General features: G+C 42.6%; 2 protein-coding genes across 2 annotated transcripts; one reads left to right on the top strand and one right to left on the bottom strand.

Annotated features, from left to right (window-relative positions):
* The first annotated feature begins 9,507 nt into the window (after positions 1 to 9,507).
* Positions 9,508 to 35,662, top strand: NOL7 (nucleolar protein 7). Its single transcript, XM_075828419.1, has 8 exons — positions 9,508 to 9,684; positions 14,326 to 14,386; positions 14,919 to 14,977; positions 15,492 to 15,532; positions 15,957 to 16,011; positions 20,416 to 20,537; positions 33,519 to 33,596; positions 35,169 to 35,662. The coding sequence occupies exons 1-8, from the start codon at positions 9,566 to 9,568 to the stop codon at positions 35,231 to 35,233; spliced, it is 600 nt and encodes a 199-aa protein (XP_075684534.1). The 5' UTR covers positions 9,508 to 9,565; the 3' UTR covers positions 35,234 to 35,662.
* Positions 35,663 to 55,502: 19,840 nt separating this feature from the next.
* On the bottom strand, positions 55,503 to 129,698 carry RANBP9 (RAN binding protein 9). The gene is made up of 14 exons (XM_075826617.1): positions 129,418 to 129,698; positions 85,682 to 85,793; positions 76,425 to 76,477; positions 73,282 to 73,449; positions 72,845 to 72,867; positions 71,006 to 71,181; positions 67,972 to 68,084; positions 67,427 to 67,535; positions 66,723 to 66,814; positions 62,875 to 63,022; positions 60,983 to 61,104; positions 59,469 to 59,620; positions 58,938 to 59,049; positions 55,503 to 56,735 (listed from the first exon to the last, which is right to left on the bottom strand). Exons 1-14 carry the CDS (start codon positions 129,563 to 129,565, stop codon positions 56,605 to 56,607), a joined length of 1,659 nt encoding a protein of 552 aa, XP_075682732.1. The 5' UTR covers positions 129,566 to 129,698; the 3' UTR covers positions 55,503 to 56,604.
* Between the last annotated feature and the right edge of the window lie 14,481 nt (positions 129,699 to 144,179).

Genomic DNA, 144,179 nt, shown 5'->3' with positions numbered 1-144,179 from the left:
CAAAACACCTGTGGGGTTAACATGCTCACTACACCCCTAGGTGAATACCTTGAGGGTGTTGTTTCCAAAATGGGGTCACTTCTGGGGGGGATCCACTGTTTTGGTTCCACAGGGACTTTGCAAATGCAACATAGCGATCAGAAACCAAATGCAGCAAAATCTGTACACCAAAAGCAAATGGCGCTCCTTCCCTTCTGAGCCCTGCCGTGTGTCTAAACAGCAGTTTATGACCACGTGTGGGGTATTGCCGTACTCCAGAGAAGTTGCTTTACAAATGTTGGGGTTCTTTTTTTCCTTTATTTGTTGAGAAAATTAAAAATTTTGAGCTAAAGCTACGTCTTATTGAAGAAAAAGGATTTTTTTTATTTTCACTGCCCAATTCTAATAAAATCTATGAAACACCTGTGGGGTCAAAATGCTCACTACACGGGGGCGTGGCTTGGACATGGCGCTGACCAGACAAGCTGCTTGAGAGCTCCGTTCCTGCACTTCCATAACCCGCTCATAAGCATACTAAAAAGACACACTTGAACCTACCTAATGGTCAGGAAATCTAAGGCAACCACGGGGACTCCATACTGTACGAGGCAGATGTCTTCAGCCGGCTACATTCAAAGATTCCTCACCGACGCTGCTGCCGGGCCATCTCCCAAGATGGCGCCGCTGGAGGGGAGACGAACTGGAACAGGATTCCCGCTTGCAGAGGAGTCTTCTGCGGGGGTTGCCGCTGCAGCATCAGGTACCGACAGTACCCCCTCTTCGGTCTCTGGCTCCCTGGGTCCGTTTCCTTCCCTGCTGGCGGGGGTGGAGATGGGTCCTTCTGGAACTGTCATGGCGCTTACCGCTCCGTCCTGCTCGCCACGTGGTATTAGTCATGGCGCCCGGGTCTCTCCTTCCTCATCCTCTGGCATGCTGGGGTCTGCATCGATGCCTGCTTCTCCTCGGGATATGGATCTACATTCCTCTCCCCACATTGTTGGCTCTGCTAGCATGGGAGATGATTTACAGGGCCTGAGGCAACAGCTCGCCACATTGCCCACTAAACAGGACATGGAGCGTTAGGTGAATCGTCTTGAGATGACCTATAAATCTGAGATACAGGCTCTTACGACTAATGTCTCTCAATTGTCCGATCAAGTTCAGCGCATAGAAGGCGACGTTTCCACTGTTACACAGCAGCAAGTCTCTCATGCAGAACGGCTGGATCATCACTCCCAGCAGATTCATGCACTATTTAACCTGGCTGACGATCATGAGAATCGGAATCGCCGTAACAATATTCGGCTCCGGGGTATTCCTGAGGATATATCTTCGGGGCAACTCATGCCTGTCTTGCAGTCCTTGTTTAACTCCCTGCTGGAGCGTCCTGCTGATGATCCATTGGAGCTGGATAGGGCTCACAGGACTCTTGGGCCCTCGTAACCCGGATCCTGATAGGCCTAGAGATGTGCTATGCCGTGTCCATTTTTTCTCTCTAAAGGAGCAGATCATGAGGAAGGCCCGAGATAAAGGAGAAGTCTTATTACAAGGGGTCAAGATCCAGTTGTTATCCGATTTGTCCAAGATGACCCTGGACAAACGCTGAGTGCTTCGCCCTTTACTGGATGTGCTGAGAGAGCATGAGATTTCCTATTCCTGGGGTCACCCCTTCCAGCTGCAGGTTCGCAGGGACGGGACATTGCTGAGTGTTCGAGACCCAGGAGATGTCCCGGACTTCTGTGCTGCCCTCCAGGTGGCAAGAGTTTCCCTGCCTGATTGGCCGTATGTCCCTCTACCACCACAGCGTCCAAGGCCACGCCGGCGTGGTCGTTCTGCCGCTTCTCCTATGGGTCGTCCTGGTGGGCGACGCGCTGATCCGCTGTGATTTCGTCTGGATGTTTCTTTATCGGCCAGCAGTCGGCTTAGGCCTATTAAGTTCAATTGTTACTGCTTATATCTTGGGAGGCGAAGGTCTGATGTGTTTCATGTAATACTCCGTTATACCGGTTCTTTCGCTCTAGGTAGTGGCTGCAGGTGATCAGATAGGCCATTTTCCCGTGATTAATTAATGTTCCTCAGCTGCCAGTACTACTGCACTATGTATGTTATGTGATTATCTACGTTTTTACTAATTACATGCCTGTACACTCATGCGGTAACTGTGTAAATTTCCGGGAATGTATTGTTATGCTGGCATCTCTATTCGATCCTGACCAAATGTCGGCCATTACTTAATTTTCTCGTGATATTGAGCTAATTGCCTTGATTTTCTTTCCATTCATGTTTTGGTTCTAAGATGTGTGATATTTGCACTGGGTTGGGGGGTGCGGGGCGCTGGCTAGACCTTGTCCTGACACTTCTCCTCTTAGGGACTCACTGGTTATATCCGGTGTATATTGGATTGTTTCTCCTTGAGTAACTCAAGGAGTGGGTGATTATTTCACCTGTCTGTTTGTCTTTGTTGTCGTGTCTCCCTTCCTTGTTTGTCCTGTTGTTGTTGTTCGTCTCGCCTCTGCTTAGTGCATTGCTCTACGAGTTCCTTCAGTGAGAGGGGGTGATGGCACAATTGAAGGCTTGTACCTTTAATGCTAGGGGGCTTAATGTCCCAGAAAAACGCTCACAAATTTTATATAACATGCATAAAGAGAGGGTACATACTCACTTTCAGACGGGCCATACGCCACAGTTCACGAATCGATATTTTTCGGCCTGGTTCCACAGTACCAACCCGGAATCCAAGTCCAAGGGTGCCAGTATATGTATTCATAAGTCACTCTCTCATAAAATTCTTGATGTTCTGGTTGACCCGGATGGTCGATATGTTTTTCTCAAACTATCCATACGTAATAAGATCTTTACTCTGGCTAATTTGTACCTCCCCAATAAGGACCAGGCACGAGTGGGCCGATTGTATTTAAGGAAATTGGAGGAGTTCACTGAGGGCGTTTTAATTGTTGGTGGTGATTTTAATTTGCCTTTCGATTCCAGACTTGACACCTCCTCGGGCAGGTCTGCTGTCCCTAAGTCGCATTTGGGGGCACTGAAAACTGTGATGCATTCCATGCAGTTGATTGACGTGTGGAGGATTCTACACCCTCAGGTAAGAGAATACACTTATTTCTCCCCACTGCATAATATGTATAGTAGGATAGACGCTTTTTTGGTTAGCCACCACTTGCTTACCTGGCATCCTACCTCTGACGTGGGCCCTATGGTTTGGTCGGATCATGCCCCTGTGTTTCTGACCCTTACATTTCCTAACTCGTTGCCTAATTTCCAATCCTGGAAACTTAATGACAATTTGTTGCGGGATGCAGTATGCGTGGCGGCCATTAAAGATTCACTTACCGGTTTCTTTGAGGTTCATGAACATGAAGCTACTCCCTTGCCACTCCAGTGGGAGGCACTGAAGTGTGTCATTCGAGGGGTACTGATACAAAATGGGGCACGATTGAAGCGTGAAAAGGGGTTTGCTATTGCACGTCTCTTGATTCAGATACGGGATCTGGAATCCTGTCAATAACAGGTTCCATCCTCACAGATTTTTGCGGAGCTCACTACAGCGAGAGAATCCTTGCGTTCTTTGATAGACCAGTCACACGCTCGGTTCAGGGATCGGATGCGCAAGCACTCCTACGAACATGCGGATAAATGCGGTAGGTCTCTGGCACGGATGCTGCATCCCCGTACACAAGCGCCATATATCCCTAAAGTTTCATCTCCCTCGGGCGGTGAGGTTCATGACCCGGTTGGTATTACTGACTGCTTTAAACACTATTACTCGGCGCTATACAATATTAAAGGCCAATTTCATGATATGCAGGCAAAGGCGTTACGGGATAAAATCGACCGTTATGTTCATGATACTGCGTTGCCGACCTTGGAGGAGGGGGTGGCTTTGGAGCTTGAGGAGGATTTTTTGGAAGCCGAAGTGGATCGTGCTATTGGAGAGTCACCCTTGGGCAAGAGCCCGGGGCCCGATGGGTTTAATAACAAATTTTACAAGGCATTTAATGATCAATTGGCTCCTTTTCTGACGAAAGTTTTTAATTCGGTGTCCTCCTCGTGTCCCTTTGCGCCTCAATCCCTCGAGGCTCATATAACTCTCCTACCAAAACCAGGCAAGGATCCAACGGTGTGCGCAAACTTCAGGCCCATATCAATGTAGATGTGAAGCTTTTCGCGAAGTTGCTTGCCTCTCGTTTATCGCCATTACTGCCTGGCTTGATCGTGGATGATCAGGTGGGGTTTGTATGTGGTCGGGAAGCGCGGGATAACACTAATAAAACCCTCCTTTTGACGTCATACTGCCAAACCCGTAAGATACCGATGTGCTTACTCTCGATAGATGCCGAAAAGGCTTTTGATAGAGTGCACTGGGTGTTCCTCCGCAGTGTCCTGACGCAGGTTGGCCTTGGCACCACCACAGTGGATAGGATAATGGCCTTGTACCAAAGGCCTACTGCTCGAGTTCGTGTCAACGGACTATTATCTGATCCTCTGTCTATTGCTAATGGCACGAGACAGGGGTGCCCACTTTCGCCTCTTTTGTATGTTCTGGTCATGGAACACCTGGCCGTGGCACTGCGGAACAACCCTAATATTAATGGTATACGCGTTGGCTCACAGCATCATAAATTGGCGTTATACGCAGATGACCTCCTGGTATACATCACAACTCCCATGATTTCTTTGCCATCTTTGACGGAGGAGTTTGAGTGCTTTGGTCATTTAAGTAACTTTAAAGTCAATTACTCTAAATCGGAGGCCTTGAATATCTCTTTGGATCACCCTCTAGCTGCCCATCTCGCTCAGGTTTTTCCGTTCAGGTGGCAACCTACATCTTTAAAATACCTAGGGGTACATGTCCCCACGCAACAGTCGGATTTGTATGCTCTGAATTATACGCCCATTCTACAGCGTACCATGAAGGACTTGGCGGAATACGGCGGGAACCGCATGTCGTGGTTTGGGCGTATCAATGTGGTTAAAATGGATATCTTGCCCAAATTTCTATATATCTTCCAGACCGTCCCTATTGCCGTACCATCCAGTTTTTTCCAGGTTTTACATAGGGCCATAAACAAGTTTGTGTGGGGCTCCTCTAAGCCTCGTATCCGGTTTGCTGTCCTTAGCCGGCCAAAAGTAGACGGGGGCGCGGGTCTCCCAGACTTTAAACGATACCATCAAGCAGCGATAATTATGAGAGTAGTGGATTGGTTCCGTTCGGAAACAGGTAAGCAATGGGTGCGCATTGAAAAGGCTATGTCTCCTCTTGCATTATCTTCTCTGCCGTGGCTGTCAGTCCTTCAGAGACAAACTTTCTCTCTACCTTTCCTCACACGTCAGTTTCTCATGGTATGGGAACGGATCCTGGGTACTACGGGCCTTGTTCATCGCCCGGGTCCCTTGACTCCTCTATTTGATAATCCTTCTTTCCCTCCGGCGGAGGGTGTTGATACATTCCTCTGTTGGGAGAGAGGAAATGGTGGATGTTTGTCTGAGACCCTTACTCCAGACGGTGCCATGTTGCCAATGACTGATGTATCTGCTGCCTGCCCGGGGAGGCGGTCAACTTGGTGGTCCTATTTGCTACGTCCCTTTTGGGGAAAGATTTTTGATCTAGGCAACAAGCTTTTCCATACTGAGGTTCCGACCTCGGCTTCCATAGGCTTGCTTTCTATGGTTCCTGGATCACTCCCACACCTCAAAAAGGGGATCTTTCGACATTTCTTGACCGCAGCGAGAACGGTGATACCTCGTCACTGGAAGTCGCACACTGTACCGTCCCTGGCGGAATGGGTAACGGAGGTGAACGGGATTATGAGGATGGAGGAGTTGCTGTCCGCTGATAGGGGCAAATCAGGGCTCTTCGTCCAAACTTGGATGGTGTGGTCTGGATTCCGGGATGGTGCTGATCTACCTCTCTGGCTGGATGGAATGTTCTGAACAAATCATATTACCTACCTGAGGCGCTTTGTCTGTATGTGTTTTCCCTTTGTTGTCTGGTGTTATGTGTTGTGTGTCCATATATTCAAAAGTGCTCTTATATGTGTCACTTCTCACTTTACTGGGGGGGCGGTCTCCCTGACTATTGCACTGATTTGATGCGAACATGGTACAGTTATTGCCGTTATATCTCTCTTATCACTCAATTCTGATAGGTGGGAGGCTACCTTCTACTGTTGTCCTTATACATGTATATATATGCATACTGTTGTTATACTATGATATTTCATTGAAATGTATTGCACTGCGTGCAAATTTCTATTTTTTTGCACAAACCGTGAAATGTTTATGTATTGTTATATTTTCAAAATAAAAATCCTTGATAAAGAAAAAAAAAAAAAATGCTCACTACACCCCTAGATGGATTCCTCAAGGGGTGTAGTTTTCTCAATGGAGTCACTTTTTTCTCCTTTAGTCCTTGTGGAAATTAGAAAAAATTAGCTAAACCTACATTTTCTTTGAAAGAATGTAGATTTTAATTTTCACGGCCTACTTCCAATAATTTCTGCAAAAAACCTGCGGGGTCAAAATGCTCACTACACCCCTAGATGGATTCCTCAAGGGGTGTCGTTTTCTCAATGGAGTCACTTTTTTGGCGTTTTCACTGTTTTGGTCCCTTAGGGGCTTTGCAAATGCGACATAGCCTCCGCAAACCATTCCTGCTAAATTTGAGCTCCAAAAGCCAAATGGCGCTCTTTCCCTTCTAAGCCCTGCCGTGGGTCCAAACAGCCATTTATTACCACATGTGGGGTATTGTTTTACTCGGGAGAAATTGCTTTACAAATGTTGCAGTGCTTTTTCTCCTTTAGTCCTTGTGAAAATTAGAAAAAATTAGCTAAACCTACATTTTCTTTGAAAGAATGTAGATTTTAATTTTCACGGCCTACTTCCAATAATTTCTGCAAAAAACCTGCGGGGTCAAAATGCTCACTATACCCCTAGATAATTTCCTCAAGGGGTGTAGTTTCCCAAATGGGGTCACTTTTGGTGGATTTCCACTGTTTTGGCACCGAAAGAGCCCTTCAAACCTGACATGGTGCCTAAAATATTTTCTAATAAAAAGGAGGCCCAAAATCCACTGGGTGCTCCTTTGCTTCTGAGGCCTGTGCTTCAGTCCATTACCACACTAGGGCCCACATGCGGGATATTTCTAAAAACTGCAGAATCTGGGCAATAGATATTGAGTTGCGTTTCTCTGGTAAAAACTTCTGTGTTACAGAAAAAATAGATTAAAAATTAATTTCTACAAAAAAAAAAATGAAATTTGAAAATGTCACCTCTACGTTGATTTAATTTCTGTGAAACATTTAAAGGGTTAAGAAACTTTCTAAATGCTGTTTTGAATACTTTGAGGGGTGAAGATTTTAAAATGGGGTGACTTTTTGGCGGTTTCTAATATATAAGGCCCTAAAAGCCGCTTCACAACTGAACTGGCCCCTGTAAAAATAGCCTTTTGAAATTTTCTTGAAAATGTGAGAAATTGCTGCTAAAGTTCTAAGCCTTGTGATGTCATAGAAAAATAAAAGGACGTTCAAAAAACGATGCCAATCTAAAGTAGACATATGGGGGATGTTAATTAGCAAAAATTTTGTGTATTATAACTGCCTGTCTTACAAGCAGATACATTTACATTTAGAAAAATGCTAATTTTTGCAATTTTTCACAAAATGTTGGTGTTTTTCACTGATAAATATTGAATTTATCGACCAAATTTTTCCACTATCATAAAGTCCAATGTCTCACGAGAAACCAATCTCAGAATCGCTTTGATAGGTAAAAGCATTCCGGAGTTATTACCACATAAAGTGAAATATGTCAGATTTGAAAAAATGGGTCTGGTCCTGAAGGCCAAAATGAGCTTGGTCCTGAAGGGGTTAAAGAAGTTGCCAGAACTAGTGAGTGAATTTGGGATCCAGCCAACACACTGTCTCCAATACATGCAAGTTAGATCCTTCTGTGCACAAATAGTAGGTAATTTGGAGAGAGAAATTGTAGAAAACAAATTCGATGAATTAGTAGGTGAAGAACCACATAGGAAGTCCCTATCAGATTTATATAGGTCAATGAAAGATATTTACGTACAAATAGAACCAAGAAATCAATTCCCTTATTGGAGACGCATTTTCAAAACAGCAGAGGTTAATGCGCAGATACTAGAGGGATGGAAAGTAGTGAGGAAGCATGTTATTAATGAAGTGTGGAGGGAGATGCAGTTTAAATTGATGCACACGGCCATTTACGCTTTTAACATTCCGCCTAGTGGTGGAGAACCAGACCGAATACATTCATGCCCGAAATGTGCCCAACCACATACTGATTTGTATCATGGCATTTGGTTATGCCCAGTTACACAAAGATATTGGACAGAGATACTAGCATATGTTGCGAAATTATGGGACAGATCCATGCCACTGACACCTACACTTCTTATATTTCAATCCACAGCGTCAATACATGCTGAGGAGGAAGGGAACTGTAAAAGAATGGAAAAAAAATTAACAAAACTCAATAAAAACTGTTTAAAAAAAAAAAAATAACCAGATGTTTGAAGGCATTTAGCTAGCGTTTTTCCATACGTATTTCGAGGTGTTTACGCCCTGAAATACGCCTGAAAACACTGCATTTAAACATACCCTAACAAATAAAAACGTTATAGACATTTGACGAACGCTTGCTAAGAATGGCTAAATGGTGCCTGGTCCTGAACCGGTTAAACTTTAGGCCTTATTCAGACAAACGTGTTAAACCTCCGTGTGACGGACGTTCAAACAATGGGCGTCAGGCTGGATTCACACGAGCGTGGCGTTTTTGCGCACGCAAAAACGTGGCTTTTTGCTTTGCAAAAGGTACTTAACAGCACCGTGTGGCCTCAGCATATGATGCGCGGCTGCGTGCTTTTCGCGCAGCCGGCATCATTATGACACTCCGTTTGGATGTTTGGAAACAGAAAAGCACGTGGTGCTTTTCTGTTTTCTTTCATCCTTTTGACAGCTGTTGCGCGAATCACGCTGTTCACACGGAAGTGCTTCCGTGCGGCATGCGTGGTTTTCACGCACCCATTGACTTCAATGGGTGCGTGATTCACGCAAAACGCCCAAAGAACGGACATGTCGTGACTTTTTTTCAGCGGACTCACGCTGAGTAAAAATCCTGCACATGTCCGCACGGCCCCATAGACTGATATAGGTCCGTGCAACGCGCGTGAAAATCACGCGCGTTGCACGGACGTAATTCCCGTTCGTCTGAATAAAGCCTTAGTTATATATAAAAAAAACATAACAAATTTTGGATGATGAACAAGATATATATGATTTTCTGAAAAATTGCAGCAGGGACAACAGAACCGTTCAGCTCCGTAAAATATGAGGAGCTGTCCCTAGAAATGGGGAGTACTGGTTTTAGAAGAACGGTGCTGCAGTAATATTTTCCTGAAAATAACCATTTTCTTAGTAGCTGAGACACTCCGGTGCAGCAGGGGGCGCGCTAGTGCTCAGTATCCGCGCAACTCACACGGGTCTAATGTTGTTGGTCTGTGGTCTTCCTCTTCCGCTGGTCAGCTGAGGCGCAGTAGAGAAGCATGACTCCTGAGAACGAACTCGAAAGTGAGGAAGATGAAGCACCCGAAGAGGTGACGTTCCAGAGCGCCAAGAGCAGTGCGGAGGAAAGTGCTCGGGCAAGACGGGAGGCGGCTAACAGGTGACACAACCGGGGCACTATCTGTCACGTGGCTCTCTACACGGAGTCACCGGGTGTATCTTGAAATATGGAGGAAAGCAGCAGAACGACGGCTGTATTAACGGGACACTTCTGTTCATTACTGTAGTGGTGTGTGTGGTGCCTCACCTCAGCGACACCCTCCTATATAAGAGAGGTTCTTCTGATAATGACCCATAGGGGGCAGCTGCTAGTATAAATACATTACATTGAATGACTCAGAGCATTCATCCCGAGGGTCTATTATTCAGCATTGCAGCCTCCTTTTATATGTAGAAAATAATAAACCAGTCCATCGCTGCTGCTCTACTTTTGGATAGATATTTGTTGACAGGCGACAACTGATGTAAACGCTGAGTGATGGGTGACGATTGTTTCATCTCTTGCTTTGGCTTTTCCATCTATTTTCCCTTTGACTTGTTTCCTAAAGCCTCTAGAGCCAGGTCTGCAGACACTGAAGCAGCAGGTGATACGTTTTCAGCTGTGAAGCCAGCACAATTGTGAATGCAGCTCTGGACCATAAGGGCAAGTTCACACGTTGCGTAAATACTGAGGATTTTTTGTAACGGATTTCGTAAAGTAGCAGCAAAGTGGATGAGATTTAAACAAATCTCATCCCCACGCTGCATAAATGAACGGGAAAAACGCTCAGAATTTGACCGGCGGTGCGTTTTTTTTCTAATCCTCAGCCTGTCAATTGTATTTTGTAATTACTGCTTTTGTGTTGTGGATTTTCCCCAATTGAATTCGATGGGGAGGTAAAACCCGTAACAAATATCAGATGTTGCATTTTTTCTAGAATCTGCGATTCTGCTGCAAAAACCGCAACTCAGAACAAAAAAACCTACCCAGAATTCTGTGCTTCTTTGTCTAGGCCGGCATGACGTCATGCAGACTAGCCTCCTGCGATGATGATTTATCTCATGTGACGTCATTCTAGGAGGCTAGTCTGCATGATGTCAGAGGGTAAGTATGTGTTTTTTGTTTTTTTAATTAATGTGCAGTTTTCCGCAGTGGACATTCACGCCGAAAAACTGCACTACAATTTGGTGCGGTTTTTCATCCGGAGTTCCCTGTGGTCGCCAGGGCGGATACGCTGTGTACATTTACGTTGTGTATCCACCCTGTGTAAATGTAGCCTAAGGCCCCATGCACACGAACGTGTTTTTGCGGCCGCAATTCCCCCGAAAATCCACAAGAGAATTGCGGCCCCATTCTTTTCTATGGGGCCATGCACACGACCGTAGTTTTTACGGTCCGTGCATGGCCCGGGAACCCGCACCGCAGAAAGAACGGGCATGTCCTATTACGGACATCTTCTGCGGTCCGGGCTCATTGAAAACAATGACGGCGGCCATGTGCATGTCGTACGATTTGCGGGCGGCCCGCGGCTGACAGTCCGCAGCCGCCCGACCCGAAAATCACGGCCGTGCACACGGCTACGGTCGTGTGCATGAGGCCTAAGGGTATATTCACACCCTGCAGATTTGTTGCAGAAGTTTCTGCGACTGCAAAACCGTTCCAATACATCTGAATGGGGTTGTTTCTGCAGCAGGTCCATGGATTTCTGAAAGCCCCATTTAGATGCACGGGACAGTCGCAGAAATTTCTGCGAAAAACCTACCACGTGTGAACGTAAGGCACCTTTCAGTGTTGTGGTCTTTGTTTATAGTAGAAACCAGGATACAAAACCCGATCTGTTCTATGAAACAGACGAGTGGCACTCGATGGTCCCCATTCACTTACAATGGAGTCCCTTGTTTTGACAGGAAAAATAGTGCTGCATGCAGTGCTATTTTTTTACTGTCAAATATGACAAAATGTGTGACGGAGTCTCCAACACAGATGAGAACAGAGCCTTAGGCGGGATTCACACGACCGGGTCGCGTCCGAGCCCGAGTGCCGGCCGGTAAAATCGGCCATTCTGCCCGGCCGGTTTGCATAAAGTTATGCATCCGTGCCGGGCCGGGCAGATCTGGACAGTGACATCAGCGGCAACTCCTGAAGGGGAATCCCCATGTGTTCGGGGATTCCGCTTCAGGAGTTTCCCCTGATGTCACTGCCCAGATATGGACAGAGACATCAAGCGCTCTGTCCAGGAGCGGAATCCCCGAACACACGGGGATTCCGCTCCTTCAAGGAGCTAAAGTGCGACTAGCACATAGCAGAGCGGGGAGATACCTCCCTCTCTGCTATAGTGGCGTCGCTACAGTAGTAGCAGCCGCAGCTGCTGCAGCTGCTAGCGGCGCCATCAAAGGTGTCGCCGGGCTAGGGCGCTTTTAAAACAAGCAGGAGAAGGGAGCCAGCGCAGCGCTCCCTTCCACCTGCTGTACACCCCGGCCCTGCCACACCGTGTACAGCGATGCCATTCGTCAGAATGGCATCAACTCCTCCTCCTCACATGCACTCTGCGCTGTGAGGAGGAGGAGATAGAGCGCAAGAGCCGGAAAACCCGGGTACCCGGGCGAAAATAGAGCATGTCCTATTTTTTGACGGGCGGTTTTCCCGGCCGTCAAAAAATCGGTCGTGTGAATAGCCCCATTAGGGGTCTATTATTACTAATGCAGCCGGGTGCCGGCCGATTTATGAACGGACGGCACCCGGCCGGGAAACCCTGCCGTGTGAATGAGGCCTTAGTAATGTATTTTCACAGTTTTTTTTGTTTTGTTTTAATATAAAATGGTGTTGCAAGTTGGACATTCTTTAATGATGTAAGTTTTTTCCCCTTAGGTTCTCCAGGTCCTAAATGTGGTGTTTTTTTTTCTGAAACCATCACAAAATAAAAAACAAACCAATATATCCTTTGTCTGTGATCAGCGCTCCCTGTTAGGCTGAAGGCGACTCAGATAGGATGTATATGATCCCGTCTTAGGGGTGAGTTGACACAGAGTTTTTTGTAGGAGGAAAATCCGCCTCAAATTAACGTTTGGAAGTTTGAGCCAGATTTTCCTCTGCCTGCATGCCGATTTTCGCAGCGTTTTTTTGCCCGCGGACATAAAGCGCTGTGAAATACTCTCTCTGCCTCCCATTGATGTCAGAGGCGTAAACGCCCGAAGATAGGGAATGTGCCTTCTTTCTCCCGCGAGCCGGTTTTCCCGCTCGCGGGAAAAACCACCTCTGCCTCCCATTGAAATCAATGGGAGGCATTTTTGCCCATTTTTTGGCACGTGTTGCGGCGCAGTTTCCGCGCCAAAGAACTCGGCAAACTCCATGTGAACTGGTCCTAAAGGGAGTCTGTCACCAGAATGTCCGTGTTACACTAGTAACAGGGTATTGTAGAGGAGACTAACCTGTTTCTAGTGTTTAGTTTACATTTCTGCTTACTGCCTTTTAAGTTTATGCTAATGAGCATTTAGGTACTCTTACGACGCTCCATAATTCAACCCCCATCCCTCCCTTCTTACATTGAGCCGTTCCTGCTCTTCACTCAGCGCATGCGCAGTACGATGTTTCGGCTCCTTCTATTCCGCACTACTGCGCGTGCGCCAATTACCTCAGACCACACCCGGAAGAGACGGATCGCTGAGCAGGAGAGTGAGTAGACACCATCGCTGAACCGCCTTCAACAGTGACGTAAGTATTCGCTCCAACCCCTATCCTGTACTGTTCTCGGTCCTGAACGAACACTGCCACCAATGATTTCCCCTGCTATTTGACCCCCCCCCCCCCCCCAAAAAAAACAGCCATAAACAAATATACATGTTCTGACTATTAGATTAGAAAGAAGAGCCGAAACATCGTACTGCGCATGCGCTGAGTAAAGGAAAGGGACGTGCGCGTTAGACCGTACGGGGCCATGCATCAACGTACCGCCAACAAAGCCTGGCCCCTGTCAATCAATGTAAGAAGGGAGGGGGGTTGAACTGGGGAGTGATGTAAGAGCAATTAGGTGCAATGGTCACGCCCCATTGCGCCTAAATGCTCATTAGCATAAACTTAATAAAAGTTATTTCTCTACAAAGGAGGCAGTAAGCAGACATTGAAACTAATTACTAGAAACAGGTTAGTCTCCTCTACAATACCCTGTTACTAGTTTAATACGGACATTCTGGTGACAGACTCCCTGTAAGCCTGACAAGTAGCGCTGATCACAGCAGAAGGTGCAGGGTGCTCAGATCGCTTCTGCGCCTTCGTTTCAGCGACGGTGGGGGTTTTAGCACCCAGACCCCCACCGATCCAAACTTTTGATATGTCTCTATGACCTATACTCATTAAAATAGGGGATTTTGGCTGTAAATGTGTGTTTTCTAACAAGCACAACCCTCTCTCTAAGGCCTGGGCTAAATAATATTGCACATGTCCACATTTAATTCAGTTATAACTGACATGCAACAAAATATCAATATGGCTATGTTTATACGGCATAGATTTGCCCCAAATATAAAATACCCCATTCACATGCATTGCCGCTGGAATGGTAGCGGATTCTGTGTCAGCATTTAGGCGTGCAACCTGTGAACTTGCCCATTGACTGCTATTGAAGCGCGATGTACACCATTTTACATTGTTTCACTGTCCGTTTTGGCTGGCAGTTGCTCCAATTGCGAAGCCTACAGCTGCCCCCCCCCCCCTAAAATTATCACTATAGGGTCATTGTAATTTTTGTTATTCCTTTGTGTACAGAGAAAAAGCTTTGCTGAAGGAGAAGAGGAAGCGCAAGGAGGAGCTATTTAAAGAACAAAAGGTACCGTGTTTTTTTTTTTTTTTTACGTTTTTTTTTTCTGTTTCATATAGTCTCAGACAGAAGCAAAATGATTCCGCTGATCTGAATATGATAGATCCATTTGTCGACATAGACATCATAAAGCTTATGCAAGAGCAAGCTCATCCTGCTATTCTGTCAGACTGACAGGATGTGGTCACATGTAAAAATCACCAGATTAAACTAGTGATCAGTGTCTCAAGTTTAAAGACTACTGCTAATCTGACAACACAGTACCTTTTTCTTATCTGGGTGCAGATACCTAGAATTGTTTCCTTCTTACATCACCCAATTAAGACACATTATTAACAATATGAGGGAGATAGGCTGGGTGCAAATGGCAGGCTGTGCCCATAGAAGCAATAGGGAATATTTGTGTCTGATCAGATGCAATTATGTTTTGAGACTAAAATATCAGTTAGCAGATCATTCTATGTTCTTGTCTTCTCAATAGTATTGTATTCTCAGCAGCCATTGCCGTTTGTTTACATGTAGATATGTTTTATTGTTTTAGAAAAGTAAATTACTCCCGGATGCCATCCTCCAAAGCATCAGCTCTCTTCCAGATAAACGGTAAAGGCATGGAAAATGGAAATGCAGGGGGAAATTGGGCTTAGTCTATGTACACCTTTAAAAACTTATGATCAGTAACGGGTGGATCTTGCGTGTCAGAGACATGCAGGACCTGCTGACACTAAACCCGTCAGTGCCACTGACTTGACAGATACAAGTTTCAGCCCTAAAAACAGCTGCTCTGTATACAGGATACAAAGCAGCTGTAAAAACAACTCAAAGTAAAAACAACTTTTAATAAAGTAATTCGAAAGCTGCACCAAACATTGATGCACGTTTTTATTTAAAAAAAACAACTTTCTCAAAGGTGTACATAGCCTTCAAAGTGAAGCTGCACCATTCCATTCAGTAGTGAATATCCAAATATATTGCTGAAAATATCTACGTAGTACTCAAGCAGCAGTTTCTAGAAGTTTTCTTAACCATGGGCAGTTTTATCAGCTGGGACAAATTAAACTTTAAAAATGTTTGACCATTATTATAGAAGCAATGATTCGGTTTATTCTTTTCCAAGGGAGGAATCAAGTGAACAACTTGAAGACCAGAATAAAACAGGTACCTTTTATTTAATACTTCTCTACTATTTATGTATTCATACAGGCCAGTAGTATGTCACAAAGCCTAAAAAACTGTCGTGAGAAAGGGTGGGCAGTGATGACTTCAGTGCCCTACAGCTATAGCTAATGGCTTCATAGCACTGATTGATAGGGGATGGGCTTTGGCAACCACTGATACTCCCTGAATCATGGAGCAGCAGTTGCCAAAAGGAGTTTGCAAGGGGAACAATTGTCCTAACATAAGTTAAAAATGAGCATGTTTGGGACAATGGCTAAAAAATAAATAAGCAATAAAGGGTATATTGACCGAAGTTGTGTCAATTTTATAAAATTGTATTTTCTGGCCAGAGTGAAGCCTTGAGCTTTATGTTAAAGAAAGTGTTGAGTACATAAACTAAATGTTAATATACTTAACTTGGCAGGAAATGGTGGACATGTCAAAAAGACATATGCAAAGAAGTTGCTTCCTCGAAAAAGGTACCGGTTTCATGGTTAACATACTAAGAGCAGAAATTGTGACGGTCAAAATATGCTCATAAAAGTAAAACTTCGCTCAGTGGAGTTCTGATTTTAGGCTACATATATATATGGTGGAGTTTGTATATGGCCAAACCTAGCGGAAAGGATTCCCTTTGTACAAGCCCATGATTGATGTATTTTTACGTTTTATTGCTCATGAGTTGATTACTGTCTAAATGCCTAAAGGGAATGTGTCGCTAGAAAAAAATATTTTTTTTTTTAGTTAAACAGTTAATGTATAGGTGATTAAACATTGTTCTAATTTTTTTAATTTTTTCATGAGTCAGGAAATATTATAAATTAGATTCTAATTTATAATATTTCCCAGCGCTGGTCACTAGATGGAGCAATTCCCAAAATTGCAGCATTGCATGTGGTAAAGCAACCACATAGCTTTATGCTGCAAAATTTGAGAAAACTCACTCGCTCTAGTGAGCTCACAGAATCCCCCCTCCTTTATCCTGGCTAGTGCCGGGAGAAACGAGGGGATTGAACGGTCAAACCTCCTACACTGTGTCGCCATTTTTTGATCTAACACACAGTGTAGTAGGTTAACATACAGTAGTAAACACACAGTAAAACACTTACATACACAGAAATAACTTACCTGCTCCAGTCGCCGCCGCTCCCTCCGGTCCGTCTGCTACCGCCGCTCCAAGTGCACAAGTCCGGAAGCCGCGACCGGAAGTAGTAATCTTACTGCCCGGCCGCGACTTCCGGTCCACAAGAAAAAGGCGCCGGACGTCGCACAGTTCTATTTGGACTGTGTGGGAGCGGCGCATGCGCCGTTCCCACACAGACGGCGTACAGCATAGTGGATGAACGGGCCCCGTTCGCATTCACTATGGGACTGTATGTGCCGTATTCCATGTCTGTATGTGTCGTTAATCGACACATACAGAGATGGGAAAAAAAATGGCAGCCCCCATGGACAAGAAAAAGTGAAAAAATAAAAAAAAGTAAAACACAAACACACAAATAAATAAAAAAAGTTTAATAAAACACTAAAAGCAAATTGGTCTAAAAAAATTGTTTCCCGTGACACTGGTCCTTTAAATGGACACTAACTTGTCACATGAATTATGCTAATCGAATAGTATACATGATATAGATCAACTTTGTAATTTACTTACTGTTAAAATGTAGTTGTTTGATCCATGCAATTTCTGTGTGTGGTTACTGCCACTAGGTGTCTCCCTTCCTGTAATTTGCTGTCTACCCCCTGTTGATCTGTCGTCCTTTACAGAGCAGAATTGACAGACCACAGAAAGTGGGAAGTGTCTTCACTGCCTGAATATAGAAGTCTATAAAGGTGACAGTAGCAGGAGGGAGTAAATAGAGAGACAGGCACAAACAAGCTGCCCATAGAAGCCTATGGAGAGGGGAGCAAAATGTGAGCCAGACAGCTTCTAGTAAGATTTCTCTAACTTCAGTGCTGGATTCTCAGCTACACTGCTCATTACTGCTGTATAATCTCCTCCATCCTGCTGCATCTTCTATATATACAGTACTGTGCAAATGTTTGAGGGAGTTGTGGAAAAATGCTGCAACGTAAGATTGCTTTCAAAAATAGAAGTGTTAATAGTATTTTTTTTATCAGCAAAATACAACGTGAATGAACAGAAGATGAATCCAAATCAAATCAATATTTGGTGTGACCACCCTTTGCCTTCAAAACAGCATCAATTCTTCTTGGTACACTTGCACAAAATCATGGGTTTTGTTGGATTATAGTCAGGTGTATGATTAACAATTTATACCAAACAGGTTATAATGATCATCATTTTCCTATGTAGCTTGAAAGTCATTAACTGTAACAGAAACAGCGGTCTAGGTGGCTTAAAACTGGGTGAGGAACAGCTAAACTCTGCTACAAAGCTGAGGTTTTGGAAGACCATTTCATGTCACAGATCCAACATGCAAAGACTGAGCACAGCAACAATACACAAGGTAGTAACACTTCATCAGAAAGGTCTCTCCCAGGCAAATATTTTAATGCAGACTTGGGTTAAAAGATGTGCTATTCAAGCTCTTTTGAACAAGCACAACGTTAAGCACGGTAGAAGCAGTGGTCTGACAAAGAAATTGAATGCAGCAGATCACTAAATTGGAAGATGTCCAGCAGTGCCATTGACTCAGAACTGGCAGAAACCAGCGGGACCCAGGTACACCCATCTGCTGTTCGGAGAAGTCTGGCCAGAACTGGGCTTCATGGAAGAATTGCGGCCAAAGCCATACCCAGGCTTAGACATGGAAACAAGGCCAAGCAACTCCACTATGCATGAAAACATAGGAACTGGGGTGCGTGAAAAATGACAGCAAGTACTCTGGACTGATGAGTCCAAATTTGAAATATTTGACTGTAACAGAAGGCAGTTTGTTCACCGACGGGCTGGAGAGCGGTACAATAATAAGTGTCTGCAGGCGACAGTGAAGCATGGTGGGGGTTACATGCAAGTTTGGGGGTGCATTTCAGCAAATGGAGTTGGGGATTTGGTCAGGATTAATGGTGTCCTCAATTCTGAGAAATACAGGCAGATACTTATCCATCATGCAATACCATCCGGGAGGCGTCTGATTGGCTCTAAATTTATTCTGCTGAAGGACAACGACCCCAAACATACAACCAATGTCATTTAAGAGAGATCTTCAGCGTAAAGAACAAGGAGTGCTGGAAGTTATGATATGGCCCCCACATATCCCTGATCTCAACATCATTGAGTCTGTCTGGGATTACATAGAGACAGAAGGATATGAGTAAGAATACATTCCCAGAAGATCTGTGGTTCGTTCACCAAGATGTTTGGAACGACCTCCCTGCCGAGTTCCTCCATTCTGTGTGCAAGTGTACCTAGAAGAATTGATATTTTGAAGGCAAAGGGTGGTCACACCAAATATTAATTTGATATACATTTCTCTTCTGTTAATTCAATTTGCATTTTGGTAATTGATAAAAAAAAACTATTTTTTTTTTTTTTTTTTTTTTTTTTTTTTAAAGCATTCTTTGCAGCATTTTTGCACTACTGCCTAAAACTTTTGCACAGTACTGTGTATGATCGAGATAGGAGAGCAGGATGTTCTCTTCTGTGTGCAGCGTATAGAAGACACAACAGCACTTAGGCGCCGCCCACTAGCTGAGAGAACTGAGAATTAGGCCTCATGCACACGAACGTTTTTTGTTTTTTTTTTCTCCCGTAAATACAGGTCGTTGGTCACACGTATTCGACCCGTATTTACGAACCCGTGCCCGTTAATACGGGTCCGGTGTCACCAGTATTCCACCCGTATTTACGGGCACATGTTCGCTGCAAAATTGCACTGCACTAATCGGCAGCCCCTTCTCGCTATCAGTGCAGGATAGAGAGAAGGGGCAGCCCTTTCCGCAGTAAAAGTAAAAGAAATTCATACTTACCCGGCCGTTGTCTTGGTGACGCGTCCCTCTTGCGACATCCAGCCCGACCTCCCTGGATTACGCGGTAGTCCATGTGACCGCTGCAGCCTGTGATTGGCTGCAGCGGTCACATGGGCTGAAACGTCATCCCAGGAGGCTGGACTGGAGGAAGAAGCAGGGAGTTCTGGGTAAGTATGAAGGTGTGTGTTTTTTTTTTTTTGTTTTTTTTTTACAGGTTGATCTATATTGGGATCGGTAGTCACTGTCCCTGGTGCTGAAAGAGTTACTGCCCATCATTTAACTCTGTCAGCACCCTGGACAGTGACTATCGCTTAGCAACGCTCCCGTAATTACGGCTGCACACACGTAGCCACCCGTAATTACGGGAGCCCCATAGACTTCTATGGGCCTGCCCGTGCCGTTATTACAGCCTGAAATAGGACACGTTCTATATTTTTCAACGGCACGGGCACCTTCCCGTAAGCTTACGGGTTAGGTACCCGTGGCCAATAGAAGTCTATGGGCCCGTAATTACGGGCGTTTTTACGTTCGTGTGCATGGGGCCTTACAGAGCATCTGCAGAGGGGAAAACTGATTAAAAATGTAAAATACATGTCATTTATTGTCCAGAAATAGTGTTGTTCCTAATGTACACACACGACCGCTTATTCTGAAAGTTAGGTATGCTTTAATAACTCTAAGCAGAACATGATGTAGGTTGTGTGACCTGCTATTTAATATGGCATCATGCACTGGAAATGTGTCTGTACTGAGCATAATAACCCAAACCTTGTCAGTGAGCTTCAAAACATCCTCATATTTCACAAGAAGCATGCTAGTTTTTCGTCTGAAAGCTATATAGATAATTCATCTGTTTGCTATGGTCTTAACCTATTTGTCTATAAACATTAAAGAAATTAATCGTTTGGTCCTCTCGTTTTACGTGTAATGTTCTGTTTCATTTGGCTTAGGTTGCAAAATAACTACAAGGTAACTACACTGGAAGAGTACAGTGCAAGAGATTTACTGCAGGAAAGAGCAAAATCTTTCATCAAGCGAAAGCTATATGGGAAAACCAAGAACAGGACAACTGGTAAATATTGTACAGAATGGTATAGCTTTCATCTACGTCTTTACATTCCTCAGCCTAATGTGTATAGAGGCTGCTTGACGCTTGCTTAACCCGTTAGTGACCGCCAAATATGCCTTTTCACGGCGGTCACTAACGGGCTTTATTTTGATGCATACACCTTTTAACGGCGCTGCATCAGAATAAATAAACAGAGCCGGGAGCAGTTAAATCTCCCTGATCGAACAGGCGAGATCGATACCCGTATCGATCTTGCACGTTTAACCCCTCAGATGCGCATCTGAGTGGTTTTGGAAGGAGGGATTAATGTATTATTGTGTTATTTATACCACACGGTAAATTTAGGACGCAAAAAAAGAGTAACGAAATTGCTGTTTTTTGTTTTTTTTTCTATTCCACCCTCCCAAAAAAAAAGCTAATGACAATTAATCAATACATTTATATGTAGCCCAAAACGGTGCTATCAAAAAATACAACTTGTCCCGCAAAAAACAAGACCACCTACAGCTATGTTGACGTAAAAATAGAAAAGTTAAAGCTCTTTGAATGAGACGAACAAAACTTAAAAAATAGCCTGGTCATTAACCCCTTCCCGCTCCTGGACGTACTATTAGGTCATGGCAGCTGTATCGTTCGCGCTCCATGACCTAATAGTACGTAACGGCCGTTTCGGCCGTCTTCGCGACACATGCAGGAGCTGTGACAGCTGCTGTCTCGTACAGCAGCTGCCGCAGCTCCTGCAGCGGGGACCGATCGCTGTGTCCCCGCTGATTAACCCCTTAAAAGCCGCGTTCACTAGTGATCGCGGCTGTTTAGGGGTTAAGCTACAATCACCGACCTGCTACACGATAGCGGCCAAGGATGGTGACTATGGCAACAGGACGCCTAACAATTGCGTCCGGCTATGCCATAGACGGAAGCCTAGTGGGTCCTGACAAAATGAGGAACCACTATGCTTGCTGTCAGTGAGTAGCTGACAGCTCCAATACACTGCACTACGCATGTAGTGCAGTGTATTAGAATTGCGATCAGGGCCTCCTGCCCTCGAGTCCCCAAGTGGGACAAAGTAATAAAGTAAAAAAAAAAAAGATGTGTAAAAATAAGAAAATCAAAGTTTTAAAAGTGATAAAAGTAAAAAATCCCCCTTTTTCCCTTATCAGTCCTTTATCATTAATAAAAATAGATAAATAACCAAATAAACTATACATAATTGGTATCGCCGTGTCCGTAACGGCCTGAACTACAAAATTATTTTGTTATTTATCCCGCGCGGTGAACGCCGTAAAAGAAAATAATAATAAACCGTACCACAATCACAATTGTTTGGTCACTTCACCTCCCAAAAAATGGAATAAAAAGAGATCAAAAAGTCCATGTACCGAAAAATGGTACTGATCGAAACTACAGTTCGTTACGCAAAAAATAAGTCCTCGCACGGCTCTTAGAATAAGGTAACACAAGAATTTTTATTGTGCAAATGCCATAAGACATAAAAAAAACTATAAACATCTGGTATCGCCGTAATCGTATCGCCGCGCAGAATAAAGTGAATGTGTCATTTATAGCGCACGGTGAACGCTGTAAAAATATAATTGAATAAAAAAACAATAGTAGAATTGCTGTTTTTTAGTCACCACGCCACTTAAAAACAGAATAAAAACTGATCAAAAAGCTGCATGCACCCCAAGAAAACTACAATGGATTCCTCAAGGGGTCTAGTTTCCAAATTGGTGTCACTTTTGGGGGGTTTCCACTGTTTTGGCACCACAAGACCTCTTCAAACCGGACATGGTGCCTAATAAAAAAGAGGCCTCATAATCCACTAGGTGCTCCTTTGCTTCGGAGGCCGGTGCTTCAGTCCATTACCGCACTAGGGCCACATGTGGGATATTTCTCAAAACTGCAGAATCTGGGCAATAAATATTGAGTTGCGTTTCTCTTATAAATCCTTTTGTGTTCTAAAAAAAAAAATGGTATAAAGAGGATTTTCTGACCAAAAATAAATAAATATGTAAATTTCACCTCTACTTTGCTCTAAATTCCTGTGAAACACCTAAAGGGTTCATAAACTTTCTAAATGCTGTTGTGAATAGTTTGAGGGGGTCTAGTTTCTAAAATGGGGTGTTTCATAGGGGTGTCTAATATATGGGCCCCTCAAAGCAACTTCAGAACTGAACTGGAACCTAAAAAAAAATAAAAATGAGGCAATACTTTGCTTCTCCTAATGAGCAGTGCCCACCCCGAGATGACCCCAGTTTTGACCGTTTTGTATAAATGGAGACCCCTATTAGATCGTTTCAGTGCCCGGTTTTCCCAAGCATACACCCCCGAGAAGTGTATTTCTATTGATGAGTCCTTGGTACACTTTAAAGGGAGGCTTCAATTCCGCCAGTACCTGCCGGGTAAGAGGGCAAGGTATGGCGTGAAGATGTATAAGCCGTGCGAGAGTTCATCAGGGTATACCTACAAATTTAGCATATATGAAGGGAAGGACACCAGTATTCAGCCCACAGAATGCCCCCCTTACTAGGAGTTAATGCAAAAATTGTGTGGGATTTGGTGCACCCACTGCTGGACCAGGGTCACCACCTCTACCTGGATAATTTTTATACCGGCGTCCCACTCTTCAACTGCCTCGCTTCCAGAAGTACTGCGGCATGTGGCACTGCTAGAAGAAATCTGAGAGGCCTCCCTAAGACTCTGCTTGGGCAAACACTCAGAAGGGGTGAGAGCAGGGCACATTCTAGCAGCAACATATTGTGTGTCAAGTACAAGGACAAGAGAGATGTCACACCAGTACCCATGTACCTGTACGAGGTACCAGTACAGAGACCCCCAAACCAGACTGCATCCTGGACTACAATAGGTACATGGGAGGGGTAGACTTGTCAGATCAAGTCCTGAAGCCCTACAGCGCCATGCGGTGTGGTATAAGAAGCTGGCCGTGCACATCATACAGATGGCTTTGTACAATGCGTACGTGCTACATCGATGTGCAGGCCAGAGGGGAACTTTCCTGGAATTTCTAGAGGTTCCCCAAACTGGCAAGAAGGGAAAAAGTCAAAAGAGGTGCAAAGTCTGCTATAAGAGGGCGATAAGGGAGGACACAATATATCAATGTGACACGTGTCCCGAAAAACTAAGGCTCCGTATGAAAGAGTGTTTTAAAATTTATCATACATCCCTTGGTTTATAATTTACCCCGGTTTTACTTACCCTGATGCACTCCGCACAGCTTATCCCCCCTCGTCTTTCCCCTCTGAGCCCTGCTGTGTGCCCAGGCAGCTGATAACAGCCACATGTAGGGTATTGCCATACCCGGGAGAACCCACATTACAGTTTATGGGGTGTAGGTCTCCGGTCAAAATTCTCACTACACCGCTAGATGAATGCCTTAAGGGTGTAGTTTTTAAAATGGGGTCACTTCTCGGGGGTTTCAACTGTACTGGTACCTCAGGTGCTTCTGCATACATGATTTCGCACCAGAAAATCCCCAGTAGGCCAAATGGTGCTCCTTTCCTTCTGAGCCCTCCCATGGCCCAAACATCAGTTTATCACCACAAATTGAGTATTGCTGCACTCAGGAGAAATTGGGCAACAAAATGGGGTATTTTGTTCCCTGTGAAAATAAGACATTTTGATAGAAAATGACATCTTATTGGAAAAAATTTCATTTTTTTTTTTTTTTTAATTTCAAAGCCCAATTCAAATACGTGCTGTGAATAAACTGTGCGGTCAAAATGGTAACCACACCCATAAATGAATTCCTTGAGGGGTGTAGTTTCCGAAATGGGGTCACTTTTGGGGGATTCCTACTGTTTTGGCACCTCAACACCTCTTCAAACCTGGCATGCTGCCTAAAATATATTCTAATAAAAAAGAGGACTCAAAATGCACTAGGTGCTTCTTTGCTTCTAGGGCTTGTGTTTTAGTCCACGAGCGCAGTAGGGCCACATGTGGAACATTTCTAAAAACTGCAGAATCTGGACAATACATATTTAGTAGTGTTTCTCTGGTAAAACCTGTGTTACAAAAAAAAAAATTGAACACAATTGAAATTCAGCAAGAAAAATAAAATTTGAAAATTTCACCTCTACTTTGCTTTAATTTCTGTGAACTACCTGAAGGGTTAAATAAACTTTCTAAATGCTGTTTTGAATACTATGAGGGGTCTAGTTTTCAAAATGGGGGGTTTCTAATACATAGGCCCCTCAAAACCACTTTGGAACCGAACAGGTTAACCTTAAACGCCTTTTTTTTATGTTCTAAGCCTTGTAACGTCCAAGAAAAATAAGTGTTCAAAAAATGATGCCAATCTAAAGTAGACATATGGGAAATGTGAACTAGTAACTATTTTGGGTAGTATAACTGTCTGTTTTACAAGCAGATGCATTTAAATTCTGAAAAACTATTTTTTATAAATTGTCTCAAAATTTTGAAATTTTTCACCAATAAACACTAAATATATCGTCCAAATTTCACTAACATAAAGCCAAATGTGTCACGAGAAAACATTCTCAGAATCGCTTGGATAGGTTTAAGCATTCCGAAGTTATTACCACATAAAGTGAAACATGTCAGATTTGAAAAATGGGCTCTGAGCCTTAAGGCCAAAACTAGGCTGCGTCCTTAAGGGGTTAAGGCCTAAAATAGGCTGGTCACTAAAGGGTTAAGCTTTGTCCATTTGCACATGTCTTGGCACTATTTGTCTCGGACATACAGGAGTCTAGCATGACAATCATATTTGGCTGAATTAAAGAATAGTTTAATTTATGTAAGTACAAAAAAAAATTACGCAAAGTTATTTTCCCCAAATACCCCTTGTACTCAACCACAAAGGGGAAAAAAACAAACACATTTTTGCTATTTAGTGGGTTGCCATTGGCCTGTGTTATTCTCTAAAATGAGAGAAAGCTTTGGACATCTCCAGTAGATGCGTAAGTTTAGCAGAGCCGTGAAGACACTTGGGGCACGTGTCTGACTGTCCTTCAAAGCCTAAATAAAAATGGTGAAGTGCAATACAACCTATGTACTGTGAACTAATGCATGCGTGCCTGCGTGTGCGTGCGGTCGGCATGATGTGATGCGGCTGGCGCTGCACTAATAAACGCCGGCACTGAAGACAGAGAACATGGCGGGCGCACTGCAAAGCACCCCCGTGTTCTGTCTTCAGTGCCAACGCCGGCGCTCATTAGTGCAGCGCTGACCACACCGGCACACTCATTGTCAGGAGCGGGGCAATGGCTGTATTACGCAGTCGCACACTTAACGGCGGAGATCAGAGAAACCTCTGATCGCCGCTGCTATTCCCTTGAATGCTGCGATCAAAGCGGAATCACTGTGACGCGATCGAGGGACATACTATGTATGGGCAGACAGCTCAGGGTCCATTGGAGGACCCCAGGGCTGTCTGACCATATTTCCTGTTGTTAGGGCATACTTGGGTATGTCCTAACAACTGCCCGTGTACTCTCAGTATGCAGGCCAATGTACTGGTATATAGATATATGCCAGTACATTAATGAGGCTCTGTCACCAGATTATAAGTGCCCTATCTCCTACATAATCTGATCGGTGCTGTAATGTAGATAACAGTGATTTTTATTTTGAAAAACAATAATTTTTGACCCAGTTATGAGCAATTTTAGATTTATGCGAATTAGTTTCTTAACCCCTTAAGGACGCAGCCTAGTTTTGGCCTTAAGGCTCAGAGCCCATTTTTCAAATCTGACATATTTCACTTTATGTGGTAATAACATCGGAATGCTTAAACCTACCCAAGCGATTCTGAGATTGTTTTCTCGTGACACATTGGGCTTCATGTTCGTGGTAAAATTTGGTCGATATATTCAGTGTTTATTGGTGAAAAATTGCAAAATTTTGAAAAAATTGAGTTTTTCAGAATTTAAATGCATTTGCTTGTAAAACAGACGGTTATACCACCCACAATAGTCACTAGTTCACATTTCCCATATGTCTACTTTAGATTGGCATCGTTTTTTGAACATTCTTTTATTTTTCTTGGACGTTACAAGGCTTAGAACATAAACAGCAATTTCTCATATTTTTAAGAAAATGTCAAATGCCTTTTATTTAAGGTACCTGTTCAGTTCTGAAGGGGCTTTGAGGGGCCTATGTATTAGAAACCTGATAAAACACCCCATTTTAAAAACGAGACCCCTCAAAGTATTCAAAACAGCATTTAGAAAGTTTTTTAACCCTTCAGGCATTTCACAGGAATTAAAGCAAAGTGGAGGTGAAATGTGCAAATTTCATTTTTCTTGCTGAATTTCAATTTTATTCATTTTTTTTCTGTAACACAGAAGGTTTTACCAGAGAAACACTACTAAATATGTATTGTCCAGATTCTGCAGTTTTTAGAAATGTCCCACATGTGGCCCTACTGCGCTCGTGGGCTAAAACACAAGCCCTAGAAGCAAAGAAGCACTTAGTGCACTTTGAGTCCTCTTTTTTATTAGAATATATTTTAGGCAGCATGCCAGGTTTGAAGAGGTGTTGAGGTGCCAAAACAGTAGGAATCCCCCAATAGTGACCCCATTTTGGAAACTACACCCCTCAAGGAATTAATTTATGGTTTTGTTACCATTTTGACCGCACAGTTTTTTCACAGCACTTATTTGAATTGGGATGTGAAATGAAAAAAATGTCATTTTTTCCAATAAAATGTCATTTGTGATCAAAATTTCTTATTTTCACAGGGAACAAAATACCCCATTTGGTTGCCCAATTTGTCCTTAGTGCAGCAATACCCCATTTGTGGTGATAAACTGCCGTTTGGGCCCATGGGAGGGCTCAGAAGGAAAGGAGCGCTGTGTGTTCTTTGGAGTCTAGATTTTGCTGGATTGGTTTTCGGGTGCCATGTCGCATTTGCAGAGCCCCAGAGCTATCAAAGCAATAGAAACCAATCACAAATGACCCCATTTTGGAAACTACACCCCTCAAGGAATTAATTTATGGGTAATGTGACCATTTAGACCCCATAGTTTCTTCACAGAACTTATTTGAATTGGGCTGGGAATTAAATAAATATATATTTTTTCCAATAATATGTAATTTTAGCTCAAAAATTCTTATTTTCACAAGAAACAAAATACCCCATTCTGTTGCGCAATTTGTTCTGAGGGCCGCAATACCCCATTTGTTGTGATAAGCTGCCGTTTGGGCCCATGGGAGGGCTCAGAAGGAAAGGACCACCATTTGGCCTACTGGGGATTTTCTAGTGCGAAGTCATGTATGCAGAAGCACCTGAGGTACGAGTACAGTTGAAACCCTCAAGAAGTGACCCCGTTTTAAAAACTACACCCTTAAGGCATTCATCTAGAGGTGTAGTGAGCATTTTGACCGGAGACCTACACCCCATAAACTGTAATGTGGGTTCTCCCGGGTATGGCAATACCCTACATGTGGCTGTTATCAGCTGCCTGGGCACACAGCAGGGCTCAGAAGGGAAAGACGAGGGGGGATAAGCTGTGCGGAGTGCATCAGGGTAAGTAAAATTGGGGTAAATTATAAACCAAGGGATGTATGATAAATTTTAAAACACTCTTTTTCATACAGAGCTCTGGTTATTCGGGACACGTGTCACAATGGTATATTGTGTCCTCCCTTATCCCCCTCTTATAGCAGACTTTGCACCTCTTTTGACCTTTTCCCTTCTTGCCAGTTTGGGGAACTTCCCCTGGAAAGTGTTGCCGCCCTGGTACGATGCGTGTGGCCCCGCTTCCAGAAGTACTGGCTGCCCCCCCTTCTTGGACCCTAAAGATTAGGTTCTTGATTATCACCTCTTGAAATTCCAGGAAAGTTCCCGTCTGGCCTGCACATCGACGTAGCACGTACGCATTGTACAAAGCCATCTGTATGATGTGCACGGCCAGCTTCTTATACCACACCGCATGGCGCTGTAGGGCTTCAGGACTTGATCTGACAAGTCCATCCCTCCCATGTATCTATTGTAATCCAGGATGCAGTCTGGTTTGGGGGTGGCCTTTCCTTCATATATCCTAAACCTGTAGGTATACCCTGATGCACTCTCGCAGCTTATACATCTTCACGCCATACCTTGCCCTCTTACCCGGCAGGTACTCGCGGAATTGAACCCTCCCTTTAAAATGTACCAGGGACTCATCAATAGAAATACACTTCTCGGGGTGTATGCTTGGGAAAACCGGGCACTGAAACGGTCTAATAGGGGTCTCCATTTATATAAACGGTCAAAACTGGGGTGGGCACGGCTCATTATCAGTATAATGGAAGAAATGAAGTATTGCCTCATTTATTTATTTTTTTAGGTTCCAGTTCAGTTCTGAAGTTGCTTTGAGGGGCCCATGTATTAGAAACCCCTATGAAATACCCCATTTTAGAAACTAGACCCCTCAAAGTATTCACAACAGCATTTAGAAAGTTTATGAACCCTTTAGGTGTTTCACAAAAATTTAGAGCAAAGTAGAGGTGAAATTTACATATTTTTTTTGTCAGAAAATCCTCTTTATACCATTTTTTTTATAACACAAAAGGATTTATCAGAGAAACGCAACTTAATACGTATTGCCCGGATTCTGCAGTTTAGAGAAATATCCCACATGTGGCCCTAGTGCGGTAATGGACTGAAGCACTGGCCTCCGACGCAAAGGAGCACCTAGTGGATTTTGAGGCCTCTTTTTTATTAGGCACCATGTCCGGTTTGAAGAGGTCTTGTGGTGCCAAAACATTGGGAACCCCCCAAAAGTGACCCCAATTTGGAAACTAAGATATACAAAAAAATGGGACATAGAATGTAATTAAAACCACAGAAAAGGCCATACTCACAGATTAGGTGGTGGGTAAAATACCCGTTCCAAACAGGACGCAACCAGGTCAGAGAATGCTGTTGATGGGAAGTGCCCAGGTGTGTTACTTACATTGTACATACTTTTTTTCAGGACGCGCCCGGGTCTTATGATGCTGGGATAGCCTGGTGTGCGGATGTTTGGCACTGCATGCAGGGCAGCCCGCTCTCTTACAGTATGGGCGTTATAAATAGGCTGCTATTCGGCGATATATGCTGTGCCTCACTATCCAAACACTATGCCTCCATGTTTTACACTCTCCACTCACTTTTTTTGTTTCACTCACAGCCCTGATTTCTACACACTACACTTAGTCATGTCCCCTATACCTCACATGTACACTATACACAGTACTTTATTATTTATTATTATTACACATTTACTTCCATGCCCAACACACCACTCCCCTCAAGGTTAGTGGGAGTGGCTATCATTATTTAAACACACCTGGGCACTTCCCATCAACAGCATTCTCTGACCTGGTTGCGTCCTGTTTGGAACGGGTATTTTACCCACCACCTAATCTGTGAGTATGGCCTTTTCTGTGGTTTCAATTTGGAAACTAGACCCCTTGAGGAATCCATTGTAGTTTTCTTGGGGTGCATGCAGCTTTTTGATCAGTTTTTATACTATTTTTAGGTGGCGTGGTGACTAAAAAACAGCAATTCTACTATTGTTTTTTTATTCTTTTTTTTTTTACAGCGTTCACCGTGCGCTATAAATGACATATTCACTTTATTCTGCGGGGCGATACGATTACGGCGATACTGGATGTTTATAGTTATTTTATGTCTTATGGCGTTTGCACAATAAAATACGTTTTGTAAACAATCATTCACTTTTTGTGTTACCTTATTCTAAGAGCCGGAACGTTTTTATTTTTCCATCAATAAAGCCGTGCGAGGACTTATTTTTTGCGTAACGAACTGTAGTTTCGATCAGTACCATTTTTCAGTACATGCGACTTTTTGATCTCTTTTTATTCCATTTTTTGGGAGGTGAAGTGACCAAACAATTGTGATTGTGGTACGGTTTATTATTATTTTATTTTACGACGTTCATCGTGCGGGATAAATAATGAAATAATTTTGTAGTTCAGGCCGTTACGGACGCGGCGATACCAATTATGTATAGTTTATTTGTTTGTTTATATATTTTTATTAATAATAAAGGACTGATCAGGGAAAAGGGGGGATTTTTACTTTTATTACTTTTAAAACTTTTATTTTCTTATTTTTACACATCTTTTTTTAACTTTTTTTTTACTTTATTACTTTGTCCCACTAGGGGACTTGAGGGCAGGAGGCCCTGATCGCAATTCTAATACACTGCACTACATGCGTAGTGCAGTGTATTAGAACTGTCAGCTACTCACTGACAGCAAGCATAGTGGGTCCTGACGTTGTCAGGACCCACTAGGCTTCCGTCTATGGCATAGCCGGACGCCATTGTTTGGTGTCCGGTTGCCATAGTCACCATCGCCGGCCGCTATCGCGTAGCAGGCCGGCGATGGCAGCTTAACCCCTAAAAAGCCGCGATCTCTATAGAACGCGGCTTTTAAGGGGTTAATCAGCGGGGACACAGCGATAGGTCCCCGCTGTAGGAGCTGTGACAGCTGCTGAACAAGACAGCAGCTGTCACAGCTCCTGTATGTGTCGGGAGGACGGCCGAAACGGCCGTTACTCCCGTGACGTACTATTACGGCATGGAGCGCGAACGATACAGCTGCCATGACGTAATAGTACGTCCAGGAGCGGGAAGGGGTTAAAAGACAACTGGGCGTGTTTTTACTTTTTACCAACTGGGCGTTGTAAAGAGAAGTGTATGAGGCCGACCAATCGGTGACCAATCAGTGTCCTGCACTTCTCATTGCTCCAGCCCAGCTTCTTTCACTGCACAATCACACTAACAATGGGCTGGAACAATGAGAAGTGCAGGACACTGATTGGTCAGCCTCATACACTCCTCTGTACAACACCCAGTTGGTAAAGAGTAAAAACACGCCCAGTTGTCCATTAAGAAAGTCATTAGCATAAATCTAAAATAGTTCATAACTTGCTCAAAAATGATCGTTTTTCAAAATAAAAAACACGAATCTACATTCCAGCGCCGATCACATTATGTAGGAGATAGAACACTTATAATCTGGTGACAGAGCCTCTTTAAAGTTTAAAAATAAAAGTTAAAATAAAGTAATGTTAAAAAAAAATATTTTTTTTGTTTTTCCAATTACACACTTTTTAAAAAACAAAAAACACTTAAAATAAGTGTCCATACATAAAATATACACTTCGTAACCGTAATAACAAATTTATAGCTTCATTTATGATGTGTACGCTGTAAAAAATAAAAACTGCTTTCTTTTGACTTATATGGTGGTATTAATTGACATGTGCCTCACAATAGTAATTAACCCCATCATGCACCTCAAACATTAACCCAATGTTGTCCATTATGACTGAGAAACATGATTGGGTTAATTACTATAAATGTGAGGCACATGGAGGTTCAAAAGTCATCACACCTCGTGCCTCCCATAAGAAAATAGAAGAATTTAAATTTTTATTGTTGGCAAGTAGTTTTGGTTTCGCAAATCGCAATATTAAACAAAGTATCGGTATCTAAGTCCAAATTTTGGTATCGTGACAACCCTAGCTAGCTTGTGAGATTTTGTCTGTCTGTGCCAGTTTTGCAACACGTAAAAACATGCCTATCACAGGCTTTGTCCATCAACTAGGAATAAAGTTTTGCTTTAATTTTTCTTTTTTACAAGTATAGCAGTGAAAGATTCCAAAATACTAAAATTCTCAAAGTAAATTAAAAAAAATAATAAACAAAAATGTCCTTGGGACTGATGGAAAGAGCTGAGTTCTGTTGCCGTCATTCCCATAGATGTTGAATAGATTAGTGAGGAGGAACAGGGGGTTTGGTACCCCCATTCTCACAATCGGTGGGGCCCCCACCCATCTGACAATTATCAACTTTAATGTGGATAGGTAATAATTGTCGATTCCGAGAATACCCCTTTAATTGTTAACATTGTTGGTTGAAAGATTTTTATTTTTTTTTTATTTTTTTTTGCGCTTTACGGTCAGCTGGGGGAAAAAAAATCCTGGCCAAGAAAGTCTGACTGCAAGTGTCAGGACCGCTAAGCAAGCAAACAGTCCTCTGTCTATTCACACGGATCTCCCATGTTACCATGCGTGTTTCTCTATGCTGGTTTAATAGAAAGGGGAGATAAAGGCAGACACATGACATTAGAAGGTTTCGCCAAGAGAAAGTTAACGTGTATGATCAGACATGACAATAGTCAGACAGTCCAGGTTATATATGGGGTTTTCAAGCCGTTATATTCCTGCAATTTAATACAAATACTACTTTTATTCAGAATTTAACAAAACTACTTGATGTATTTTGGGGCTCTTCTTTCTGACAGCTTAACTTGAGTAGCCAGAATCCTGTCTGATAGTTACAGTGTAAACTTTGAACAGGCCGGCACAAGATGTGCCAAGTTATTTTGGTGCATCTTGAATTACCTGTTAGACACTTTTCCTTATAGCACTTTTGATTTGGCTTATTTTATACCAGTTTTTTTGTGCATTCAAAGCCACACCCTTTTAGGCAAGTCACACCTCTTTCCAGCTAATCTACTCCCCCCCCCCCCCCCTTTTTTCCTCAAAAGTGCACCAATTTGTGCCAAAATTTGACACCGTTGCAAATCTGCCCCAATATTTGAAGGAGCAATCCACATAAACGTATCTTTTTACCTGCCATAGATCTGTTTTAGAATGTAACATATGTGTAGTCTATGGGCTCAGACCACCACTGATATCTGGATTGAAGGGACTATGGTGCGCCTTAGAGCCCTCCAATTTATTCAGCACCATTCATTGATTTCAGTTACTATAAATCTGACACATTTCAAGCAAAGCGACATGCAAATCAATCAGACAGTTTGCTTAGAATGTTAGGGTAGAGATTTTCATTAATTTGGTGCCAAGCGGGCGCTCGTCTAATACCTCCTGTATTTTTGGAAATCTGTAATTTCCACTACAAGAAGATAGAACAGATTTGCAGAAATCAGAATGTTTACTTGACAGAAATGTAAATGTAATGTGAATATTTCTTTACTCTACAGCCAATGACTTTCTCTCCATTTCACGGAAAAGGGGTTCGATTAAAAAGCCAGCAGCACAATTCACTGACAACAGCTGGGGTGTGTATTTATCAACAGTTTTTTCTTTTGCTTTATTTTCATTAATTTATAAAATACAGTTGGTGGCTTTTCTGAATATCAGGAGAACTCTTCTCTCTTTAAAATGTTTTTCTCGATAACATGTACAGAAGTGTTTTGTGAAGTATATTGTCTATAGCAATGTTTCTCACTATTGACGCCCCCACAGTCCTTGAAGCTTATTATGCCTCCCATGTGCCCCTGATTTTCAAGGACTGTCCCGCTGTTTCAGGACATGATGCTTCTGTACTGTCAAAGGCGATCTGTCGCAAATTGCTTCATCCAGAAGGACCTTCTTCTGTGCACATGAACAGCAAGTTACAAATGTGTGCAGGTGTGCACTGGTAACTGCCTCCATGTGGCCAAAGTGTGCAAAGTTAACGGGGGTTGTCCAGTCCACAAAAATGTATGGCCTATACTGGCTGCAGCCCTTCATTCCGGTCACTGCTCACACTGTTAATCGCCAATACAGCAGTAGCGGCGATTCACAGTATTACAACCTTCACCCATTGAAGTGAATGGGAGAAGGTTGTGATACAATCAACCGCTGCTACGAGTGTGTCTGCGATTCAGTGTGAGCAGTAAGAGAAATGAAGGGGAAGCAGCACTTGTACGAGCGCTGCAGCCCCTTCAAAATACCTGATCAGCAGGGGTCTCGGCAGTTGGACCCCGACCGATCAGATATTGATGACCTATCCTGTGGATAGTCCATAAATTTTTTTTTTAGGGGCTGGACAACCCCTCCAAGTCATTAGCCCAGCCATCACAACACTTAAAGGTGTTGTCCGTGCATTTCATATTGACCGCCTATCCTTAGGATAGGTGATCAATATCCGATCGGTGAAGGGTCCGACTCCAAGCACCCCCACTGATCAGCTTATTGATGGAGCCGCAGCATTCGTCGCCGTAGCCTTTTCCTAGTTCACAGGCACAGCGCCGTGCACTTCCGTAGCAGCTGTGCCTGGGATTGCAGTACCGGCCCCATTAAAGGAAAAGGAACTGAGCTCCAATCCCAAGCACAGCCGCTACGGAAGTGTATGGCGCTGTGCCTAGTAAACACTGAAGAAGCTGCGGTGAATAACACTGCGGCCCCTTCAGTCAGCGTGTGTGCGTGCGCGTTCCTCTATCCTCGGTCTTGTAACACTGTCTGCATCTGATTGGACAGTGTCACAGCCATAGTAACACGCCCCCTTGCCAGTACACGCCCCATTGACCGTTCAGGGGGTTATTTCGAATATAACGGCACAGATATCTAAATAACGGAGGCAGGTAGAAAAAATGTAAAGTGCCCCAGGGTTTGTGCAGCCCTCCCCATTACATGCTGCACTCAGCTGCATATGTATGGGGAGGTGAAAGGTTCTCTTTAAGCAGTTTTGTCTTTAAAATTCCTCTCTGAGAGATACGTGGCACACCACGGTTGTGACTGTTTCAATACCCTTTTCTGAGAATCCAGATTCTACAGCCTTCTGACGTGTCATTGGTGGGGTGATAAGATATGTCTGCTATAGATCAGTGTAGCCATCGATCTACAATGATGTTTCTTTATTCCTGCAGGTGAGGAAAATAAACAGAGAGCTGCAAAGTTCAATCTTATATGGGCGGACAGACAGAAACTTTGACCCTTCCAGAAACGAGAAATATTGTCTTTGAAGCTTGTCTATTATCTGTGACAGCGAAGTGTGATGTATAACTCCGGAGTATCTGCCTGTTTTCCAGATTTGTATTATACACACACCGCTATAGTGGGTGTTATTTATTAACCCAATTGATATTTTACTGCTCCGTGTGCTCCTCACATGTTGGAAAGATGTGCACTGTCTGTGGTACATGGATTGCCTATTTACATAACATATTTTGGAAACTGAACTGCCATTTCATTTGTGAGAATGGATACTCATTTATTTCATGACAACAGAACGATCCAGATGCTCATTTTTTGGGATATTGTAGTATAAAGCATTCAGTTGTCTATACTGTAAATCCGTTGTCTGTGTAATATGGTAGGCATATGTTTAATTTTTACTTATTAAAGATTTCTTTCTGTGTGAGCTCTGGTTTGTCATGAAAAGTGAATAACTGAATGGAGATGCTCTACAGCGGGGGTCTCAAACTCGGCCGGGTAAGTGGGCCGCATATAGAAAAAATGGGAAGTGGTCGGGCCGCATTACTTTCAAATTTGATACAAAACAAAATTATTGCTAATCAATTAGTTATTTGAACTACTATAAACACTACATTACTATAATAATACCGCTAGGTTTAAAATTTGAGATTTCTCCACGTTCTTATTTCAACAATCCAGTTTAAGTGTCACTAAATGCAGTCCGGCGGCTCAGTTGGCAGTATTTGGCAGACACACATGTCAAGATTGGGCAGCCCCTTTTAGATGCTGCCACACACTGCCCCCCGGTAGATGCTGACAACCCCCCCCCTTATAGATAGTACCCCCCTATAGGAGTGGAATCACAAGCTAGACATGCCTTGTGCACTGGCCTGGGATTCCTTTGCTGTAGAATGGGCCCAACATACCCCACCCTGATGACAGCGCCCTACACACCCCTCCATGTAGGTAGCTCCATTGAGACTCCCTCCTGGACCGGGGTGTGTAGCGCTGTCAAAAGTGGGGCGCTACAACAGGGGGTTTCCACTACATGGGACTGTCGGGCCACTGCTCACCAATGCGCTCGCAATGCGGGAGGACTGACGTCATGAAGGAGCGATCCTCCTTCCAAACGCTCTCTCCCCGTGGGTCGCGTGCTGCAGAGGACCGCCTCGGGCCACATGTGGCCCACGGGCCGAGTGCGTGTGACCCCTGCGCTACAGTAACCTGCGCAGTGTAGAAGTTCTAGTCCTGTCTGAGAATAGAATTTCTGCCTCCTGCTGACCTCTTGGAAGATGCTAGAGATAAGCAGTTAAGCATAGCAGATGGAGTGCTGAAGGCGGCTCACATACTTATATATTTTTTTTTTCTTGCTCAATCTACAGGCAAAGGATTTTGTTTGGGCTGTCAGCCAGATTTGCTGTAAGCAGCTTGAGTTGTGTCTAGCTGCATTAATAACTCAACGTTGCAGTGTTTTGTATACAAAACACAATTCTATGAAAATGTAACAACCACGTGTCAGAAAACAACATGGAGTGGGCTGTTTTGTACATGCATTTTCAAAGTTCTATAAAGGAAAAACCCCCAGAAAAAAAAAAATGTGGTGTTTCCAATTAGAGCACAACAGACCAAAAAGACATTACAAAACCACAAAAAACAAACGCTATGTTTATAGGCGCTCATATTTCCATATAGAATTTAATCTAACATCTGGCCATTGAAAACATATCAAAACGTTAAAAAATAATAATAATTCTCGTGCATGACTCTTCTGGAGAAAAGTGTTTAGAAACAAGTGTGATCAGTGGGGTTGACCACTGTCTGAGAATGACCCAAAAAACTTTCTGCAACTCTTTCATTTACTTGGAAATCGAGCAATGTTTTCTTGCTTATTCTTGGCATTGATGGGATTCCAGATGACAAATCACATCCCCCAGATAGTGGTGGAAGTTTAAGGGCTTTTTGGAACAATTCCTTATTAGAATGCATACACATAGCAGAGCTGAAACTGTCTCCATATAACATTGGAGACATACAAAGTTTTGGTAAGGCCCCATAGGCTTTTATGGGTGCTGTATTATGGCTTTGAACAACTCTGAGGTCTCTTTGGAGATGTAGTATGACTGCATGTTCCCTAAGGCAAGGTTCACATACAGCAGAAAAAATACACTATTGAATCGGTCTAAAAATCTGCATGTGTTAGATTTTGGTGCATAGATAGGTATGGATTTTACTATTGGCATCGCTGTGAATAAAATCGGCGGCATTTCCAAAATGGATATGGTCTGCTGTGGATTTGAAAATTCCCTGCATACCTATATTCCAGTGTGGATTTTTTTTATTCGGTAAGTTGATGGGGTTTGGTAAAACGCCATTCATTTACATCGTACTGTAATTTTTTGTGGAATATTGTTGCAAATTACGCAACTGAAATTCTGGAACAAATATGCAATGTGTTAACACAGCCTTGGGATATGTTCACACGCAGTGGTTTCAGACGGAATTCGGGCATTTTAAGCCTGAAAAAACGCCCCTAATACGCCTGCAAACATCTGCCCATTGCTTTCAATGGGAATTACGATGTTCTGTTCTCACAAGCCTTTATTTTACACGTTGCTGTCAAAATATGGTGCGTAAAATGACGGCTCGTCAAAAGAAGTGCAGCACACTTCTTGGGATGTTTTTGGAGGCGTTTTTGGAGTCCATTGAAAAACAGCTTAAAAAAACGGCTGTAAAAAATGCTGCAAAAAACACGAGTTGTTAAAAAAAAAAAACAAGTCTGAAAATCAGGAGCTGGTTTCGCCTGAAAACAGCTCTGTATTTTCAGATTTTTTTGCTCACTGCGTGTGAACCTACCCAAACAGTTACTCTGAATAATGTCTGAAACGGTCTCTGCCAGCTTATGATTAATACAGCTCACTTGTCTCATGTTGCTGATGTAACCAGCACGTTACTGGGTTGAGCTGGCAGATGTCTGTGTGTACTAATGCTACTGGTGCATGTGGTTTTTAGTTCCAAGTTTACAGTAATAGAGTTATAATGATACCTGAGCATCCTTGGTTTGGAAGGTCAAGTAAGTGCTTCATAGATCAGATCTCTGAATTATTGGAGTGGCTACATTTCAAAGCTTCCCTCATCATTTATTAAAGATCTGTCACCTCCACACTCACTTACTTATTTTGTTTTGAAGGGATCCACAATGTAGTTCTCAATAGGAGGGAAGTCTGTTTGTGCCCCATAACCCCCCATAACCCCCCCCATAACCCCCCCCCCCATAACCCCCCCTCCATAACCCCCCCCTCCACAATGTAGTTCTCAATAGGAGGGAAGTCTGTTTGTGCCCCATAACCCCCCCCCCATAAACCCCCCATAACCCCCCCCCATAACCCCCCCCCATAACCCCCCCCCCCCCCCATAACCCCCCCCCATAACCCCCCCCCATAACACCCCCCCCCCCCATAACCCCTGAGCTACTGTATCTAATCCCATCATGTGTGATACTGTCTGCTGGGCCCTCTCTAATCCGATCATGTGTAATACTGACTGCTGAGCCAATGTATCTAATCCTATCCATAGTTTATAGGGTCATAGTGCTATAGATATGCTATGCTATCTCCTATACACACATAATTATATATATATATACCGAAGATGAGCTGGATATAGGTGTGATTACGCCTCAAGTTTTTACTTATACCAGAGAGGACGCTGACCGTATCCTACAAGGTCTATCGGGAGATGTCACCTTTCTAAGTGTTCCCACCGTTGAGAACGTACGGAGAAAATGGGAGGCAGATTCTAAGAGAGTGATTTCCCTTGAGCTACACCTATCAACACTTGGCGAGTATTATAGATGTCTCCGTATACCGCGTGGCATGCGCTCACATTTGAGGCCCAATCTCTTCCCTGCCAATACAGCATTTAAGGAGAGGTTTGAAGCTATCTCAAACAAGTATTCCCAAGATCTTTTGCTGTTGAACCTGGAGTTCTTACAGAAGGAAATCGATCTGGTGAAAATACGTCTGAATGAGAAAGAGGCCCAGCTGAGAGAGATGATGTCCATACAAGATTTCTCAAACTTGAGAGAGAAAGTTTCTGCATTTTTACAGAGGTTTCGTAGCGACATTGAGAAGACCAAACGCCAGAAATGGCAGCGAGATCTAGATGATTACGCCACTGGCAAAATTTATTGCTGGCAGGGCGAAGATGCTGACCCAAGGGGTCCCAGGAGGATCGAAAGAGGACCCAGAAGAAGACACAGGGGAGCCGAGCCATACGTCACGGATTCAGAATTTTCTGATGACCAGTATAATGTTCCTTTTTTAGGGGACAACATGGACACCCCCAGTATGGGAGAAAGCGAACCCGCAGGGGCGGGAGGAAACATAGGAGGAAGAGTGAGTGCCAACAGAACCAGAGGCAGGTCTACTCCAGCACGGGGGACACGGCAATATCAGACCAGAAAGAAAACCCCCCAGATCTAGTGGTGAATATTTCGTCATGTATACTTACCGATTCACAGGTCAAAGTGCTCAATCGTGGCCTATCTTTCTGTCCAAATAACCCTATAGATTGGTTTAGATTGAATTTAGATCTTGAATGTTTTTTTAGATCATTAAGACTTAAAGCGTATTTCTCTGAACAGCCTCAATCGGCTGATGCTGTTTCCATAACTTCAGCTAGTGAGATGCTCCATCTTAAGGATTATGGGTTATTTAATAAAAGCAAATTTCAACCTCCCCAAAATATCCATGCTGTTGAAACGTATATTTTACTTGTTAGAGAACAGATAAATTCATTGAGGAAAGTGCAGAGTGGTCAGTGTACTCAGAGAAATTTGACACACTCAGAAAATATGGCGCTTAAAGAATTGATATGTAACAGGGATCTTACCATTAAACCGGCAGATAAGGGGGGTGCCATAGTTGTTATGGACACCTCCCTTTATCTGGAAGAAATGACCAGACAACTGAATGATAATAATGTCTATGCTGTTCTTTTGGGTGATCCTAAGTTCGCGTATTTACGTGAGTTAGATACCCTGATCGGCAATGCATTTAAGAACAAAACTATTGACAGGAATTTACATGATTTTTTACAGGTGAAATTCCCTGTGACCCCTGTCCTTTATTTACTGCCTAAAATTCACAAGGATTCCACTCGGCCCCCTGGACGACCTATTGTCTCGGGGAGTGATTCCCTATTTGTCCCAGCTGCAACATTTTTGGATAAAATTCTTAGGGAGTTTGCTATTGGTGCAGACTCCTATATAAGGGACACCTCGGACTTCCTGGTCAGGATTCAGGATCTGGTGATTCCTGACCGGTCGGTTCTGGTTACCCTTGATGTAGGGAGTCTGTATACCTCAATTACCCATCAGGAGGGTATTGATGCCTCACTCTTCTATCTAGAGAGGTCTGGCTTTTCTGACGATAAAATTGGGTTTATTCGATCGTTATTGGAATTTATTCTTGTGAAGAATTACTTTTTGGTAGGAGATACTTTTTATCTACAGAAAAGAGGAACGGCAATGGGGTCCAATGTGGCCCCTACATACGCCAATATCTTTATGCGGCGTATTGAGGAGGGCCTTGTCTATGTGTCCCACCACTTCAGTTCAGTACTGCGGTGGTGGAGATACATAGACGATGTCTTCCTCATATGGACCGGTTCAGTGAATCAATTACAGGAGTTCGTTACATTTCTAAATGATTTAAATCCCACTATAATATTTACCATGTCTTTTTCTACAAGTTCTATTGAATTTTTGGATACTCGAATTTCCATTATTAACAATAGATTAGTTTCTGATCTGTTCTCTAAAAAAACGGACAGAAATAATCTCTTACATTTCACTAGTGGACATCCAAGTATGCTGCTAAAGTCATTACCTTATAGTCAGCTTATCAGAGTTAAAAGGGTGGTGAGTCAGGAGGATAAATTGTCCTCAAGACTCAACCAAATGTGCAAGAAATTTTCAGATCGGGGTTATCCAGATTATGTATTGGATCTCAATAGACGGAAGGTGCATCTGTTGGATAGGCAGGACCTTCTCAGTGGTCAGACTGCTACTAAAAAGAATGTTCGGTTGCCATTCATCTCCACTTTCTCCTCATTAAGCCCACAGATTGGTGGGATTCTGAGGAGGGATTGGAAGATGTTGGAAAGAGCTCTTCCGAGGGTCACCGAATTCCGGGAGAGGCCTATGATGGCATATAGGAGAGGTAAAACACTCAAAAATAGTGTGGTTAAGGCCGATATTGGGTCGCATCGGAGAAACCAGATGTTTCTGGCCCCCCCGAAATATGGGTGCTTCCCATGTCTTGGTTGTAACATCTGTGATATGATGATCAAGGGTGGCATCTTCAATCACCCACATAATGGCCAACCTATAAATATCAAAGTTTTTTTTACGTGCCAATCATCGTATGTAATTTATCTGCTCAGCTGCCCATGTGGTCTTCACTATGTTGGTGAGACCACTACAGAGGTACGTCTCAGGATAAGAAATCACAAATCAAACATCAAAACTAAGAGACAAGATCTACCAGTATCGAGACATTTTGTTGAGAAGAAGCATAGTTTATCACAGCTGAGATTTAGAGTCATTGACTCGGTGCCTCAGCTTAGACGTGGCGGTGACAGGGGGTTAATGCTCAAAAGAAAAGAGCTCGAGTGGATTTTTAGACTAGAAACCATGTCTCCCAAGGGGTTGAACATAGAATATCCTTGTGGCCCACATATTTGAGTTAGTGACTATGTATTCATTTTCTCCCGTGGACCTATAAAGATAGGATGGGTTGGCGCTCTCAAAGGTATAATTTGTGTCTGTTATGTATAGCTCAAGTGAGGTCCTATGTTGACCTTCTTTGAATATACATACTATATTATATATTTTATATATCTCTTTTTAAACTTGCATATTTTGTATATTAATGCACTTTTTCTTTTCTTTCCACGTTTTAGATACATAACTGTTTGTTAAGCAATTTTGAGAGACATTGGAAAGCGGCAGAAGTTCTTCTCTCTCTAAAATGCATCAACGTTACACTTGGAATATATATTTGCAGGGCTCTATTGAGATAGCTAAATTCAATTATAACCTAGAAGTACTGTGTATCCGGACCATATAGTTGCAATGCTGTTCATGTATGTAATTCCTCCCAGATAATTCTAATAAACGTTAGTTCATTTCTCCATTCAAATATGGGTCCAACGTGTTTCTCTCTGCTATACTATTCTACTGGGACTATCTGATATCCATGTTTGGAGTGTGTATTGTTCCTTTTATATAATATACGTAGCATTCCCATCAGTGATTACAATCACATCATATTGAGAGAACATAACGTGTAGATTTGGTTTTTTACCACTAGGGGGCCACATACTACATTAGCAGCACTGCATCTATGTACACATATGCATTTGGTATAGCCTTTCTACTTATATGGACTTATATCGATATGCTTCTATGTGGATGGACAACTGAGTCCTAGTTACTGTTCCAATCCAAATTCGGATATTATGTTATATACAGATATTTATAGGTTCTTAATTAGCTGTATCCCGGCTGGCGCATGCGCAGGAGCGGTGGAACGCAAGCTCCGTTGTGGCGCGTGCGCAGTGGGAACCTGCTGTCTGATGCGGTCCACCGGATGAAATATCCGGTCTGGGCGCCATCTTGGGACATGCGCACTAGACACACACATGTGTGTGTCGGGCGCATTTTCCATCCTCTCTACAGATTGATTTACAGTGAGTACATGTGTGCTATGTAGTAATTAGCCTCTGCCTGCTTCCAATTATCTGAAATTGCCCTCATTTACAGTATCCCTTGCAATTTTCACCACATTTTGTATATATATTGTATTTTTCCTATATATTTCACAGTGGAAGAGTGATGTGCACTGTATAAAATGCTTTCATTTAATATTTACATATGCTCTATACATGTTTTGATGGATTTATACATATAATTGTTTTATTATCGATTGATGTATGCTCCTCCTATAAATGCTTGACACTTTATTCAGTTTGTTATGGCTTGAGAAAGGTTCCTGTTGAACCGAAACGTTGCTGTGTTGAGGTGAAATAAATCCACTTTTGCTTTCATCTACCTTGAAGTCCTGGTGCCGTTACTGCGCTCTACATCTTTCTCTATTGGATTTTGGGGAATTGATTCACCCCCAGGTAACGTGCACATGGCCTGATTTGTTATAGCATTGGAGTGCTGTGTTCATCTATTCTGGACTGTATATATATATATATATATATATATATATATTTATTATGCACACAGACACACACACACACTTTTTTTTCTTCAGGCGGAAACATGTGTATTGGGGCTATTTCCCCTGACATTTTAAGTCCTTAGTGACACCCCCGGCTGCTAGTGCTGCATTGTTGGGTCACTTAGGAGACCCAGCGATGCAGCTGAAAGCTGCAGACCGTCGGCCATGAGAAGTTTGCGGGGGCCCATGAGCATTTAGCTACGCCCCTGGTTATCTATAATCATAGGAGTCCCACCCTTCCCGTGGGAACAATGTCACCGGTCCCGTGCTGAAAATATCATTACAGTATGGGGCAGTATTCCCACGGAGAGGCAGGGACTCCTAGCATTGATAACTGTGATGCTAGGAGTCCGGCTCCATGAATTGTGGTCGGCCTGGGAAACACGGCCGATACACGCTCCGTATATCACGGACCAAACACGGCTGTCTGAATAAGGCCTTATTCTAGATACACAGTGCGGTCAAATCCCATTTTTTTCGCCACAATTTTTGCAAAATCGCAGCAAAAACGTGATTTGACAGGACTGTGAGACTATAGCCTAACTGCACTATTTTTTCATGTTTTGTATCCTTTTTTTTATGCAATTTTCGTATTCACGGCACAAAATCACGTGGTTTTGCCGCAATTTTTATATCGCGGAAAAAAAAACGCTAGGAAAACAAAACAAAAACCACAAAAACATTTTAACATACTTTATATATTCTACAAGTGGGGTCAGGAGGAATGGGAAGCAGGATGGAGAAGGGAGAAAAAAAATCACCAGCCTGCAGGTCCAGTCGGCTGTGTAGAGGAGCTGGCTGGGGGGCGGGATCTCCATACGGAGCTTCTGCTTCTCATGCTGCATCTTCCCCATCCAGTTCGTGAAGCAACAGGTATGCGAGAGGGGGGGGGGGGGGGGGGTGGCCTTTTCTTCAGCCATGTTTTCAGTACGGGAAAGTTTTCCCGCAGCGAGGCAGGGACTCCTAGCGTCATAGATAACGATGATGATAAGAGCCCGGCTCCCTGCAGTGTGTTCAGTTCGGGAAATACTGCCGACATACAGACCGTATATTCCGGACTGAACACGCTCGTGTGAATCCTGCCTTATAGTCCGAAAAATACGGTAGTCCGTGTTTGTAGTGAATGTAAACATGATTACTATACTATATCACTGCTTGCTGTAATTAAAGCCATACTATATCACGGCTTGTATACAGTACGCTTTATATAGCATGCGTGTCAGCTCGTGTAAAACACAGGTTATGCCACTCCAATAGACTAGAATATATACACACTATATGGACAAAAGTATAGGGATACCTCTTAACCCCTTAATGACATGTCACGTTCTGGTACGCAGCAGCCGTTAAGGGGAAGTATGGAGCGAGAGCACGGGCTGAGCTCGCTCCATACACAGCGGGTGACGGCTGTGTTAGGGTATGTGCACACGATGAGAGGCTTTTACGTCTGAAAAGACAGACTGTTTTCAGGAGAAAACAGCTGCCTCGTTTCAGACGTAAAAGCTCCTCCTCGCATTATGCGAGGCGTCTGTGACGCTCGTAAATCTTGAGCTGCTCTTCATTGACTTCAATGAAGAACGTCTCAAATTACATTGCAAAGAAGTGTCCTGCACTTCTTTGCCGAGGCAGTCAATTTACGCGTCGTCGTTTGACAGCTGTCAAACTACGACGCGTAAATGACAGGTCGTCTGCACAGTACGTCGGCAAACCCATTCAAATGAATGGGCAGATGTTTGCCGACGTATTGTAGCCCTATTTTTAGGCATAAAACGAGGAATAATACGCCTCGTTTACGCCTGAAAATAGGTCGTGTGAACCCAGCCTTACACAGCCGACACCTCACTGCAACGGGCGGAATCAAAGTTCACTTTGATTCTGCCTCTTTAACACCTTAAATGCCACAGTCAATCGCGACTGCGGCATTTCAATTGTTAGAATCAGGGGGCGCCCCCTCAAACAAGCCATCGCCCCCCACCGTTTTTGTGCGTCTACCGCCGTTATACCAGCGACAACATGTAGCCATTAATGAGAAGTTTGACAGCAGCACTGAATAGGGGGCTGATGCGGCTGTTGGCCACGTCAATGCCACTTTGTGTGGCCTTACCCTTAAAAGGGTTGTCCAGGTCGGGGGCTGTTCTTTATACTAACTACCTAACCACACGATAGGTAGTCCGTATATGATCAGTGGGATATCCGACATGTGGACTCCATACCGATCAGCTGTTCCGGGTGCCGAAAGCAGGAGGCTCCAACCACTGAATAGCGGCCGTGATGCGGTACTGCTCCTATTCAAGTGAATAGGAGCATAGCTGCAGTAACCCAGCATGACTGCAATAGAGCGGTCGGAGCCTTCTGCTTCCAGCGGCCAGAGACAGATGGAACAGCTGATCGGTACGGGGTCTGGGTGTCGGACCCCCACCGATCATATACTGATGACCTATCCTGTGGATAGTCTGGCATTGGGTTGTTTCTCTCTGCCCTTTTAAATAAAATAGCCAAGCAGGCATGTTTAGGCCAGGTTCACACATCACCTATTTGCTGCCAAATCTCCGTGCAGATTCTGCAAATGAGATTCCATAACAAAGTACAGTACAATGTAAGGGAATGGGGCCTTAACAAACCCCATTAATTTACAGCATAAAAAATCCATAGCAGATTCTAGACATGCGGACAGATTTTCAAATCCACAGCATGACCTGTCCCTGAACTGCCACAGGTTTTTACCAATGGATGAAATCCGCATCTAAATATTAGTGCAGATTTTTAGGCTGGCTCCTTGGTTGAACTTTTTGAGTATAATGTCTTTTTTCGACTGTACTAACTATTTAGTGTTTACACGATGGCGAGATATCAGTTTGACTGACAACTAACTCATTTGTAGATAGAAACGTTGCATCATTGTGTTGACTGAATAAACCACATCTTTTGGCTTTACTGGAGTGCTGTGGGATTTCTTTAAAAATATTCTAGAATCCTTTGATCGGGATTACCTGCTTGCACCCGCTACCATTTTGGATTTTGACTGCTAGTCTCTGCGCATGTATGTATGTATGTATGTATGTGTGAATGAATGTATGTATGTATGTATGTATGTATGTGTGAATGAATGAATGAATGTATGTATGTATGTATGTATGTGTGAATGTATGTATGTATGTATGTATGTATGTATGTATGTATGTGTGAATGTATGTATGTGTGAATGTATGTATGTATGTATGTGTGAATGTATGTATGTATGTGTGAATGTATGTATGTATGTGTGAATGTATGTATGTATGTGTGAATGAATGCATGTATGTGTGAATGAATATATGTATATATGTATGTGTGAGTGAATGTATGTATGTGTGAGTGAATGTATGTATGTGTGTATATATATGTATGTATGTGTGAATGTATGTATGTATGTATGTATGTGTGTGTGAATGTATGTATGTTTGAATGAATGCATGTATGTATGTATGTATGTGTGAATGAATGTATGTATGTATGTATGTATGTATGTATGTGTGAATGTATGTATGTATGTATGTGTGTGAATGAATGAATGTATGTATGTATGTATGTGTGAATGAATGTATGTATGTGTGAATGAATGTATGTATGTGTGAATGAATGTATGTATGTATGTGTGAATGAATGTATGTATGTGTGAATGAATGTATGTATGTGTGAATGAATGAATGTATGTATGTGTGAATGAATGTATGTATGTATGTGTGAATGTATGTATGTATGTGTGAATGAATGTATGTATGTATGTGTGAATGAATGAATGTATCTATGTGTGTATGTATGTATGTATGTATGTGTGAATGTATCTATGTGTGAATGTATGTGTGAATGTATGTATGTATGTGTGAATGTATGTATGTATGTGTGAGTGAATGTATGTGTGAATGAATGTATGTGTGAATGTATGTATGTATGTATGTATGTGAATGAATGTATGTATGTGAATGAATGTATGTATGTGAATGAATGTATGTATGTGAATGAATGTATGTGTGAATGAATGTATGTGTGAATGAATGTATGTGTGAATGAATGTATGTATGTATGTGTGAATGAATGAATGAATGTATGTGTGAATGAATGTATGTATGTGTGAATGTATGTATGTGTGAATGTATGTATGTATGTGTGAATGTATGCATGTATGTGTGAATGTATGTATGTATGTGTGAATGAATGTATGTATGTGTGAATGAATGTATGTATGTGTGAATGAATGTATGTATGTGTGAATGAATGTATGTATGTGTGAATGAATGTATGTATGTATGTATGTGTGAATGAATGTATGTATGTATGTATGTATGTGTGAATGTATGTATGTATGTGTGAATGTATGTATGTATGTGTGAATGTATGTATGTATGTGTGAATGAATGTATGTATGTGTGAATGAATGTATGTATGTGTGAATGAATGTATGTATGTATGAATGTATGTATATGTGAATGAATGTATGTATGTGTGAATGAATGTATGTATGTGTGAATGTATGTATGTGTGAATGTATGTGTGTGTGAATGTATGTGTGTGTGAATGTATGTATGTATGTGTGTGAATGTATGTATGTGTGAATGTATGTATGTGTGAATGTATGCAAGTGTGAATGAATGTATGTATGTGTGAATGTATGTATGTATGTGTGAATGAATGTATGTATGTATGAATGTATGTGTGAATGAATGTGTGTGAATGAATGTATGTATGTGTGAATGAATGTATGTATGTATGAATGTATGTGTGAATGAATGTGTGTGAATGAATGTATCTATGTGTGAATGAATGTATGTGTGAATGTATGTATGTATGTATGTGTGAATGAATGTATGTATGTATGTATGTGTGAATGAATGTATGTATGTGTGAATGAATGTATGTATGTGTGAATGAATGTATGTATGTATGAATGTATGTATATGTGAATGAATGAATGTATGTATGTGTGAATGAATGTATGTATGTGTGAATGTATGTGTGTGTGAATGTATGTGTGTGTGAATGTATGTGTGTGTGAATGTATGTATGTATGTGTGTGAATGTATGTATGTGTGAATGTATGTATGTGTGAATGTATGTATGTGTGAATGTATGCAAGTGTGAATGAATGTATGCAAGTGTGAATGAATGTATGTATGTGTGAATGAATGTATGTATGTATGTGTGAATGAATGTATGTATGTATGAATGTATGTGTGAATGTATGTATGAATGTATGTATGTATGTGTGAATGAATGTATGTATGTATGAATGTATGTGTGAATGTATGTATGTATGTATGTGTGAATGTATGTATGTGTGAATGTATGTGTGAATGTATGTGTGAATGTATGTGTGAATGTATGTGTGAATGTATGTGTGAATGTATGTGTGAATGTATGTGTGAATGTATGTGTGAATGTATGTGTGAATGTATGTGTGAATGAATGTATGTGTGAATGTATGTATGAATGTATGTATGAATGTGTGAATGTATGTATGAATGTGTGAATGTATGTATGACTGTGTGAATGTATGTATGAATGTGTGAATGTATGTATGTGTGAATGTATGTATGAATGTGTGAATGTATGTATGAATGTGTGAATGTATGTATGTATGTGTGAATGTATGTATGTATGTGTGAATGTATCTATGTGTGAATGTATGTGTGAATGTATGTATGTATGTGTGAATGTATGTATGTATGTATGTGTGAATGAATGTATGTATGTGTGAATGAATGTATGTGTGAGTGAATGTATGTGTGAGTGAATGTATGTGTGAGTGAATGTATGTGTGAATGAATGTATGTGTGAATGTATGTATGTATGTATGTGTGAATGTATGTATGTATGTATGTGAATGAATGTATGTATGTATGTGAATGAATGTATGTGTGAATGAATGTATGTGTGAATGAATGTATGTATGTATGTGTGAATGAATGAATGAATGTATGTATGTGTGAATGAATGTATGTGTGAATGTATGTATGTGTGAATGTATGTATGTATGTGTGTGTGAATGTATGCATGTATGTGTGAATGTATGTATGCATGTATGTGTGAATGAATGTATGTATGTGTGAATGAATGTATGTATGTATGTATGTATGTATGTATGTGTGAATGTATGTATGTATGTGTGAATGAATGTATGTATGTGTGAATGAATGTATGTATGTGTGAATGAATGTATGTATGTGTGAATGTATGTATGTATGTGTGAATGTATGTATGTATGTGTGAATGTATGTGTGTATGTATGTGTGAATGTATGTGTGTATGTGTGAATGTATGTATGTATGTGTGAATGAATGTATGTATGTGTGAATGAATGTATGTATGTGTGAATGAATGTATGTATGTATGTATGTATGAATGTATGTATATGTGAATGAATGTATGTATGTGTGAATGAATGTATGTATGTGTGAATGAATGTATGTATGTGTGAATGTATGTATGTGTGAATGTATGTATGTGTGAATGAATGTATGTATGTGTGAATGTATGTATGTGTGAATGTATGTATGTGTGAATGTATGCAAGTGTGAATGAATGTATGTATGTGTGAATGAATGTATGTATGTATGTGTGAATGAATGTATGTATGTATGAATGTATGTGTGAATGAATGTGTGTGAATGAATGTATGTATGTGTGAATGAATGTATGTATGTATGAATGTATGTGTGAATGAATGTGTGTGAATGAATGTATCTATGTGTGAATGAATGTATGTGTGAATGTATGTATGTATGTATGTGTGAATGAATGTATGTATGTATGTGTGAATGAATGTATGTATGTATGTGAATGAATGTATGTATGTATGTATGAATGTATGTGTGAATGAATGTATGTGTGAATGAATGTATGTGTGAATGAATGTATGTGTGAATGAATGTATGTGTGAATGTATGTATGTATGTGTGAATGTATGTATGTGTGAATGTATGTGTGAATGTATGTGTGAATGTATGTGTGAATGTATGTGTGAATGTATGTGTGAATGTATGTGTGAATGTATGAATGTATGTATGAATGTATGTATGAATGTGTGAATGTATGTATGAATGTGTGAATGTATGTATGACTGTGTGAATGTATGTATGTGTGAATGTATGTATGAATGTGTGAATGTATGTATGAATGTGTGAATGTATGTATGTGTGAATGTATGTATGTGTGAATGTATGTATGTATGTATGTGTGAATGTATGTATGTGTGAATGTATGTATGTGTGAATGTATGTATGTATGTGTGAATGTATGTGTGAATGAATGTATGTGTGAATGAATGTATGTATGTGTGAATGAATGTATGTATGTGTGAATGAATATATGTATGTGTGAATGAATGAATGTATGTGTGAATGAATGTATGTGTGAATGTATCTATGTGTGTATGTATGTATGTATGCATGTGTGAATGTATCTATGTGTGAATGTATGTGTGAATGTATGTATGTATGTGTGAATGTATGTATGTATGTGTGAATGAATGTATGTATGTGTGAATGAATGTATGTGTGAGTGAATGTATGTGTGAATGAATCTATGTGTGAATGTATGTATGTATGTATGTGTGAATGTATGTATGTATGTATGTGAATGAATGTATGTATGTGAATGAATGTATGTATGTGAATGAATGTATGTATGTGAATGAATGTATGTGTGAATGAATGTATGTGTGAATGAATGTATGTATGTATGTATGTGTGAATGAATGAATGAATGTATGTATGTGTGAATGAATGTATGTGTGTATGTATGTGTGAATGTATGTATGTGTGAATGTATGTATGTGTGAATGTATGCATGTATGTGTGAATGTATGCATGTATGTGTGAATGTATGTATGTGTGTATGTATGTATGTATGTGTGTATGTATGTATGTATGTATGTGTGAATGAATGTATGCATGTATGTGTGAATGTATGTATGTGTGTATGTATGTATGTATGTGTGTATGTATGTATGTATGTATGTGTGAATGAATGTATGTATGTATGTGTGAATGAATGTATGTATGTATGTGAATGAATGTATGTATGTATGTATGTGAATGAATGTATGTATGTGTGAATGAATGTATGTATGTGTGACTGAATGTGTAAATGTATGTATGTGTGAATGAATGAATGTGTGAATGAATGAATGAATGTATGTATGTATGTGTGAATGAATGTATGTATGTGTGAATGTATGTGTGAATGTATGTATGTGTGAATGTATGTATGTGTGAATGAATGTATGTGTGAATGTATGTATGTGTGAATGAATGAATGTATGTATGTGTGAATGAATGAATGTATGTATGTGTGAATGAATGAATGTATGTATGTGTGAATGAATGTATGTATGTGTGAATGAATGTATGTATGTGTGAATGAATGTATGTATGTGTGAATGAATGTATGTATGTGTGAATGAATGTATGTATGTGTGAATGAATGTATGTATGTGTGAATGTATGTATGTGTGAATGTATGTATGTGTGAATGAATGTATGTGTGAATGTATGTATGTGTGAATGTATGTATGTATGTATGTGTGAATGAATGTATGTATGTATGTGTGAATGAATGTATGTATGTGTGACTGAATGTATGTATGTGTGAATGAATGTATGCATGATTGAATGAATGTATGTATGTATGTGAATGAATGTATGTATGTGTGAATGAATGTATGCATGATTGAATGAATGTATGTATGTGTGAATGAATGTATGTATGTATGTGTGAATGTGTGAATGAATGTATGTATGTGTGTGTGAATGAATGTATGTATGTATGTATGTATGTATGTGTGAATGAATGTATGTATGTGTGAATGAATGTATGTATGTGTGAATGTATGTATATGTGAATGTATATATGTGTGAATGTATGTATGTGTGACTGAATGTGTGAATGTATGTATGTGTGAATGAATGAATGTGTGAATGAATGAATGTATGTATGTGTGAATGAATGTATGTATGTGTGAATGTATGTGTGAATGTATGTATGTGTGAATGAATGTATGTATGTGTGAATGAATGTATGTATGTGTGAATGTATGTGTGAATGTATGTATGTGTGAATGTATGTATGTGTGAATGAATGTATGTATGTATGTGTGAATGTATGTATGTGTGAATGTATGTATGTGTGAATGAATGAATGTATGTATGTGTGAATGAATGAATGTATGTGTGAATGAATGAATGTATGTATGTATGTGTGAATGAATGTATGTATGTGTGAATGAATGTATGTATGTGTGAATGAATGTATGTATGTGTGAATGAATGTATGTATGTGTGAATGAATGTATGTATGTGTGAATGAATGTATGTATGTGTGAATGTATGTATGTGTGAATGTATGTATGTGTGAATGAATGTATGTATGTGTGAATGTATGTATGTATGTATGTATGTGTGAATGTATGTATGTATGTATGTGTGAATGAATGTATGTATGTGTGAATGAATGTATGTATGTATGTGTGAATGAATGTATGTATGTGTGACTGAATGTGTGAATGAATGTATGTATGTGTGAATGAATGTATGCATGATTGAATGAATGTATGTATGTGTGAATGAATGTATGTATGTATGTATGTGTGAATGTGTGAATGAATGTATGTATGTGTGTGTGAATGAATGTATGTATGTATGTATGTATGTGTGAATGAATGTATGTATGTGTGAATGTATGTATATGTGAATGTATATATGTGTGAATGTATGTTTGTGTGAAAGTATGTATTTGTGAATGTATGTGTGAATGTATGTATGTGTGAATGTATGTATGTGTGTATGTGTGAATGAATGTATGTATGTGTGAATGAATGTATGTATGTGTGAATGAATGTATGTGTGAATGAATGTATGTATGTGTGAATGAATGTATGTATGTGTGAATGAATGTATGTATGTGTGAATGAATGTATGTATGTGTGAATGTATGTATGTGTGAATGAATGTGTGAATGAATGAATGTGTGAATGAATGTATGTATGTGTGAATGAATGTATGTATGTGTGAATGAATGTATGTATGTATGTGTGAATGAATGTATGTATGTGTGAATGAATGTATGTATGTATGTATGTATGTGTGAATGAATGTATGTATGTGTGAACGTACGTACGAATGTATGTACGTGTGAATGTATGTATGTGTGTGTGAATGTATGTGTATTAATGAATACCTATTTTTTTTTTTTATCTAAATAGTTTACAAATTATGTGCTGATAAATTTCTTAATATATCTTTATTAATTAGAGTAACTTTTTGAGATACAACTGCTGTATTCTCTATACAGAGCAGCTGTATCTTTCGCTATGACCTGAATCCGCCAGTCCTGCGGACCTGACGGGTTCAGGGTCAGTGGGTCCTGCGTGTCTCGGACACAGAGGATCCACCTGTAATCTATCACATCTAAGTTATGAATTTAGATGCGAAGGATAACAGATGGATCCTGCATGTCAGACATGCAGGACCGGCTTTCACTGAACCAGTCAGTCCCATGGACCTGACAAGAACGGGATTTAGCGCTACATACAGCTGCTTTGTATAGAGAATATAGAGCAGCGGTCTCTCAATGTATTAAAAAAATATTTCTAAAAAGTTACACCAAACACACTGACCTATTTATGAAAAAAATAAATACCCATCAAAGGTTTACATAAGTCTTTAAAAGATAAACTGTCTGCAGCTGCAACTAGAGGGCGTTTACTGTATACATTAAAGGGGTTATCCGATACATGTAAAACAAGGGCTGCAGACTGGGTATGGGCTAAAATAAGAAAAAAAAAAAAAAAAATTACACTCACCTACTAAAATCTCTGCCGCTACAGCGACACTGCTTCAGTGGTCTCAGTCAGTCTGTAAACTTTTACAGGCATCGATGACGTCCCGTTCAACTGCCTGTAGCCTGTGCTTTAATTTTAACACCGTATGCAGTCATCTCCCTCTAGTGGTGGCTGTAGGTAACCAGCATTATCTCTTTTAAAACCGGGGGGGGAATTTGTTAAGACTAGCGTTTCATATATCAGTCTTAATAAATTAGGCACGTTTTACTCCAGTGCACTTCATATTAAAAGGTGTACGCCTCTTAATAAATAGGGCACATTTCTAGCTTTTCGTGCATCAGAAAGGGAACTCTACGCCAGGTATGAGCTAGTGTAGATTTCCGGTTTAATTTGTCAGTTTCTAATGTAAATTAAGGTAAATTTGTTGGGCTGGGTGACCCCTCCCATTGGGCCCCCTTACTTTTGGAAAAGTATCAGAAGCAGCACACAAATGCTGAAGTCGCAAATTGTGACTTTTCTACGACAGAAAACTGCCGTAGAGTGCTTCATAAATTCCCCCCAATGTCTCATGCGGCCACATCTCCAATTTCCCTGCATAAAGAATTTTGGCCCTAAAAATTACACAAAAAAAAAGGTGCCGATTAACTAACATAGACAAGTGTTATTTACACAGTAGACTACAACATCCTTTACTTACTGTATGATAAAAAGTTCTGTTGCTTGCAGTCAGTGAAAGAAAACAGCAAGACAAATTTGGAAGTCCGCTTTTGAATGTAAACAATTCCTTTCACAAAACTTCAGTTTGTTACAATGCATACATTTCCTTTTTTAAACATTTTAAAATGTAGCAAAAAACACTTGTAGAAAGAGTCCAGCATATTCATAAGTACTAAGTATCTACGCCTTCCATATCCCCAGCATAATCACTAATGCAATTTAAATTTCACACATGTTCAAGACACTTTCATCGTGTCTTAATAGAATGCGCACGCCCCAGTATGGAATACAAAGCGCACACTGGTTATTTTCTACTCGCACACTTGCAGTATAGTTACGTGGGGAGGGGGATCATGCGGACAGGTCTATTTTAAACATAAATGTTGGTACTATTCAATTAGGTACGATATTGTGACACCTCCACATAATAAGTATTTGTTGTGAAGTCAATAAAACACCAGTTTTGTTTCCGAATTAAATTTTTATTGGCAGATTAATTTAAGTACAGTTACATTTTTATTCAATATTTTAGCACTTAAAAATTAAAGTGTACAAAGGTGAAATTAAGATACCTAGAAGAAGACTAAATATTTGGTTCTTTTCTATAAATAAATGATTAAAGACACACCAATCCCTATTTAATATAGTGTGAAGAAGCTGTCCTGTTACAGAAGGAGTAAAGAAGAATTCTTCACATCACACGCTGTGCTGACATTTTACAATAAAGAGATTATCACACAACAAGAAAAAACCATGAAACAGCCCATAGCAAGTACAAATGTTGAAGCTGGCCGTATCAACGCCTCCTGGGACTATAGAGCTTAGGTGTAGATTAAAAGGAGAAAAAAAACCAAAAAAAACACAACACTCCTTTTGGGGCATTTCAAGTTTTATGACACCGGTGGGAAACTCAGTCTACACTGTATGTCATTACCTTTTTACGGTGCCCTCTGTGGGAAAACAGAAGCAGATTGATGTCTACACATGAGACATGCCATACACAACCTGTACAACGGCAGTCTTCGATAAGTATTACATATGTCCTGTGATCTCAGTCACAGTGCGTGCAGGTTCAAGATATACAGTTTGGCCAGTGAAGATCGGGAGGCCATGAACTGTGCAAATAAAAGAAAAAAAAAAAGAAGAAAAACAGGGCGCGGCCTGTAAATCACAAGGATTCTTGCAGCACAGCATTTAAGTGTCTATAACGCATCCCAAAATAATAACAAACAAAAAACACAGGACCAAGCACGTTGCTTGTATACTAGCGTCGCCCTGTGATTTGTTACTCTTCACTGTACCTCACGTATTGTAAGAGGATTAACATAGATTAATAGTCAAATCAATATATTGCTGGTATGGCAAACCAGAATTACGTAGCAACATCCCCTTAAGACCAAATAAAACAACAATAAAAAAAGCCTATTTAAAGTCAAATGATTGGGACGTACTGTTACAAATGTAATAAATGAAACAAAGGAGTTCCGAGTAACTAGAGCTGGTCTATGTGTCTTACAGTATTTCCATACTGCCCGTATTCGGTGCACTTCTTCTACTGCATAGCTAATGTACGTAATCACTCAACCTGGCGAAAGCACAGGAACCGATGCCCGAGTGGGCCATCATCTCTAAACACTGCGCAGCTTGTTCTAAAGCCAGGGACAGGGGCGGCTGCTTTGGCAGGTTGTGAATATCTATAGAATTAAACAGATAAAATATGGTTAGAAGTTTACAATGTGTAGGAAGAAATAGCCGACAATACTAAGATTCTTTTCCCCTTTTACAGTCCGCAAGATTTATTACATGCACACCAATTATTATTGGGAAAGGCAAAAAGGTAATGGAGAAGAACATGTTAGTGTATGAAATCAATCAATGGGCAGTTGTTTGGAGGCGTCCTGCCTCTGATTTTTCGGCCGTTTACGGCCTGAAAAAGCGGCCGAAAATAAGCTGTGTGCACATACCCTTAAAGTGTAGCTAAACGTTTGACAAACTTCTGACGTCATAGTGACATGTCAGACGTTTTGATTAGTGGGGGTCTGAACACTGAGACCCCCACCAATCGCTAGAACGAAACAGCTGAAGCGATCGTGTGAGCGCTCAGCCGTTTCGTGTCTGTTCGGCTTTTTCCGGAAAGCCGATGTATCGGAGTACGGGCTCATAGACTTTCTATTGAGTCCGTACACGATACATTTATTTGTGGAAAAAGCCGAACAGACACGAAGCGGCTAAGCGCTCACTCGATCGCTTCAGCTGCTTCGTTCTATTGGTTGGTGGGGGTCTCAGTGCTATGACATGTCAGAAGTTTGTCAAACGTTTAGCTACACTTTAAGTCTAGCAGCATTTCTAATAGAAACAGTGAAACTTTTTGTTAAAATGTGCGCAAACAGAAGACCATATTTCGGGGAAATTCTCTTTAGTGCTAAGGCCAACATAATGTAAATGTTTGGTGCCTGGCAATATGGTTGTGCAGCAGTCTTATTCATTGTAAGTAAAGCACACGCACGTTCTCACACTCATGTGCTCCTCACAGAGATTCGTACGGTAAAGATTTTCCTGCTTTGCTCGGTCATATTCTTAGCACAAATTATACGCCTCCCGTAAGGTACTGTATTATGGCCGTCTGAATCCAACCTTATCCACCATGAGCCTCACTCTCTTAGACTATTTTCAAAGTCAGGGTCCATGCTAAGGGCTCAAAGGCCTAGTTCACACAGATTTTTGTCAGGCAGAAAAAAATCTTCCTCAAAATTCCTTCAGGATTTATGAGGCAGATTTTGAAATGCAAGTTTTTTTTTTTTAGTCTTTTTTAACATGTTTGTGGTTCGGCCCCCCCATAGTTTTCAATGGAGATTCAGAGGAAAAAACCGCTCCAAGATAGGGCATGCAGCTTTTATTTTTGCGAGCGGTCCACCCAGGGAAAAAAAAACTAAATACTGCCCCCCCCCCCCCAGTGAAACCAATGGAGGGAGATTTTGGTCATTTTTGGGGCGCTGATTCTGATGTGGTTTCCGTGTTAAAATCAGCACAAAAAACTCAGTTTGAACTAAGCCTAAGAGTGTAAATTGTAGACCAGATACATTTCCACTCCATATGCTTCACCTTGCTCTCTTAGGGTATGTTCAGAAGAGAATGAAGGTGGGAATTGTTTCAGTACTAATGAAAATGCCATCTCTAACACACACGCGTTTAAGTGCCACACATCTAATATTTTGCAGCAGATGAGCCATTGATCATATGTCATCACGAGATGCACCCGCCACCGGTTTGTGTCATATGATCTATACAATCTACACACATTGAAACCCGTCTTGGTTAGTGAACTTATGATTTGAGATAGTCAAATAATTTTGCCCGATTCACCAGTCAATAGACTAAAATAGGAGAATTCACCTTTTTGCTAAAAGCGAATCTGAAATCTGGCGAATTTGCCAATCTATTCTAGTGCATTGCAAAACTTACATCAGCGAAACACGAATCAGGTAGAAAAATGCAAATAATTGAATGAAATATAGTACATTGCAATACAAAGAAGGCGGGAGTAAAAGAATGGCTGCTTGTATGCACGAGCCGTCATCCATCACACATACACTGACAATGTTGTATTGAATTTGGCAGAATTCCCAGACTGTTTCTATGGTAACCAAACCCGGGACATGACAAAGTGGCGGAAAGAATTTCAGACTGTATTTCATATACGTGTAGTGTCTGACGGGAGATAACTGGGGCTAATATAAGCGCAAACTGAGGTGCGTGAATAACGGAAGAACTGGTTTTTAAAAACATTTAATTTTGCTTTTGGTTCCCGGTTGTACGAGCAGAAGTGAATTGAATTAGTGACAACACATTGATGTAGGCAAGTGCCCGGGCTGGTCGGTGGATGAAGAACTTCTTACCTAGTATTGCACTATTTAGAGATGAGCAGACATGTTCTCTCTGTATAGGGTCAAGCTGGTAACCAACTGGGCTGTTCCAGGGGTCGGAGTATGCAAGTAAACTAAATGCATCCTGTTAGAAGAGAAAAGCCATACAATATATAAAATGATAAATTAAGAATTGTACTAACTTAGTTCAAAATAACAATTATAAATCATATAGCGCTCGCCTAGCAAAAGTCCTGTATACAAAGTAAATCAGAAGACCTACGGAGATAGTTGAAGAGAACCTTAGAAAAACCACCTGTGCTGTCTAGATTTACCATGAGCCGATATCCAATTCTTAGGGCTGCTACATGACACGTCCAAAGTATTTTAAACCTACAGGTGGCTAAGACTGCAACCACTATATATTCCAACAAGTATGAGCTCCAAACAGACCAGAATCTGTGAATAATCCCCTTGCAAATGAGAGGAACACGAAAAGTAAGCCCTTCAGTCATGGCTATAGAAGGACAGAGAGAAGAGATCTTTGTTCAGGCAGTGATATACCTTCAGCATATTTTTGTTAGTGGCATTTTTTCCACGTTCTCTCCTTAGTTGCTCGCTCATGGCTTGTAGTTCTCTCCCAAAACATATCATCCTCTCAACGGCGGCCTGGCTTCCTCCACACAGTTGGCGTCTCACCTGAGTTGAATCTACCTCTGCCAAAAGGAAAGAAGGCAAGTTACACTGCTGTATGATCAGCATTGTTGTCCTTAAAAGCTTTTTGGTCCCTCAGAATAAAAAGGGACACAAAAGGATGAAGTACTGTGGAAATTTGTACCCAGTTGATTTTTGTAGTTGTCCAGTAATAATAAAATAAAAGCTATCCAGACATTAACAGAAAGTAACCCAAAAAGTTGGACACCAGCAACAAATTCCAGGGCCCATTGGCTACCTGGTCGTGGCATTTCTAGCCATGGCCTAGAGGATGCCCTCACCATTTGACTTGCAAGAACAAAATAAGAATTCCTCATACTATACCAGGAGTTGATGGGGTTGCCCACTTTACACCTTCAATCATTTCCATATCCCCTATTAGGATAAAATTGAGTAGAGAGAGCACAAGGGTGAGATCTGCCACTCAGGACTCTTATTAGCTGAAGAAGGTCCCCACCTGGCACATCCATGGACGGCCTATTGATTTCAATGGGCACGGTGTAATGATTCATTTCCCCTATGGTGTTGATGGAGGGGAAATTAATGATTAGCATCTGATCTGTCCAGCTACGACTAGTGCTGGAGTTCTGAATGGCGGGACCATTCATGGTCAGTGAACAATCCTTTTGTAAGATATTTAAAAGGTTAACTACTTCAGAAGGATATAGATCTATAAGGCTCAGACCTATTGGAAATTTTCAGCGTCAAAATTCACGTGTCACAGTGGATATAGGCCTAGACCCCCTATGTTCAGAAGTAGCTGACATTTTTCACAACAAATCCACAACGTATAGGGTATGCGGAGGATAATCCACAGCATGCTCTAAAATTTACACCCATTCACTAGAAATGTACTGTACTTTGATTAGGATTTTCAGTGCGGAATCTGAAGCAAATCCACATTGATTGTGACCTAAATGTGTTTTTAAAGAGTTAACCGGAAGCCTTAAAGGCTTACAACATAAACCCGATCATATAAATCATCATTCCAGCTCATTCCAGTTACGACATTACTGATAAAGGCTAAACAAAAGTGAACGAGAAAACATCATTTCTACTGTTCTACATGCTTGGGATTCCTTGATTTTAAAATAAGCCATGGGTTTAGGTATGATTAACAACGTTTGGACCCCGCACATGCTCAGATGTACTGTTGAGACTGGAGTATCCTGGCTGCCAGTATAGCTCCCTCTCTATGTGTGTATTCTGTGATTATAGGCACTGAATATATGAAAACTGCCTCACATTTAAAAAAAAATTCTTTATATATATATATATATATATATATATATATAAAAAATATATATATTCCCTTTGCCAGATCTATAACTAATTTTTGTAAGGCAAAAAATATCAGAGCAAACCCATTTCAGTGTCACATTCTTCCAATTCATTGTCATGCTTTGTGCTGCCATTGAGAAATCCATTAGATGAAGCAGCGGCAAAACCGTTGGAATAGTGATCAGTCTCCATTTCTACATCATTGCTGAAGAAAAGAAAATACTTAGTCTTAGTACCATCTTACAAAAAAAAAAAAAAAGTCTTAGTTTCAGTTGTAAATGAAAAGTAATCAGGGCACTAAAATGATACTTTCAACCAATACAAAGATAGATGATGACACTATGTTTGCACGTAGATCTAGTAATATTCTGATTAATAAATGCCAACGTGAATCGGAAAGCCTGATATAATGATGGTATCTAAGGCCGGCCATGGACGCAATGATAATCCTTAATGATCCGACTGGAGCTGTTGCATCATTTTATGAAAAATTTAAAGTTTACACTGGAAATCGTAATTGCCGATAATTTAGGCTGTGTTCGTACATTACAGATTTTCGGCAATTTTGACAAAATCCTGTTGTTTTTGCAGTGGTTTTGCCAACATCACTGAAAAACCACTCCAAAACGGCAACGTGTGAATACAAACAGCCTCCTTTCACATGAACCAGAGTGGTAGGACCGACCACATTTGTGGTGAGTCACATCGGACCCCTCACCTGTAGAAGAATATAGCCTATGCCCTGTGACCACCAGCCAAGGCAGCACCAGCAGGCCGTCATATCACACATGAGCGTGCACATGCAGCTCCTGAGTGCCGTTTCTCCAGCGCCCGACTTACTGTCTATTAGATGTGTCTGTCTTCTGTGTGACTCAAGCTCGCCATAGACGCAAATATAATATTAGTGTCTATAGAACTAAGAACGATCGGCTCTGATAATATAAATTTTTCCTAGTATTCTTATAGAACGCTTATGGTTTCTGCTCAAAAAATATTCAGTGATTAGTGAACTCTGCAATCGTAAATTATTTTCTAATGGGGAAAAAAAAAGGCTAAATTGATCATATAAATGGGAAACATCTCTTCATCTATGGACCATTCCTGCCTAATGTTGAACGATTTAAAAAAAAGCAAAAATTAATTTGTTGGACAGTGGTCACATCTTTAAGTCTATGGCCAGCTTAAGGCGGAGTTAACACTCATAGATTTTTGGTCCAATCAGATTAATATCAACGTAAATTCTTGTGTGTGAATCTGCAATTTATCCAAAGCAAAAAAATAAATATATAGTGTGTATGTATGTATTTTTTTTATTTTACCTGTAAAAATGGTTCTAATCTTAAAAGGGGTCGTCCAGGCACGGACAACTGATGGATGACCCATCCGTGTATGATCGTGGGGGCCCACACCCGGACCCTGCACCAATCAGCTGCTCCGTCTGCCTCCGGGCAAGTCAATGCCGGAAGAGGATGGCTCTGGTCATGGAATAGCGGCCAAGCTGGAGTACTGCTCCTATTCAAGTGAACAGGAGCAGAGTTGCTGTACTGCAGCATGGTTGCTATGCAGTGGTCGGAGCCATCTGCTGCCGGCTCCGAATACCGCATTCCCTTCAGAGCATCCGGAGGCAGCCAAAGCAGCCGATTGGTGTAGGGTCTGGGTTTTGGACCCCCACGATCATATACTGTGGATAGGTCATCAGTTGTCCGTGCCTGGACAATCCCTTTAATAAAATGTATGTGGGTATGTAAATAGCCAGCTGTATCAGACCAATATCAGTATTCTGACTGGGGGCCACCATCTACGTGTGTAAAACCAGCCTGAGCTGCAATACCATCATCAATCTGCATTTCTTACAGCAGTGAGAGATGAGTCACAAAGTAAAATGCTCTGCAGTAGCCGCACAAATTCAAGCTGACAGATCTCAGGAAATAGTTGCTATCAGATAGACGGTTTACGCTCCGCATGAACTCCGTACCTGGTGTAGTTGTTAATTTGCTGTGACATAGTCATGTTTATACTGTTCAGTTCTGTTACATTAAGGCTGGAAGGCTGGTGTTTACTACGACTGTGGGACTGGTGACTTTTGTTTGATATTACACCATTACTGCAATTGCTATCCGAACCTGAGGAGAGAAAGCCGAGGCTTTAGGTGCTGTGTAGGGGGAAAAACAATCACTATTATAAAATAAAAGACAGATTTAACACGTGCTAGAAAGGATTGTAGGTTTGTGACTCATGAACTCTTCAACTGTGCAGTGGAGGCCTGTTGAAACTTACAAGAACGCAGCGACAGTGCCCAGGGACTGGGGGAAGAAATGGTGCAGCAGAGATCTACAGGGTGGGCCATTTATATGGATACACCTAAATAAAATGGGAATGGTTGGTGATATTAACTTCCTGTTTGTGGCACATTAGTATATGGGAGGGGGGAAAATTTTCAAGCTGGGTGTTGACCATGGCGGCCATTTTGAAGTCGGCCATTTTGTATCCAACTTTCGTTTTTTCAATGGGAAGAGGGTCATGTGACACATCAAACTTATCGAGAATTTCACAAGAAAAACAATGGTGTGCTTGGTTTTAACATTACTTTATTCTTTCATGAGATATTTACAAGTTTCTGACCACTTATAAAATGTGTTCAAAGTGCTGCCCATTGTGTTGGATTGTCAATGCAACCCTCTTCTCCCACTCTTCACACACTGATAGCAATACCGCAGAAGAAATGCTAGCACAGGCTTCCAGTATCCGTAGTTTCAGTTGCTGCACATCTCGTATCTTCACAGCATAGACAATTGCCTTCAGATGACCCCAAAGATAAAAGTCTAAGGGGGTCAGATCGGGAGACCTAGGGGCCATTCAACTGGCCCACGACGACCAATCCACTTTCCAGGAAACTGTTTATCTAGGAATGCTCGGACCTGACACCCATAATGTGGTGGTGCACCATCTTGCTGGAAAAACTCAGGGAACGTGCCAGCTTCAGTGCATAAAGAGGGAAACACATCATCATGTAGCAATTTCAGATATCCCGTGGCCTTGAGGTTTCCATTGATGAAGAATGGCCCCACTATCTTTGTACCCCATACACCACACCATACCATCAATTTTTGTGTTTCAACAGTCTTGGAGGGATCTATCCAATGTGGGTTAGTGTTAGACCAATAGCGGTGGTTTTGTTTGTTAACTTCACCATTCACATAAAAGTTTGCCTCATCACTGAACAAAATGTTCTGTGAAGATAGGAGATGTGCAGCAACTGAACCTCAGATACTGGAAGCCTGTGCTAGCATTTCTTCTGCGGTGTTGCTATCAGTGTGTGAAGAGTGGGAGAAGAGGGTTGCATTGACAATCCAACACAATGGGCAGCACTTTGAACACATTTTATAAGTGGTCAGAAACTTGTAAATAACTCATGAAAGAATAAAGTAACGTTAAAACCAAGCACACCATTGTTTTTCTTGTGAAATTCTCGATAAGTTTGATGTGTCACATGACCCTCTTCCCATTGAAAAAACTAAAGTTGGATACAAAATGTCCGACTTCAAAATGGCCGCCATGGTCAACACCCAGCTTGAAAAGTTTCCCCCCTCCCATATACTAATGTGCCACAAACAGGAAGTTAATATCACCAACCATTCCCATTTTATTTAGGTGTATCCATATAAATGGCCCACCCTGTAGATCATTACCATACTAAAAGAAATTTTATTTTTATTAAAAACTGCATCACAAAAACTACTTGCAGCTTTTGCCATGGTTTTTAAAAACCATGTCCACAATCCCGAAAATACTGCAGCACAACAACAAAGCAAATCACGTATGTGGTAATGATGTGACTCTCAGATGCGCCATTATTACCACCATGTTATCATACCCTAAAAGGTGCCAATACACATAATGCTAAATGTTAACGAGACAAGAAAAAAACAAAAACGATCATTAGTAATGATTATAACCGGGTATCATGAGAAAATGCCCCTGCTGCAAAACATTCAAACAATCTTTGCAGTCAACGGTTTTCAACGAACAGAAAAAATCTTTCTAATTCTCAGTTTATGCCTCTTAACAACCAGTGTCCCGAAAAATATTATAACGTCGGACAAAATAAAGCAACAAATGCTGCTCATAAATAGGTTAAATCAGAAGCATTGGGTGGTAAAGTCTCGGCACTCTGGTGCAGATCGATATCCAACTGCGGACTACATGCAATAAGACTGCGGTCATGAGGTTTAATGGAAATGTTCTAACCTTACAGTTCCGGACGCCAAAACAAACTTAACGTGTAGCCATCGCTCGCAAAGAAATCCGACTTCTGAAATTATCTTGTTAAGAAAAAATGACACGTTCTCCCCTTATCAGAGGCATTTTTTCCTCCTATACCCTACTATTGTAACTGTCCACAAACACTGAACTCACTGAAAAATCCCAAAACTAGTAAGCAGGAAAATTGACGGAGTTTTTAGTCCCACTGAGGGATCATATTACTCACTAGAGCTGCATAGAGAAGGTATGAAAAGGAAGGGATTTGCTGTCTGCACACATACACAGGTGTATTTTGGAGGAGAGACTTTTTGCCTGCTGATCAATACATTTTCTAGTAAGTAAGACGACCTCCCACCGGTGCATGATTGAGAGCAGAACTTTTTATTCCCAAACCTTTTGTATAATGTTCTAAAACCTCTGCTGTTGCCGTTTGTGTGTGAAAGGCGGTCTATAGACTGGCTGGCAGTTCTCATGTCCTTTCAGGAGCAGAGAATCAAAGTATTGAAGCTGGAAGAACATGGGGAGCTCACCCAGGATGCGGATCAGAACCCTCTGCTAGGTCAATAGAAGCGGGAACAGAATCGTGGGCTAGGGGACGGTGCCATGTTTCCGAGTTTGGAAGGACATCATACCATAGTGTGACCCTTCTGGTACAGAGCTCATAAAAAAACCTGACAATTACAGATGAAGCCTGCATATGCGTAAAACTTCTGAAAAATGCATCATACCAGTGACACTGTGGTCAGAAATACTGCTATTACTTAAGTACGTGTACACACACGCACGCACACGACGGCTTATTCTTAAAATTCACTAGAAATGAAAGGTTTGCTTTAACGAATTGACTTGACTTTTGAATCATCTCTAAGGTGGCAGATCTTGAGTCAGATCACTGCTTATTATTTGGTCACTCTGTGGCTACCATTGTAGATATATCTCAGCACCAGATACAAACCCAAACCTTCATGCACAAAGCTAATCTCAGAATTCCTCGAATTGACTATTACCAGAGGGAAGTTCATGGTTACAGCTCAGATGGCAGTTACAGCACGGCCCTATGTCTGACAGCAAATTGCTGTCTGTTTCCAGGGACAACCAGCAGAATTTTAAACAAACTGAATGGATAGAAGGTTGCAGTATTAGAAAGTTGGAATCATAAGCATCTCTTAAGTAGGTTTTACACTGGGCGATTATCATGCAGACAAGCGTTCATAGAACTCGTTCATCTGTTGATCGTATAGGTTTTAAAAAAATTAAATATTATCGTTCTCGGCAGCACATATCCCTGTGTAAACAGAGGGACGAGCTGCCGACACGAAAATAATGGATGGGGACGAGCGATCGGAGTAACGACTGCTCATCCCCATCCAATGCTCCTTGTGACAGGTGCAAACGAGCGCCGATCAACAATGTCTCGCTGCACCGGCCAAAATCGGCTGGTGTAATAGGGGCTTAAGTAATGACAGAAGCTTTATTTGATAATAATTCTCAACAAAGCAGCTCTTTGTGAGCCAGAACGGTCAAACCACAGACATGACTATACAGTTTGCAATGGCCCACCTGAATAACTGTCTTGTGACTTAGGACTGCGGCCTCCCAGACATCTCACTTCACTGTCTGTCCCATTCACCATTTCTATGAATTGCCTAACTCTGAAAAAAGAAAGAAAGGATTTCATTACAGAGAAACATATCAACACGTGCACATTGAATGAACATCATGTACCCATAACAGTCCTTCAGTTTCAGATTCGACTTGTGTTTTGTTGTGACTGCACCAACGTGAACATGCCTGCCCAGTGTAACAAAAATCTGGATAAAACAGGGCATGAAAGGGAAAAGATGGCAATAATATTTGTTCTCATCGGCTGTAGTCACATAGGTCTTAGCTGTTGGCTTTGAATCGACAAATCATGCGCTACAAGTTTCTTTACATATGTGCTGTATGTTGTGGGGTTTGGTTTTAGCGGTTTGTTTGGCAGTTATGCAAAGGTCCTTTACATTTGACGCCTCTCTTATTTATGTAGATCAATACCAAGTACAGTCTACTTTAGGAATGACTACATTCTCAATAAGGAATGACATTCAGCCATAATGATTTAAAGTGGTAGTTTGAGAAAAAATTAAAAAAATAAATGTCTGTCTGTGTTTGTTGCCCCCACCCCCAGACAGCAAAATGTGTGTCCAAATATGTCATAATACATACAATTAAATTGTACAACTATGGTTGCCAGACACAGATCAGTGAATGCATTGGACACTCACTTTAAGGTAAAGAAAAGATTAGGGTTCCTTTCTAGCAGGTTGGGGTATAACTGCTGTGTGGTTTCAATAGCTTCTCCCATTCTCCCTGCCAACACCAATTTCTGAATTCCTGTTAAATAAAGACATAATTATTACATTTACAGACTTCATGCCGCAGACATCTAACATTAAAACGTTATCTCTGTTAGTAATCCATAAACTACATGCCGCAATCTTACCATTATGGGTTACTACATCTAACAGTGTGCAGCAGTTATTTTATATACTACTTTTTTAATGGACTGACCCAAAAGAGTTACGTGTGAAGTGTTAATGTACGGATTAGAGTTCTAAGCAAAATCCAACTTGCTTAATAAATATCTGACTGAGAACGCCCTGCCGTCTATTGTACGGGGCCATTCAACCGCATCACAGAGGCTCACATAATACGGATGGTTGTACAGCCAAAGCGCAGAAAGTCTGATCAGATGTGCATGCGCGGATACTGAACACAGATCTGGCAATACACAAGCATATAAACGTAACACACAAGCTTGCCATCTTACTCTGTCGGTTTTTGATGGAGGCTAGTTCTTCCTGAACAGTCTGGTCTGTGGACTTGGCAAAGGCCTCTGCTGTGGAACAGTAGCCGTGATGCACAAGATAAGAAGACACCATCCTAAACAAGACAAAAACACTATAAGAACATGTATACATATAAATAGCCAGGTTACAAAAGTGGTGCTTGACATTTTTTATTTAATAATGTTTTAGAAGATTCATAAGTTCTAATACACCTGAAAAATAATGCAGCGTCAATAACGGACGATCAGTGCAATAATTCAAGTAAAAAATTTATGTGAGGGGATAGAATAATAAAAGAGGGAAGGGGGGGGGGGCAGGTTTTCATACATGCGACAATTGCTGAATATAAACGAACCGGAAGTAAAATTAATTTTCAATTGGAGATTAAGTCGATGCTATTGTAACTGAAATTAACCTGACATGTTCAAAATTGGCATGATCAGACAACCCTTACAGTGGTGACTATGTTCTGTTAGGGGGTTAAAGTGGTACTCCGTGCATTTTATAATGATGGCCTATCCTTTGGATTAGTCATCAATATCAGATTGGTGGGAGTCCGCCTCACACTGATCAGCTGACTGAAGTGGCCGCAGCCACTTCAATGGGATTTTAAATTACATACATTAGCATCTGTTTGCGTCCGTTATGTTAGTCATCCGTTTTTTCGACCGAGATAAAGGTACAGAGTACAGAACTTTTATGCTGTTCAAAACAATGGATGTCTAACGGGTCTAACAGGTTTTTTATATTTTACTACTTTTGCACAATAAAAACACTTTAACTAAAACTATTTGTTTTTGCATCGTCGTTTTCCAAGAGCCATAGTTTTCATTGGTACTATTTTTGGGGTACATGGGACTTATTGATTAACTTATTACTTTTTTGGGTGGCATTCGGTAAAAATAGCCATTTCGCCATTGTTTTATTTTACGGTGTTCACCTTGTGGTTTGAATTACATAGTTAACTTTATGGTTTGGGTCATCACAATACTTAGTATATCAAAGTATTATTGTCTGTCAGTGAAAAACTGACAGGCAATCTATTACGCCATGCCTCTGGCACGGCCTAATATGAATAGCATATATATGTTATAGAATATAGCCTGGGGGTCTTTGTTAGGCCCCGGGCTGCCATGGCACCCTATCAGAGGCTCGCAATCGCATTTGCAGGCCGCTGATGGGTGACAGAGGGAGCCCTCACCCTCTATAAACCACTTAAATGCCGCGGTCGCTATTGACTACAGTATTTAAGGGGTTAAACGCCCGCGATCCAAGGAAACTTCAATCGCTATCGTTAGAGCAGGAGCCCGGCTGTCATCACGCAGCCAAACACCTATGTAGGACTTGGACTAGGCTGCCGTGAAAACACGAACTGGGGGTCACTTAGGGGTTAAACTAGAGTTTAAAACTACTAGGTGTCATATATATAAACCATATTAGTGGAATTCTCCTTATTCTCGCACAACAGCAATCATGTAAAAAAAAAAAAAAATGGTATTTAGCGCAGTAATGACTGCCCCTAGTGGCCATAATTCTGTGCATATCTTTCAAGACAGGATTAGGCTGTGCTCACATCTGCGTACCGGGTTCTGTTGTTCTGCTCCATCATCAGTTACGATTGTTTAAGAGTTTTTGTTGATTTATGTTTATGTTGTTATCTATATAAAAAAAATAATCCAAACAGCTTGCAGTTTTCACTTCGGCCACTGATCCTCACAATAGACTGACACTTCCTGTTCTGTAAAGATCACTTCTCAGCAGTTATCTCATTATCATCACAGGCAGGATTACAATGAAAAGTAATACCTCTATATAGATAACACCGGATTCACCACTGACAATAGGTGATGGACACTGCTCCCCTCCTATCCCTTCCTGCACAATGACCTCTTCACAGGTCACAGAGCATGGCTAGAAAACTCTCCCATAGAAGTCAATGGGTGCCCTCCTATCCACAGGTTCCTATGAGCCATCTGGCTGCTGTAAAGCATATCTCTAAATGCTGTTAACAGTAGCTAAGGCAAGATGGCTGCCCCATAATCATGTACAGAAAATAGAATAAAAACATCATAAATAAAAACAGATTAAAGAAAAAAGATCACGTTTCACGATTTGGTTTTAATAAGGGAAAACAAAACTAAGTGATGCATTCCCTTTAAGAGGGTTGTCTCACAACGAAAATGCCTGTCGATATGTCCTATTAATCCGTATTACATGGTAACTCATTCATTTGAATGGCTGCATGTACTACTACATTGTGGCGTATAGTCAATGCCAACTTCCCTCTGGCAAAATCTGCACTTTGCTGGGCTGTGAGATAACCTCTTTAAGGCAGGAATCACATATGCAGTTTTGTGGCAGTTTTTTTTTAACCAAATAAAGAAGAGGATACATATCAGTCTTTCCTTTATACTTTTCCTGCTTTTTGGATTCACTCCTGTTTTTGGCTAAAAAAAATAAAAATGCATGTATGATTTCAGCCTAAGGATTGCACAAAATTAACTGGACCAGGCTACGTGTATGCCCATATTCTACCCTCCCAAAACTTCGATGGCAAGGCATTTTGTCCAGTTTTTGTGATACTTTTATTATACACTACAATGGAGAATTCCTAGCATGGGTTGACACATACTCCTTTTCTGTGTAAAAATGGTTAATGTGGATCTCCCCTTACTGGGACTCATTTGCCCCAGTATATGTCAGGCAACTAGCCAGTAATCACTTTTTCTTCCCACTGGTGGTTTAGTTGCTTGTAGTTTATACTCATTCTGTCCCAGATGGCAAGACAGTCAACTCCCCATGCAATGAACTTCCTGATAAACTTGTGCTTACACAGAGCTGTCAATCGGAACAAGCAGAGAAGCAGGGTAAAGAATGGAAGAGGGACAGATGAGAAGCAACCTGAGCCCCTGTTGAGACTCAAGACTACCTAAAGACTCCCAGAGCTAAAAAGCAGCTAACACCGAAGAGAATAAATAGCAAGTAAACAATAAAAAGGTAAGTGAAACTCCTTACCGCTGTATTATAGATTGCCAATCCCCAGCAACAGGGAACCTCTCAATCTGTGCCTGAATTTTAGTTCTCCACTCTCGAATATAGTCTTCTATGTCAAAAACAAAAGGACTCTGTCCAAAATTTGCATCAACCACTTCTCCTGGAGTCTGAAGTCCAACTGTTGGATACAGATTGGGCTGAACACAAAAATAAAATTATTTTAGGTCAGCGTTGTATTACATTTTGTCAAATCCCATTTCATTATAAAGAGTTTAAAGAGAATCAATACAGCCCCGTACCGATTCGAGGAAGTGACCACGTGACAGGACAGTACGAAAAATGCTATCTGTACAATGTAAGGCTACATTGTAGTTACCTGGCTGTATTCACACAGGCAGTTTTTTTTGTTTGTTTTTTAATGGCCCGTGAATACCGGCCATAAAATAATGGGACATGTCCGATTTTTGTCTGCTTTCACGGTCAGACGGTCCCCATAGAACTCAATGGAACAGTTTTTAACGTCCATTTTTCCAGGAATCAATTCTGCTGATGGCCGTTAAAAATGGATCCTGACCCTCACAAGAGGACTCCCCGGGCACAGCGCTACTTTAAGCGCCGATTCCGGGGAAGCCATCTTTCAACTATAGAGTCCCCGGCAAGAACATCGCAAGCCATCTGGCCGGGGACTCAGTCTTGGAAAAGCATTTGGAAAAGCATTTGACATCACTGTCCATAAATGGACAGTGACGTCAGGGGCTGCTCCCGGAGCAGAATCCCCGGTCAGTTGATGCTCTGACTGGGGATTCCGTTCCTAGAGGAGCCCCTGGCGTCACGATCTATATATGGAAAGTGATGTCAGGGGCTCCCCCTGGAGCGGAATCCCCGGCCACAGAGTTGTCGACGCTCTGCCGGGAGATTCCGCTCCTAGAGTACCCCCTAGCGTCACGGTCTACTATCTTTTTATGCTTGTGCCCTAAGTGTGCAGTTAAGATCCCATTGACAAAACGTTATTGCCCTACGTTTATCGTGTACGTCTGGAAAGCACCCAACATACACTATAAACGTGTTCATAGGGCTCCATTATTCCGACCGATACCAAAAGAGTGTCCTTTTGGCTGGTATACTTCGGTTTACCTTTTTTGAAGGATGAAATAGCGTGGTAGACTACACTATTCCATTCAGAGGGATCCCACAAAAACTAATAGCACACGGTATAAGTGTTTTTTTGTGGTTTTTTATTTCTTTAACATGGGAGTCTATGGGTGACGGATGCTAATGTATGCATTCGTCACAGGTATACATTAAGCGTATACCTCGGGGTGATCCCAATATCACTGTCCATATATTAACATCGATTTCAGGAGCAGTGCTGGAGTCGACGGGCATAGCGCTAATAGATGATCTGCCCTGGAACTCCGGCCCTGTCCATATATGGACAGCGACTTCAGATGTTTCCCCCCGGGCAACATATCCACTGTATGCTATACTGTGGGATGGGTTTGTGACTTTCGTTGGAGGTATACATCGGGGTTCTTCCCGACATATACCTCTGACGGAAGACCTAAACATAATGTAAAGTATGGCCCCATTCACATCATCATTACCTGTTATTTATATGGCACCAACATATTCTGCAGCGCTAGATATATGCTCAAAAGACAAAACTACTACACCGATGACAAACACTTTTTAACAAATATAATTTAACTTTGTACTATTGCCTCGCCTACACCACTACTAAGCTCCAAAATAAATCTTAATGGCAAGGGATTACAAATAACTACATGGTACTTAAAATAAATAGAAAAGTGAAAATACTCCCAGTAGCACAGTAGAGGATTTTACTAAAATAAAGCTTACCGGAAGATCTGTGAATGCAATACCTAGTCAAGGAGAAGGAGGAAAAATAAAAATAAATGAGTACGGTATGTACTTCTATAGCATATATTAATAACACACCAACAATGCCTTTTATAGAGATCCCTTACATGCCCGAAATAAATGACTCTCCCCTTGTGGCTCCTCCAAAATCACCTCTAAGATATAAACAACACCACCCGCCAAAATAGCCAATACTCAGAGTGGAGTCTCAGGGTCTTTGCTGAATGAACACTGCTTACATTCAAAGAATGACAGATTGGATGGGGATATAAGAAGAGCATTCTTCCTCTAAAAACCAACATATACACGAAGAACTGACATTAGAAATCACTGAATGGATTCTATTCAGGCTTCCTATTTACAGTACTGTATTACATATAGGGAAAAACAGATACATAGCTCACGACGCTTATTACCTAGGCTGTGGCCATTTTTAGTGTAGAAGCATGTATTGTCGATTAGGTTAACACAGCATCCAATGACATCGCCTGTTGTAAAAGTTGGGCCATATGGTTGGCCAGTTCCAGAAGAGCAAAATGAATGTCCGTCATCTCCATGATATCCATAGGAATGCTTATCCCAACCTTTATGTTGTCAAAGTGAAAAGTAAAAAAAAAAAAAGGAGATTACAACACACAAGTTAATTAAATACTTCCAGTCATCAGTGAGAATATTTTGGAATCATTGAGGAGGGGTATATTAGGTCTTTCCATCATCCCCCCTCCCGAAAAGATTGCTACAGATCCTCTGTTTTTATACATTTTACGGGTTTCAGGTCCATTATGTCCTCTTAAAAACCCTACAAAGCAGCAGTGAGATTGTCTGGTAAAGAGAGGGTAATGCTCCTGTTCTCCGCTCTATCATATCCATCGAAGTCAATTACTTGAAGAATAAGGGTATATTTAGACACGGCATATTTGTTGCAGACATTTCTGTAAATGAAAATCTATTCCATACATCTAAATGTTTCTGCAGCATGTGCAGGGTTTTCTGCAAGCCCCATTCAGATGTATGGGACAGTCCCAGAAATTTCTGCAACAAATCTGCCGCATGTGAACATAACCTTATATAGTCTCACACCTGTGTTTGCATGCAGCAGACCACAAAATAGAACCTGCTGTTGTTTTCCAAACTGCTAGAAATACGTAGAACAAGATTTAATTATCTACTTGTTTTATCACTTTAACTGTGCATTCATCATTCCACTGTATCTGCGTCCTCAGGATGCAGATACAGTTGAACCCAAATGGTGGAGAAGGAAGCCGTCAGCTCCTTGCTCCACAATTCACTATGTAAATGGCAGTCGTGACCAGCCTGACACAGACAGACTCGATGCAGTGATGTCATTGCGCCTGGCTGCGCCGAGCCACACAATGCACAGTCTGGAGGAGACCTGCCGAGGAGACTCCTCCAATCGTCGTGGGAATGGGGTTAGGGGAGTATTTATTTTATGACTTTTATTAGGCACTATGAGGGCATTATATTGGATTTGGGGGGAATTATACTGTGTGGGGAGGCACTACAAGGGCATTATACTGGATGTGGGGGGCAACTGTGGGGGCATTATTCTATGGGGCATGAATTTGTGTGGGGACCATTATGGGTGCATCCTAGTGTGGGGAGGCACTATGGGGGGCATGATTCTGTGTGGGCTGAACTGGGTGTGTATTGGCAGGGTTAGAGTCGTGGGTTAACGTTAAAAAAAATTGCGGCGCTAAGGGACTTGTCCCTCTTTACAATACTCGAAAGTTGGGAGGTATGTCTGTGCAGTGTAATATAAGGTCACCACTAACATTACTGAACTATAGGGAATCTGTTTTTCAAGCGCTCTCTGGGCTCGAACAGTAGATAAACAACACACCTTTGATATACAAAAAAGAAAGCCAACCAAACAATGGTACTATAAAACTAAAAATATTATTTATTTCACGTCAAACTTAATCAAACATACACGTTAAAGAGGCTCTGTCACCACATTATAAGTGCCCTATATTGTACATGATGTGATCGGCGCTGTAATGTAGTTTACAACAGTGTTTTTTATTTAGAAAAACGATCATTTTTGACGGAGTTCTGACCTATTTTAGCTTTATGCTAATGACTTTCTCAATGGACAACAGGGCGTGTTTTACTATATGACCAAGTGGGCGTTGTCGAGAGAAGTGTATGACGCTGACCAATCAGTGTCATACACTTCTCTCCATTCATTTACACTGCACTAGCGATATAGCTATATCGCTATGTGCAGCCACATACACAAACACACTATAACATTACTGCAGTGTCCTGACAATGAATATACATTACCTCCAGCCAGGACGTGATGTGTATTCAGAATCCTGACCACTTCTGTAGCGTCTGTGTGAGTCTACAGCACAACACAGCGAGATCTCGCTGTAAATGACAGCTTACAGCGTAATCTCGTGAGACTACGCATGCTATGCTGTAAATCACAGAGAAGTGCTGAGAAGTGGTCAGGATTCTGAATACACATCACGTCCTGGCAGGAGGTAATGTATATTCATTGTCAGGACACTTGATTAACATTAATGTGTGTGTATGTATGTGGCTGCACATCGTGTTCTAGTAAGAACACGATGCTGCTGTGTAAATGAATGGAAGTGTATGACGCGGATTGGTCACGGATTGGTCAGCATCATACATGTCTCTCCGCAACGCCCACTTGGCGTATTTTACTTTTTGACCAAGTTATCCATTAAGAAATTCATTAGCATAAAGTTAATATAGGTCATAACTCCGTCAAAAATGATTGTTTTTCTAAAAAAAACAAAAGCACTGCTGTAATCTACATTACAGCGCCAATCACATTATGTACAAGATAGGGTACTTCTAATGTGGTGAAAGCTTCTTTAAGGGCTCATGCACACATCAGTATTTTCTTCAGTGTGCTATCTGTTTTTTCAACGGCTAGCACACTGACCCATTCATTTCTATGGGGCCATGTACACATCCATTTTTTTCGCGAGCCGTGTGCCCAATATGCAAAACTCAGAGCAGGTCCTATTCCTGTCAGTTCGTGCAGATCAGTCTCGCCCGTTCTATTCAATGGGGTGTTAAAAAAATGGACTGCAGACTGAGGCCATTCATGTGAGGTCTGTGTTTTGCGGCCGTATAAAAGGTTACGGATGTGTACATGAGGCATAAATAAGAGTACCACACACAGAACAAAATGGACCTGGAATATACAGTACTGTACTGCAATACATGACAATATAGTGATTTTAGAATCCAGTGTGTGTGTGTGTGTGTATATATATATCAAATAAGTAAAGTGCATATGGAAGGCAGCATACAGCCTGAGTAATGTGTGGAAACTTATCACACGCCCCGACCTGAACATTAGTTGGACTTGCGCATACTGGATAATGCCGTTTTATACCTTAACATGTCATTTAGTACTAGTGGAATTGAACATTAATATTTTAGAAGCCTCAGTCACGATCCGCTTGAAGAATAGGAATCACTCAAAACAAGAATGCGTCATATTACAGTCTCTGTTTCGCAACATATATAATACAAGTCAAACACCGGAACTTACCTGGAAGTCTGTTCAGATTGACACCCTGTGTGGATAGTCCAATTCCCATATAGCTGTAACGGAAAGGTAGAAAGAACAATCCAGTAGGTTAATTTTGAACGGACGGGTATAGGATTCAGCGCAAGATACAGCTGCTCTGTATACAGGACACAGAGCATCTGTATATCAAAAAGTAAAAATTATTTTTTAATAAAAACTAATTATAAAGTTGCACAAAACACACTGATTAACCTTTTTATTCCCAAAAAATATTTAAAAAAAATTGCTTTCAAAGGTTTACATAGGCTTTCATTTGTAATATTCCACATCAATAATAAAACACTATGGTTTCTATGAGTGTAATACATGCACATTTTTACACCTGTGCTATAGCTGCAAATCCTGGCCCGACCAGTGAAAAAAGTAGGGCTGAGTTGTGAAAAGAAGATCTACAGGGTAAACTGTATCACAACGAATCCAAAGAAAAAAATGGAGCGCTTGCCCATAGCATCTAATCAGATTGCTTCTTTTATTTTCAGAAAGGCTTCTGAAAAATTAGCGCTTGAAATTGGTTGCTATGGGCAACTATTCGACTTGTCCTTTAAACCAGCTTTGATAAATCTCCCCCATTGTTTTTGGATGAATTTAAATTTTAACTACAATGAACTTCCTTGAGATAATCTGAAATTATTAAAAGGGGTTATCTGGGTTCCTAATTTTTTTTCATAATGACTGATAATTACAAGAATTAAAAAATAAAATAAAAAAAAGTACTCGCCTAACCTTTCTCCTGGCGATCCGGCAATGATGCTCCGGCAGCACTCCTGATGATTGTTTACATATAGGTAGCATGTGACGGCTGTAGCAAATCAGAGGGCTCAGTGGTCATGTGTCATATTTCTAGTATAACGCCAGGAATATGATTAGCCCTCTGATTGGCTGCAGCGGTTACATGATACCTGCATCTAAACAATCACAAGGAGTACTGCTGGTGCATCAGCACTGGATCAGTGGAGCAAAGCATAGGCGAGTACTACTTTTTTTTTGGGTTAACCGCTTAAGGACCAGGTCATATTTCGGTTTTCCCTCTCTGCCTTCCAAGATCCATAACACTTTTTATTTCTAAATGGCGCGGTGTGAAGGCGCTTTTTTGCAGGGCGAGCTATTTTTGTTGGCACAATATAAAGTACCATATAAGTTACTAGGAAACAAATTCTTTGTGGGGTAAAACACGGAAAAAAACGGATTTCTTCATGTTTTTTGGGGATTTGTTTTTTGGCTTTCACTGCGCAGTAAAAACTACAAAAGTAACTTATTCTGCGGGTCAATACGATTACGGCGATACCAAAATACAAAGAAAAAACTATTTGTTAAAAAAAAATAATGTGTTTTGTGTCGTTATATTCTGAAAGCCATACCTTTTTATATGTACCATTTTTATATGTACCATTTTTGATACATAGGACCTTTACTTTTTATTTTAAAAAAAAAAACTATTTTTACAGACAAGGTGACCAAAAAACAGCATATATATATTTTTTTTACAGTGCTCACCCTTTGGGTAAATAAAGTTATGTTGTAACAGTTCAGACTTTTACAGATGCAGCAAAACCAATTAGGTTTGTTTTTTTATTTTTTACATTACTTAAGAGGAAAAATTGGAAAATGGGTCTTAACTTTTAATATTTTTTTGTACAATACTGAAAAACGTAACTATTTTCAAAAAAATGCATTAGTCCCCCCTTTTTTTTTTTTTATTAGTCACCCCTATTTCAATACTGTTGTTTTGCAGTATATAGGGCTTAACCCCTTCGCGCTCAGGTCAGTAATAGTACGTCCTGCTAAGTAGAACGTTCGCGCTCAGGTCAGTACTATTACTGACCTGAGTAAACACGGCGCCATTTAATCCCGGCGCGTGCTTGAGCTGTGATACCTGCTGTTTCCGACAGCAGGCTATCACAGCTTAGTGTGCAGGGACCGATCGCGGTGGTCCCCGCCGATTAACCCCTTAGAAGCCGCGTTCAATAGCGATCGCGGCTTCTTAGGGGTTAAGCTGCCATCGCCGGCCTGCTACACGATAGCGGGCCGTGATGGCTACTATGGCAACCAGAATCCTAACAATGGACTCTGGCTACGCCATCGACGGAAGCCTAGTGGGTCCCGACAAAGTCAGGACCCACTATGCTTGCTGTCAGCGAACAGCTGACAGCTCTAATACACTGCACTACGTATGTAGTGCAGTGTATTAGAATAGCGATCAGAGCCTCCTGCCCTCATGTCCCCTAGTGGGACAAAGTAAAAAAAGTGTAAAAAAGTAAAAAAAAGTTGTGTAAAAATAAGAAAATAAAAGATTTAAAAGTAATAAAAGTAAAAGTCCCCCCTTTTTCCCTTATCAGTTCTTTATTATTAATAAAAATATATAAATAAACAAATAAACTATACATAATTGGTATCGCCGCGTCCGTAACGACCTGAACTACAAAACGATGTCGTTATTTATCCCGCGCGGTGAACGCCGTAAGAGAAAATAATAATAAACCGTACCACAATCACAATTCTTTGGTCACTTCACCTCCCAAAAAATGGAATAAAAAGAGATCAAAAAGTCGCATGTACCTAAAAATGGTACTGATGGAAACTACAGTTCGTTACGCAAAAAATAAGTCCTCGCACGACTTTCCTGATGGAAAAATAAAAACGTTATGGCTCTTAGAATAAGGTAACACAAAAAGTAAATGATATTTTACAAAATGTATTTTATTGTGCAAACGCCATAAGACATAAAAAAAAACTATAAACATCTGGTATCGCCGTAATCGTAGCGCCCCGCAGAATAAAGTGAATATGTCATTTATAGCGCACGGTGAACGCTGTAAAAAAAATTGAATAAAAAACAATAGTAAAATTGCTGTTTTTTTAGTCCCCACGCCACCTAAAATTAGAATAAAAACTGATCAAAAAGTCGCATGCAGCCCAAGAAAACTACAATGGATTCCTCAAGGTCTCTAGTTTTCAAAAAGGGGTCACTTTTTCGGGGGTTTCCACAGTTTTAGCACCACAAGACCTCTTCAAACCGGACATGGTGCCTAATAAATTAAATTAATTAAATGTCACCTCTACTTTGCTCTAAATTCCTTTGAAACACCTAAAGGGTTAATAAACTTTTTAAATGCTGTTGTGAATACTTTGAGGGGTCTAGTTTCTGAAATGGGGTGTTTGATAAGGGTGTCTAATATATGGGCCCCTCAAAGCAACTTCAGAACTGAGCTGGAAACGAAAAAATAAAATAAAAATGAGGCAATACTTTGCTTCTTACATTATATTGATAATGAGCTGTGCCCACCCCGAGATGACCCCAGTTTTGACCGTTTGTATAAACGGAGACCCCTATTAGACCATTTCAGTGCCCGGTTTTCCCAGCATTCACCCCCGAGAAGTGTTTTTCTATAGATGAATCCCTGGTACATTTGAAAGGGAGGCTTCAATTCCGCGAGTACCTGCCGGGTAAGAGGGCAAGGTATGGCATGAAGTTGTATGAGCTGTGCGAGAGTGCATCAGGGTATACCTACAAATTTAGGATATATGAAGGGAAGGACACCAGTGCTCAGCCCCCAGAATGCCCCCCTTACTGGGAGTTAATACAAAAATTGTGTGGGATTTGGTGCACCCACTGCTGGACCAGGGTTACAACCTCTACCTGGATAATTTTTATACCAGCGTCCCACTCTTCAACTGCCTCGCTTCCAGAAGTCCTGTGGCATGCGGCACTGCTAGAAGAAATATGAGAGGCCTCCCTAAGACTCTGCTTGGGCAAACACTCAGAAGGGGTGAGAGCAGGGCACATTCTATCAGCAACATATTGTGTGTCAAGTACAAGGACAAGAGAGATGCCACACCAGTACCCATGTACCTGTACGAGGTACCAGTACAGAGACCCCCAAACCAGACTGCATCCTGGACTACAATAGGTACATGGGAGGGGTGGACTTGTCAGATCAAGTCCTGAAGCCTTACAGTACTTCTGGAAGCGAGGCCACAGGCATCGTACCAGGGCAACACTTTTTAGGAGAAGTTCCCCAAACTGGCAAGAAGGGAAAAAGTCAAAAGAGGTGCAGAGTCTGCTATAAGAGGGGGATAAGGAAGGACACCATATACCAATGTGACACGTGTCCCGAAAAACCAGAGCTCTGTATGAAAGAGTGTTTTAAAATTTATCATACATCCCTTTATTTTTAATTTACCCCAGTTTTACTCGCTCTGATCCACTTCGCACAGCTTACCCCTCCTCATCTTTCCCCTCTGAGCCCTGCTGTGTGCCCAGGCAGCTGATAACAGCCACATGTAGGGTATTGCCGTACCCGGGAGAGCCAACATTACAGTTTATGAGGTGTATATCTCCGGTGGCGCATGCTGGGCGCAATATATCGGACACTGAATTGGCATATATGTATAGAAAATTGCAAATTTCACTCTGCACCAACTGCTGCACATTATCTTTTACACAATACCTGTGGGGTCAAAATGCTCACTACACCTCTAGATGAATGCCTTAAGGGGTGTAGATTTTAAAACAGGGTCACTTCTTGGGGGTTTCAACTGTACTGGTACCTTAGGGGCTTCTGCGTACAAGACTTAGCACCAGAAAAGCTCCAGTAGGCCAAATGGTGGTCCTTTCCTTCTGAGCCCTGCCGTGTGCCCAGGCAGCTAATAACAGCCACATGTAGGGTATTGCCGTACCCGGGAGAGCCCACATTACAGTTTATGGGGTGTATGTCTCCGGTGGCACATGCTGGGCACAATATATCGGACACTGACATGGCATATATATAGAAAATTGCAAATCTCACTCTGCACCATCTGCTGCGCATTATCTTTTACACAATACCTGTGGGGTCAAAATGCTCACTACACCTCTAGATGAATTCCTTAAGGGGTGTCGTTTTTAAAATGGGGTCACTTCTCGGGGGTTTCAACTGTACTGATACCTCAGGGGCTTCTGCACACTCGACTTAGCACCAGAAAATTTCCAGTAGGCCACATGGTGGTCCTTTCCTTCTGAGCCCTCCCATGGGCCCAAACGGCAGTTTATCACCACAAATAGGGTATTGCCACACTCAGGACAAATTGGGCAACAAAATGCGGTATTTTATTCCTTGTGAAAATAAGAAATTTTGAGCCAAAACTACCTCTTATTGGAAAAAATATTTTTTTTTTTGAATTCACAGCCCAATTCAAATAAATTCTGTGAAAAAACTGTGGAGTCTAAATGGTCACAACACCCATAAATGAATTCCTTGAGGGGTGTAGTTTCCAAAATGGGGTCACTTCTGGTGGGTTTCCATTGCTTTGATACCTTTGGGGCTCTGCAAATGCGACATGGCACCCGAAAACCAATCCAGCAAAATCTGGGCTCCAAAGAACACATAGCGCTCCTTTCCTTCTAATACCTCCCATGGGCCCAAACGGCAGTTTATGGCCACAAATAGGGTATTGCCGCACTCAGGACAAATTTGGCAACAAAATGGGGTATTTTATTTGTTGTGAAAATAAGACATTTTGAGCCAAAACTACATCTTATTGGAAAAAAGTTTTTTTTTTTAAATTCACAGCCCAATTCAAATAAGTTCTGTGAAAAAACTGTGGGGTCTAAATGTTCACAACACCCATAAATAAATTCCTTGAGGGGTTTTGTTTCCAAAATGGGGTCACTTTTGGTGGGTTTCCATTGCTTTGATACCTCTGAGGCTCTGCAAATGCGACATGGCACCCGAAAACCAATCCAGCAAAATCTGGACTCCTAAGAACACATAGCGCTCCTTTCCTTCTGAGGCCTCCCATGGGCCCAAACAGCAGTTTATCACCACAAATGGGGTATTGCCGCACTCAGGACAAATTGGGCAACAAAATGGGGCATTTTGTTCCCTGTGAAAATAAGAAATTCTGATCAAAAATGACATCTTATTGGAAAAATTGTCATTCTTTTAATTTCACAGCCCAATTCAAATACGCGCTGTGAAAAAACTACGGGGTCAAAATTGGAACAATAACCATTAATTAATTCCTTGAGGGGTGCAGTTTCCAAAATGGGGTCAGTTTTGGGGGATTCCTACTATTTTGGCACCTCAACACCTCTCCAAACCTGGCATGCTGCCTAAAATATATGCTAATAAAAAAGCACCACCAAAATGCACTAGGTGCTTCTTTGCTTCTGGGGCTTGTGTTTTAGTCCACGAGCGCACTAGAGCCACATGTGGGACATTTCTAAAAACTGAAGAATCTGGACAATACATATTTAGTAGTATTTCTCTGGTAAAACCTTCTTTGTTACAGAAAAAAAATAGAATAAAATTGAAATTCAGAAAGAAAAACGAAATTTGCAAATTTCACCTCCACTGTGCTTTAATTCCTGTGAAATGCCTGAAGGGTTAAAAAACTTTCTAAATGCTGTTTTGAATACTTTGAGGGGTCTAGTTTTTAAAATGGGGTGCTTTATGGGGGTTTCTAATACATAGGCCCCTCAAAGCCACTTCAGAACTGAACAGGTACCTTAAAAAAATGGCTTTTGAAATTTTCTTAAAAATATGAGAAATTGCTGTTTATGTTCTAAGCCTTGTAACGTCCAAGAAAAATAAAATAATGTTCAAAAAACGATGCCAATCTAAAGTAGACATATGGGAAATGTGAACTAGTAACTATTTTGGGTGGTATAACCGTCTGTTTTTCAAGCAGATGCATTTAAATTATGAAAAATGCTATTTTTTCTAAATTTTCTCTAAATTTTGCAATTTTTCTCAAATAAAGACTGAATATATCGACCAAATTTTACCACGAACATGAAGCCCAAAGTGTCACGAGAAAACAATCTCGGAATCGCTTGGATAGGTTTAAGCATTCCGACGTTATTACCACATAAAGTGAAATATGTCAGATTTGAAAAATGGGCTCTGAGCCTTAAGGCCCAAACTAGGCTGCGTCCTTAAGGGGTTAATAGGAGCAGAAAGATGGTAGACCTGGAGGCCTTCATTAAGCCCGCAGGCTGCCATGACAACTATCGGTGCCCTGGGATTGCGTTGCTGTGGCGCATATGGGCTCGCCCCCCTCTTTCTAACAGCTTAGATGCCTCAGTCGCTATTGACTGCGGTATCTCATTGGTTGAACGGCCAGAATCAGCGTTAGCCACGATCCTTGCCGTTAGTGCGAGTTGTCAGATGTAATACACAGCTGACGCATGCAGCATATGGAGTGGGCTCAGTCCATGAGCCTGCTCCATACTTCTCCCTCCGTAACATGACATACAGTGTCGTCAAGAAATTAATTCATGTAATTTGCCGTCATTAGGAAAAAAATAAAAATTAGGAACCCGAATAACCCCTTTAAGTTAGGAGCTGCAACTTTGGGTCTCCTGGAAAGGCTTTTAAAAGGGTACATTCACCTTTGCAGCCATTTGTTTTATTGCTCCAATGCACCTAAAACAGAAAAAATGAAGCACCTCTGAAAATAGTCTGGATTATAAGTGCTGTATTGTTTTATGTCATTAACTCCTACATAGACTTAAAATGGAAATTTGCTGTCAACTGTTTGGTCATATGACCAATGATGCCCTTACAAAGACTGAAAACCGTAAATTATCATTTTGTCATAGGTTTACATAAGGTCTACACAACTCTGATAAGCTCCTGGGAAATACGCATTTATGATTCTTGGTTAAGATTAGGGAGCCTATTTTATTGGAGTCGGTGATCCATTTAATTTGAAGATAGTTGTGCTAAATAAATATCCGCAATGCTGCACTATTCTTCGTTAAAATGACAGACACCAGATGGATTCCATAATAAGCGAATGGAATCCATGTGGCGCCAGTGGTGTCCATTATACGACAGATCCGGCAATGCATCGTGGTCTCCATTATAGACGGAAGCTACGACGAAGATGTGAAGAGAGCCTAAATTTGACTGTTCAATCTACGGCTATATTGTCACTTATTTACCTTTTAATCATTCTGAAATACAATCTTCAAACGTATAGGACTTAATAGTGTAAAACTGGACATTTACAAAGAATGTGAAAAACATCAGCAGCTCCTGTGTAGTAGACATATGTAAAGGAACGCAGCATAATCATATCAGGGTGAGAGTGCAATTCTATTTCTGGTGTCTAGGGATAGGCGGGCGCATAGTACAGTGCCCACTTATTACCTGGAGCGCCTCCGGACAGAAGCATCGCTGAATCTAAAGTCTATGTACTAGAAAAGACCGTATGTAGCTACTCAGCACCTGTGATCACTGTACATATCACTCACGTAACACAACATTACCAAATACCCTCTTATTTCATTTAAGGAGATCGCTAATGTAATACAAGTCTAAATTGCAAGTCTTTTTTTTGGGGGGGGGGGGCACACCCCTTCTACATTATGCAACCTCAACTTTATTAGATATGCAATTTAATTTAGCAATATTTAATTATGAAGCACTTTTTATTTTATTATTGGGAACAACAGCTTGCTTGTTTTCAGGAACGGACACAGGCACTACCACATTACAAGAATTCAAATATATTAAAAAGAGAATCTTTCATGGAGACTTGCACCGAAAGGGGTATTCCCAGAATCAAAAATTAGCACCTATGCACAGATTTGGTGATCATTTTCTAATCGCTGGGGGCCCCACTGCGGGAACCCCCCACCGGTTGCAAGAATGGGGGTGCTGAACTCCCCGATCCTCCTCACCACACTCCCCGCAGTGAGGAGGAGCTTGAATGGAGCGGCAGTCGAGGATGCGCATGCCAGTCTATTTAATGTCTATGAGAATGACGGAAACAGCCAAGCCATGTTTCTGTTATTCCCGTAGACTTTGAATTGAGCGGCTCCAGTCAATGTCCTTCTCACTGCCGTCGAGCACGGAGGAGGAACGAGGGAGGGGTTCAGGACCTCCTTCCTGTGATTGGGGGGGGCAGCGGTGGGGCTCACAGCGATCAGAGAATTATAACCTATCCTGTGGATAGGTGATCATTTTTTATATACTAGTACAGCCCAGAATGTACTAACGTATGACCCAAAATGGGAGTTTGGCCTTCAGAAGTAATACATAGAAAAGGCGGTGACAACCTCTGAGGGAGAAATAATGGTCGCCACTTCCTGCGGTCTAATTAAACTTAGAGAACATGTAGGTATAACGAAGATAATAATGGCTGAACAGAGATGTAAAAAACTGAACAATTCAATGGAATCATTATTATTATGTAATGCAGCAGGAAATTAAAAAGAACATATTGCTTACCCATCTCTCCCTTTACTTATAATTTTCACTTCAAAATAGTATATGCCACATGCCGCTGGAATAGGATGTGTGGCCCGCACGGATGCTGCATCTCTTGACGTTTTTCCATGTCCTGTGCAGGAACAAAAACCAAAAACATTATTATTTTGTGGATTTTTTTATGATAAGTAATGAAATGGATAGGATGTTAGAATGATTTTATTTAAAAAGTAATGCTGGACTTGTGATGATATATTCAGGCAGTACTTCTATTATTGAAAATGCTCCCTCTCTCCATGAGAAATCCTATAACAGACCAGAACACCAATTGTAAAATCCTATTTCTTTCATACCTCAATCAACTTCAATATATCGGTTAGCAGAAACCAAGTCGCCATTTACAGCAGCTTGTATCGTGCGTACGAGCAGCAGACACAGGTTGCCATAAACAGTTCATTGTCTGGTGACGGCCTGCCCGACTCCATCACCGGCTGACTCAGGCTAATAAAAATAGTGATTCATAGGATAGAAGTGCATACAATTTCTTAATATGCAAGCATAGGTGTAACTTCGGTTTAAAAAATAACAAATAATTTATAGGGCACATAGTTATGTTGGGTGCTGTTAATAGATAGACATTCCTTTCCTAAATATAAAGTTGTACGAAGATGCCGGCAGCCAAGTATGGCGCTTTTCTTCCTTTATATAGTTTCAGACAGTACAATCAGAAAACTATTAGTTTCTTGGCAGTGATATTGACGCGGAAAACGCGTTGAAATCAGCCTCTGACCTCCCATTGAAATTAAGGCATTCTGAGGCAGATTTTTTCTGCTTGCAAAAAACTGTGTGAACAGGGCCTTAAAAGAGCGATCAGTCACTAGTTTCGCAATGCCCTATCTCCTAGCTAATCTAATAGGCGCTGTCACACTGATAATGCTAGTGAAAATTATGTCCCAAAAAGTTTATTTTAAAGGTTATGAGCTTTTTTTTCTAAATATGCAAATGAGTCTTTATAAGACAACTGGTCGGTAACCGCAGCGATTCTCCTGAGGTGGAGCTACCTCACAGCCTCTGACGCTGTCCTATCAGCATGAAGCTGCTTCACACAGTATGAGAGACTGAGGCTAGAGGGAAGGAATCACTTAAAAACAGCCATTTCTCAGATGTGGACCACCTAGAACAGCGGTTCTGGTGGCACATGAAAGAGGAGATTCTAATCCTTCATATGACACCAGCAGTTCTAGCTGTGACACAACCAGAGATATCACCAGTTGAATACACAGTCGGGAATAGAAGCTGTATACTATATGATCACACTGTGTTGCTGGGCAGGGAAGGGGGAGAAGCTATAATCTGATTGGACAGAGTCATACAGAAAACATTCCACCGCCCAGAGAGAAAAGAAGAGTCACCTCCTATTTGGCTATTAGCGCCACATTACCAGATTTAGAAAAATGCTCATAACTTTGCAAATAATAAATTTTTCTTAAAACAAAATCACCCTGAAGTTATCAGCAACATGGAGATTATTAGATTAGTTAGGAGATAGGGAATTGATCAACTGGTGACAGAGCCTTAGGCCTTATTCACATGACAGTGAAAAACAGCTGTGTGATGGCTATTCTTTTAACGGCCGTCACACGGCCATTTTCAGAACAATGATGTTCTATGGGTGTACTCACACGGCCGTTTTTTTTAACGGCCCGTAAATAATGGCCGTCAGAAAATAGGACGTCCTATTCTTGCCATTTTAATGGCCCAACGACCCCCATAGAAGTCAATGGATCCGTTTTTAACGGCTGTCAATACATGTAACATTAAAAACGGATCTGTGACATGGGGCTTGGCAAGGGAACTACCAGTTCCCTTACTGGCTATCGGCGGCTCGATGACGCACACTCACAGATGCAGCGCCAACCTTTTCACGTGTGGTCTCTCGTCTTCACAGGTTCTGCGAAGGCGACTCGATGACGTAATCGCGCCGCCTTTGCAGATCCCATGCAGACAAGAGACCACACGTGAAGACGAGCTGCAAAGGTGAGTGTCATTGCGTCACCTTCGCAGATCCCGTGCAGACGAGAGACCACACGTGAAGACGAGCTGTGTGTGTGTGTATATATACACACACATATATATATATATATATATATATATATATATATATATAGGCCAAGTCTATCCTACAGTCACTACTAGTATTTTTTCCTTCTTTTGGGGTAGGGGGGGATTATAAAATACATGATGAGAACACCAACCAAGGTCTTGGCTTTGCTTATGTTAGCATTGACGCTTGAAAGGTCAAACCATATTATCTTAAAGATACTATGCATAACCAGGCTTGAAGAATGAAAGCAACAGATGCACTGAGCCTAATCTGACAGACATGTAAATGAATAAAAACTAGGGCACTCTGGTAGGAGGAACACTAAGAATAGTTCAGGTGTAGCTATCGTCAAGCTATATAAAGTGAGAACATGTTTAGTAGCTTCCTTATAAGTGGCAACAGCCTAGTGTCCCCATGACAACACTTCTTACTCTGTGCTCCGGTGGATGACTGTTAAAATGAGGTCATTATAAGGATCCATAGTGAGTCATTCACAACACGGTCCATATCTTAATACAGAGTAGGAGTCTATATTCTGCTCACAGTGCCAGGCGTCATTGATGCCTGGAAATGCTCCGGGACGCTTTAAAATCATGCTCATGAATATTATTACGGAGTTAATTTAGAGCTGGAGGGTGGCACTGGTGGCACAGTATGACAGGTAAAACAAGTACATAAGAAAAAGGTTCTCGGTACCTAACAGAAGGGAGAGCTGGAGGTAAGAAGATCGCCAGGTTGGCAGTTGTCTTTCCCCTGCGGCTTTAATCCCCTTCCTCCATTGCCTTCTCATTTATCAGCTGCCCCCAGCCCTTCGTTTATTGTCCAGCAGTGTGATCCTCCAGGGTCATTCACCCCTCCTCCATGTCTGCTGCTGACCCCCATCACTTCTCTACAGGGGGTGTCTCTCTTTCTCCACCTCACTCATTTGATCATGTGTTCTTATCTGGGTTCAAAGGTCACAGTAAAAATGTGTTGTGTTGTCACAAACTAGGGCATAAACGCACCACTTTGCCATCATTTTTTAAAAATTGTGCCAAAATTGTGCAGTTTGCCACGGTTCCTGGCACAAAACGCATTTTTTTTCTGGGATGTGTGAACCCAGCTTGACTAGAATGGGCTCAGTGCAAATCCTGCCTGACACGGCTGCACATTCATTTCTAATGGAGATAAAGAAAATAAATAAATCATCATTTGTGTAACATATCTTTTATTTGGACTGTGCATTTTTGGGATGCGCTCAACGGTACGGCTTATATTAAGCAGTGATTTACCTCGCTTCCCAGAAACACAGATTTGATAAATAAAATGGATGTCTGGGGGCAACAGGTGGAGCACACAACTGATTTGGCAAGTTCCACCATTTCAACTATTTTTGCTTTGACTTCAAGAAAGGTAATGTCCCGCACTTATGTTCAATGTGTGAGGTAAAACAGGTTTAGAATAACATAATCTCACTATTTATGCATGAAAGCATAAGTTAGGTCTAATGGCCTTTTCACATCAGCGTTGGCTTTCCGTTCTGGGGAAGCTGTGGTTTCAGTTTGACTTTCCGTTGCCGGGTTCACCCGACGGAAACCTCCGACGGAACCCCGGAACGGAAAGCCAACGCTGATGTGAACAGGCCCTAATTCACACGCACGTGTTAAACGTCCATGGGACAGCCGTTGAAACAGCGGCCGTCCCACGGACCTATGTAATTGAGTGTGGCCGTTCACATAGCCCTTGTTTCAACGGACCGTGTGAAGGGTCCGTGGGAAAATAGGACATATCCTATCTTTTCACGAAGCACGCATCTCTCCATAGACTGCAGTTTTTCACGTCCGAGATGCGCCACGCTCGTGTGAATTAGGCCTTCTAGTAATGTTTCCCAGCATCAATTTTCAGTTTTTCACACCAAATATCCCTACGTATTATTGATTTGAATTACTCCTCCTTGGATACTTCTCAATAATGCTAATAGTAGTATTTTTACACTGCTGGGAAATATGTAGTGCGACCTCTGACAGCAGGTGTGGAAAAATGCCATCTGGGTAATTGGAGTATTATTCTACAGGAGTATGAGTCAAGGGGGAACCAGTGTAGGTGGTATCATGTGACTGAAATCGCAGTTTAGCCCAGGCCTAAAGGTGAAGGTTCTCCCTCCATTTACATATAAAAATGATAAACGATGTTTGTTCAGATATTTATTTCCTTGATATATAGCAGTGAGCAGAGGACAAGTTTGATTTAAAGAGGACCTATCACTAGGGCACAGAAGTTGAACTCGTTAACCCTTTCAGGACCAGACTAATTTCCGTTTTAATGCTTTTGTTTTTTCCTCCCTGTGTTCAAAAAGGCGTAACTCTTATTTTTTTAGTTGACACAGCCATATGAGGGCTTAATTTTTACGGGACAAGTTCTACTTTGTAATGGTGCTATTTAATATTAATATTATGTGCGATGTACTGGGAAGCTGGAAAAAAAAAATCAGAATGGGTGGCATTGGAAAAAAAACACCAGTTCTGCAGTTTTCTTATGGGTTCCTTTTTTAGGGTGTTCAATGTACGGTGAAAATGACAAGTTATATTTATTCTGCGGGTCAGTACGAGCACGGGGATGCCAAATTTATGTCGTTGTTGTTATGTTTTAGTACTTTTAAAAAAAAATTAAGAGTTTGGAAGAAACTAAAAATTCTTTGCATCGCCATATTTTAACCCCCGTAACTTTTTTATATTTCTGTGTACAGAGCTCTGTAAGGTGTAATTTTGTGTGTGGAAAGGTTTAGCTTGTATTAATACCATTTTGGTGCATGTCGGGCATTTTGATCACTTTTTATTCATTTTTTGGGGGGGGGGGGACGGGGAGGTGTGAAGTGACAAAAAAACAGCAATTCGGCAATTGAAATTTTTTTCCTCGCTACGGCGTTCACCATATTGGATAAAATATTTTTATAGTTCCGCCATTTTCAGACGCGGGCATATCTAATGTCTTTATGTTTATTATTGTTTATTTCTTTTTATATGTGATCCAGGGAAAGGGGGGTGATTTTCTTCTTTTTTTTTTTAAACTTTTATTTAGCCCCCCTAGGGGCTTGAGCCTGCGATTATTAGATCGCTTCTGCCATAGACTTCAATATCACAATATTGCAGTCTATGCCAAATTTTCTATAGCAGGACTGGGAGCTTTCAGAAGGCTTCCAGCTGCTAGAGTAGTACACCGTTTCCCGCGATCTCGGCCCCCAGTGGAAGTAAAAACCCCTCAGATGCCGAAGGTCACATCTGACACTGGCATCTGAGGGGTTAAATGCTTGCGATCAGAATTTTCTGATTGCATGCATTGCCGCTGGGTCCCTGCTGTCCAACACAGCAGAGACAGAGAACCGGCGGCTATGGTGCCTGCTCTGCTTCTGAGCGGGCGCAATATTTAAAAGACCTTTTCCTGACGTAGATCTATAGATTTAGGGTTATCGGACCTGAATAGCGTTCTCTCCCTGATTCCAGCGCTTTTTTTTTTTTCCTGCCCCCCCTCTCCGTTCAAGAGATATGGCCTACTGTTGTGTTGGCTCCCTAAATGCTAATTTGCCATATTAACCAACGTTGTGGAGATAGCATCCCCGCCTCTGATGCTGACCAATAAGTGCGAGGCAGCTTGAGGGTAGTACACGCCCTATTGGCTAACAGCAAACTAGCATAGAGGCAGCGAACACAACAGTGGGCCAGATCTCTGGAAAGGGTGGTCCGGAGAGAAAAAAAAAATCAGTGCTGGAATCAGGGAGGCAGAGCTATTCAGTTCCGTGAACCAGTTCAACTTATGTGACAGGTCCGCTTTAAATTCATACAAAGTACACTAAAATATGCAGATTTAATTACGATAAAATTGCAACATCTCATAATGGAAAAATCTAGTCAGGAACTCCTTGAGTCAGATTACTTGGCCTATATGCTGCCAGGGTTAGTGTACCAGGGAAGCAGTCACTGCCAGCTCAGTGTTGCTCAACAGTCAATCCAAGCTGAAACATTTCACCTTGTGTTTCTAGACTCAAACAGAATTACAAAGTGTCAATTTACCACAGATCTTGGCAGTAAGTTGCTTCTATGTTTGAGTCAGTGAATATAAATCGGTCATTTCCTTGCCTTCTATTCTATAGGATCCACTTAACCCAGTCCGACATGGAGCTGTACAAACTGCATAAGACATGGCTTAGGTCTTTCGCCAGCCTTTTATATCATTGCTAGGAAAATATGTCATATTTCTAATACCACTGCTTTTACTAAAAATAAAAAATAAACAATAAAAAGGGAAACTTATCAATAAATAGAAATTAAAAATTGAGGCTGTTTCACCAGCTGTGCCTCCCCTTTCTCCCTGCCCAAGGCGGCCTGTATGCTCCTTATAGGACCGCTGTGAGTAATAGGTCTGGCACTTTATGAGTAAAACAGCTGATGTATTGGGGAATGCAGTCAATCCATTATAAGGAATGCTCTGAACAGTGAAAAGAAACTGAGCCCAGATGGATATCAAAGGATAAAAGTAGAAAATGTATGCCGTGAAAATACGCATTTGTAAATTTACCCTTAAAGGGGTTGCCCCATGAAAGACATTTATCACCTATCCACAGGATTGTTTGCGCTTTGGCCGGGGACTCCATAGTTTAAAGACTAGGACATCACTGTCCATATATGGACAGTGATTTCAGGGACTCCCTCCAGTAGCGGAATCCCCGGCCAGAGCGTTCCCGATACTTTGGCTGTGAATGCCAAGTTTTTAAAGCTCCTAAGACAGGAGTTCCCCAAGAGCTTTCCCGGGCACAGCGCTTGAAATAGCACGGGGAGTTCAGGAAACGTATCCCACTGTATGCCTATACAGTGGGACACGTCGCTAACTTTAGTCTGAGGTATATGTTGAGACTCCTCCCAAAGTGAACCAGGCCTAAGATGCAAGTTTTTTTGATTCTTAGTGAAAATGGTCTTTAAATAAGCTTTTGGATCCCTAGAAAATTGATGCTCCATGGTGTCCAGCACCACATGATTGGGGCAGCTACCCACAGCAGTGACATGTCATTCATAAAAAACATAGCCGAATATAAAAAAAACCCCCACAAATATTCCATTTTGTTTTTACATTTTGAGCCACTTGATTTTTTTTCAATGCTAAAAAGTAGTTTTAAATGTAGACCTATTAGTACACTTCCCAACCGTTCCGGATTCGGCATATGTGTGGGCATTATACATTATGGGGAACTAAGGGGGGCATTTACTGTACTGGATAGCTAAGGGGGCATTATACTCCATGGGGACAGCTGTGGAAGCATTACACTGCATGGGGGCATCTGCATTATGCTGTGTGGGGGCTTCTGCATGGGCATTATACTGCGTGGGGGCATCTGCATAGGCACTATACTGCGTGGGGGCATCTGCATAGGCACTATACTGCGTGGGGTCATCTGCATAGGCACTATACTGCGTGGGGTCATCTGCATAGGCACTATACTGCGTGGGGTCATCTGCATAGGCACTATACTGCGTGGGGGCATCTGCATAGGCATTATACTGCGTGGGGGCATCTGCATAGGCATTATACTGCGTGGGGGCATCTGCATAGGCATTATACTGCGTGGGGGCATCTGCATAGGCATTATACTGAGTGGAGCATCTGCATAGGCATTATACTGCGTGGGGGCATCTGCATAGGCATTATACTGCGTGGGGGCATCTGCATAGGCATTATACTGCGTGGGGGCATCTGCGTAGGCATTATACTGCGTGGGGGCATCTGCGTAGGCATTATACTGCGTGGGGGCATCTGCGTAGGCATTATACTGCGTGGGGGCATCTGCGTAGGCATTATACTGCGTGGGGGCATCTGCGTAGGCATTATACCGCGTGGGGGCATCTGCGTAGGCATTATACTGCGTAGGGGCATCTGCATAGGCATTATACTGCGTGGGGGCATCTGCATAGGCATTATACTGCGTGGGGGAATCTGCATAGGCATTATACTGCGTGGGGGCATCTGCATAGGCATTATACTGCGTGGGGGCATCTGCATAGGCATTATACTGCGTGGGGGCATCTGCGTAGGCATTATACTGCGTGGGGGCATCTGCGTAGGCATTATACTGCGTGGGAGCATCTGCATAGGCATTATACTGCGTGGGGGCATCTGCATAGGCATTATACTGCGTGGGGGCATCTGCATAGGCATTATACTGCGTGGGGGCATCTGCATAGGCATTATACTGCGTGGGCGCATCTGCATAGGCATTATACTGCGTGGGGGCATCTGCATAGGCATTATGCTGCGTGGGGGCATCTGCATAGGCATTATGCTGCGTGGGGGCATCTGCGTAGGCATTATACTGCGTGGGGTATCTGCGTAGGCATTATACGGTGTGGGGGTATCTGCGTAGGCATTATACGGTGTGGGGGTATCTGTGTGGGTCAGCTATTTGGCATTATACTGTGTGGGGGGTTCTATGGGGCCATTATACTGTAAGGAGGCACTATGGGAGCATGATACCGTGTGGGCTGAACTGGGTGTGTATAGGCGGGTATTGGGCTTGGTTAGAGGCGTGGCTTTACAGGGAAACAATATGTGCACCGCATCTGTTGTCCCTCTTTACAGTACTGCATAGTTGGGAGGAACCTGTAGAGACCTATACTCCAGTGCTATAGACCAATACTAAAGAGACAGCATATAAGGACTATTACTAAATGCTGCCTTTATCTTTCCAGGATTGTTGTAGCTGACGGGGCAGTGTAATTTATAACACTAAACTGACAAGGGGAAGCACAGCTGTTACCCACCAAAAAGAGCACATTGTACAGCAACAAAAACAAGACTGTGTGGAGATGACCACACCTACTACACAACTATTGAACATACTGTACTCCGGAAACCATTTTGTGAAAGCCGACTAAAAATAGCATAGCCAGACTGCGAGGTATAATTTTCTATACTGGAAAACACTGGTTCTACTTACAACTTGGGTGACCTCAAGGAAATGTAACAGAAGCGGTGTGTAATGTGAAGACGCAATCTGACTTCTGGCACACAAATATTAAGGATTGACATGTACAGAAAGATCTCAAAATAATGTAAGGTGCATTTAACACGAAGAGCTATGTAAATGTTTGAAAGTTTTTTTTCTTTTTAATAAAAATGTGTATTAGTGTGCGTTGATCAACTTCGTAAATAGATTTTATTAAAAATGATTCATACTTTTTAAGATACCGCTGCTCTGTATTCTCCATACAGAACAGATGTATCTAGCGATTTTCACTGAATGGGTCAGTCCCACGGACCTAACGGGTTCAGTGACGATCCACCTGTAAACTATCACATCGAAGTTCATAACTTAGGGCCTGTTCACATCATCATTGGGCTTCCGTTCGACCTTTCCATCAGAGGAACCGATGAACGGAAAGCCAAACGGAAACAATAGCTTCCATTAGAATTACCATCTAATTCAATAATAATGCTTCCATTGCAATTTGTTTCCGTTCCGTAAGGTTTCCGTTTCTTTAGCGGAAACAACAGCGTAGTCAAAACACTTTCAAACATTTACATAGCCTTTAACCCTACAAGTTTCTTTGCTTAGGGGGGGGGGGAAATGTCTCAGAACCCAGTAACTTTGTAATGAAAGCTCTACACACGTTATCTTGAAGAATTAAGCGTGAATAAGTATAAACATATGTATTTTGAATACCCTTTGAGATTCTGATACTTTTGCTTCCTCTCCATTGGATTCCCTGGTTGTGAGCGAATGACATAACTAGTATGTGGAGAACAGCACGAGCAGACAAGACTATGACTGTTCCAACGCATACCAAGTCATCATCATGTGCAGCTCTGTCAGAGTCTTTATCATCTACACGTGCCATCATTCCTGCATATTCTGCGCATGCACATTGCTTTATTTTCAAATCGGTGCCCATCAAAGTCAATTATAGGTGATAAATGTATGATCGCTGTGGATCAGACCAATGGAACCCCCATCGATCATGAGACCGAAGGTCCGGTGTACCCAGTGTAAATAGAGTGGCTATCACACGTTTGCACTACTGTTCCATTCATTCTCTACAGGGAGTGACGGAGGTAGCCGAGCACTGTACTCGGCTATTTCGGTCAGTCCCATAGAGAAAGACTGGAGTGGTCGAGCCATTAATGGAGCCATGACATGATGGATTCATTTTCAAACAGATCCCAGTGAATCCCAATGGATCCCATTTACTTAGTATTTTTGATAGCTGCTGACTACACTATTCTGGTTGTCAAAAGCAACAGTACCCGGACAGAACGATAAAACATCAAATATGTCAACAGAGCCTTAGAAAGGAGAAAGCAGTCTTGTGGTGCCCCTGGAAAACAGCTGAGAACATGTAAAGTAAAATATATATATATATATACACACACACACACACACACACATATATACACACACACACACACACACACACACACACACACACACACACATCTTTTCCCAAAGTAAGTGATGCACACGCACCCGGCCATCCACAAGATGTAGAAATAAAAACGTGACATTAGACCAGGCCACCTTCTTCCATTGATCCAGTTCTTAATGCTCACGTTCCCATTGTTGGCGCTTTTGGCGGTGGACAGGGATCAGCATGGGCACTCTAACTGGTCTGAGGCTACACAGCACCACACGCAGCAAGCTGCAATGCACGGTGTATTCTGACACCTCTCTATCAAAGCCAGCATTAGAAACATGTAACTTATAATTACTTAACTTCGCATAATACCTAGAAATGAATGATAAAAAGTAAAACAGGAGATATATTTGCCCCCACTGTTTACGGGACCCATGTTCTCGTAAACTACCCCACCGGAATACCCTTTAATCTACTGCTGATCGGTTCCATTATTCCTGCTGGGGATAGGCTATGGCATACAAAATATACATATATATATAGTAACACACACACACACACACACACACACACACACACACACACACACACACACACACACACACACACACACACACACACACAGCAATTGAAGTTTAGACTTTCAGGTTTAATTCAAGGGGTTGAACAAAAAATATCCTGTGAAACGTTTAGGAATTGCAACCATTTTTCTACACCGCCTCCTCATTTCAGGGGCTCAAAAGTAATTGGACAAATTACCATTACCATAAATAAAATGTTTTTTTTAATACTTTGTAGAGAATCCTTTGCAGGCAATGACTGCGTGAAGCCTGGAACCCATGGACATCACCAAACGCTGGGTTTCCTCCTTTGTAAATCTTTGCCAGGCCTTTACTGCAGCGTCTTCAGTTGTTGCTTGTTTGTGGGTCTTTCTGCCTTAAGTTTTGTCTTAAGCAAGTAAAATGCAGCTCAATCGGGTTGAGATCTGGTGAATTACTTGTCCATTGCAGAATATTCCACTTCTTTGCTTTGAAAAACTCCTGGGTTGCTTTCGCAGTATGTTTTGGGCCATTGTCCATCTGTACTGTGAAGAGACGTCCAATCAACCTTGCTGCATTTGGTTGAATCTGAGCAGAAAGTATATCCCTGAACACTTCAGAATTCATCCGGCTGCTTCTATATTCTGTCACATCATCAATAAACACTAGTGACCCAGTGCCTTTGGCGGCCATGCATGACCATGTCATCACACTGCCTCCACCATGTTTTACAGAGGATACGGTATGCTTTGGATCATGAGCCGTTCCAAGCCTTCTCCATACTTTCTTCCTCCCATCATTCTCGTACAGGTTGATCTTAGTTTCATCTGTCCAATGAATGCTGTTCCAGAACTGGGCGGCTTTTTTATATGTTGTTTGGCAAAGTCTAATCTGGCCTTTCTATTTTTGAGGCTGATTAATGGTTTGCACCTTGTGGTGAACCCTCTGTATTTGCGCTCATGAAGTCTTCTCTTTATGGTAGACTTAGATACTGATACACCGACTTCCAGGAGTGTTCTTCACTTGAGTAGATGTTGTGAAGGGGTTTTACTTCACCATGGAAAGGATTCTGCAATCATCTACCACTGTTGTCTTCCGTGGAGGTCCAGGCCTTTTGGAGTTCACGAGATCACCAGTGCGCTCTTTTTTTCAAGAATGTAGCAAACTGTTGATTTGGACACTCCTAACATTTGTGCCATCTCTCTGATGGATTTCTTCATTTTTTTTAGCCTAACGATGGTCTGTTGCACTTGAATTGAGAGCTCCTTTGACCTCATGTTGTAGGTTCACAGCAACAGCTTCCAAATACAAATGCCACACCTGGAATCAACTCCAGACATTTTACCTGCTTAATTGATGATGGGTTAAAGGGAATGTGTTGCCAGAAAAACATGTTTTTTTTTTTTTAATTAAACATTTAGTGTGTAGGTGATTAAACATTGTTCAAATTTTTTTTATTTTTTTCACGAGTCAGGAAATATTATAAATTAGATTCTAATTTATAATATTTCCCATTGCTGGTCACTAGATGGAGCTATTCCCAAAATTGCAGCATTGCAAAATTGGGTAAAAAGCCCTCGCTCTAGTGAGCTCTCAGCATCCCCCCCTCCTTTATCCTGGCTAGTGCCGGGATAAACGAGGGGTTTGAACGGTCTAACCTCCTACACTGTGTGTCGCCATTTTTTGAGCTAACACACAGTGTAGAAGGTTAACATACAGTAGTAAACGTACACAAACACGAACATACATTGAAATCTCTTACCTGCTCCTGCCGCCGCGGCTCCCTCCGGCCCGTCCGCTGCCGCTGGTCCAAGTGCACAAGTCCGGAAGCCGCGACCGGAAGTAGTAATCTTACTGTCCGGCCGCGACTTCCGGTCCACAGGAAAATGGCGCCGGACGGCGCCAATTTCAAATTGGACTGTGTGGGAGCGGCGCATGCGCAGTTCCCACACAGACGGCGTACACAGAAGTGGATGGGACGGGAGCCGTTCGCAAAAAATGGCAGCCCCCATAGGGAAGAAAAAGTGTAAAAATAAGAAAAAGTAAAACACAAACACACTAATAAATATAAACGTTTTTAATAAAGCACTAACATCTTTAACATATGAAAAATAAATTTGTGATGACACTGTTCCTTTAACAGGGGGATAGCCCATTAAATAGCTTTTGAGATAATTGTCCAATTACCTTTGCTCCTTTGAAAAAAAGGCAGCTACATATTAAAGAGCTGTAATTCCTAAACCCTTCCTCAAATTAGGATGTGAATACCCTCAAATTAAAACTGAGTCTCTGCACTTTAAGCCCATATTGATTATATAACTGCATATTCAATATGTTTTGTTAAACAGCTAAAATGCCAAAACTGGTCACCGTCCAAATAATTCTGGACCCAACTGTATATACACTACCGTTCAAAAGTTTAGGGTCACTTAGAAATTTCCTTATTTTTTAAAGAAAAGCAGTTTCTCTCAATGAAGATAACATTAAATTAATAAAAAATACACTCTATATATTGTTAATGTGCTAAATGACTATTCTAGCTGCAAACGTCTGTTTTTTAATGAAATATCTACATAGGTGTATAGAGGCCCATTTCCAGCAACCATCACTCCAGTGTTCTAATGGTACATTGTGTTTGCTAACTGTGTTAGAAGGCTAATGGATGATTAGAAAACACTTGAAAACCCTTGTGCAATTATGTTAGCACCGCTGTAAACACTTTTGCTGTTTAGAGGAGCTATAAAACTGACCTTCCTTTGAGCTAGTTGGGAATCTGGAGCATTACATTTGTGGGTTCGATTAAACTCTCAAAATGGCTAGAAAAAGAGAGCTTTCATGTGAAACTCGACAGTCTATTCTTGTTCTTAGAAATGAAGGCCATTCCATGCGAGAAATTGCCAAGAAACTGAAGATTTCCTACAACGGTGTGTACTACTCCATTCAGAGGACAGCACAAACAGGCTCTAACCGGAGTAGAAAGAGAAGTGGGAGGCCCCACTGCACAACTGAGCAACAAGACAAGTACATTAGAGTCTCTAGTTTGAGAAATAGACGCCTCACAGGTCCTCAACTGGCAGCTTCATTAAATAGTACCCGCAAAACGCCAGTGTCAACGTCTACAGTGAAGAGGCGACTCCGGGATGCTGGCCTTCAGGGCAGAGTGGCAAAGAAAAACCCATATCTGAGACTGGCTAATAAAAGGAAAAGATTAATATGGGCAAAAGCACACAGACATTGGACAGAGGAAGATTGGAAAAAAGTGTTATGGACAGACGAATCAAAGTTTGAGGTGCTTGGATCACACAGAAGAACATTTGTGAGACGCAGAACAACATAAAGATGCTGGAAGAGTGCCTGACGCCATCTGTCAAGCATGGTGGAGGTAATGTGATGGTCTGGGGTTGCTTTGGTGCTGGTAAAGTGGGAGATTTGTACAAGGTAAAAAGGATTTTGAATAAGGAAGGCTATCACTCCATTTTGCAACGCCATGCTATACCCTGTGGACAGCGCTTGATTGGAGCCAATTTCATCCTACAACAGGACAATGACCCAAAGCACACCTCCAAATTATGCAAGAACTATTTAGGGAAGAAGCAGGCAGCTGGTATTCTATCTGTAATGGAGTGGCCAGCGCAGTCACCAGATCTCAACCCCATAGAGCTGTTGTGGGAGAAGCTTGCCCATCAAGCCAATCCAACTTGTGGGAGGGCCTTCTGGAAGCATGGGGTGAAATTTCTCCCGATTACCTCAGCAAATTAACAGCTAGAATGCCAAAGGTCTGCAATGCTGTAATTGCTGCAAATGGAGCATTCTTTGACGAAAGCAAAGTTTGAAGGAGAAAATTATTATTTCAAATAAAAATCATTATTTCTAACCTTGTCAATGTCTTCACTATATTTTCTAATCACTTTGCAACTCATTTGATAAATATAAGTGTGAGTTTTCATGGAAAACACAAAATTGTCTGGGTGACCCCAAACTTTTGAACGGTAGTGTATATATATATATATATATATATATATATATATATATATATATATATATATATATATATCAATGGAACAGGATTTTTAAGACGGATTGAGGATCGGATACATTTTTGTCTGCATCAACTCATAGGTGTTAGAGCTATAAATGGTCACACCAATCTCAAATGGTTTCTTAGCTAGCTTGCAAATTCAGGGGCTGTGCCTGCCTGCTCTTACACTTTTTGCCCTATGGACAGAACTGGTAACTCCGATATTAACAGCTTTGTAATAACCACCACAAAATCGAGCTATTGCATTGTCGGAGGATTATCATAGAAAGCTATTTTATTGTGAGGGGTCTTTCACGCATCTAAACAATTCACAGGACAGCTTCAGAGGATGAATATAGGATTACAGGGAAAACATAGGCATCAATGAAAAGGAATATAATAGGAGGGATGGACAAATACGGTTGACTTTAATAGAAAGTTAGACTACACCTAGAAGCAATTTTACCGTTTGGTTCAGAAAAATTAATTTCAATACAAATAAAACGGTTACCTAATTTTAAAAACACAAATTTGTAGTGTTCAGTGACCTTTTACGTTTAACAATTTCGAGGAAAAAAGTTGCTAGAAGTCTCCCACTCATTCCTTGAACGAAGGGGCAGAAGTGCTTAGCTGAAGACCGTGCCTCTTTGGTCCCTCGTGGGAGAGGTGTGGTAAAGCCATGTACAGGGTGTAGACTGTTGTGCCCATACACTGCTCTCTTGGAAGAGCTGAAAAAAGATGTTCAGAGACAAAGGGGTACGAAGTTTAGCCGAGTATTTCTGCCCCTTAGTTCTAAGGTTCAGTGGAGGTCTCAGGGCCTAGAACCTCATAGATCAAAACGGGTGAGGTTTTTTAAACGACCCTTCAATATGTAGTCAAGATTATACTAAATTTAATTTATAAAAAATAATGTTACATGTTAAAACTTAGCAGAGATTGTTTTCGAAGTTGTCATTTTACTGTTTCCACCAGGCATCTTCTACACCGGTGTTCTGCAAGCAGTGGCTCATCATGGCCTTTGCATGTGACTTATTTACAAAGCAAGACAATTTACTATGGACTTTAGTAGCCAGTTATACCACATCCATAGCAAGGCAAGAACATCCATAGATAGACATCAACATAAAAGATTAGACAACACCCTAAAGACACTTTTACATGGGCCGATGATCGTGAGGTTCCAGATCATTGCACTCTGTAAATAGGGCAAAGCCCAGCAGATGAAAGCTCATTCATCGGCTGATCGCATCTTTTATGCAGCCCAAAAAAAATGGTCTCTAGTCGGCAGGACATCTCCCTGTGTAAATAGGGGATGTGCTCCCGACATGATAGAAATGCATGGGGACAAACTATAGTGATAGTTAGTGACAATGCTTGAGGTTCCGTGCTCCTTGTGAATGGAGCAAACCAGCGCCGATAGACGTGCTGTATTGTCGATCGGCGCACCTTAAAGTTGGTTAATCTTTTGAGCAGCAACTTTGTAGCTGCATTGGCTACCAGGCTCCTGAAATTTTGCAAGCCCATTCATATTGAGTGACACTTAATAAAAGTACATTAATCTGGCTATAATAATAACAGAATTGTGTGCCTATTCTGCAAACAATCTAATGTGTAAGATAAGCATCGGCAGAGGAATCTGACAGTTGCTTATGTTCCCTATGGCAATAAACATGCAAGTTCAGCATGCTTATGGGGTAATCAGGAAAAAATAGTTAAAAGCTTTGTAACCCCTTCAGGGCCAGGCCATTATTTGTCATTTCATTGTCGTTTCTAAATGACATTCACTCTGCAGGTTAAATATTATTATACACAGTCGAGTCCCATTAGGACGACCACTAGCTAATATCCAGAGTAACCGCCATGTGCAGCATGGACAGCAGCTAGACGGCTGGGAGTGACTCAATAAGGTTGTCTCCGGTGTCTGGAGCCATGCTGACTGCAGTGCATCCCACATTTGCTGGAGGGTGCGTGGGGAAGGATCTATAGAGCGAATAAGAGGTTAAAGTCTGGCAAATTAGGAGGCCAGGGAAGTACTTGGAAGTCTTGGTCGTGCTCTTCCAACCACTGTCGGACGTTTCTAGCCGTGTGACATGTCACATTGTCTTGCTGGAAGATTCCATCTGCCCCAGGGAAGACAAACAGTCTGGGTGGACGTGATCTGCGACGATGGATTAATACTAAAATCGGTGCCTTCTACATAGATAAGTGGACCCAGAAAATGCCATGAAAAAATTCCCCAGACCAGAACGCTGCCGCCACCAGCTTGTGTTCTTCCAGCAACGGTTGCAGGGTGTTTGTTCTCTGATGTTTATCGCCTGACACGCCAACGTCCATCCATTCAATGAAGCAGAAAAAGTGACTCATCGGGGAAGGCAACCCTTTGCCCATCGGTGGTCCAATTCCGATGCTGCTGTGCAAATTGAAGCCTTTTTTTCCAATGCATCTTTGTTAGCATAGGAGCAGTGACCATCCGTCTGCTTCGGAGCCCCATACGCAATAGGGATCGCTGAACTGTTGTTTTAGACACACGTGTGGTAGCCCCCTGGTTGATTTTCACAGCGAGCTGCTCCACTGTAGCGTGTTGATCCTGGCCGTTAGTGCGAATTGTCAGCTGTAAACCACAGCTGACACCCGCAGTGAATAGAGCCCGCTCCATACTTCTCTCCCTGCGCCATTTACAGTTACGTCATGGTGCGGAAAGGGGTTACTGCATATTACTGCACACAGAACAGTAATATGGCACCCCAAAATTATGGGACTCTACTGTAATTTGGTATGACTTTGGTTTCATAGTCTGGCTTTTTCTGCATAGGGGAGATATCCGTAATATGGCACCACAACGAGACATATAAGACAACATATGGCAGCACACAGAGCGTATGGCTCCATAATATGGAGTAGAAAATACTTCATCTGCACGAGGCCCATTGTGTGGCCAGTTATAGACATGAAAAAGACAAGTGGTGCACTTTCGTACGAATATTTTTATAAACCCTTTCTGCATTTCAACTTACTTTATTAAATCTGCAATCGAATATAATAGTACAGCCAGTGGATGGCACAGGCACAAAAGCGGTGACCACGCCATAAGGAGAGGGTGTCGGATGTAATATATAGCAGACATCCGACTGCAACGGCCAGGATCGGAGGTAACTTAGTCACCCCAATGACAACCACAATGCAATGCGGGGAGTGGGCTTCGGCTGTGCCTTTATTACGGACAGGCAATAATGCTTTGTTATACTCCGTATAGCATAGCATTATAGTAGTGATCAAGCAATCGCATTGTGAACTCTTCTAGTGCGATTAACCCCTTCCTGACAACCGCCGTATATATAGGGCGCTGTCGGGAAGGTGTTCCCGCAAACTGCAGTACAGTTACGTCGCAGTGATGGTGCGGTCTCAGAAGCGGAGCCCGCGCCATCACCGCGGGGTGACAGCTGTATTATAGAGCTGGCACCCTCCTGTAACGGCCAGGACTGGAGCTATTCTCCGATCCAGCAGATTAACCCCTCAGATGCTGCGCTCAATAGAGCGCAGCATCTGAGAGGTTCTAACCCGACCGGCAACCAAATAATGGCCTCCGTGTCTGCCTTGTATGGAAGCCGCCGATAAGGACCCGCCTTTTACAATAAATATTGAGTTGCGTTTCTCTGCTAAAACCTGTGTTACAAAAAAAAAAATGGATTAAAAATGAATTTCTGCAAAAAAATAATGAAATTTGGAAATTTCACCTCTACATTGCTTTAATTCTTGTGAAACGCCTAATGGGTTAAGAAACTTTCTAAATGTGGTTTTGAATACTTTGAGGGGGTGACGTTTTTAAAAAAGGGGTCACTTATTGGAGGTTTCTAATATATAAGGCCCTCAAAGCCACTTCACAACTGAACCGGTCCCTGTAAAAATAGCCTTTTGAAATAGTCTTTAAAATGTGCGAAATTGCTGCTCAAGTTCTAAGCCTCGTAACGTCGTAGAAAAATAAAAGGATCTTCAAAAAACGATACCAATCTAAAGTAGACATATGGGGATATTAATTAGCACAATTTTGTGTCATATAACTGCCTGTATTACAAGCAGATACATTTAAATTTAGAAAAATTTAAATTTTTTCACAAAATGTGGGTGTTTTTCCACTATTAAATACTGAATGTATTGGGCAAATTTTGCCAGTAACAAAGTCCAATGTGTCACGAGAAATCAATCTCAGAATCGCTTGGATAGGTAAAAGCATTCCGAAGTTATTACCACATAAAGTGAAACATGTCAGATTTGAAAAATGAGGCTCTGTTAGGAAGGTCAAAAGTGGCCAAAGAGGGAAGGGGTTAAAAAAAAAAAAAATATGTGTTAGAGAAAACAAAGAAAAAAAACAAACTTTTTTTCCCCATGAATTGGTTTTATTGTGCAAAACTGTTAAAAAGAATTATATACATATTTGGTAATGCTGCAATTGTAAAGAGTTGTATAATAAAAGTCAACATTATTTATACCGCATGGTGAACGACGGAAAATAAACCGCAAAAAAGACTAAAACAAAACAATAGAATTGCTTTTTTAAACCCCTCAAAAATAATAAAAAAACCAATAAGTCCTATGTACCCCAAAATTGTACCATTGTAAAACTTGATTTGTCCCACAAAAAACAAGCCCTCACTAGCTATATCAACGGAAACATTAAAAAGTTATGGCTCTTGGAAGGCAATGATGTAAAATAATTTTTTTTTTCATGAAATTAGCTTTTATTGTGAAAAGTAGTAAACAAATAAAAAAATATATATAAATATTTGGTATTACCATTATTTTAACAACCCTAAGGCGGAATTCATACGACAGGGTTTCCCGGCCGGGTGGCGGCCGTTCATAAATCGGCCGTCACCCGGCTGCATTAGGAACAATAGACCCCTAATGGGGCTATTCACACGGCCGATTTTTTGACAGGCCGGGAAAACCGGCCGTCAAAAAATGGGACATGCCCTATTTTCGCCCGGCTCCCATAGAAGTCTATGGGGCCGGGTAATACACGGCCATTACCGGAAGGTGTCCCGAGTGATGGCCGGCTCTACCGTCGCTCGCGCACTCTCTCTCCTCCTCACAGTGCAGAGTGCATGTGAGGAGGAGGAGGAGGGTCTTTTTTTGCTCCCTGTAGGAGTCGGAATCCCCAATCCCCGGCCGGGGATTGGGGATTCCGCTACAGGAGAAGTACGTGACTACACTGTCCATACATGGACACAACGAAGTCACTCACTTCTGCAGCGGAATCCCCGACTCTATGGCCGGGGATTCCGCTACAGGAGAAGTGCGCGACTACACTGTCCATATATGGACACAGCGAAGTCACTCACTTCTGCAGCGGAATCCCCGACTCTATGGCCGGGGATTCCGCTACAGGAGAAGTGACTGTCACTCACTTCTGAAGCGGACCTGTGGCAGGGAATTCCTCTCCAGGAGAAGTCAGTGACTACACTGTCCATATATGCCTGCAGGGGGCAGGGTGGCATCGCCTGCAGGGGGCTGGGTGGCATCGCCTGCAGGGGGCAGGGTGGCATCGCCTGCAGGGGGCAGGGTGGCATCGCCTGCAGGGGGCAGGGTGGCATCGCCTGCAGGGGGCTGGGTGGCATCGCCTGCAGGGGGCTGGGTGGCATCGCCTGCAGGGGGCTGGGTGGCATCACCTACAGGGGGCTGGGTGGCATCGCCTGCAGGGGGCTGGGTGGCATCACCTACAGGGGGCTGGGTGGCCTCACCTACAGGGGGCTGGGTGGCATCACCTACAGGGGGCTGGGTGGCATCACCTACAGGGGGCTGGGTGGGGGATTCCACTTGAGAAGTGAGTGACCTCGCTGTGTCCATATATGGACAGTGTAGTCACTCACTTCTCCTGTAGCGGAATCCCCAGAAATAGAGTTAGGGATTCCGCTTCAGAAGTGAGTGACGTCGCTGTGTCCATATATGGACAGTGTAGTCACTCACTTCTCCTGTAGCGGAATCCCCCAGCCATAGTCGGGGATTCCGCTGCAGAAGTGAGTGACGTCGCTGTGTCCATATATGGACAGTGTAGTCACTCACTTCTCCTGTAGCGGAATCCCCAATCCCCGGGGATTGGGGATTCCGACTCCTACAGGAAGCAAAAAAAGACCCTCCTCCTCCTCACATGCACTCTACCACTGTGAGGAGGAGGAGAGAGCGCGAGCGATGGAATACATGGCCATCACTCGGGACACATTCCGGTGATGGCCGTGTATTACCCGGCCCCATAGACTTCTATGGGAGCCGGGCAGCCAGGTAAACGGCCGAAAATAAGGCATGTCCCATTTTTTGACAGCCAGGTTTCCCGGGCCGTCAAAAAGTCGGTCGTGTGAATAGCCCCATAAGGGGTCTATTGTTCCTAATGCAGCCGGTGACGGCCGATTTATGAACGGCAGTCACCCAGCCGGGAAACCCTGTCGTGTGAATAAGTGCTTAGGGCTCATTCAGACGAGTGTATAACTCGCCCGTGTGCTGTGCGTGAAAATCACGCACAGCACACTGACGCATTGATTTCAATCTGGCCATTCACGCATGCAGGAGTTTTCACGCGTGTCCGGTGCGTGAAACTCACTGCATGACCTATATTGGTGCGTTTTTCATCCGTGTGTGGTGCGTGATTTGCGCATCAATGCGTTTGGGAAAAAAACAAGTGCTTTGCGAGTGCATGAAAAACGCATGCCACTCGCAAAGCACAGTGATGCATAACGCAGCACGATACGCTCATGTGAATGTAGCCTTAGGCCCTGTTCACACAGTTTTTTTGCAGGCGGAAAAATCTGCCTCAAAATTCCATCAGGAATTTTGACCTGCATGCACTATTTGCCTCAGTCATTGAGCGCCACGGGCAAAAAAACGCAGCCAATGGGAGGTCAGAGACGGAAACGCCTGCAAAAAGAGCATGCCGCTTCTTTTTGCCGCTCGTGGAAGGCATTTTCAGACATTTTTGACGGGGTTTCCGTGTAATAAACTGCGCGAAAAACTGTGTAAACATACACTAAGAATAAAGCTAACATGTTATTTATGCCACACAATGAACGGCGTTAATAAATAAAAAAACAATGGCAGAATTGCTGGTTTCTTCTACCCCCCAAATAAAAATGAATCAAGTTATATGTACTGCAAAATAGCGCCATTGAAAAATACAACTCCTACAAAAAAAAAAGTCCTCTTATAGCCAAGTTGATTAAAACATTTTTTTTTTTTTTAAATATTCTGGGAATGCAACAATAAAAATTTTCCTGCTGTACCGAACAGCAAAATAAGCTCAGTCCCTAAAGCTACATTCACACGACAGTGAAAAAAAATGGCCATTAAAAACTAATCAATGGTACGTTTTTCATGGCCATTTTGCATCAGTGTGTCTCTAAATTACCATACATTTCCAGTCCGTCTTTAACGGCCGTTTGTCATCTGTTTTTCATGGCCGTAAAAAAAAAAAAAAAAAAAGATGGATTTAATGTCAGGTGTTTTTTTTCTCCCAACCCCTGAAATCACCAGTGCCCATGTAGATAGTGCTGCACTGTCCCTGTAGATCGTGCCACAGCGCCCACATATAAAGTGCCGGTGCCCACAAAGTACAACAGTGCCCACTATAGATCGTGCCACAGTGTCCACATATAAAGTGCCAGTGCCCATGTAGATAGCACCAGTATCCCCTGTAGAGAGCAACCCCTCCCCTGTAGAGAGCAACCCCTCCCCTGTAGGAGCGGAATCTCTCTGGCCAGGGAGGGATTCCTCATAGACTGAGCCCCTGACGTCACTGTCCATATATGGACAGTGATGTCAGGAGAGTGGAGTCCCCTGCCAGAGCAGGCCGGGGATTCCACTCATAGATGGAGCCCCTGCCAGAAAGGATCAGGGATTCCGCTCTATGAGTAACAGACTGACGTTACTGTCCATATATGAATAGTGATGCCGGGGGCTTCTCCAGGAGCGGAATGCCCTGCAAGAGCGGGCTCTGGCCGCTGGGGATTTCGCTCCTACAGGGAGCTATAGTGGCACGCTATCTACGGGGGTTGGGCGGGGGGCTTGCTATGTTTAGGCAAGGGGTGCTATCTACATGGAGAGGTGCTAGCTACAAGACTGAAGTCCCTGGCCAGAAATCTTGCGATGCTCTGGCCGGGGATTCAATTGTTGAAAGCCCTGACTTCACTGTCCTTTTTTGGACAGTAATGTCAAGGGCTTCCCCGCGCTCAAAGTAGCGCTGTTTGCGGGGAGTCCTCGGCCAGGATCAGTTTTTGCCGGCCGTAACAGATAGTTTCCTAAAAAACTGCCAGTAAAAACTGATCCATTGACTTCTTTGGGAGCCATCTGGCCATGAAAACGGTCAAAAATAGGACATGTCCTATCTTTTGACGGCCAACATTCACGGGCCGTTAAAAAAAAAATGGCCATGTGAATACACCCATAGAACTCTATTGTTCTGAAAACGGCCATGTGACGGCCGTTAGAAAAACGGCCGTCACATGGCCGCTTTTCACTGTCATGTGAATGTAGCCTAAGGGTTCAAAAAATAAATAAATAAACGAAAATACAAGTGTTTGGTCACTGACACACACACACACACACACACACACACACACACAATCTCTTAGTAAATCTATGTCAATCCACCTTTATCAAGTGCTGACTTGTACGTTTTGAGGCTGGGCTCACACTGGTTCCATAGCAAAAGCTAGATTTGACCTTTACATTGTGAAATACACAGCAAAAATCCAGCACAAATACACCACATAAAGAGCATGCTACAGATTTAAAATTGTGCAGCATGCCCTAAAACCTGCGCAGATTTTTTTTCCGCAGCTCGTGAATGGGGTTTTGAGAACTCTTGTGTATTTTCAGTGCGGATTCCTGACCGAATATCTACAATAATTAGGCCACATGTGAACCCAGCCCTGGTGCAAAGGAAAAATGGAGTAGCTGCCCATGGAAACCAATCAGGTCAATGCTTTTGTTTTTCAAAGAGCCTTTTAAAAAATGAGAGGTGGAATCTGATTGGTAGCTTTGGGCAATTACTCCACTTGCCCTTTGCATCAGTTTTGATAAATCTCCCCCATAGTCTGCATTTTTTATTGTATGTATTGCGAAGTAAAGAAGACCGGAGCTCTAGAATCTCCTTCAATCCCATTTGCTTTCAGCTTTTTAGCCTCCTTTACACAAGGTTTTTGTTTTAGCGTTTTAAACGGCATGAATAAAATACACGCAAGAACACCAATTTTTTAAAAAATACAGGGTGAGTTTTTTTATGCCATTTTTACATGCATTTTTGGTGCCATATTTTATTTAGTACATGCATTTTTGAAGTGCTATCCAGATACCTGAGGAAGAATCACCACAATAAACTCCATAGCCAGGGCATTGTATAAAAACCACTGACCGGAAAACGCCACAAACCAAAACACTTTGTATGTTACCTATTCAATAATTCACTATATAGTAACATCTGGTCATAACCGTTTCTACATAAATCACAGTGAAAAACACCAAACAAAAACGCAGCAAACCCCCCCCCCCCCCTCCCAAAAAAAAACCCTGTAAATCTAGCCTTACAATATTTAATCTAATATGTATCGGGCCACCCGATTCATTCCTAATAGCGGGTGTTGAGGGAAAGATAGATGGGGCAGCGGTTTATTCCTCTCTACCTATTGAAATAAAGGCCTGTTGTGTTAGCTTTCCGTTGAGGGGTTCCGTCTGAGGTTTCCGTCGGGAGAACCCCTCAAAGGAAAGGCAAACGGAAACCTTAGCTTCCGTCTGCATCACCATTGATATCAATGGTGATGGAAGCATTGCTAATGGTTTCCGTTTGTCACCATTCAGTCAGGTTTCAGTTTTTTGGCGGAATCAATAGCGCAGTCGAACGCTAGCGTTTTTGACACATTTACAGGTCTTTTTTTTGGGCTCCGTGTGAACAAGGCCTTCATTTGTATGATCGGCTGAGTTGAGTGTGAATGTTTACGGCGAGAAATAGAACTCGGCCAACATTTTTATGTTTACGGCCACTTTCAGCTAGATCGGATTGTTCTGGTTTCATCATAATGATTGAATACTGGCGGTTTAAGAGAATCATTATTATTGAAGACTAAGGTATCATTTCTGTTGGGAGTTCCCTACATTAATATACAGAAAATCAGCTCTTCAATTTAAAAGTAAAATCCAGAATTTAAAAAAGGATCTAAGAAGTGAAAGCCGACCTACCTCACAATACAAGTACTAATTCAAAACATACTGAGGCTATGGCTGCTCCTCCACAAGCACTGAGGGATCATGAAGGAAGGGGTCTCGAGCAAAATGGTCAACCCACAACTTCTAAGGGTATGTTCACACAGGGTGGATACGCTGCATAAAAGTACACAGCGTATCCGCCCTGTGTGCCGCAGGGAATTCCGGTCGAAAAACCGCACCAAATTGTGGTGCAGTTTTCTGGCCGGAATGGATACTTACCATGGCGACGCGTCCCTCCAACGTCCTGACGCTCTGCAGCCCTAGGATGGCGTTTCATCCCATGTGACCGCTGTAGCTGTCACATACGATGAAACATAATCCCAAGAGTCCAGCCTGGATAAAGAAACACAGACTTCAGGGTAAGCATAAAAATATTTTTTCTTCTGAGTTGGGTTTTTCGCGGCGGAATCGCTACGAATCCGCCGCAAAAAAATGCAACATCTGCAATTTTTAGCGGGTTTTTCCTCCCCATTGAAAACAATGGGGAAATCCAAATACAATTGACATGCTGCGAATTAAAAAAACGCACCGCAGGTCAATTTCTGAGCGTTTTTTTCATCTCTGCATTTACGCAGATCATGGAGGAGTTTTGTTCAAATCTCATCCACTTGCGGAAAATCTGCAGTATTTAAGGCCTTATTCACACGAACGTGTCCGTTTTGCGCGCGTAAAAAGTCATATCAGGTTTAGCTTGCATTTTCAAGTGTACCACCACGATATTCAGCTTTCTGTTCAACCAGAAGTGAACAGAACACAGATGGGGCTTGGAATGTGCTAAAAATAGGGATTAGTGATCACAAGAAGAAGTAAATATACTTCTCTACCAGAGTATAGCAGCAGTGTTATATCGGAGGACAGTCAAGTTATTTACAAAGTTTCAATTTAATGAGGATATATTTGAAGAAAGCATGAGTGAGCCAAAAAAAATCTGTCAAACTTTCCTTCTAAACAGAACAGTTGTCCCAGAATGATGTAGGCAAGTTTTCATTTTAAAATCTAATGGTTATTTTCTTTGGTATTGTTATTATACGTAAATGCGACCTAGGCACTACTACTATTGCTCACTTCTGCAAAGCGGACTTCTTCTGGCGGCGATTAACAGTTCGCGGTAACTTCCTGCAAGCAGGGTACAGGGTGGCGAGAGAGTTTAGAAGGAGGGAAGTTAAAACTTGTATTGAGGCAGTGTCCCCAGAACAGTGGCTGAAATATAATTTTAGAAAAAACAAATATTCGCAGGTGAAATAAAAATCCACAAAACTTTACTTTGGAAAATGTACCCCTACCCACCCCCCGAGCCAACTGTTTGGAAACAGTTTTTGGTATACAAACAAACAAAAAATTATATTACACCTATGGGGGGATTGGGCAAATAGGTCACCAATTCAGCCATACATAGATGATTTTTAAAGGGACTCTAGCAGGGTGTACAAACACAAACTGCTTATGGTTAACAAGGTGGTGCAGTAGCTAGATTTTTTTTTTTTTTACAAAGCAACATTGCTGGTAGGTGACCTCAGTTAAGGTGCAGTGATAAGAATACTTCAAGACAAGACTTCAGCACGTGGCGTAAAATATATGCAATGAATGAATAGCAGAAGGAAATGCCCATTGAGGTTGGTACACAAGTGGTTCATTTCGGTGCTTTTATAATGGGCAGAGATTTTATCAAGCTTTCACTATTATTTCAATGGTCTTCAGGTTTCAAAACATAAAAAACAGCTCAACCACATTAAAGCTCACAGAACAGGAGCTCAACCACCTGAAAAGCTCACAGATCGGGAGCTCAACCACCTGAAAAGCTCACAGATCGGGAGCTCAACCACCTGAAAAGCTCACAGAACGGGAGCTCAACCACCTGAAAAGCTCACAGATCGGGAGCTCAACCACCTGAAAAGCTCACAGAACGGGAGCTCAACCACCTGAAAAGCTCACAGAACGGGAGCTCAACCACCTGAAAAGCTCACAGATCGGGAGCTCAACCACCTGAAAAGCTCACAGAACGGGAGCTCAACCACCTGAAAAGTTCACAGATCGGGAGCTCAACCACCTGAAAAGCTCACAGAACGGGAGCTCAACCACCTGAAAAGCTCACAGAACGGGAGCTCAACCACCTGAAAAGCTCACAGATTGGGAGCTCAACCACCTGAAAAGCTCACAGAACGGGAGCTCAACCACATGAAAAGCTCACAGAACGGGAGCTCAACCACCTGAAAGCTCACAGAACGGGAGCTCAACCACCTGAAAAGCTCACAGATCGGGAGCTCAACCACCTGAAAAGCTCACAGAACGGGAGCTCAACCACCTGAAAAGCTCACAGAACGGGAGCTCAACCACCTGAAAAGCTCACAGATTGGGAGCTCAACCACCTGAAAAGCTCACAGAACGGGAGCTCAACCACCTGAAAAGCTCACAGAACGGGAGCTCAACCACCTGAAAAGCTCACAGAACGGGAGCTCAACCACATGAAAAGCTCACAGAACGGGAGCTCAACCACCTGAAAGCTCACAGAATGGAACCACAGAATGTTGAGGACAAAACTTGTCTTTGGCCGCAACTTCTCTATGGAGTTCCAAATTGTCCATGGAAGCATGTCAGCACAAGAAAAGTTAGTCAAGGGCTTCGTGGATAGCTACAAAACAAAGGTAAGATCACAATGAGCAACTGATGGAGAAAACAAAAGGATACCGCCATTGGACCCTGGAGGAGGTATAATATTTTCTGACTTCACACCTGGCAGTAAAGAGAGTTAAGCACCTTCAATAGCTTTGAGAAGGCACTGTCCCAAAACCAAAAATAATTTGCAGAGTTTCATGCAGAATTTACTTTGCCTGCATTCAGTCCTGATAAAACTCCACTAAACACCTTTGGGATAAATTAGAACGATAACTGTAATTTTTTGTCTTGACTTGTCTACTGTTCTTGCAGTTCAATAGATGCAAAACCCCAAAGCGATGTTTCAAAATGTACCAGATCCATAATAAATCCCATACTTTTGGAATGAGGTATTCAGCATTCGGATGTCCACATTTTATGCCTAAGTCTTAGGGTATGTTCACACAGCTTAGCAAAATACGTCTGAAAATATGGAGCTGTTTTCAGGCGAAAACAGCTCCTGATTTTCAGATGTTTTTGTAGCAACTCACGTTTTTCACGGTGTATTTTACAGATGTTATTGGAGCTGTTTTTCAATGGAGTCAATGAAAAACGGCTCCAAAAACGTCCCAAGAAGTGACATGCACTTTTTCGTGGGCGTCTTTTTATGCGCCATATTTTGACAGCGACGCGGAAAATAACACCTCGTGGGAACAGAACATCGTAAAACCCATTGAAAGCAATGGGCAGATGTTGGTAGGTGTAATGGAGCCGTTTTTAAGGCATACTTCGAGGCGTAAAATGCCCGAATTACGTCTGAAAATAGTGCGTGTGAACATACCCTTACATTCAACTTAGTCATTGAACTAGCTATCAGTTAACCAATGAGATCCCTTAATTAACTTTTTCCGATTATTTTATTACATTTATATTCACTGATTTAAACAAACATAAGGGTCTACTCATTGCATATTAGAAGACGGAAATCACCTGACTCTCAGCCAACGAGTCCTAGCGATGCACTAGAGCATTCCAAGAAGCTTTGAAGATGTCTTGGGATTGCAGTCCACAAGTATTAGGCAGGGCCCCTGCACACGGGTCGGATTTGCTGTGAAAAATTCTGCAGCAAATCGAACCCAGATTTCGCAGGGAATTCCATTAGCAAATCCACACCAAATCGGGTTTGATTCAGTGCAGATTTTGGTCAGATTTACCACTGCGGAGAGCAGAGGGGTTATAGATTTTAAAAAAACACTCACCTCCTCTGGCGCTCCCATTTCGAAGAGTCCCGGCTTTCTGTGCAGCCGGCTTCCTAGGATGATGTCTTGTCCCATTTGACGCTCCAGCAATCATATGGGAGGGGGCATCATCCCAGGGAGCCGACTGCAGAGATCATGAAAAGGAATAGGGACTCCTGCGATTTTTGTTTGGAATATGCAGCTAGTCTATCACAAAAAAATGTGGTATTTGTTGTGGATTTTTACTTTTCCATTGAACTCGATGGGAAAAATCTTAAAAAAATATGTAATGTTTCCGCAGCATAAATGGACATGCTGCCGATTTAAAAAATCTGCACAGAAATTTGACACAGCAAGTGGAGATTTTAAAATCTGATCTCCTTTGCTGCTACTGTAAAGTGCTCAAAATAAGCTCACATGCGATAGATTGGTTGCAGAATTTTCTGCGATTATCCTATTCATCTTAATGGGGCTTGCAGAAATCCATGCACATGCTGCAGAAATAATGTATCGGACAGTTTTCAATCACAGAAATTTCGGCAGCAAATTTGGTGTGTGTGAACATTCGCTAAGCTTCAACATATATAACTGCCTGGACCTAAATAATAAAAATGCATTTATAGCTTCTGAAGCCATGAGCAGACAACCATAGGTGTCTATGAACCGGCAGAATTCTCATCGATCATAGGTGTCAGGGAGACATCTCAGTGTGTATAGGTTTTCCAAGATCATTCCAGCAGATAGTCATTTGAGACAGAGGTTATGAATGCAAAGACTGAAAATGATACATACTTATATTAAAGGGGTTATCCCAGGAGAGACATTTATGACATATCCACAGATGTCATAAATATCAGATAGATGCGGGTCCCACCTCTGGAACCCGCACCTATCTCCAGAACAGGGCCCCCTAAACCCCGTTCAGCCGCTCTGTGTTGCGGCTGAATGAGGTGAATTCCGATCATGAAAAAGGTTTTATGGTCATGAGTTACGTAAACAGCATAGCTCGCTGAGCTACGCTGTTTCCGTAACTCTTATAGTAATGAATGACAGTTACGGAAGCAGCGTAGCATCCGAGCTACGATGTTTCCGTAACTTCTATTCAGTTCTATGGGACAAGCTACGCTGTTTACGTAACTCACGACCATATAACCTTTTTCATGGTCGGAATTCACCCCATTCAGCCGCAATACAAAGCAGCTGAACAAGGTTTAGGGGGTCCCGTTCTGGAGTTAGGTGCGGGTCCCAGAAGGTTATAAAAAAGGTTATATGGTCGTGAGTTACGTAAACAGCGTAACTCGCTGAGCTACGCTGTTTCTGTAAATCCCATAGAACTGAATGGTAGTTCCTTGCTTCTTCAACGTATAAAAGGCAGACCTGGATTCTTGGACGTCAGGCACTTTTACCTGGTTTGGTAGGTGTGCGATTTTTAAAATGAACATTTTACCACAGATTCTGTATCTCCTACAGGACCTACTAATACATATCCCGCGCCCGTTCTTTCAATCCTTGCTGTCCCTTGTGCACACATTCATATGGGCAGGGAAACTAGCGCGTATCGCCCAATCCTTGCTTTTTCGTATAAAGGGGGAGGGGGGCATTGGTCTACCGGACTTTGTCTCCTACCATCACGCCTCCCACTTGGCACGAATTTTAGACTGGTTCCGACACGACGGGATAAAAAAATGGGTATCTATGGAACAGGCTTTCATGACAGTCCCTCTACAGGCATTACCTTGGTTGGGTAGACATGTTCCCCTGGCTGCACGGACACACCCGACAATAGGTCCCACCCTTGCAGTCGCGACACGGGTGTTTCCTTGGGCGGAGTTCTCGCCATCCCCCTCCCCATTATTCCTGATTTTGGGCAATCCTGCTTTTCCACCGGGACTGGATAGCGGCCCATTTCAATTATGGTTGAGGGCGGGTAAGGGACAGGCAGTACATTTTCTGCAGGATGAGAGGTGGATGTCGAGCGCTCAACTACGGTCTTTGTCGGATCCGGTCCCTTTCTCGGCGTGGCAGGTTACCCAGTTGCGACATTTCCTGGCGTCATTAGAGCATCCTGGGGCGCAACTGCGAGACTGATCCCCGTTTGAACTCCTATGTACAGGTACGGGCACGATCCGTCACTCGTTGTCCAGACTATACTCTCTTGATATCACCCTCCAATTTGCCTCCACCCCCTTACCTGCTTAGCTGGGATAGGGACTTGGGCGAGGCATTCACCCCTGAACAAAAGGACCGCCTGTTCACCATGACGCATAAGGCTGGGTTCACACGTGGCGGAATTTCACTTAAATTCCGCTGCGGACACTCCGCAGCGTTAATCCGCAGCGGAGCCGTTTCTCCATTGACTTCCACTTTAATTTAGCAGTGTTCGTTTAGACGATGCGTAAAATTCCGCTGCGGAGCATAGGCTGCGGAGCGGAATTTGGTGTCCGCAGCATGCTCTGTCTGTTGCGGAGTTGTGGCGGACTGGTTGCGGACTCATGGTGGAATTTCTCCATTGACTTCAATGGAGATTCTAATTTCCGCAATGAAGTCCGCAGCTGTCATGCACATGTTATGTGTGCTGCGGATGCGTTTTGCTTTTTTAACTTGACATTTCTTCATTCTGGCTGGACCTATGTATTTCTAGGTCTACAGCCAGACTGAGGAAGTCAATGGGGCTCCCGTAATGACGGGAGCGTTGCTAGGAGACGTCAGTAAATAGTCACTGTCCAGGGTGCTGAAAGAGTTAAGCGATCGGCAGTAACTGTTTCTGCACCCGGGACAGTGACTACCGATCCCAATATACAGCTACCTGTAAAAAAATTTGAAGTTCATACTTACCGAGAACTCCCTGCTTCTGTCTCCAGTCCGGCCTCCCAGGATGACGTTTCAGTCTAAGTGACGGCTGCAGCCAATCACAGGCCAATAACAGGCTGCAGCGGTCACATGGACTGCCGCGTCATCCAGGGAGGTCGGGCTGGATGCCGAAGGAGGGACGCGTCACCAAGACAACGGCCGGTAAGTATGAATTTCTTTGACTTTCACAAGGGAAAGTGCTGTCCCTTCTCTCTATCCTGCACTGATAGGGAGAAGGGAAGTACTTTTACCGCAGTCCGCAGCAGCTAGTCCGCATCAATTTACTGCACATTTTGGGCAGATCCACAGCAGAATCTGCAACACAGATTCTGTGCGGCATTGATGCGGACAGTTGCGGAGGAAATCCGCCACGTGGGGGCATGCCCTAAGTCCTCCATGGCCAGTAGATTTCAGGAGGCAGGGTTCAAGATTCTGTCCCGTTGGTATAGGGTGTCTTCCAGATTGTATGCAATGATCCCGGCGGCCTCACCATTATGCTGGAGATGTGGTGACCATGTGGGTACAATCATGCATATTTTTTGGGACTGCCCACTCCTGACTGGCTTCTGGTCCGAGGTGTGGCGCATTTCCTCAAAATTTACGGATTTTCCCCTCCTGCCATCCCCGGGCCTTTTCCTGCTCCATTTGTGTGAGGTCCCCCTGTCTACGTATAGATGCTCGGTAGTTCGCCATTTGGTGAACGCGGCTAGGGCGTGTGTTCCTGCACTGTGGAGACAGTCCTGTCCCCCGTCGGTGGGCTTGTGGTTCGGCAAGATTCAGGAGATCATGAGAATGGAGGACCTCACGGCATCAATGAAGGTGACCCATGCCTCCTTCCTCAAAACATGGCGTGAATGGATCCGATTTCAAACAACTGCGGAATATAAGACCATCATGGCCTCGTGAATTCACGCCTAGATCCGGTGTGTCAGGTCAGCTCCCCCCCCCCCCTGTTTTTCCTCTCCCTCTTACTGTCTCTGCTTTTCTTTCCTCCTCTTACTGTTCTCATGCTCGCTTCTGGAGTATCATGCACGGCTACGGGTTCAGGGTGCATATCGGAGATTCTTTAAATATTTGATTCCAGCGACATGGTACTTTCAGGTGACCCCATACACTTATGTGATGCTGATAGCGGACCTGTGGCCGGTTGACTGTTTTGCACTGCCATTTTCTAACTGTGTTGTGTATACTTTGAATACTTTGTGATACAACATAACAAAATGAAAATAAAAGAATTTAAAAAAAAATAACTGGATGGTAGTTACGGAAACAGCGTAGCTCGCATGCTACGCTGCTTCCGTAATGGCCATTCACTACAATGGGAGTTACGGAAACAGCGTAGCTCAGCAAGCTACGCTGTTTACGTAACTCACAACTAGGGATGTCACAATACCAGAATTTGGACTTCGATACAGATACTTCGTGTAGTATTGCGATACTCGATACCAAAACAATACTTTTGCCAATAATAATAATTTAAAAAAGCCCTTCCGTTTTCTGATGTGAGGTGCGTGGTGTGATTCATTTTGAACCTCCACGTGCCTCGCATAATGGACAACATTGGTTTAATGAGTGAGGTACATGATGGGGTTAATTACTATTAATGTGAGGTACATGAAGGATCAAAATTCATAATACCTCGTGCCTCACGTTAATAAGTGAAAGAAAGCAGTTTTGTATTTTATAACAGCGTAAACATGAATGACGCTACAAATGTGTTTATTACAGTCGCGGCTATACCGAATGTGCATATTTTATGTATCGAGACTTATTTTAATTTTTATTGTAATGTGTGTGTGTTTTTCTTTACTTTTTATTTTTAAACTTTAATGTACTGGCATATCTATATGTGTACTAATAGTACACAGGCAGTTGTTAGGAAATACCTTAGTATGCCCTAACAGGAAATATGGTCAGACTGCCCTGTGGTCCTTCAATAGACCCTGGGCTGTCTGCCCATATATGGTATGGCCCTTGATCGCCTCACAGGAACTCCCTGTGACGCGATCCTAAGGGGAATCCTCCTTCTCATTTACCACTGAATGCTGCAGTCCGCTTTGATCATGAGAATAGCGGCGGAGATTAGAGGTTTCTCTGATCTCCGCCGTTATAGAGCGGGGCTACGGCAGTGTAATACAGCCATTGCCCCGCTCCTGACAACAAGTTCTTGTGCGGTCAGCATGAGGAGATGCGGCCGGCGCTGCACTAATGGGCGGCGGCGCAGGCACTGAAGACAGAACATGGTGGTGTTTTGCACAGCGCCCGCCATGTTCTGTCTTCAGTGTCACCAATCATTAGTGCAGCGCCGACCGCATCATCCTGACGGCACGCACTTGTCATGGCTCAGGAGCGGGGATATGGCTGTATTACACAGCCGCAGCCCCGCTCTCATACATTCATGTGTTACTATACAGCACAGTTTCGTATCGAAATACATGAGATAATGGTATCGAACCGTTTGAGGATGCATGGTATCGAAGTTTCGATGCATCGTGCATCCCTACTCACGACCATACAACCTTTTTAGTACCTGATCACCAAAGGAAATACAGTATTACATAGTACCCATTCAAATAAAAGGAAGTCCATGTTTGTTTCACAAACAGCAGCTTGAGGATGGGTTTATACAATGTAGTATGACACTGCACAAAGTGGCAGTACGATCACACCTCAAAAAACAGCATTTTACGGCTGGATACATTTTTTGGGCATTTTATATCCGTTTTTTCATTTGCTGCTAAAATGCACTGCCCAGTCAACTGCGATATTTATTCCGTCAAAACAACAGAACCCTGACAACGGTGATGAATGGTAAGGGAAACGAAAGCTAAGGTTTCAGTTTGCCTTTCCGTTGAGGGGTTAACCTGACGGAAACCTCCGACAGAACCCCTCAACTGAAGGGCAACCCGAATGTGAACAGGCCCTAATATGGCCAAGTAATTTGTCTTTTACCCTAGTGTTAACTGCCTGTGATAACATAATGTATGACATTCCTGGTGCCACTAGTGCACAATTGTTTTTACAGCTACCAACAGTTGGAGAGCCACATGCTGTAAGCCAAAACCACCGGTTGGGGAACACAACTCTAGAGCGTCTCCCCCATATACCTCAATAGCCTGTGTGATTTGTGTTGCCATTTTTGGCGTAGTGTTTTTAATGCACTAAAGAAAAACATGAGTGATGGACGCCTAATATAACATCTATATATATGAATTCTTTCCACCTTTGTTCACACTAGCAATTGCTTTGAAGTTTTTACCTTTTTTCAAAGCAAAAACTAATAATGGATCTTAATAGAGAACTTTACCACTTTCCTTTATACCTATATTTTCTGGTAACCACTTTTTCAGAATTACAAAAAAAAAAAACCTTGTTCCCAGCTAAAAGCTGACCATGCATGTTTATAGCATGAGGAGAGGGGCATAACCAGCTGCTAGATCTGACCAATTATCTTCCAGGAGAACAAAGGATCCAACAAACCCTATCTTCGCTTCTGCCGAAATTAGACATTGGGGCAAAGTCTAGCTTTCCCCATACATATTAGATTATCAGTAGGATGGCCATTTAATGGTTTCCAAACTTCTAAACCTAGAATAAACTATTGTTTAACCTAAAGTTGAGCATCAACTCACCCTATAACAGTAGATTAGATCAGAGAAAAAAAATAGGAATGGAGTTAAAAACATAGGATGGGTTTAAATCCTAAAGTAAAAAAAAAAAAAAAAAAAAAAAAAAGTATTAACAAGGACTTAGCCCTTATTCACACAACGGGGTTTCCCGGCCGATTTATGAACGGCCGTCATCCGGCTGCATTAGGAACAATAGACCCCTAATGGGGCTATTCACACGACCGATTTTTTGACCTGGCCGTCAAAAAATGGGACATGCCCTATTTTCAGCCGTTTACCCGGCCCCCATAGAAGTCTATGGGGCTGGGTAATACACGGCCATCCCCGGAATGTGTCCCGAGTGATGGCCATGTATTCCGTCGCTCGCGCTCTCTCTCCTCCTCACAGTGCATGTGAGGAGGAGGGTCTTTTATTGCTCCCTGTAGAAGTCGGAATCTCCAATCCCCGGCCGGGGATTGGGGATTCCGCTACAGGAGAAGTGAGTGACTACACTGTCCATATATGGACACAGCAACGTCACTCACTTCTGAAGCGGAATCCCCGACCCTGTGGCAGGGAATTCCGCTACAGGAGAAGTGAGTGACTACACAGTCCATATATGGACAGTGACGTCACTCACTTCAGAAGCGGAATCCCCGACGCTGTGGCCGGGGATTCCTCTCCAGGAGAAGTCAGTGACTAAACTGTCCATATATGGACATTGACGTCAGTGACTTCTCCTGGAAGGGGGGGGGGATGGGTGCAACCTACAGGGGGCTGGGTGGCATCCCCTGCAGGGGGCTGGGTGGCATCCCCTGCAGGGGGCTGGGTGGCATCACCTGCAGGGGGCTGGGTGGCATCACCTGCAGGGGGCTGGGTGGCATCACCTGCAGGGGGCTGGGTGGCATCACCTGCAGGGGGCTGGGTGGCATCACCTGCAGGGGGCTGGGTGTGGCAACAAATGTGAATGAAATTCATCCGATTTTCAAAACGGACAGGGAAAAAAACGGGTCAAAATCGGCCGTTAAAAACGGCAACACGTCCCGGAACGGATGTAAACCGGCCGGGAAAAATGGCCCATTTTATCGGCCGACACTCGGACCCTGTCGTGTGAACGAGGCCTTAGGCCTCATTCACACGGCAGGGTTTCCCGGCCATTCATAAATCGGCCGGCACCCGGCTGCATTAGGAATAATAGACCCCTAATGGGGCTATTCACACGACCGATTTTTTGACGGCCGGGAAAGCCGGCCGTCAAAAAATAGGACATGCTTTATCTTCGCCCGGGTACCCGGCCCCCATAGAAGTCTATGGGGCCGGGTATTACACGGCCATCACCGGGATGTGTCCCGTGTGATGGCCGGGTTTTCCGTCACTTGCGCTCTATCTCCTCCTCCTCACAGCGCAGAGTGCATGTGAGGAGGAGGAGTTGATGCCATTCTGACGAATGGCATCGCTGTACACGGTGTGGCAGGGCCGGGGTGTACAGCAGGTGGAAGGGAGTGCTGCGCTGGCTCCCTTCCCCTGCTTGAAAAGCACCCTGGCCCGGCGACACCTTCGATGGCGCCGCTAGCAGCTGCAGCTGCTACTACTGTAGCGACGCCACTATAGCAGAGCAGGGAGGTATCTCCCCGCTCTGCTATGTGCTAGCCGCACTTTAGCTCCTTGAAGGAGCGGAATCCCCGTGTGTTCGGGGATTCCGCTCCTGGACAGAGCGCTTGATGTCTCTGTCCATATCTGGGCAGTGACATCAGGGGAAACTCCTGAAGCGGAATCCCCGAACACATGGGGATTCCCCTTCAGGAGTTGCCGCTGATGTCACTGTCCGGATCTGCCCGGCCCGGCACGGATGCAAAACTTAATGCAAACCGGCCGGGCAAAATGGCCGATTTTACCGGCCGACACTCGGGCTCGGGAACGACCCGGTCGTGTGAATCCCGCCTTAGGCCTTATTCACATGACAGGGTCCGAGTGTCGGCCGATAAAATCGGCCGTTTTGGGCCGTTTTTCCCGGCCGGTTTGCATCCGTTCCGATTCCGGGCCGTGTTGCCATTTTTAACGGCCGATTTGGACCCGTTTTGCATCCGTTTTTTCCCCAGCTCTGTTTTAAAAATCGGATGAATTTCATTTGTACATTTTTGCCACACACTGCCCTCTGTAGATACTGCCAGAGACCCCCTGTAGGTAGTGGCACACAGCCCCCCCGTAGGTAATGCCACACAGCCCCCCCCGTAGGTAATGCCACACAGCCCCACCATAGGTAATGCCACACAGCCCCACCATAGGTAATGCCACACAGCCCCACCATAGGTAATGCCACACAGCCCCACCATAGGTAATGCCACACAGCCCCACCATAGGTAATGCCACACAGCCCCACCATAGGTAATGCCACACAGCCCCACCATAGGTAATGCCACAAAGCCCCACCATAGGTAATGCCACACAGCCCCACCATAGGTAGTTCTACCCAGCACCCCCCCCATAGATGGCACCCCCCTACCTGTATGTATATAGCGCCACCGTTCCAGGAGAAGTCCCTGACTTCACTGTCCATATATTGACAGTGAAGTCAGGGACTTCTCCTGGAGCGGAGACACCGGCCACAGGATCGGGGATTCCGCTTCAGAAGTGTCTGACGTCACTGTGTCCATATATGAACACAGTGATGTCAGGGACTTCTCTTGGAGCAGAATCTCCGGCCACATCGCCGGGGATTCCGCTTCAGAAGTCGCTGACGTCACTGTGTCCATATATGGACACAGTGAAGTCAGGGACTTCTGCTGGAGTAGAATCCCCAATCCCCGGCCACAGCGTTGTCGAAGCTGTGGCCGGAGATTGGGGATTCCGCTCCTACAGGGAGCAAAAAAAAATACCCTCCTCCTCCTCACATGCACTTCGCACTGTGGGGAGAAGGAGAGAGCGCGATTGACGGAAGACACGGCCGTCACTTGGAGCACATTCAAGTGATGGCCGTGTATTACCCGGCCCCATAGACTTCTATGGGAGCCGGGCAAACGGCCGAAAATAGGGCATATCCGGGTTTCCCAGGCCGTCAAAAAATCGGTCATGTGAATAGCCCCATTAGGGGTCTATTGTTCCTACTGCAGCCGTGTGACGGACGTTTTTTGAACGGCCGTCAAATGGCCGGGAAACCCTGTCGTGTGCAAGGCCTCATGCACACTTCCATCACCATTTTCCACGGATCCGTCTCACCGTTATGGTATCCGTGTGGTTTCCGTGTGTACTCCGTGTCCTTTCCGTGTTTCCGTTTTAATCTTCATTTGAACTTGTCACATGTCCCAGGAAACACCCATAGTTGCTAGGGCAACGGATCTGTCAAAAACGGATGGCACACGGAAGTCTTTAACTTCTAGGGGCCCCACGGTCATGGAATCACTGACAAAAGTAGGACATGTTCTACTTTTGACAGAACGGAACGGATCCGTGAAAATAACGGAAGTGTGCATGGGCCCTTTGAAATGAATGGGTCAGGGTGCTATCAGTGAAAAAAAAGGACAGCACCCTGAAGGAAAAAAACTGAAGTGGGCATGAGGCCTTAGGGTGAAAATAATTCCTTCATAACATTACACGGAGACGGCCAATAGGATGGCAGTCATTTTTATGCAGACAACCTAAAAAGGACTCCCTTTCATAAAAACAATCAGCACGGGTAAGGGCTCATTCAGACCCATTGATTTCAAATGGGGCCATTCACACTTGCAAGAGTTTTCACGCAGTGTGTCCATTGCGTAAAACTCACTGCATGTTCTATATTGGTGCGTTTTTCACGCGCCTATCGCCCATTGAAGTGAATGGGTGCGTGAAAACCACGCACCGTACACGGATGCACATCTGTGTGCGGTTCGTGATTTGCGCACCAATTTAATTGAAAATAATTAAAAAAAGATGTGCTTTGCGAGTGCGTGAATAACGCATGCCACTCGCAAAGCACACTGATGCATAACAGACCAGATTCACACGTGTGAATTTGGTACGCTCGTGTGAACGTAGCCTCATTTTTATGTAGTGAGATTCAATAATAAATAGATGGATTGAAATAAATAATCCTGGTTGGTAATACAGGGCAGGTGTCAGCACCTGGAGGGCCCACTGCACTTGATTATTTTTTTTCTTTAACATGTCGTCCGATACGACAGTAGAGTGTTACTGAATAATCCCTCCACATCATGATTGCATATTACCACTACATAGTGACTGAATAAAACCACCATACTGTTATCGGGCATGATCGGGCATATGAGCGTTCCATCTGAAAGCTCGTTCCCGATCATTGCCCTGTTTAAACAGGGCAACGATCAGCCGATGAACGAGCAAACGCTCGTTCATCGGCTGATCGTATTGTTTATGCAGCAGAAAATATTATCGTTGTTGGTAGCACACCGCCTCCTCTACAGAATTTGAAACGCAGAACTCTTTTGGTTCTTGCTTTTACAGCACCCTCCCCACCTCTACACACTCGCCATCCATAGTACCCTAGATGGGGGAAAAGGCCACCCTTTTGAGTCCCATATAGGCCCCACACAGTAAGTGCCCCTTTTAGTTCCCCCACACAGTAAGTGCCCCTTTTAGTTCCCCCACACAGTAATAGTGTCCCCATTAGAATTAAACCCCACTCAGTGATAGTGCAGCTTTTAGTGCTGTTTTTAGTGCTCCAAACAGTAAGTACCCCTTTCAGTAATAAAGACCCCTTTTTATGCCCCCTATCTGTAATAATGTCTCCTTTTCTGCCCCCACTCAGTACTAATCCTCACTCAGTCCTAATACCCCCTATTATGCCCCACCTAGTAATAGAATAATGTCCCCTTTTCTGCCCCCACTCAGTGCTAATGTCCATTTTTATCCCCCTTCAGTCCCACACTTAGTAATAATGCCAGCTTTTATGCCACCACTCGGTAATAATGCCCCCTAAAGAAGTAGTTCCCCCCCCCTCCATTAATTGTGCTCCCTTTGCACCCTTAAAAAGAGAGGGGAAAAAAACATACATAACCCAGTTCCCACAACAAGTTGGGTATTCTCTCACCCTGGTCGTTCATCTGCCCGCCGCAGGATGCAGTTACATCATTGCGCCGCGAGGCCTCTGCTGTCATCAGCGTGCTCCCAGTGTCTTGTAGGTCACAGGTCTAAAACCGGCTTGTGACCCAAGAGAGTAACCATTGGCTTTCTGCTCCGTTATAGTTTCCATTTCAAAGGTGACCGCTGACCCCGCTACAGTATGGTGGTATTATTCAATCACTAATCAGTGGTAATATGTGGTCATGGTGTGGAGGTACTCAGTAATTTTTTGGTGGTATTATTCGGTCATTATAGGGTGGTAATTCAGTAACCATATATCAGTAATATTGAGACACTGGGGTTATAATATGTGGTCATGGTGTGGCAGTATTATTCAGTCCCTATGTGGTTAATATGTGGTCATGGTGTGGAGGTATTATTCAGTCCCTATGTGGTAGTAATATGTGGTCATGGTGTGGCAGTATTATTTCGTCACTATATGGTGGTAATACGTGGTCATGGTGTGGAGGTATTATTCAGTCCCTATGTGGTAGTAATATGTGGTCATGGGGTGGAGGTATTATTCAGTCCCTATGTGGTAGTAATATGTGGTCATGGTGTGGAGGTATTATTCAGTCCCTATGTGGTGGTAATATGTGGTCATGGTGTGGAGGTATTATTCAGTCCCTATGTGGTAGTAAATATGTGGTCATGGTGTGGCAGTATTATTCAATCCCTATGTGGTAGTAATATGTGGTCATGGTGTGGAGGTATTATTCAGTCCCTATGTGGTAGTAAATATGTGGTCATGGTGTGGCAGTATTATTCAGTCCCTATGTGGTGGTAATATGTGGTCATGGTGTGGCAGTATTATTCAGTCCCTATGTGGTAGTAATATGTGGTCATGATGTTGCAGAATTATTATGTTGTGGTAATATGCGGTCATGGTGTGGAGGTATTATTTAGTAACAGTATGGTGGTACTATTCAGACACCATGTGGTGGTAATATGTGGTTATGATGTGGCGGTATTATTTGGCATTGTATATTATTGTTGGTAATGCTGGTCTTGGTATAGTTGATTTTGTTCAGTAATCCTATGATGTTAATAACTGTATGACTGTATTATTTAGGAGGAATACTATCATACATAGATTAGTGCTTTTGAAGGCCCCAGTTTATAATCCTCTTTAATATAAAGTATATCCAGGGACAATGTGCTGCTGAGGAGCTGCATCTAAGCCGGTCATGTGTTATAAGTGTTATTTTATTTTTTGGGTGGAGGGAGAGAACAAATTTCCTAAAGCCCACATGCTCGACCCCTCTTTTTGTTGTCGGAGAAAAGTCAGAACACGGCGGGTCAGCCAACATTCATGTAACGTATGACCACCTTTAAACAAATTAGATCCTATTCTTGTCCGTATTTGCGGTCTGTCTCACCTATTCTAGTGTATGCGTCTAAACAAAAACAAAAAAAAAAAACAGACAGCACACGGGAGCCACTAGGATCCATGTTTTGCGATCCACAAAACGGAAACGGTCGTGTACACGAGCCCTCACATAGGTGAAATCTTTACTACTGCAAAGCGACCCACTGAGACCATCACCCCGTGGCTCACATAAGCCTGGAGCTGGCCCTGTGAGCATACCCTAACCTGTCCAATGCACGTTTCCTCTGACAGCAGGAGGTAGGTTATTATCGGGCTACCCTATAGACATTAGATTGTGCCAGAATCAATCATAGGCAGCTTTGGAGTAGGCCAAACTGGTCGTGTAATTGCAATGTTAAGTGACCTCTTCTGACCTCTCATAACCCTAAGTAGGGTCATTATCCAGAAGCTGCATTTCACTGGCCTCATAGTATCCAAGCTCTCCGAATAATGGCCTACTAAATCCTTCCTTGACCCTAAACACAGGCGCTGTAGGGCCATAACTTTTTGCTGCAATAACATTGCAGTTGCCTAATCTACAATGAAATAAATGACATCACAGCGAATAGTCCACACACTGACACAACCAGGGCATGGTTCAAAGAACAGACTATGTCCAGATGGGGATCTTATCGCATATTTGACATTCAGAGACACCAATAAAACATCTCTATCTGCTTAAATGGAATTAAAGGCCAAGACACGCAAAAAAAAAAAAGAAGAGAACTAGACATATGTGACTGGATGTGCGATGACAGATGATATACGAACATAAAGCCAAGGGTTACTGAACTAGGACTTGAGTATAAAGAGGTTTTGTGGATTATCTTTAGTATTGGTTGTGACACAGCAAATCTGCACTAACACACAGCGAGTCCACGTGATTGTGTAATGTGCACACAAGTCAACAAAAGCCATTCTCGTTGTAATGTGGAGTCTCTAGAACGTTTCTTTACCCCTGTGTGATCACACAATGAAAATTGTGTTTTGTGCAAATCGCTCCTACAACAAAGCCTGTGTGTGTGTGAGAATAAGGCCTAAAACTTCCACTGCCTTGTTCTTAGTGAATCCGGTCACACAATAACAATGTCACAAGCATAGATGTCATCTGAAGGGTCTCCATACACAAACATCAAATATTTGCGTCGTGAATCGTTTGTTTGTCAAAGGATCTCACAAAAAAACACAGCCATGTACATAATAACGCAATTCCCAGTGACAAATGACAGATGCGACGGAGGACAGTCTAGAGAAATATACAAATGGTATAATCTCAGGCCTACAAGGGATATGATGTTCATGGTGGTGGTGGTAAGGATGATGGTGGTAGTAGTAGTTAACAGTTAGGTTAGCACTGCAGGAGTTATAGGCTGTCAGCTTCAAAAACAACCCATCCCCCTCCCTGCTTTATGATCTGCCAGCTCAGGCAGTGAAGGGTTCCCTAAGAAACGATCATATAACAGCACGTATTAGTATGGAGCAGGGGCCCCTTCCATTGTTATGTACAGCTGACAGTATACGTGTTTATATATGTGCCATATGTAATCCTAGTAAACACAAGCCCCCTCTATGCCAATCCAGCTGCACCACTCCTCTTCCCGGCCCCCATTCCTTCTACCGAAAATATTTTTTTGCCCATAAACCCCCAAAACATCGCCAGCCCCCCGTATTCACCCCAAAACACGGAATCCTTCGAATCGCCCTCCCCGGTCCGCCATCCAGTTTCCCCATTGCCGTACTGACCTTTGTAGTGGACCCGCAGGTTACCGTGGGACAGGCCCAGGTAGCTGCACTTGTCCCGGGGACTCCAAGCTCGGGGTGGCGGGTCCCGGGGGAGAAGAAGACCCGGGGATCCCCCGACTACAGGGGTGAGCAGAGGAGGAGACGACATGAGACACAACAACACAACAAGATACAACCACACGGGGGCCGAGCTGAGCACACATAACACGGCACAGGAAGCGGGAGGAGCCGCCCACAGGACACCACAGTGTGTGTGTGAGTGTGTGACACGTACAGATGGATCACTGTGCTGCTGCGTGTGTGATACTACCACTGTACACACTGCTCTCATGTATACACTGTATACAGCTCTCACTATATATATATATATATATATATATATATATATATATATATATATATATATATATATATATATATATGTACTAATTATATTTAGAAGCACTATCCCTGTTATAATGCTGCATGGATCATGTCCATACACGGAGGAGGAGATTGATCAAAATTGGTGCAAAGGAAAAGTGGAGTTGTTGCCCATAGCAACCAACCAGGTTCAAGCTCACATTTTTCAGAGACCTTTTTGAAAATGAAAGAAGCTATTTGGTTGGTTGCTATGGGCAACTGCTCCACTTTTCCTTTGCACCAGTTTTGTTAAATCTCCCCCATAATTATTAACAATATGACTGAAAAATCTATTGCTAATGATAATCCTGTCTAATCTTTTTACAGATTGCAGGACCACCAGTTTAACCTATCATGGCGGTAAAATATTAAACATTTTGTTATTTACTGTCAAAATCGAAAGGTATTTACTTAACCAACCTTAGCTTGGCTGCATTGAAAAAGTGTCCTCTTCACTGAAAAACTGTTGATATTTCAGAACATGTGGCACAAAGAGTTAGTAAGCGGGTATCTGTGGTACTTACAGAGGCTTCTAGGACTGGCACATGGTGGCATCTTTGGCTAGCACTTTTGGAGGCTTCTGTGACTAGAACATTGTTATTGGGGCATCTGTGGCTGGCACTTATGGGGGCTTCTGTGGTTGGTCTACAAAAGCCGAGATATGAAAAGTTGTTTCATCATGATGGTCCAAAGACCCTGGGGATACACACAAAAAGAGCATGGACAACAGCAGCAGAAAGATATATGTTTTTTTAGGCCAAAACCTTTGTTATGTGGCACATTGTTATGGTGGCTTCCGGGGGATTGAAAAAGTAGCTTATGAAAAGTTATAACTGCACCACGTAGAACTAGATTTATTTTTGATTTCTGTCTTGAATGAAAGTATAAGGCCTCGTTCACCTCATTAGTGCACAAAATCAAAATGCAGAAACAAAATCAAAATTCCCACAAATCAGAACAATTTCTTCAAGGGCAACAGTATTCCAATGGGGGCAGACATCTTGCAATGTAATAAAGCCATGTTCACACAGAGTTTTTTTTCAGGCAGAACAAATCAATCTGCCTCAGAATTCCTTCGGGAATTTTGAGGCAGATTTTGCACTGCCTGCCGTATTTTTCCGTTTTTTGCCTGTGGCCATTGAAGATAATCCAAGGACTGGGCCAAAAATGCAGCAAAAAACACGGAAATACGGAAAATACGCAGTATTTACGCCACGGGTGGACTATCCATTAAGGTAAATAAACTGCACATTTACTGGAATGGTGTCTCCTCACTACCTATTAGAATAAATGAGGGAGATTTATCAAAACTAGTGCAAGGGAAAAGTGGAGCAGTTGCCCAGAACAACAGATCAGGTAACAGGTTTTAGTGCAGATTAGAAAATTAAAGTTGTACTCTGAGTGGTTGCTAAGGGCACCATAGTCACTTTTTCTCTAAGATAGCATTTACACATGAGGCCATCGTTTTTAGTTAACCTATTCCCTGCCTCGCTGCGGGAAAACTTTCCCGTACTAAAAACAGGATTACAGTAAGGGACAGTTTTCCCGCAGTAAGGAGGGACTTCTAGCGTCATAGCTCATAGCTCCCTGAAGTGTGTTTGGTCCGGAAAATACTGCCGACATACGGTCCATATATCACGGACCGAACATGCTCGTGTGAATCGACCAAGGGTTATTCCCAACTGAGACATTCGCGGCATATCCACAGAATATGCCACAAATGTCTGATAGATATGGGTCTGAGCTCTGAGACCCGCACCTATATATCGGGATTGGGGCCTCTCCACTTAGTCCTAACCTGGAATAGGCTGCCAGCCGAAACAGGGGTCGATATAGGTGCGGGTCCCGGAACTGCCATTCTCTTCTATGGGAGTTACGGAAACCACTTAGCTCAGCGAGCTACGCTGTTTTCTGATTACATGGTCGGAAATTACAAGTGGCAGCAAGAAACGAGAAAAGTAGAACAGGGTTTACTGTGCCCCTTTCTAGAAATAGGTGCGGGCCCCAGAGGTGGGACCCACATCTATCTGAGATTGGCGGCAAATCCTGTGGATATGCCATAAATGTCTCTCATGGGCGAACCCATTTAACTCCCAGTGCCATACATTTACTCTGATCCCAGCTGCTAAACCCTTGGAAAGAGAGAAGAAACCCCAGCACTCATCCAATTTGCATCAAAAGATGTGTAGCTTTATTCACCGAATCAAGCAACGTTTCAACCCGACATGGGTTTCTTTTCAACCATGCTTTAAAAAAGAAAACATCTTGAATTGAAACGTCTAATGATTTTGTGAATAAAGCTACATATCTTTTTTACAAATTGCCTGACTGGTACGATTTCTTCTCACTTGCTATGATCATGAGAGGGGTTCCCGGGATGGAGCCTGACACTGCCTGCACCGCCTAAAGTTGAAAATATGGGGATGCTTTGACTACTTTCTGGAGTGGTGCTCACTTCCATTTGCTAGCTATTTAAAGGGGTTTTCCCATGAGAGACATTTATGACATATCCACAGGATATGTCATAAATGTCAGATAGATGCGAGTCCCACCTCTGGGACCCGCACCTATCTCCAGAACGGGACCCCCTAAACCTCGCTGAGCTACGCTGTTTCCGTAAGTGCCATAGAACTGAATAGAAGTTACGGAAACATCGTAGCTCCCATGCTACGCTGCTTCCGTAACTGCCATTCACTACTATAAGAGTTACGGAAACAGCGTAGCTCAGCGAGCTACGCTGTTTACATAACTCATGGCCATAGAACTTTTTTCATGATTGGAATTCACTTCATTCAGCCGCAACACAGAGCGGCTGAACGGGGTTTAGGGGGCCCCGTTCTGTAGATAGGTGCGGGTCCCAGAGGTGGGGCCCGCATCTATGTGACATTTATGACATATAATGTAGGAAAACCCCTTTAACCCTTGTGAAAGCGCAATCAATATTGAACATGGTAACACAAGCGAGGGGGGTAACCTTTGTCCCCAGATTGTCAACCCAGCAAATATGTCCTAACCCTGAGCCAACAATACTTCATTAGAAACCCCAACCACATGTAGCAGGAAAGAAATCTGGACAAAATTGAGGGCATTTTGCAGATTTTCTGTTGCTATGCTTAGGGGGAAATCCACACCAAAACCACAAGAACCATGCAGATTTTGTCGCAGATTTCAAAGCAATTCCGCAACGAAATCCACAATATACGGGTGGAAAAAGTCTGCTGTGTTTGGACTCAGCCTAGGGCTTGGTTCACACTTTCGTTGTGTTTTCTGTTTAAAATAGAAACTACAACGCATTGCTGGATTAGTCGTACGATGGATACCAATATCACCCAAGTGACCCCATTGACTTACAATAAGGTTCATCAAGTTTAGTTGTGATTCCCATCATTTTGACGTAACTGCCGATGGAGGCTCTGAATTGATGCTCTGACGGCAGTGTGAACAGAGACTTAAGGGCCTTTTATACTGGCCAATTATCGGGCAAACGAGCATTCAAAGAACGCTTGTTCCCTATCGACCAGCAGATGAACAAGCAGACGCTTGTTCATCAGCTGATCGAATCGTTTTAAAAGTGTAAAATATTATTGTTGTTGGTAGCACATCTCACTATGTAAACAGAGAGACGTGCTGCCGACATGATACAAATGTATGGGGACGAGCGATCAGAGTAACGATAGCTCTTATCCATACTAGCTCCTTGTGAAAGCAGCAAACGAGTGCCGATCAAGAAGCTGTCTCGTTGATCGGTGCTCGTTGCACCGGCCAAACTTGGCCGGTGTAAAAGTACTTTTAGGCCTCATGCACACGACCGTAGTGGGGTGCACGGCCATGATTTGTGGCTCGGACGGCCGCTGAGTGTCACCAGCTAGCCACCCGCAAATCGTGGGCCGTGCATTTGTTTCTATGACCCTAGACAGAAAAACACGGCCGTAATGAGACATGTACGTTCTTTTTGCGGTCCAGGCTCCTGGGCAATACACGGATCGTGGAAACCACGGTCGTGTGCATGGGCCCATTGAAATGAATGGGGCCGCAATTCACCCGCAGATTTTTGGGTGAATTGCGGCCGCAAAAATCTGTTCTTGTACATGGGGCCTTCGGGTGCTTTTACATGTAAAGATAAATTTGTAAAGATGAATGGCGATCAACAATATAGCGTGTCGTTAACGTTAGAAAGACATGTATTTATATGTAACAGTAATCGTATGTTTTTTCGTTTATTTGATCGCTTTTGAGATTGCTCAACTTTCCGGCCAACAATCCCACACCTCCTGTCTGATCTGCTAGTGACTAGCAGATGCCTGTTTACATGAGGTGATGTACTGCTGACAAACAATTATATTTAGGTCATCATCTAAGATTAGATCAATGACAAACAAGCAATATCTGCATATGATTACACTGGCCAATGATTGTGAACTTCTACTCGATATTAAGATTTTTTTTACATGATTATTGCCCCGTGTAAAAGGCCAATCAGTTGCAAGAGTAATCCACTAACATGCAAACCTGGCAGAGTTCACAAATTTTATTAGGATCTGTATGGAAGCTGTGGGATAAGCTTATTCGGGCACTCCCACACAAGGAGTTGTCCAGATACATGTAAATAAAGCGTAATAATTTTACAATAAAAAGTTAGGCAAATTTCTAATATACTTTACATATTTCTGCTAGCTTTCATTGAATGGAAACAATCTTGTTTATATTTATAGTCTAAAATAACCCTCCTGGGCCAGTCCTACTCAAAAATTTGGTTAGCATGTTACTGTTTCAGTATACGCAAAATTGTGAAAATTAAACAAATACCCAACACAAATCTCTCTTTTATCCTGAACTCCAGACAGATAGCTCAAGCCTACATTGATACAATGTAACACACCTTCAGGTGTGTAAGGCCCCATGCACACGACCGTGCCCGTAATCACGGCCACGGTCCGTAAAATAAAAAATCAGGACATGTCCTATTTTTTACGGAAGGTTTCTACGGCACAGACACCTTCCCGTAAATATACGGGAAGGTGTCAGTCGGCCATAGAGATGAATGGGTCCGGAATTACGGACGATTTTTACGGTCGTGTGCATGGGGCCTAAGTCGGAAATGGCTAGGACTGCTTTTCACCTTCTATATGTAAACAAAAATGCTTCCAGTCACTGGCCACAAGCAGAGAACATGAACATATTTTGTGTCATTTACATAATACAGGACACCCTCTGATAAGGGAATAATCCTGATAACAGAAGCACATAGCTATTTAAAGGGTTTCCTGGACCATTTATGTACATAATTCATCATATTTTAACAAATAGCTGGGGTAGAGGCATGGCGGGACACACTGTAAAGCAGAACCTCAGCTTTTATGCCCTCTATCGTCTCCGAAAAGATGGAAACCAAATAAGAAAGGCAAAGCCAAGGCTCTAAACTCATCAAGGACACATTTGGGCTCTATAAAATGCAATTTGCATGAATCTTTGATCTGCAAGCTGAATTTGCAGATAAGGGATAAGGCCAGCCACATAGCAAAAGCTAGTAGGTTAGGCAACTGTATCCCACAGTGCCATCGAAGATCGCAGTCCCGGCCCTCACCGGCTGCGATCAAGTGACCCCAGTCTTGCGATATCGCGGGGTTGGGGTCAGAATTTTTTCCCCAGTTGGTAAGATGACTGAACTTATTTCTTGACCGGACAAATAGACGTGTATAGTAAAAGTTGCTTGCCATCAACTTTAAAGAAAACCTTTCCGGTCATACATGCTGTCCGATCTGCAGACAGCATGTTATAGATTCAAGATAACATATATTTTATATATATAAATCTCTGCTCATTCTGGGCTTAAAGGGAATGTGTCGCTAGAATTTTTTTAGTTAAATAGTTAATGTATAAATGATTACACATTGTTCTAATTTTTGTAATTTTTTCACAAGTCAGGAAATATTATAAATTAGATTCTAATTTATAACATTTCCATTTGCTGGTCACTAGAGGGAGCAATTCCCAAAATTGCAGCATTGGCATGTGGTAAAGCAACCTCATTGCTTTATGCTGCAAAATTGGAGAAGACACACTCGCTCTAGTGTCCTCAAACAATCCCCCCTCCTTTATCCTGGCTAGTGCCAGGAGAAAGGAGGGGGTTGAATGTTCAAACCTCCTACACTGTGTGCCGCCATTGTTTGAGCGAATGCACAGTGTAGGAGAATTAGATACAGTGGTAATCACACAGTACAACACGAACATACACACACATCACATACACAAACATAACTTACCTGCTCCTGCTGCTGTCGCTGTCGCCGCTGCCTCCGCTCCTAGTCCTTGCGTCTGAACATATGGCTTGAAGCCGCGACCAGAAGTAGTCGTCTTACTGTCCGGCTGCGGCTTCCGGTCCACATGAAAATGGCGCCGGATTTCGCTCGGCCGAAGACCTTCCTTTTGGACTGTGTGGGAGCGGCGACGGCGTACGCTATAGTGAAAGGAACGGCTCCCGTTCGCATTCTCTATGGGGATGTATGTGCCGTATTCCATCTCTGTGTGTGTCCACAGGAGCACAGAGTAAGAAGTGTTGTCATGGGGACACTAGGCTGTTGCCACTTATAAGGAAGCTACTAAACATGTTCTCACTTTATATAGCTTGACGATAGCTACACCTGAACTATTCTTAGTGTTCCTCCTACCAGAGTGCCCTAGTTTTTATTCATTTACATGTCTGTCAGATTAGGCTCAGTGCATCTGTTGCTTTCATTCTTCAAGCCTGGTTATGCATAGTATCTTTAAGATAATATGGTTTGACCTTTCAAGCGACAATGCTAACATAAGCAAAGCCAAGACCTTGGTTGGTGTTCTCATCATGGCGCCGGATTTCGCTCGGCCGAAGACCTTCCTTTTGGACTGTGTGGGCGCATGCGCCGTTCCCACACAGATGGCGTACGCTATAGTGTATGTGCCGTATTCCATCTCTGTATGTGTCGTTAATCGACACATACAGAGATGAAAAAAAATGGCAGCCCCCATAGAGAAGTAAAAGAAAGAAAAAAGAAAAAAGTATAACAAAAAAACACAAATAAATAATATATATTTATTTTAATAACATACTAAAATCAATAACATATAATTTTATTTTTTTCGTGACACCTTCCCTTTAACAATCAAGTGGTTGGTCCTATTCAGTGGTATAATTCCACCAGGGAAGCATCTGTTAGATGTTTTATTATTTTCCTTAAGGAAAAGGGAGTGACCGTCAGCCATGGCACATTTATATGGATCAAAGAAAGTTTTTCTGTAATGGCATCATGTTCATGCTAAGCTGAGGCTCTGGCTGTAGACAGACACCCGGCGGGGTGCGGCACAGTAGATGCAGTGGAGGTCACAACACGACTCCAACTCTTGAAGGCACATAGGCACAGTGCACAGGATACAGGGTACAGGTAGCAGGAACGGGAAACACTGGGAACTGGAAAACACTTAGGAGACCATTTGCAAGGACAAACTAGGGTAACACAACAATGCTCAGGCAATGATTGAGAGGGCAGAGCCCCTATTATAGTCCAGAGGCATTCTGGGCTAATTGCAGCTATTCTGCAAATGTGCACGTACTGGCCCTTTAAGGCCGAGCATGTGCGGGGGCGCGCACCCTGCAGAAGGCAGTGTCCAAACCGGGAAGTGAGTGCCGGCATCTCCCAGGAGGGGGATGCCACCCGGAACTCACTCGTTCATGGCCGCGGCCGTCAGAGGGTAAGTCAGGACGACGGCCGCGGCCATAGACTTTACATTTGTAAGCCTTTGTGCAAACAAATTGACTTCTAACTACGACCACTTGTTGAAATCCTTTAGTCTTACATTAAAGATAACAGTGATGTGCTTTCCAAACTGGACAGTATCCAACTTGAAGGAGACTATTACGTGCAATGTGGAATCGTTGTATACATCGATCAGACACGATGATGGCTGCGACACAATTCTTTGTTTCTACTAGTGATCTGGATATTGACAAATGTAAGTTCAAACTTGAGGCCCTACCCTTTGTTCTATCATATAACTGTTTTATTTTTATAACATTCTTTTACCTGCAGCTCCAACAGATAGCTATGGGGTGGCATGTGCGCCCTTGTATACCAACTTATTCTGGGACTGTGGGAAAGGAATATCGTTCTAACAAAACCAGCACTGATAATCACCAATGTGCAATTTTGGGACCGTTATATTGATGATGTGCTGATGATATGACAGGGGTCCAAACTAGAGCTTGATACATTTGTGTCAAAGCTTAATCACAAAAATTACAACATCAAGTTGTCTTATAAGTTGAGCCATACAGTGATTGACTTGTTGGATGTCTTGATACAGGTGGATGATGATGGCTTTATACAGCCAGACATCTTTAGGAAGAGTACCTTTGCCAACATGTTACTCCATGCTACGTCATCAAATCCTTCCCACTTGATAAAGAACATGCCGACTGGTAAATTTCTTAGGGAAAGGCAGATCTACTTGGATAAACAAAGGTATGAACAACAAGCTGTTGAAACTGAGTAGAAGATTCCATGAAAGGGGCTATAGCAACCGGTCTATAAATCAAGCCATGAAAGAGCAACGATATCTAAATGTATAAATTTGTTGAAACTAAGACCTTCTGATCTTCGAACCCAGGGGGAGGTGAGATTTATTTCTAACTTTCATTCAAGGAGTAAAGAAATGACTAGTGTGCTGGCCTGTCTTACTCACAGATAATATTCTGAAAAGATGTTTACCTGATCACTTCTCAGTTACTTACAGAAGGTCATAGAATTTATGGGGTTCTCTTAATGCATAATCACCACATGCCACTGCCTTTGGTTCTAATGGGCCTAAATGGGATAGCTCACCCTGCGTAAAATGTGTAGCCTGTCCCAATATAGAAAAAAAGCGATAGATTCATAAACTCTCTGAGCACAAAAGAAAAAAAGAGTTACGCACCAAATCAATTGTGGAACACTTGGGGTAATCTACTATACAACGTGCCCCTATAAACAAAATTGATATTGGGTTAACATATCTGTCAAAGACCAAGGAAACATGACAGAAACGGAAGAATTGGATCTAGTGCTGATTAGTTGGATTTTACTTTTGTCTGAAGTAAAGTTGGAATACTATTTCCTTTTAACGAAACAGCGCTGGATCCAATTCTTCAGTTTCTGCTGTGTTTGTACCGTGTGCTGCCACGTGGATCCGTGCACAGTCCAAATCTGCATATAAATATCGGAGAGCTGGAGGAATCCTCCTATATTTTCCAAGGAAACATGAGTTGGATATCTGTGCGGCCAAGAAGGTGACTGATATTTTGTGGCTCATTTCAAAATGATGCATGGATGTGATGGATCTCCACTTAGGATATTGGGAATTGTCCGAATTTTGATTGGATCTCATGGAGGTAATTGAAAAAGACTTTTGGCTTAATGCGAAACCACATAAATTTATATCAGAGATGAGCAAATTTCCCGAAATTAATTTCTAGTTTGATTCGGTCGAACCAGCCATTAGATTTGATCTGAATAAATTAGTCGGGAATTGAAAGTGCCCAGACTGCCCTGAAAAGTCGTGTATGGCACTCTGAGGTTTTTTAGGACTGTATTCAACCCCTTTCAAGCTCTTTAACACCAAGACAGCACTAGTAATGTCAAAGGGACAGCATCGTATATGGCTATGGGTAAACAGATGGTAGTCGGTAGTAACAAACATCCTGTTAAAGAACACACTGTCGGATTTACTGTGCTTTTTAAAATTAAAAAACGGTCCAAAAATTATCCTTTTTTGGAGGCAGATGAATGCCGGTCTTTATACACACACGATGGTATAGGAAGCAGCAATTATAACAAGCAGTCACAGGTTTGGTGTTATTTAAAAAAAACAAATAAATAAATAAATATATATATATATATATGCACGCACGCACGCACACGCACGCACACACACGCACACACACACACACACACACACACACATTTAGCTAATGGCCTCATTGTGAGGGCCGCCAATTTGACTAATTGTTGGCCCTCACTATTAACACATTGCTGTAACCTAGTTTTTACACTCAAGCACACTTTGGCACAAAGTTCTTTATTGGCATTAATTTCTTGGCTGCTTCTTTTATGAACTAAATCAGGGGTCTCAAACTCGGCCGGGTAAGTGGGCCACATATAGAAAAAATGGGCCGCATTACTTTCAAAAATTATTTTTAATCAATTAGTTATTTGAACTACTATAACAATATTACATTACTATAATAATACCGCTAGGTTTAACATTTGAGAGAATTCTCCACGTGCTTATTTCAACAATCCAGTTTTCCAGTTTAAGTGTCACTAAATGCAGTCCGGCGGCTAAGTTGGCAGCGTTTGGCAGACACGCATGTCACATGTCAAGATTGGGCAGCCCTTTTTTAGTGCCACAGAGTCCTCTGTAGATAGTGTCACAGTGCCCTCTGTAGATACTGCCACAGTGCCCTCTGTAGATACTTAAGGGAAAAAAAAAAAGAGTATACAGCGCCACATGGTGCAAGATAAACCTGATGGATACGGTAGAACAAATATAAAGGAAGGTGATAGCGCTCACCTTTACAGGTTGTACAAGTCAGGTACAACACTGTAGGCATGTAAGAATTTAAACAAACAGCTGCTGCTCCCCAATCCAGATGCCGGTAACATGGAAACGTGGTACCGCAATGTAATAGTAGAATTGGAAGAAAAATTGTATATCCATACATTTTTCTTCCAATTCTACTACTCTGTAGATACTTCCACAGTGCCCTCTGTAGATAATGCCACAGTGCCCTCTGTAGAGAATACCACAGTGCCCTCTGTAGATAATGCCACAGTGCCCTCTATAGATAATGCCACCATGCCCTCTGTAGATAATGCCACACACCCCTAGATAATGCCACAGTGTCCTCTGTAGATACTGCCACACACCCAGTCATAGATAATGCCACAGTGTCCTCTGTAGATACTGCCACACACCCACTTGTAGATAATGCCACAGTGCCCTCTGTAGATGCTGCCACAGTGCCCTCTGTAGATGCTGCCACAGTGCCCTCTGTAGATGCTGCCACAGTGCCTTATGTAGATACTGCCACAGTTCCCTCTGTAGATGCTGCCACAGTGCCCTGTAGATAGTGCCACACTGCCCACTGTAGATAATGCCACACACTGCCCTCTGTAGATAATGCCACACACTGCCGTCTGTAGATAATGCCACACACTGCTCTCTGTAAATAGTGTCGCACATTGCCCTCTGTAGATAGTGTCATAGTGCCCTCTGTAGATAATGCCACACCCTGCCCTCTGTAGATGCCACACCCTGCCCTCTGTAGATAATGCCACACACTGTCCTGTGTAGATAATGCCACACACTGTCCTGTGTAGATACTGCCACACACTTCCCTCTGTAGTGTCACAGTGCCCTCTGTAGATAATGCCACACACTGCCCTCTGTAGATAGTGTTTCAGTGCCCTCTGTAGATACTGCCACTGTGCCCTCTGTAGTGCCACACTGCCCTCTGTAGATAGTGCCACAGTGCCCTCTGTAGTGCCTCACTGCCCTATGTAGATAGTGCCACAAACACTGTAGATCATCACACCCTCCCCCCTACAGATAGTACCACATCCCCCCTATAGGGGTGGAATCCTAAGCCAGAGCATGCCGATGCACTTGCCTGGGATTCTTTTGCTGTAGAATGGGCCCAACACACCCCACCCTGCTGACAGCGCCACACGCCCCCTCCATGTAAGTAGCTCCATTGAGACTCCCTCCTCGACCGGCGTGTGTAGCGCTGTCAAAAGTGGGGTGTGTGGGGCGCTACTACAGGGGGTTTCCACTACATGGGAATGTCGGGCCACTGCTCACCAATGCATTCGCAGTGCGGGAGGACTGACATCATGAAGGGGCTCTCCTCCCGACCGCTCTATCCTCTCCCGGCGGGCTCACCAATGAGTTCTCCTCGCCGGAGGACTGATGTCATGAAGGAGTGGTCCTCCTTCCAAACGCGGGCCGCAGATGACAGCCTCAGGGGCCGCATGCAGACCGCAGGCCGCGTGCTTGAGACCCCTAAACTAAATAATGTTATCAACCGTGTGTGGTTTACTTGAATATACCTTATCTTTGATAACTCCCCAAAAGAAAAAGTCCGGTGATCATGGTGGCCATTCAACTGAACCTCGTCTACCTATCCACTTATTGGGTCATTTTTCATCAAGAAAATTACGTACCGCTAAAGCATAGTGAGGAGGGGCTCCATCTTGCTGAAAATAATTGTCTTCATTTTCATGCTCCAACTGCAATTGTGGCATTACTTTTTTTTGGAGCAAGTTAAGGTACAGGTCTGAGGTAACCGTTGTATTGTAGAAGATAGGTCCAATTACCTCTAGATAGGGAGCCCAAACTGTAATCCCAGCTTGATTCAACTGTTCTTCAATTGTTGCAAGGGGGTTGTCTATTGAGTAATAAACACAGTTATGCCTATTAACAGCACCTGAAAGTTTGAAGTTGGCTTCATTGGACCAAGTTATTTTTCTAATAATGTCATCTGCTTGTGTTTCTTCATTGAAAATTGCTTCACAAAATTGTAATTAGACTGTTTGAAAAATCTCCCCCTACTTATGGTGCCCCCTGTATATTATCCACCACTTCCATGTGCGAGTGACAGTATGCCTGATTGTCCTGGAAAGTGAAGAAGCAATGGCTTTTTACATGTATGAATGCTTGATACAGAACAATACACCAATTTTTGGCGGCACTATTATTAGCAATTATATATTCAAAACAACGAGTGACGTCCCTTCCATTACGTCTGTATCAGCAGGCAGCAGCACGCTATGAACACAAAAATTGAAATTTATCCCTTTCTCGCAGCAGCCATTTTTCATATTTCCACTTTAGTTTTTTCCTCACCACCTTAAAGGAACAGTGTCATCACAAATAATTTTTTTATATGTTAAAGATGTTAGTGCTTTAATAAAAACGTTTATTTTCATTTGTGTGTTTGTGTTTTACTGTTTCTTATTTTTACACTTTTTTCTTCCCTATGGGGGCTGCCATTTTTTGTTCCATTTCTGTGTGTGTCGATTAACGACACACACAGACATGGAGTACGGCAGCCACAGTCCCATAGGGACTGCGAACGGCTCCCGTCCCATTGACTGCCGTGTACGGCGTCTGTGTGGGAACTGCGCATGCGCCGCTCCCACACAGTCCTATTCGAAATTGGCGCCGTCCGGCGCCATTTTCCTGTGGACCGGAAGTCGCGGCCGGACAGTAATATTAGTATACTTTTTTATTTATTTTTTATGCTGTTTTTTTTGCGGGACAAGCTGTAGATTTTCGCTGCAACATTTATTGTACCATATAATGTAGTGGGAAAGTGAAAAAAAAATATTTGTGAGGTGGAATAGGAAGAAAACAGCGATTCCACAATATTTTGTGTGGTTTTGTTGCTACGGCGTTCACCGTGCGGTAAAAACGACATGTTAAAGGGAATGTGTTGTCAGCAAAACATGTTTTTTTTTTTTTAGTTAAACAATTAGTGTATAGGTGATTAAACATTGTTCTAATTTTTTATTTTTTTTCACGAGTCAGGAAATATTATAAATTGGATTCTAATTTATAATATTTCGCATTGCTGGTCACTAGATGGAGCCATTCCCAAAATTGCAGCATTGCATGTGGTAAAGCAACCACATTGCTTTATGCTGCAAAATTGGGTAAAAAGCCCTCGCTCTAGTGAGCTCTGAGAATCCCCCCTCCTTTATCCTGGCTAGTGCCGGGAGAAACGAGGGGTTTGAACGGTCTAACCTCCTACACTGTGTGTCGCCATTTTTTGAGCTAACACACAGTGTAGAAGGTTTACATACAGTAGTAAACACACACTGAAACACAAACATACATAGAAATCCCTTACCTGCTCCAGTCGCCGCCGCTCCCTCCGGTCCATCCGCTCCGTCTGCTGCCGCTGCTCCATGTGCACAAGTCCGGAAGCCGCGACCGGAAGTAGTAATCTTACTGTCCGGCCGCGACTTCCGGTCCACAGGAAAATGGCGCCGGACGGCGCGCATTTCAAATTGAACTGTGTGGGAGCGGCGCATGCGCCGTTCCCACACAGCGGCGTACATGTTAGTGGATGGAACGGGCCCCGTTCGCAGTCCCTATGGGACTGGAGCTGCCGTATTCCATGTCTGTATGTGTCGTTAATCGACACATACAGAAATGGAAAAAAAAATGGCAGCCCCCATAGGGAAGAAAAAGTGTAAAAATAAGAAAAAGTAACACACAAACACACAAATTAATCCAAACGTTTTTAATAAAGCACTAACATCTTTAACATATTAAAATTTTTTTTG

The sequence above is a fragment of the Rhinoderma darwinii genome, chromosome 5 (genome assembly GCF_050947455.1).
Source record: "Rhinoderma darwinii isolate aRhiDar2 chromosome 5, aRhiDar2.hap1, whole genome shotgun sequence".
NCBI lineage: Eukaryota > Metazoa > Chordata > Amphibia > Anura > Rhinodermatidae > Rhinoderma > Rhinoderma darwinii.
Note: the sequence above shows the minus strand (reverse complement) of the source record. Positions and strands in the feature narration are given on the sequence as shown.

Excerpts from the sequence above, each read along its gene's own strand:
- NOL7 (XM_075828419.1), top strand. The coding sequence starts at position 9,566 with ATGACTCCTGAGAACGAACTCGAAAGTGAGGAAGATGAAGCACCCGAA. Across the intron at positions 14,978-15,491 it reads AGCTCTCTTCCAGATAAACG|GGAGGAATCAAGTGAACAAC; the intron begins GTAAAGGCATGG and ends TTCTTTTCCAAG. Across the intron at positions 15,533-15,956 it reads TGAAGACCAGAATAAAACAG|GAAATGGTGGACATGTCAAA; the intron begins GTACCTTTTATT and ends TTAACTTGGCAG.
- RANBP9 (XM_075826617.1), bottom strand. The coding sequence starts at position 129,565 with ATGTCGTCTCCTCCTCTGCTCACCCCTGTAGTCGGGGGATCCCCGGGT. Across the intron at positions 67,536-67,971 it reads CTCCATCAAAAACCGACAGA|GAATTCAGAAATTGGTGTTG; the intron begins GTAAGATGGCAA and ends TTTATTTAACAG. Across the intron at positions 59,621-60,982 it reads AGAATGTGACACTGAAATGG|AGGTAGATTCAACTCAGGTG; the intron begins GTTTGCTCTGAT and ends TCCTTTTGGCAG.